At 40.4% G+C, this 144,179-nt stretch overlaps 3 protein-coding genes and 2 pseudogenes across 7 annotated transcripts in view; 2 read left to right on the forward strand and 3 right to left on the reverse strand.

The window, feature by feature from the left end:
• TSPAN6 (tetraspanin 6) overlaps positions 1-3,172 on the reverse strand; it is a 5,907-nt gene extending 2,735 nt beyond the window's left edge. Inside the window, exons 1-5 of the mRNA XM_041740234.1 lie at positions 2,949-3,172; positions 1,746-1,934; positions 1,409-1,483; positions 755-853; positions 123-257 (exon numbers count right to left, since the gene is read on the reverse strand). Coding sequence (XP_041596168.1) covers positions 123-257; positions 755-853; positions 1,409-1,483; positions 1,746-1,934; positions 2,949-3,035 — 585 coding nt within the window. The 5' untranslated portion in view covers positions 3,036-3,172. The remainder of the gene's footprint in view (positions 1-122; positions 258-754; positions 854-1,408; positions 1,484-1,745; positions 1,935-2,948) is intronic.
• An 8,169-nt stretch (positions 3,173-11,341) lies between these two features.
• Positions 11,342-33,508, forward strand: SRPX2 (sushi repeat containing protein X-linked 2). The gene is made up of 11 exons (XM_041741006.1): positions 11,342-11,664; positions 13,535-13,617; positions 17,832-17,912; positions 25,046-25,237; positions 27,008-27,184; positions 27,481-27,607; positions 27,757-27,878; positions 29,157-29,336; positions 29,686-29,819; positions 31,826-31,947; positions 32,979-33,508. Exons 2-11 carry the CDS (start codon positions 13,536-13,538, stop codon positions 33,157-33,159), a joined length of 1,398 nt encoding a protein of 465 aa, XP_041596940.1. The 5' UTR covers positions 11,342-11,664; position 13,535; the 3' UTR covers positions 33,160-33,508.
• A 2,742-nt stretch (positions 33,509-36,250) lies between these two features.
• On the reverse strand, positions 36,251-117,222 carry SYTL4 (synaptotagmin like 4). 5 transcript variants are annotated; one of them, XM_041741001.1, is made up of 19 exons: positions 117,075-117,222; positions 116,480-116,572; positions 68,321-68,397; positions 63,733-63,913; positions 62,720-62,935; positions 62,476-62,585; positions 62,139-62,241; positions 52,954-53,055; positions 52,416-52,491; positions 51,229-51,319; positions 51,014-51,117; positions 49,985-50,077; positions 47,403-47,581; positions 47,001-47,103; positions 46,133-46,294; positions 42,118-42,226; positions 40,045-40,144; positions 39,078-39,286; positions 36,251-37,273 (listed from the first exon to the last, which is right to left on the reverse strand). In XM_041741001.1, the coding sequence occupies exons 4-19, from the start codon at positions 63,840-63,842 to the stop codon at positions 37,125-37,127; spliced, it is 2,016 nt and encodes a 671-aa protein (XP_041596935.1). In that variant the 5' UTR covers positions 63,843-63,913; positions 68,321-68,397; positions 116,480-116,572; positions 117,075-117,222; the 3' UTR covers positions 36,251-37,124. The 5 variants fall into 5 exon arrangements, with proteins under 5 accessions (XP_041596935.1, XP_041596936.1, XP_041596939.1 ...); XM_041741002.1 differs by lacking the exon at positions 68,321-68,397; XM_041741005.1 differs by lacking the exon at positions 52,954-53,055.
• LOC121482917 lies at positions 103,447-103,878 on the forward strand (annotated as a pseudogene).
• A 1,788-nt stretch (positions 117,223-119,010) lies between the features above and the next one.
• LOC121482916 lies at positions 119,011-120,600 on the reverse strand (annotated as a pseudogene).
• Positions 120,601-144,179: the final 23,579 nt, after the last annotated feature.

Here is a 144,179-nt window from a genome sequence, read left to right on the forward strand (position 1 = left end):
AATGAGAACAGTATCTGCTCTGCCTATTTCAGATTACATCTATTGTGAGGAAAAATTAAAAACTGAGTCAACTCTGTATTCAGTTAATATTGTCAAATAAAAAAATTTCAAAGGCTCCTTACTTCATTGTTTACTTTATCTGCATCTCTCTGTGGAGAACAATTTTCAAGTTTACAGCAACTCTTGGGAAATCCTTTTTCTGCGTAATAATTAGTATCCCTCCAATCTCTATAGTCGGTGACACCACAACAATGTAACTGAAAAATATATTCAACAAAACCATTTATAGGTCACATTACAACTTTACAGTCAAACATTTAATCTATTATCTTAGATTGCAATGTGTTCTCAAAAGATTATTAAACTCAGTAATCTCTATCCTAGTATTTTAGTGTGCTTGTTCTCAACTGGCATTATAATTCAAGAGATTAGCACTTTTTTCTAATACCAAGTGTAACACTTTTGGACTGGACTTACTTTTCTGCTATAGTTGGTATTAGCAGTATTTGGTCCACAAAGTAAGTGAGGAGTGAAGAGGTGTACATGTGAGGAGAATGATTAGGAGAAAATGGAGATATGTCACTTAGTATCATCCCACACTTCTTTCCAGAGACATATTTTCTCCTGATCTAAGACTGTAATAATGAGATTATCATACGAGTGGAAAACATCTACTAGCCAGGGGCCTATCCTCTTCTCTAAGGGAATATGGATGTGTTCCCCTCTTGAGAAGCTATCACCTATGACCACTTACCGTATTTTGAATCTTGTCTACTGCATCGCTTCTATAATCTCCCGTAGAGTTATACTGCTTTAAAGTTTTCTCATAATTATTCTTAAAGCTGTTCCTAATCTACAGCAAAGAAATACAATGCCAGTAAATAAGGATTCTTTTGGTTTCTAGGTCAAATAAAAAATCCCCACATCTGACCAACATGTTTGACAGCAGCAACATGTATGGTAATTAACTTCTATGGTCTAATCCTGTCCTCTATGGGCTACAGTCTAGCTGAGAGGATCACTAAGCAAAACATTACATAAAAGATGATAACCACTCAAGTTCTAAGTGCTATGGGAGCTTTTATTCAAATGGCAGCTCTGTACTGCTATATCTCTCCCCTAAATTTTCTCTACTTTAAATCAAGTACAAATTTGATTCCTACAAAACCTTTCTTTGGGAGACTATACCACCACTTTGTAAAACACTCTCACTGAGGAGCCTTCACTGCTCACTGAATGATTCCCAACCCCAGTTTTAGCAGTGGAACCTCAATTTCTAATTCAAGTGACTTCTGCACTATTAAAAATTGTAACTGTTTACAGTACAATTACAATTTAAAAACAGTAACTGTTTTTCTCTCTGGGAGAATAAATTTTAACATATTAAGGTTCCCAAACTCAGGTTTACCTCATGTCTGAAAACAAATCCTACGATGGCAGCGACCAATTCAACCAAAAAAATGAGAGTCAGAAACATTGCATACTGTGGGATAAAAAGAAAGTCCAAGTCAGCATAATAAGACACATCACAGCTGCAAAGGCAGTCAAAGAAAAAAAATAGTCTGCTCAATCAGTTCAGCATGTCTTTATTAAAAAGGACAGGGAAAACACAACAAAAGTGGGAACTGACAGCAGAAATGTTACTTGGGAAGAAAGGGCCGTGGCCAGTTTGAAGAAACAAACCCTATAACATAGAAGACTTTTTCTAAAATCAAGAATCAATTTTAAGGAAAACAAGGACTCACCAGTTTTAGCATCCATGCACAAGCTCGGCAGGTAGCAAAACAGCCAAAGGTGCCCAAAAGAATGATGACAGTGCCAGTGCCAATGAGCACGAAGGGGACATTGGTGGCCTTCTCATTTAAAAGGGAAAAATAATTCTCCAGGCTCACCTTGCCCCAAATGCCAACGGCAAGAAGGATTAGGCCAGTGATCTATGTGGGAAATCAGAGAATAGAAAGTCATACACTGTATAAAGCAGCACCTTCAAAACACAAACTACCAGGTACTTAAGAAACAATAGATGTGAGAATTGATTTAGCAGTCTGTGGCCACAGAGCTGTGGCTGGAATACGGGAGACAAGGGATTGAGGAAGGAGATCTGCACATAAGGGCAGGCCTTGATAAACCCACGGCTGGATCACTAGATAGCCCAGGTAGCCAGGGTAAAACCAGGGGGTAGCTAGAGAAGGCTTAACAAAATTCTTAAACTTCATCTGTTTTGTTTTGTTGTTTTGTTTTGGTTTTGGTTTTGTATAAACCGAAGTCCATGGCAATTCTGTCCTAGGGATAACTTATTTAACTGCTTTACTCCCACCATTGGAAGAAAACTTTCCTGGAGGAGGGAAAATGTGTCTCTAGGAGTTCCAGAAACTTCCCCCTCCACACCCCACCCCCCACTTCGGAGATGGGCACAGCGTACAATGGGATAATCCATAAAAAGCCAGCCCTTAGGCTGGCGGGCGTGCAGCCATTACCATACTTACCTGCGAAACACTCCCCGCTTATGAAGCAATGAAAAGAAAGAGACTATTATGCGAGTGAGCCCTCAGAGGGACGGGCCAAGCGTCGCCTCTCTCAAACGGCTGGGGACACCCTCTGCGAGCACGGGGGTTTAACTGCCTTCCTCGTACCGCCCCCCCCCCCCCCCCCCCGCCGGCCCAGCATCGAATTCGAACCCTAAGCACGTCTGGGTCCCAGCACAGCCCATTGGCTGCCGTCGTCCGGCACCCCGACCCCGGCGCGAGCAAGATGCCCGAGCTCGAGCCCCAGCCACTCTCCGCCCGACGTCGGGATCCCAGGAGCCAGAGCCGCCCCGAGGCCACCCGCGCCTCCCTCCCCGCCCCGCACTCCCTCTCCTCGCTCCCCGACCCGAGTGCCCTCTGCTCAGGGTCACACCCCCCACCCAAGCCCAGGAGCCCCTCCCGGCCCCGGGCTCCATCTCTCACCCAGAAGATGAAAGTGTAGATCAAGAGGACGCTCTTGAAACAAGTAATGACTGGTTTCGTCTGCAGTCTCCGAGACGGGGACGCCATGACTAGCCACGACCCTGCCCCACCGCACCAGGCGCACGGAGCGGAGCGAGGGAGACGCAGAGTCCCCGAGTCTCCCCGGAAACTGCCGGAAACTCACGAGCGTCTACAAGTGAGAAAAAGCCGGAAACACTGAACCGCTTTCTAGAGGGTAAAGTCTGAGAGGCTGTCCGGAAAGTGACGACAATTTCCGAGCGCCCCCTGCTGAAGGTTACCGAAAACTATGTGCAGAGGTTCGAGAGTCGGAAATTCCTTAGATCTTCCAGTGGAGCTTTCTTCATTTTTTCACTGAAAGAATCTTTCCCTCCCCCCCACGTCTCTTCCGCTCTTATAACTTGATCATATTGTTCTATCACCAGTAGCGCCAGCAGCGCCCTGAGATTCGGCCTCGCCGGCCCCTGGTGCCCTAGAGGGAAAGAAAAGAAGGAAAAGAGGTTAAAAGTGACCTAAGAATAGTTTATTACATGGCTAAATGCCCCCAAGAAGTATATTTCCAAAGAGAAACAAAGCAGATTGCAAAGCGACACGTACAGTCATGTTTTTAGACAAAAACTGAGGAAGAGTAACATTTACCTGAGTGGTGGAACTAGGCCGATTTCTTTTTCATTTGTTCTGGGCTTTTCAATTTTTGAACATTGTTTTATGCGAGGTCGTGGGGGGTTGACATTAAGAGTGAATGGATTGTGGGAAATCACTTGAAAGAACTCCAAAGCTAAGTATGAAAGATTGTCAATGAATTTGACAATTTCCTTACAGAAGTTTGCAAAATTCATTATCTTTTCCTCCCTTATCCTGTAAACAATTGGACCGTTGAGGGAAAATGTTCTAAAGTAATTAATACTGAAGGTAACTTGGGCAATTATCTGCAAACTTTTAAAAAGACAAGGTGCCATGGAGAATGCCAGGTAAATGTGACACACGCCCCCCTTTTAAATGTTAAAACTGAAAGGCACTGTATATTTCAGGGGTCGGGAGTTAGACCAAGAACTAGCTGATCACAAGGAGGCTGAAACCTAAAGTCACACAGCTAACAGCAAAGCCAAAACTAGAGATCTTTGTGCTTTTCAATCCCCTCCCCTGTTACACAAGCTATATAAGCTTGGGTTGTGGGGTTGCTGTCCATCCCCCTAAAGTTCCCGCAATTGGCTGAGATGTTCCTAGAATTTAAGATTATGTGTTCCTGGGATCCCTGGGTGGCGCAGCGGTTTGGCGCCTGCCTTTGGCCCAGGGCGTGATCGTGGAGACCCGGGATCGAATCCCACGTCGGGCTTCTGGTGCATGGAGCCTGCTTCTCCCTCTGCCTCTTTCTCTCTCTCTCTGTGTGTGTGACTATCATAAAAAAGAAAAAAAGATTATGTGTTCCTAAGGAGTTAAACTGCTTACAGAGTGGGAATGAATCACCAAAAAGTTTTCTGTCCCATATGTCTAGAGGCAGCCCTGAGTCAATCTTTGCAGTAAAGTGGAATAAAAAAAACAGGCCTCTTGATGGTCTTCTAAACATTGGTGATAAAAGCTGAGGCACTTTTTGTTTGGGGCTTAACTTTCAGAGAGGTTAAATGTGAAGACAAGTCTCGGGTTAGTTGAAAGACCTATGAAATTTGGATTATACAAATTATAGAGCCTTAAGGGGTATTTAAAGTTCTTTGATACATCTCTGAAACGTCTCTGTTTCATACAGGATGCATGTGCATGTGCTTTGCTCAGCACACAAGAATAAGTGCATGTATTTGAGCTGTCGATACAAAACAGGTTAATCCTATGCCTATTGTTGCAGGGGGAGAAAAGAAATGAGCCTACACATTATATATACTCACTATTCCTGCTTTCTGGCACCTTTTAGGCTTCAAGAATGACCAAATGAGCCATTCAAATTGCCCTCAATTTAAATAGGTCAATGTACTTTTCATGAGAACCTCAGAATAGGGAGGTCTTTTTTTCTTTTTTAATCTCATCAGGTTCAAAACACATTTACAAAACAAATCAAATACAAATGAACTAATTAAGTTCTATATAGGCATACTGGTCTCCCATTTTACTCAGGGAAATTAGTTCAATCCCTAGCATTCATCTTTCTAGAAATTCAGTACAGGTGTAATCAAGGAGAAAGGAAAGATCACTATTGGGTGTCAAGACTCAATTTTCTGTTTAGTGGAAAATATACACTTGGTGAAACTTCCTCTGGAGACTTTCTTGCTCCCTCCATTAAAATATATTCTTATGAGAAAAAATAGTTACTTCTAGGAAATCTGAGTTGATACCTAACACTAACAATACTATAGATCTGTATGCTTCTTTATCCATGTGGTAAGACACAGACCATTGAAATTTCAACCAAAAACAAGTTAACTCTTAAGGAAAGTTAACAATTGGACATTCCTAGTGAATTATGGATAGCATTTGAAGTAAGAAGTGTATTTTTTTCCTTTTAAATCATATATGTTTCCATGTTATGTATCATGAACAGGTTGGTGTATGTTACAGCACAGTGTATGATTTAAGGCCTGGTTTCTCAATAAAGCATAAGCTCTTCAAGGGCAGAGACTGTGTACTATTTCTTGAATAATGGGAATAGAAGACAGTATCAGTTCCCTTGCAGTCAGTCCTTTACATCATCATTGACACAAGCTTAACATCACAGTGGGCATTTACTGTAATGCTATTGTATTGTATAGTGATGCCCAAACTTTGCTTGAAACCTTGCTTTAAACATATACCATAGAACCAGAAAACAATAAAGTTCCATTGACTTAGTCACAGAGTTTCCCTGTACTTCGAATATTGACCTAGGACCAGCTCCTCTAGTATTACGCCAGATGTCTGAGGTCCAAGAGAACAACTACTAGAGAATGAATATCGTACCAACAGTCTTTACACTAAACTTTTCTCCTATAAATTTAAAAGCCTAACATATAGACACATGGAGAGAATGGGTAAATGATACAACTATATATCTGTAAACACTGAAGGAAGGTTATCAGGAAATATAGCAGATGTCAATTTTGAAAGTAACATACATGCCATAACTACAGGAAATGAGGTTGAGGGAGTCTCTAAGTAGATGCAAAGCTTTTCCCCTAGGCTAAATAACACTATCTGAGGGGTTCTTATATTAAAATAAGTATCAAAGGAAGTCTTGCTAACTCCTTATCATCTTAAATGGAAACTTCCTCTGAAGCTTAGGTTTGTACGGTGTTCTGGAAGGGATTTTCGTTGTGAGCCCAAGAGCAAAGAAATATTTTTGCGGCTGGAGAAAAAACTAAGCAGTCAAAGCGAAAGCCACATCTTACTTCCAAGAATGTGTTGATTTTCCGCCTCTCCCTTCCTCTGCCACTACAACACTGCTTTGTTTGAGTAACAGTCAGTGCCAAATTAAACCAAAGGCTGACATGGAATATAATATTCCTATAGACACAACACCTTGCACCACCATCTCCTACTCTGCTCCACCCTCGTACCCCACCCCACCCCCGCCATGCCCCTAAACCCAGAAGTTCAGTTTACTTCAAATTTAGGTCTGGGTATGGGCCCAAACCCAGACCAAAGGGGCATCTAATCCCATCTAATGCAATGTAAATAGTAATTCTCTAGGTCATAAGATACATTTATTCTTTAAAGTATTAATATTGTAATACTTAATTGTATTATTGATATTACATTCTAATATCTATATCTATATATATATATAACTAGATAGATAGAAATTGTTATATTGAGCATTGACTGTGTGCCAACCACCATTGCTAAGCGCTTGGCAGGTGGTACCTCATGCATACATCACAAAAGCCCGTATTATGAGGTCAAGACTACTACTACCCTCAAGTTACAGATGAGAAAACAGGTTCAAAGAGGCTAACTTGCCTAGGACTAAGCTTTGCCAACTCCTGTTTCTCTCACCAGAAACAGGGCCCACTCTGTGAGACATGGCTGCCATTGCATAAACAGCTGTCTTGGCTGGGAATAACCCAAGCAAAGACTGCTGTATTCAGACATTTAGCCACAAACAAGGGCTCTTCAAAGCCCCCGAGGCACAAGAACCTCAATGATTTCCCCAATTCTGCCTTGCACTTTGGGTTTTTGTTGAGTTTTACCTTTACCGTCATTCAAATAGCCCAATCACCTAAGAAGTAACCCTGCTCATCACAGAGTGCAAGGTAGAGAGTTCAATACTTTTTCTGGTTCAGTCTATTTTCCTCCCTCTTTCTGACCACAAAAACATGTTTGATGCTGAAAACGCAGGAAAAAGGAAAATATTTTCCTGTTGTTGCTGTTTGTTTTACATTCAATATTTAGTACGGATTTCAGTCCCTTCCCTATTAATTTCCTGTAACCTTCAAGATTAAGTTTAAATGTTGTTCTTTGGCATTAAAAGTATGCTTCCCCCAGCAAATATTATATCAGCTTATTTCCTACTGCTTTTGCAATGTGAATTTTCTGTTCCACAATAAACCAGTATGATTATCTCTTGATAGACAAGATCTGTTCCCTCTTCCCTTCTCAGTCTCCAATTTCACTCAAAATTCCTACTCTCTACTTAAGGCACATCCCAACCTCAACTCAATGAGAATGCTCCTCAGTCCCCTTTATCCAGACTCCCCACCCCTGCCCATATATGCCTCTTTCTCTAGTATCAGAGCTTATAGTTTGACCACTCACACAAATTCAGACCCTTAATTACAAGAGTACCTATAGTTCCTATTTTCCTCTCTACTTACCTGTCTTACATCCTGCTATCTACATGTTCAGAAACTACTGAAGAGCCAGGGTGGCAGGGCTCCTGCGCCTCCTTTTATACTCTCCCCAGTGCCCTAGGACACAATGCTCAATTCATGAGTTCATTTGTGCTCAGCCAATCCCTGTTGAGCTTTTGGCCATACTTGGGACCAAAGACTAACCACTTAGTGATTAGTGAGTTAGTGAGACTAAACCACTTAGTACTGACTTGAGGTTTGAATAATTAAATTAAATAAACTAAATGCCTAAGCTATCCCAGTATCACCCTGTCATAAACAAAACAATTAAGTTGAGCTGCTGGTTAATGTCTTGGAACATTACTACTCCCTGTCTTAGGAACCATTAAAAAAAATCAACTATTTCACTCAGAATACATCTTATCTCTTATTCACATGATGCCTTTCCCATTTTCACTTTCTAATACCTTTTCAAGAATCCTTTCTCTGAAATTCTCTTCTGTGTCTAGTTTTCATTCACTTTTTTTCCATCCACTCCTTTCAGATTCTCCATGAATCCTTTCCTCCTTCCCAGCCCTGATCTTGCCTTCTTCAAAAAAGCTTATAATATATAATTGGGGACACAGAGAAATGAGAAATACTCTTGAATGATACTAGAATTCACAATTTTGTATCAATTTGCCATAGTCAGTATTCTAGAAAAGTTGTTTCTAGTTTGGTTTTGTTAAGCCTGAGATCTTGCCTGAGATCTTATCTAGGCAAGTCAGTTTGCGTATCTAATACTTCTTAAAACTGTATCTTATTGACTGCTAAGGAACTTCATACTAAATGTCTTGATATTGAAAATGGTACTGAACTTTAAGAACTTTGCGTTTGTATGTATAGATGTTGTTGGTCTCTTTGTGTGTCTTTGTCTTTTCTTTCCAACCAAATCATACAGAGAGGTGATTTATTTAACTTTATACCCCACAGTGTCTAATAGGATGTTATCCATAGATAGTAGCGGGAACTGAAAAAAAATGCTGTTTTTTTAGAAATTAGCCCCCCTGATTTTCTATAAGCTCTTCATACTGCCCATTGCAGTGCTTCAGAGTGATGCTGTCCCTCTTATTTATCCCTTTACTTTGATCTCCCTATGATTTCCATATTCCCCCCCTTCACTTTCCTCTTTAGCATCTCTCTGTCACCCCTCTGTCCTGCTCCTTCCAGCTCTGAGTGGGACATGAGGGCTTATGCAGCATCCTCTGCCTAGCATGTGCTAGACTGTGTTGGGTGCTGGTAAAATGAAGAAGACTAAGGCAAGGTTGTTGAGCCCCTAGGCTCTCACGGTCTAGGAGGGGACAAAGATCAGTCTGAGATGAACAAACTAGTAGATTAGGGGACAGAGATTGTCATGGGTGAACAATGACAATAAGTGTGATAAACCTATAATTGAGACATGTACAAAGTGATGTGATAGAAAAGGCAGGCAAACCAGATCTGGCTGGCGTGGGCTGAGGGAAACTTCTCAATAGCAAAGGTGGATACGGTTTCAACAGTCCAGGGAAAGAAGGAAAGGAATACAGGGTAGAGTTGATGTACCTGTGCAAAGGCACCAAAGTATGAAATAAATAGCGAGAAGGTTCAGTATGTCCAGTACAAGTCATGAGGTGAATGTTTAAAACTAAGCTGAGGACATTGATGGAGCTTGCTTGTGAAGCGTATAGTATGCCCTGCTAAGAGTTCGGACTGCACTCTTTGCCAAGAGGGGGACTAGTAAAGGTTTGTGCTTTTTTTTAAAGAAAATAACTCAAGTAGAATATATTCCCTGTGCTTGCTCATGCTCTCTCTTCATCTCTCTCTCTCTCTCTCTCTCTCTCTCTCTCTCTCTCTCTCTCTCACACACACACACACACACACAGTTAATAGATTTACTGTTTCCTAACATATGAGTTTCGAGTAAACTGGTCCTACTCTGTTTATTCAATTTTGTTCACTATCACTCTCTTGATCCCTCTAACCGGTTAGCCCATCCCCACCCCCACCTAACAATGAGCTCTTGTTTATGTCACTTCCCTTGCCTGAGAAGAGACCAAGGCCTATGTCTTCCCACAGAGTTTTCATACAGTCCTCACAGTCTATACCATGGCTTTTAGAATTTTATATGGTCTTTTATTTAGAATTTTACTGTTTTCAAATTATTTGTGTCCCTCTTATCTCCCCTCCTAAACATAAACCCTCTGGTTGTTGGAGAGTAAGCTTCATTAGATGAAGGATCACACAGTTCATATTCACCTCTGTTCCCCATTCTGAGCTTATAATAGATGCCCAATGAATGCTAATTCCCTAAACGCACACAATTGTAATCAAGAACATTTTTGTTGAATGTCTGCCTCCTCCATTCCATGAGGGCAAGAATTTTTGTCTCTTCTACTCACTGATGTTTCTCGAGTACCTAGAACAGTGTGTGGCACATAATAGACAATAAATACTGTTGAATTCATTGTATGTTAGGATGTCAAGGATTTTGTCTTTGTCCACCCTCCTTAACACAGTAGAAGCATGATAAATTTATTGAATAAATGAGGCCAAGATCATGTCTTATATAGTTTTTATACCACTATCACACTGTTGAGCACATAGTAGACACTCAATACATATTTCTTTCTTTTTTTAATTTTTATTTATTTATGATAGTCACACAAAGAGAGAGAGAGAGAGGCAGAGACACAGGCAGAGGGAGAAGCAGGCTCCATGCACCGGGAGTCCGACGTGGGATTTGATCCTGGGTCTCCAGGATCACGCCCCGGGCCAAAGGCAGGCACTAAACCACTGCGCCACCCAGGGATCCCTCAATACATATTTCTGATTGATGAATTGGAAATGAAACAAGCTTGCTACTGAACTTTTTATTATCAGGAGCACAATTCTGCCCTTTATAACTGACAAGGTTTTAACAATTTGCTTGCGAACACAAGAAAGAAGCCCTTTCTACAGCATCTAAAAAAATTATTTTACAATCACTGATTTTTCAAGGATGAAAATGTCCACTCTGAGAGGAGGGAGAATGTGGGAAGCTGGTCTGCACTACGTTAGAATACTCTTGTTACCAGATACTAAAGAGAAAGCTTGCTTAGTAAAGCATATCCCTCCATCAGAGGTCACTGGGAAACAGCTTAGCAACAGCTATAACCTTGCCATGCCATGCACAGATCATCTAGGTTTGCTTAAACAGCCTCTCACTAAAGCCTCTCTAAGCATGTTTTCCCTCCACTCTTATTACAGGAAATCAGTCTTGGTTCTTCAGGCAAAAGTGCATGGTAATTTTTGTAGACAACATAATCTTATCAGAAACTGAAGTCCATAGAAGTCAGATCATAAGTGAGAGTTTCAAAGTGTGTTTGACCCTGTGTATATGGATGGCAAGGCAACCCAGATTTGGGAAGTACTAAGGAATCACTGGGGAAATCTCTAGAGAACGTCAAAGTCAGCTACACTCTTCCCTTCTCCTTTGAATTTGTGAAATTCCTTTTCATTCAATCCTGATGTCATGTTGAGTCATAAAAAAGAAGTGTTCTTCAGTACACCACATTTCTGGAGGCCCTTCAGCCAGTCTCTGTTAGTCATTACTATACTCATGGGCTCTGGGCCAGCGCCATTCACCCTTTCCCCCTGTTCTGTGGCAGACGGACTGTTTGCCTCTAATCCTTGTGTTCTTTCTCCCCTACCTCTCTAAAACCCTTCTCTGAGGGAGGAATAGCTTATAGCTTTGAGGATAATATAGCTTTAAGGAAACTTTTGGCAGATGCGGATGTCCTAACATCTGGGCAGTGTTAACAGAATCCCGGAGGCCCGGACAGACGAGCCACTCGTTCTAGGAATGTTAAAATAGAAGTTTTTCCAACTGATGAGAGGAGCAGAGAGGAAGGAGAAAAAGAAGAGAGCACCAAAAATCTATAAAACAGGTAAGATCTGCTGCTTAACCCTCCACACTATACTACTTCATTTCACAACCATGGGGGTTAATGAGACCCAGGACATGAGCAACATGACTGGTGGTGGGGGCTTCTTTTATGAAACTGGATCATATCCTGCTTGCCATTTGAGTCATGACCTGGCTGACGATACAGGTTCCCACTACCTTCCCGGCCCTGGCCCGAAGCAGATACAGGTTCCCACTACCTTCCCGGCCCCGGCCCCCAGCAGCCGTGGCAGGCTCTGAGAGTTAGGTTTTCAGTCTTAGATCAGGGGAGGAGGCAGGCAGGGAAGCAGTCACAGATGCAGAGTAGTGGGTCTAAAAAGGACAGCCCCTGCTCCAGAACCAAGGAATTGGATTGAGAATGCGTATGTGACAAGGGTCAGTGATGAGTTTATCTAGCTGTTCATTTTCCTTGATCTCTCTTTAGTCTCTCTTTTCTTGTCCTTTTGTTTATTCTTTCTGCTTTTATCTCTTTCCTTCAACCCTGGCAGATTTTTTTTTTCTTTCTAGCTTCCTTCCCACACCTTTCCACTTTCCTTGCCTCCTTCACTTGTTCTCAATTTTGTTTTCTATCCTGCTTCCTCTCCAGTCTCTGGACAAAATCTGAAGCCAAGTAACAATAAATTGGAAAATGAATTTTTGCCATTCTTGGACTTCTCATGTCCCTTAGGGACTCTGGCCAGAATCTGCCATCTTTTTGTTTCTCCATTTCTGGGACTCACTCCTCCCCTGAGCATTGCATTTCATTGAGAGCATGTTGGGTAAATGGGTGTTTGCTGAAAAGTTCAGTGGCCAGTTTATACCAATGGGCAGCAAGTTTTAATACTGTCCTGTATGAAGTATTTGCCTACTGGGAACCACAAAACTCTCATCCCATTAGAGTGAGGACAGGACAGGAAGTGAGAGGGCAACTGAAGCTTGCTTACCCTCTCCTCACGTACCTCAATTGGTTTTTCCCAACCTCACTGACCTCCTGCTGCCTCAGCAGAATAAAACTAGAAGGTTAGGCTGGACATGAAAGCCAAAAGCCACTACCAAACCACTAAGTCTCAAAATCCAAAGCTAAGAAAAGAGCCAAGCTATAGTTAATGGCCTAAGAGACTAGAAACAGGAAACATCTAGTTCTGTCTAATATGAAGTCGGGCATAAATAATATCTAATATATATCGATTGCTTTCCCTATGTGCCAGGCAATAATCTATTATATAGGTAGATATTATTATTATTCCCATTTTATAGGTAAGGAAACTGAGGCTCAGAGAAGTTAAGGAAGTTGTCCAAGACCCCATAGCTAACATGGACAGAATTGGATACATAAACAGATCTGTGTGACTCCAGAGTTCAAGCTCTTGGTCCATACACGCTAATGCTTTCCCAGACCAGTGGCTAGGAAATACTAGTTAAATGGATGAAACCATCAATTGGCAGATTTTAGATCACAGAATTCCCTCTTGGTTCTGTATGACTTTATGTTGGCCCTTTCCTGATCTTGATTCCTCCATGTCCCTCTCTATAACTTGGGCAATGAAACGTTTGTATCTGATCTTACCAGGGTTAATTGAGAATTGACTGTTTTATGTCATCCTCCTCCTGGGAGGAAAAGATTTCAGAAATAACTAATAGAATCTTGTTATTCTGTAAAGTGGAAGATCCGTACAAAGGGGACAATATAACCGGCATTCAATAATTTAAAAATTTCTCTTCTTCCTCACAGATCCTGCATTTCTGCTTCTTCTCACTTTTGGAAGTTCCCTGTTGGCTGATTTCTGAAAGATATTTTCCTTTTCCCTGGTACTTCTGGTCACATTTCTCTATCTTATTCTCCCTAACCTCCTTTTATCCTAACTCCTTTCAAGGATGGCCGGTCAATTAACCCAAAGAGGAGCCCTATGTATCCTGCTCTTCCTCACTCCAGCAGTGACACCAACATGGTATGCAGGTAAGTGAAAGACCTGTTGGCCATTATTTCCAAGGAAGGCAGGACCCAGACTCAGTCCTGGAGAAGGGGGAATTAGACTGCAGTAAGAGACACTGAAATTAAATAAATAACTATTTGCAACAACAAAGACGGTTAATCATTGCAACTGGCTACCAAGGGAGGCTTTGGAGGCAAACAAGAGATGTTTGAAAACAGGCTACATCAGCACAAAAATGAGAAAGTTGGACAACATGGTATTTGAAGCCATTGTCTTACTTGCCTCTGCACTCAGCTTCCTCTCTCTCTCTCCTTTTCCCCTTCTCTCTCTCTCCCTCCCTCTCTCTCTAGACCTTACTTATAGGACAAGACTTTTATGGTCCCTTTCTGCCAAAGATGTTAATGACAATACAGATCAATTCACTTAAACAGGAATTCTCTGGTCTCTTCTGGCTCATTTCTTACTTCAGAAGGGATGGAGATTTCTGGATTCTTGAATGTGTCATCCTTTGCCCCTAGGAGCTGAAGAGAACAGACTCAGTGAGGAGAGGGAAAGGGGGAAGGGGAGAAATGAAGGACGGATAATGAGGTGGCAGACAGAGGTTTTTGTTGGGGCCCAAATGGCATTTCAAGTGCTAAGAATATTCTGTGGCCTGCAGTGTCTGCCCTCTTGGGGGCTGGGAGGAGTAGGCGAAGGAGTTAGACCCAACCAATAGAGTAAGGAAAATATCCAGAGATGAATAAATAACAAACTGCTTCAATCACAGCCACAGTCATTGCAGCTAAAATTTTCCACATGCCCTTAGCTCCTGGTGGAGGCCTTTGGCAGTAACTCTGTTTGTCTGAAACAGCTGCACCAAGCTTTCAAACAAATATGCAAACTTCTTCCCCTCTTTGGCTTAACCTGGCTTTGTAGGAAGTGAAGCACAAGGGCTGATGCTGAGATAAAGAAATTCAAGTCAAGCCCGTGGCAGAGTACACACTGTTTGGGGTTAAAGAACCCCCAGGTCTCCAGGAGATAATATGTGTAGCTGCCCTTGCCAAACTCCCTCTAGCTTCAGTTCAAATACCTAAGACCAAAATCCAGCTAAAGGCCAGAGAACTAGGGAGTAGAGATTAAATGGCTCAAGGCCCAATTTTGGACACCTGTAAGAAACCTCATGCAGGACAAGGGCCTTTACCTAAGCTATTGGAGTCTTGAGGACAGAGCAGTTTAAAACAAACAAACAAAAACTTAGTCTCATTCAAAGCTTTCTAAGAGCTGCTTGCAAGGGTGGCACTCTCCACTTCCATAACAATCATGAGGTTCCTTCTGAGGAGCCCAGGTTGGTGAGGTCTCTCACAGCCCTACAAACTTACTAATTCTGTCTTCTTCTGTTCTTAGAAGGCTAGCTACATGATGGGACAAATTTAGAAATATGTTTATAATCCTCCCTTACATCAACTAGCTCAGCTATCTGAGCTTTCTCTACTCATTTGTCCCTTCATTCATTCAACAACTATTTACTGACCACTCTGTGCATCCAACATTGTTTATTCTTAGCTATAGCTTTGTCCTCAAATAGGAATGACACAAGGAAAGGAGCCAAGTGTGGATTCAGGACTAATCAGAAAAAGGATCCAGGAATAATCAGCAGGTGTTGGGAAGAGTTAAGAATATTGTTAAAGTGAACAGTGGGTTATAAAGTGTGGATTGGCATATCTATGTAGTTCAGGAAATTGTCAGATTATATTTATTACCATAAGCCAAGCATTAGTGTGGATCTTAAAATAGTTTTCAACTATTAGTTACATTTCCAACCATACCTTTGTGAAGGGCAGTGCTTAGAGGGTCTGGCAATAGGTACTATGGAATTTGGAGGGACCCAGTAACAGACCACACAGTAATCTCTGACTGATGCAAAGGAATTGAGGAATGCTGCCCAAACCTCTCTTCCCCAGTGCTGAAAAGGAGTAAGCAGATAGAACAAAGTGGGGAGGGTGCCCCTCTGTTTTCTTATATATCACCTCGGTATCTTAATATTTGCAAAATAAAGTACGCCAAGAAAGGCAAAGAGAGGAAATGGAAAGGCTTAAACTGGTATGGTGGCCTAAGCCCATTCCTATCACGATGCAAACGTGGCCCTAGTCCAGCTACCTCTGCACCCTGCTAGAGACTAGAATTATCTGAGTCTTCCTCTCAGCTTTCCTACATCCCCTGTAATTCTGGAATGAGAGAAATTGCATTGTGGCCTTTGATCCCACACACAGGGTAAAAAAAGCTGGGTTGTAAGAAAGAGCTTGGATTTTTTTCCTCTGCTGGATATTGTCCAAAGCTTTCTCCATCTGCCATCTTTAGCAGAGTATCTGAGTTTGGTATCAGGGGATCAAACCACCCTGAGGTGGAAGGCCCACTCTGCTCCTTCCTAGCTGGGAGAACTTGGGCTACTCCCTTAACTCCTCTGAGCCTGTTTCTTCATCTGTATATCAGAGAACAATAAGAGTGTCTACCTCACTGAAATGTTAGAGTGACATAATACAATAACACATGCAATGGGCTGAACACAGAATACAAGTAAGTACGTGCTGAGTGACGTTAGCAGTGGTGTTGGTACTGCTGCTGTTGTTGCTACTGCTATCAAGCCATAGGCTTCTGACACTTCTGTTTGCTCTTCTGGTAAACAGAGGCTTCCTCCCTGCTGGACATTTCTTCACAAGTGAACACTGGAACAAGAGTGCTGGGACTAATCCTTTAGGGAATCACACACATCTGGTCTCCTGTTTACAGAAGCTGTGAGGCTTTGAGGCTAATACTAAACTGAAACAGCTGACAGGAATTCCATGCCCCACAAAGAACCCTCCCATGTGGGAAGAGAGCGAGCAAGGGAGAGGAAGCCTAAGGAGAAATATAAGAAAGCCAAGAAAGGAACCGAACTGGGAAAACAGAAAAAAAAAAAAAAATAAAGGGAAAGAAAAAATGAACTCGTTCCTCTGGAATGAAGGCAAACCAAGAAGACATGATTTCATAAGGCAAACTTTCAGTTTGATTCATTCCCTTGTTCATCAAGTTGGAATGGTTTCCCAACACCCCCCACCACCCAGTCTTGGCTTGTGGGGAATGGAGGAGCTTCATCATCTAGTCCTCTGCTCCACTCTTTAGTGCAGAGAGCCCGTGTCTCTTTCCAGAGAGGAGGCAGACAAGCTTGTGGTCTGAGTGTTTACACAGGCCAAAGGGCTCCAGCACTAAAACCCAGCGCTGTCCTGAAAGCACACCTTCTCCTGGAAATGAGGAATTGTTTTCTGACACTGACATGGCTGGTTGCTCTATTCGCGTGCATTCATTAGGGCTCAGAGAGGCTGGAAACAGAGCTTCCTGAAACTTCACTCCGGAAAGGACTAAGTTGTATTCCAATTAGTTTGTATTCATGACTGATTTCCTGCCGTCTGGTGGAACACACTGTTTAGTCTGCCAGACAGCCACAGACCTGCCCCCACCAGGGTCTGGGCCACTTAACAGAATGGGGGTGGATTGGGAATGTTCACCAGCTCAGCAGCTCCCTGCTAAAGCTTCTGATAATTAGGGGAACAGGGAATTTCTCCAAAGGACTCTGCCTTCTGTTTTCCTACCGACCAGGACAAACTGCTCGAGGCATGAAACTATGCTCATTCCCACTTGCCTTTTGAACCCTCCCTTGGCTTTGGCATGCCACCCCTAGCAATGGCAACCAGGTGGCAAAAGGGTGGTGCCCTGTGGGCTAGTGGGAGGTTGAGGAATTGTTTATCTCTGGGGACCATGAGCAGGCCTATCACTAGTGGGGAGACTCTTACTCAGACTAATTTTTTCCTCCTACCTGGGATGACAGCCTATCCTCAGAGCTTGGTCAACAGTATCTCAGCAAGACCTTGTATTGTATGTTGCATCAAGGAAACGGGTCAATTATAGTCCAGATTGGTGGGATTGATGGATTGTTGAGAAGTTCATTTATTTTCTTTTGAATGGAAGCTTTTTGTACTACCAGAAAGTCACTCCCACCCCCACAACCAGGAGTTCACCTTCTATGCACCTGAGATGTTGAGATTTACATACAATAGTTCTGCTGCCTTACAAGGCAGAATTTTCCCCCACTAAATATCCACCTGGCTCCCTCCCTATAGAGTGCTACGTCCTCAGGAAGGGACCACATTGGATAGGGGAAGACTTGGGAAGGACTTGAGTGAGAAATTAGTATGTCATCTTGGTATTATCTTCTTCACTGTAGGTTCAGGCTACTACCCAGATGAAAGCTACAATGAAGTATATGCTGAAGAGGTCCCACAGGCCCCTGCCCTAGACTACCGAGGTAAACCTCCCTGCTTCTCAGGCTCAGGAAGGGCCTTTTCTAGCCTGAGACGTAGACCCTCCCTGAAGCATGCTCATCCAGCTTGGCTCATATGTGCCAAAACTGCTGCTCAGGGAATCAGACTGTGATTTCCAATCATGACCTTGGTTACTGACTTGCTGTATGACCTTACCCCTTTAGCACTAAGGTTACCCATCTATCAGTAAGTATTGACTGAATACCTGCTATATGCCTGATCCTGTTCAGGGTAAACCTGTGGATGATACAAAAATCTAAGGTAAGGTTTTGTCCTCCTGAAGGAGCTTATATTCTGCTGGGGGCAGGATGGGGGTGGGAGATGGGTGAGAGGGAAATAAAATTAGCACATGTAGGGCTAGTAAGTGTGAAACTAGTGGTAGCAGTAAATGTGAATAGGGCTTAAGAAAAAGAAGTCAGGGAAAGGATCTTGAAAGATGATATTTAGATTAGGCCTTGCATGATGGGTGGATTTTTGAGAACTAGAGAGGGAGGGGAGGGCACTCAGCAAAGCAGTTGGCTGGAGATATAGAGGTAAGAACAAAGCAACCAGAGGAAGGAGCTAAGAAGAAACCAGCCTGGCAGGAGGAGATGGGATGTGGAGGAAGTAGGAGAAAATCGGAGAAGGACAAACATTATATGTTCTCATTCATTTGGGGAATATAAATAATAGTGAAAGGGAATAGAAGGGAAGGGAGAAGAAATGGGTAGGAAATATAAGAAAGGGAGACAGAACATAAAGACTGCTAACTCTGGGAAACAAACTAGGGGTGGTGGAAGGGGAGGAGGGTGGGGGGTGGGGGTGAATGGGTGACGGGCACTGAGGGGGGCACTTGACGGGATGAGCACTTGGTGTTATTCTGTATGTTGGCAAATTGAACACCAATAAAAAATAAATTTATATATATATATATATATATATATATATATATATAGAGAGAGAGAGAGAGAGAGAGAGAGAGACAAAAATTAGGAAAAGCTCCATGATCTAGGAACCCTTCTTAGTTCAGGCAGGAAAAGTATCTGTGAAGAATGCCAACTAGGGAGGGACTCCTGCATTAGAAAGGAAGTAAGACCAGGTGATATCTAGTATCTCTTCCATTTCTAAGATTCTTTGCTTTCCAAGCCATGCATTCCCTTCCATTCATTATTCAATAAATATTTGAGTACCTACTATGTACCCCCTCTGAAATATTTATTTCTCATATGGACCACTTATTTGGCATTCATTATGTACTGCCCTTTTGGTTTACTTTTTGTTAATCTCAGCAAAATTGTTACCTGGTGGGGTTTTTTTTTTTTTTTTGTATCATTTTTTATTGGAGTTCGATTTGCCAACATATAGTATAACACCCAGTGCTCATCCCATCAAGTGCCCCCCTCAGTGCCGATCACCAAGTCCCCCAACCTCCCACCCACCTCCCCTTCCACTACCCCTTGTTCGTTTCACAGTTAGGAGTCTTTCATGTTCTGTTACCCCCACTGATATTTCCCACTCATTTTCTCTCCTGTCTCCTTTATCCCCTTTCACTAATTTTTATATTCCCCAAATGAATGAGACCATATAATGTTTGTCCTTTTCTGATTGACTTACTTCACTCAGCATAATACCCTCCAGGTCCATCCACGTTGAAGCAAATGGTGGGTATTTGTCGTTTCTAATGGCTGAGTAATATTCCATTGTATACATAGACCACATCTTCTTTATCCATTCTTCTTTCAATGGACACCGAGGCTACCTCCGCAGTTTGGCTATTGTGGACATTGCTGCTATAAACATTGGGGTGCAGGTTAACAGAAAGAGCCATATATGATACCCCTGGAGAGCTATGTAAAAAGTAGTGCTCAAGAAATGTTTACTGGCTGGTTGGCACCCTGGGAGCAGAAGCCAGATTGTAGGGAACTGTAAATGGGAAAAGTGGATAGGAAAAAGCAACAGATGCAGAAGATTCTTTCAGAGGGTCCAGCAGCCCTATGATGAATATTAACCTGCCTAATTGGTTGTTTTTAAATGTTATAAAGCCCCTTAGAAAAACATAAGTGACATGGTGGCCTTTGGCCTTGAGGTCAAGTGTCTCATGGCTCTTTTTGGAACTTGGTCTCAGGACATTAATTGAGTGAGGTTATCACTGTTGAGTGGGGAGGGGTGGCTGGGAAAGTACAACCTGAGATCCCAGTCTCCCTTGTAAAATCTTTGTGTTTTTACAATAGCTCTGCAATTCTGGTGCTTGAGACTTTCTATTAAAAAAAAAGTCTGTCAGCAATGTGTTGTTGCTTGAAGCAAAATGAGGTGGTGGCTCAAACCCAGACGCTTATTTAGGGAATATCATTCCCAGGGCTAGATATATTTTGCACATGCAATTTCATATAATTCTCAGAACAGCGCTTTGAAACTGGCATATTATCCCCATTTTACAGATCAGGAAACTTAGAGAAGGTAAATTCAGAGAGTTGCAGAGCTCTGAGGTGGCAGAGCAGGAATTTAAACCCAGGTCGGTCTGTCTGACTGCAAAGCCACACTCATTCCATCTCTTTCATCAAAAATGTAACCCATCGTTTAAAAAAAGAAAAAGAGTGAACTAGTAAAAGCCAGATCATGATTTTAGAGCAAGGTAACCATGTAGTTTGGTGCCATTTTCACTGATCTTGAACTTTCTTTATTCCCTAATCCTGACTCCTGGCATGGAGTCAGAAACCCTTCTCTGAGGTATGCCCTCAGTCTTCTGGAGGCACTGCTTTCCCAGCATATTGCTTTGGCCCCGGGCAAGCTGGTAACTCTGTCTGGGTTATCTGAAGATAATCACAGACAAGGCCCTTTCACCTCTGTTGCCAGCACTTTGTTTTCTTATAATCCCCCCAAAAGAGATAGGCAGACAGCTGCACAGAGAAGAGGACACGGGTCTGAGTTTCAAGTCCCAGCCCCTCCACCTTCTCACAATTTCACCCTGGACAAACATATTGTGTGCCAGTCGTTGTGCTATGTATTTTATAAATGTTATTTTATTAAAATAAATTGCATGCTTGCTATGTAGTGATATGGAAAGATCTCTAAAACACATTAAGTTTATTTTTAAAAGCATTCGTGGAAACAGCATAATATACTACTCTGTGTTAAAAGGGGGGGGTAAAAGGAATCTATAGCAAAATTTGCTTTATATGCATAAAGAAACAATAGTGGTTCTTTATGGGGGTACTAAGAGGGGGTGGACATGGGAGCAGAGGTGGGACAGAAACTTTTCACCGTGTAACTTTTTATACTTTTTGTGTTTCAAATCATGTGGCTGTGTCACCTATTCAAAAACGTAAATGTATGCTTCAAAATAGCAACCTAACATGCTGCAGTGGTAGATACTGTGATTAGAAAAAATATGGGTTTTGGAACTAGGCAAAGCTTTTCAAATCCCAGCTCTGCTCCTTCCTTGCTGAGGGATTCGAGGGCAAGTTACTTCCCCATTGGCAAAATAGAGACAAACACCTACCTACCTCACAGGGCTGTTGGAAACTATATGAAATGAGGGATGTGAAAATTTTAAAAAATGTTCAAGCATTATGCCCAGCACATGGTAGCTACTCAGTAACAGCTAACACATTTCCCACCAGACATTTTTACCAAGCAATATTTAGCCACATTCTTAGTTTCAGTTTTCCAAGAGCATTCTTTGGGTACACTTGTTCAACCAAGTGTAAATCTTCATAACTGTACTGTCACCTCTCCTGTATGTCTTCATCTACTCCACAATAATGGTCTGAAAAGCATTGTCACATGCCTCACTTCCATATAGTGTAGCCACCAGTTACCTTGCTCTACCAGTCTGGTAACTATACCCAAAGAGGAAATGAGGTCAATCTTGAATTACTTGTTCTTGAGGGCACCTGGATATAACTACTTCTCTTTCTAACTGCTCATAAGCCTGTGTTTAAATATTCTAGAAGCCTTTGCTATCAGTGCTGTCAGCCTCACAAGGCTGTAGTTCCCAGAGGTTGCCTTCTTTCTTCTGGGGAATGTACAACACTGTGACCATGGTCAATAAGCATACTTGAAATTTGCTAGAAGACTACATCTTAAGTGTGGTCACTACAGAAAAAAAAAAGGTAACCATGTGAAATTATGGATGTGTTAATCGACTTGATTGCAGTAACCATTTCCCAATGTATATGTATATTAAAACATCACAATGTACACCTTAAATATATATGATTTTATTCGTCTATTGTATCCTTAATAAAGCTGGGGCAAAAACTAAATTGGAATAGTGTTTTTGCTCTTTTCCAGCCTTCCAATGTGTTTTCTCTATGCTAAGATTCCTCTGGGCCAGCAAATTTGAACTTATTTGCAATAACTAGGCCCTCTCTTACCATCTCTGCATTTATCCTGAGCTTTATATTTCCCTTTACTACACTTGCTCAATCCATTCATTCCAATCAGATGTATATTTTCCTTGATAGAATATAGGTGAGCAAGAGAATGGGAGTGATCGTTGGGGTCCCAGTCTCCCATGTAAAATCGTGTTGTTTCCACCACCCCTTGTGGTGACAGGTACTGAGGGGGGCACTTGATGGGATGAGCACTGGGTGTTATGCTATATGTTGGCAAATTGAACTCCAATAAAAAATATACAAAAAAAAGGAAAGAAACTTTTGCCACATATAATCAATAAAACAGGTGTTATATAAAAAAAAAATAAAAAAATAATAATAAAAAAAATAAAATCGTTGTGACATAAAATCAGCAGCTCTGCAAGTATAGTATTTATGAGACTTCCTGTAATTTGGAGATGGTGCTCCAGATGGCAGTCATGTATCACAGGAACAGGCTCAAAACTAACACTGGAAGCCACAAGCATGTTGTTGCTTAAAGGATAGTTTTCCCAATATCTTCTGTCTTCATTCACCAGCTGCCCTCAAGCAGAGGTTCCTAGCTTTTCTCTGTTCCTTTAGCTCCTGATGCCCTTTAAAAAAAAACCCTCTTTTTGTCTGTTAGGATTTGGGAACCGAATGAGCTCTTATGGGGCTTTAGCCTTTCCAACCCCAGGCTAAAAGATCTGTGTCATCCTATGTATGCCATCCTTGGGCATGTGGCCTCTGCCTGTTTATATGTGCTCCTTTAAAATCTGAACCTCTTGGGGACACCTGGGTGGCTCAGTGGCTGAGCATCTGCCTTCGGCTCAGGGCATGATCCCGGGATCCAGGATTGAGTCCCGCATGGGGCTCCTTTCGGGGAGCCTGCTTCTCCCTCTGCCTGTGTCTCTGCCTCTCTCTCTCTCTCTCTCTCTCTCTCTCTCTCTCATAAATAAAGAAAATCTTAAAAAAGATTCTGAACCCCCTGAAGAGTCATTTATTTTTGTGTAGCCAACGAGACGTCTTTCTAATGTCTTTATTACTTAAAGGGCTCTATTACCTTTTGTGCTCAGTACTGAACTGGGATCTTACTTTCATTCCTAAGCAGCCTTCTTTGGTATCACGTTCCCTTCCTCTCTCTAGCTTATACATTTACGTTATACATTTTTTAGTCATTTTAAATTCCCATACTGTAAAATTCATTCTTTTTGGGGTACAGTTCTATGAGGTTTGACAAATGCATATAGTCAGGTAACCACTACCACAGTTCCCTCACCTCAGAAATTGCCCCGGGATACACCTTTGAAGTTGTCCCCAATCTTTTCTCCTGTTCTCTGGCAACCCCTGATCTGTCCCTGTATTTTTGCCTAATCCAGAATGTCACATAAATGGAATCCTACAGTATGCAGACTTTTGAATCTGGCTTCTTTCACTTCACAAACTGCATTGGAGATTCATCCATGCTCTTGCATGTGTCAGCACTTCCTACTTTGGAATGGATAAACCACAGTTAGTTTAACCATCCAGCCACAGGACATTTGAATTGTTTCTAGCTTTTGTTAATTATGAATTAAGATATTTTAAACATTTGTCTGCAGCATTTTGTATGAACACAGGTTTTCATTTCACGTGGGTAAATACATAAAGTGGGATTGCAGAGGCGTGCAGGAAGTGTATATTTACCTTTACAAGGAACTACCAAAATATTTTCCAAAGTGGCAGTATCATCTTGTATTTGCCTCTGCGAGGTATGAGAGTTCCAGTTTCTCTCCATCCTCACCAACACTTGATATATTTTTTAAGCTTAGACATCCTAATGGGTGTATAATGGTATGTTATGGTGGTTTTAATTTGCATTTCTCTACTGACTAATGATGCTGAACATCTTTTTATGTACTTATTTGCTTATCAGTATATATATCCTCTTCAGTGATATGTCTGTTCATGTCTTTTGCCCATGTTCTAACTGGATTGTTTGCTTTTTTACTGTTGAGTTTCGAGAGTTCTTCATATATTGCAGCTACCTGTCCTTTGTCAGATATGTGGTTTGCAAGTATTTTCTCCCAGTCTGTGATTTTTTCCCCATCTATTATAGTGCTTTTCGCAGAACAAAAATGTTAAATGTTGACAAGGTTAAATTTTGTGGTGTTTTTCTTTCATGAATTGAGTTTTTGGTGTCATGTTTAAGATGTCTTTGTTTAGTGCTAGATCCCAGAGATTTTTCACCTATGTTTTTTTTCCTCAAAGTTTTGTAATTATTTTTAAGGATTTATTTATTTTATTTTTATTTTTATTTTATCTGAGAGAGAGAGAGAGATCAAGATGGCAAAAGAGAGGGAGAAGCAGTCTCCCTGTGGGGATCCCAATGTAGGGCTCCATCCCAGAACCCCAAGATCATGACCTGAGCCATAGGCAGATGCTTAACCAACTGAGCCACCCAGGCGACCTTGTAATTTTATTTTTTACATTTGAGCCCATGATCCATTTTGAGTTAATTTTCATATAAGTTATAAAATTTAGGCTGAAGTTTTGTTTTATTTTGTCTTGTTTTGTTTGCCTTTGGAAGTTCAATTACTCCAGCCCCATTTGTTCAAAAGGCTAACTTTCCTCCGTTGAATTGCTTTTGCACCTTTGTCAAAAATCATTTTGATAGATATACTTGTATGGATTTACTTCCTGGGCTCTCGTTCTGTTCCATTGATCTATGTGTCTGTCTTTTCACCAATACCGCACTGTCTTGATTACTGTATGCCTAGCTTACTTTTCTTCTATTGCTACAGTCCCCCGATGGTGTTATACATTAAATATCCAGGATGGAGAAGCCACATGCTACTCTCCAAGGGGAGGGAATTATCACAGCAGTCTGGGTACTCGTTGTGAGTTCTCCTGTGACCGGGGCTTTCGACTGATTGGACGAAGGTCGGTGCAATGCCTGTCAAGCCGCCGTTGGTCTGGAACTGCCTACTGCAGGCGTAAGTGGTATGTGTGCATGTACTGACGTATGTGTGTGAGAGAGGCCAGCGATCCAGTCAGCCACTTGAGGGTATATGCTTGGAGGTGTTACTGTGCCCTCTGTCAAGTGCAAATTGAGAATTTTCCACAGGTGCCCTGCAGGCCCTTTCTCTATCCTAACATTCTAGCTCCTTTCCTCTCCCTTTGGTTATTGCCCAAGCAATGGCATTTAAGTAACAACCAGCCCTTCTGACTCAGAGGACCCAGGAGTACGTATAAATTTTGGGCCTGGGGCCTATGTGAACCTAGGCTTTTCTCTGGAGCTCTCAAGGATGTGTGTGGTCTCAGATTTTTTCCTACTCATGGTAAACTGCTGTACTCCTTGCCCTAAGGCCTTAGAAGGCCTTGGCATTGAAGGTTTGACACATCTGCTATTTTTCATTCTCTTCTGAAAGTCAAGAAGAATCCCTAAGGCTAGAATGTGGGAATACTAATACACACATTCTAAATCATGTCACCGTCAGCTCCCAAATCCCTACCTCTTATTCAAGCTCTACAGCCTAACCATGTTTAGCAGCTGAGTGTTGTCTATCCATACGTCCATCGCTGAATGCCATTTACAAATGGACATCCAAAAAAAAAAAACAAATGGACATCCATGTGTGAGGGACCCCTATTGGTCTCCTCAGGAGCTCACTCAATTCCTTAATTACTCCCAGGCTGTTTATAGACTAATGGGGTAGAAATGCAAATATGTGCACGTGAATGCAGTGAAAGTGGTTGCATAGCAATGAGCATTTAGAGAGAAATGGGACTGATCAGAGAAAATGCGGTGGAGGAAAAGGGGAAGCTTGATAGCCAGAAAGAAGGAAACCACTCCATGCCTCTATGTGATTATAAGTAATTTGTTTTAGGACTTAGATCCCATCATTTCCAAAATGAATGTGAATTGGGCTTACAAAACTAAAATAAAATGTCTATACATGAACCTAAAATCCGTTAAAAGAATGGAGACATACATATTTCCAGGTGCTTAGAATGAGTTAATTACTATGTTAGAACACTGAATCCGGCTTTGTCCTTCCTTATTAGAGATAATACTAAGAAAACAGATTCATCTGAAAAGACTAACCTTTTTCCTTGGCCCTGATTTCAAGGAAGTTCTTTTTCTATAGGTCTGTGGTGTCTAAAGCACATGGATTCCAGGCACTGAGCTGACTTGTATTCTTACCCAGATATAAGATGAGCCTGCTTCTGCATGAAAGTGAGCCTCAGCTGAGGGGTGCTGTGGTCACACCAAAATTATATTCAAAGGGGAGCTTTGAATTTGCTAAAGAGCATCTAGGATTTGAGGAACAAGATATGAAAACAGCTCCTGGGGCCCTAAATGAACCCAGAGGTTTATATGCATTGTCTCTTAATCTGCACAACAATCCTGTGGAATATCCACATTTTACTGATGAAAACACTGAGACAGAGATGAGGTGATTTGCTCAGGTCACAGAACTAGTAAGAGGTGGAGCTGGGATCCAAACTTGGGTGTGATTCTGAGGCCCATGCACTTGGACAAGTAATTTACCTCTTTAAGACCTCTCCCCTCCAAGAGCATTGCTGTGTTTTAAAATATGAAAATAAAAAGGCAATTGGGCACAAGAATATAAGGACAGTTTAGGGTAGGGTTTTCTGTATTTTCTGCTGTCTCTGATATGGTTATCCCTGTGCTAGATGCCCAGGCATCACCTCCAGATAGTCCCACAGGCCACTGAGCTTGCCGCTTGGTTCTCTCTTAGAGGTGAGATGCCACGCACTGCCATTCATCACTAGTGGCACTTACACCTGCACAAACGGGATGCTTCTTGACTCCCGCTGTGACTACAGCTGTTCCAGTGGCTACCACTTGGAAGGTGACCGCAGCCGAATCTGCATGGAAGATGGGCGATGGAGTGGAGGCGAACCTGTATGTGTAGGTAAATGGCGGTCCTTCCCATTTGTCCTTCTACAAAGAGCCATCCTGGCGTTATAGCCACAAAGGATGTGGAATTCTCACCACAGAAAGCATTCCTGTTCGCCATGAAGGTGGCACCCAGGGCACAAGCTTAACAAAGTGATCACTTCTGGAGCTGGGCTTCCTTCCCTGGTTTCATTGAGCGTCTTGAACCGAGTACACCTTTTATTTACCCAGTAGTGTGGTACTGCTTCTCTGAGTTCCCTCCAGGGAAGGTCGGGGGCCCATGAGATAGCACTTGATTTCTGACCTTGGCAGACATAGATCCCCCCAAGATCCGTTGTCCCCACTCACGTGAGAAGATGGCAGAGCCGGAGAAACTGACTGCTCGAGTATATTGGGATCCACCCTTGGTGAAAGATTCTGCTGATGGTACTATCACCAGGTGAGTAATGGATTCCCCTTATACGTCCCCGCAGTTTTTCAGGCTGCCCACACCCAACTGCACAGGCTGCTGCCACAGTGGTGATGTGCTCCAGACCCCAGTTCTAAGAGTCTCTTTCCTCAGTGGCTGTCTTACCTGGTCCCATGCAGGGTGACACTTCGGGGCCCTGAACCAGGCTCTCACTTTCCCGAAGGAGAGCATGTGATTCGTTACACTGCCTACGACCGAGCCTATAACCGAGCCAGCTGCAAGTTCATTGTGAAAGTACAAGGTCAGAAAGAAGTCTTCCATTTCTACATTGTTCATTATTCGTGCTCTGCCCTGACCCTCTACATGCCCACCACAACCCTCCCCACTCTGTGCCTGAAACAGAGGCCTCTTTTATATTGGGAGAGGGGGAAAAAAATTTCACTTACACGGGGCTGTTCAGGAAGCTGCATTACATGTACATACATGTTTCAGGAACCTTGACTCCCCAAGAAGACTTTATCATTCTAAATCTATTTTTTAAAAGATTTTTATTTATTCATGAGAAACATCCAGAGAGAGAGAGAAACAGAGGCATAGGCAGAGGGAGAAACAGGCTCCATGCAGGGAGCCTGATGTGGGACTCGATCCCCAGGACTCCAGCATCACACCCTGAGCTGGAAGGCAGACGCTTAACCGCTAAGCCACCCAGGCATCCCTCTCATTCTAAATCTAGATAAAATTCATGATGATACTCTGCATTTGTTTCTTTTCTTAGTTTTCCAATTATCAACTCTAAGCAGCCTTCATTCTCTTTCACCTCTGCTGAAATTGGTGGTGTTGGCTGTCTGATTCTTCCTTTTTGTGTCATAGTGTATTGTTTTGATTTTTTTCACTATAAAAATAATTCATACTTGTCATTGAACATTTTGGAAATAAATATATAAAGGGGAAAAATCTATTACTCCATCATCCAGAGGCAATTATTGTTAATCTTCTGGTATTTTCCTCCCAGCCTTTTATCTACACATACTTTTTAAAAAATATATAGTTGAAATCATACTGTATATCCAATCTTAGATCACCCTTTTCACTTTCATTACAACACAAGTAGTTTTTTTCTCATGCTTTTAAAAACTCTTCAGAAGTATTTTTAATGACAACATCATAACCTTCTAAGAATATATTTTGATTTGCTTAACAGTTCTACCACTTATGGGTATTTAAGTCTTCTCCAATTTATTTTTGATATTCAAATTAATTGTGTAAGGTGATCGTCTTCGTGCGGGGTGTCCACAAAGTCTGAAAACAAACTTTTTTTTTTTACAGATTGATAGTCTTTTTTATGATCATATGTATACTTACTTGCACCTCCAGATTTTAGGAACACCCTCGTGTGCATTTCAGATTTAATTCCTTAAGAGGAAAATTCTGGCTCTGCCCTTGGCCACTGGAAACAGAGAAGCCATTCATTCTGATCATCCTAGGTCTCCTGGTCTAAAAAACACAGCCCAGCCACCCTCTTAAACTTTTTTCCCTGGAAGAGATACCATAGCCCCTAACTTGAACTCCTTCCTGACAGTGAGACGCTGCCCAACTCTAAAACCACCACAGCATGGCTACCTCACCTGCACCTCAGCAGGGGACAACTATGGTGCCACCTGTGAATACCACTGTGATGGAGGTTATGAACGCCAAGGAACCCCCTCCCGGGTCTGCCAGTCCAGCCGCCAGTGGTCAGGATCACCACCCATCTGTGCTCGTGAGTGAAACCAGCGGCAGGGAGAGTGGACACAACTAATCAGGGCTACTTTGGAGGATCTGTCCTTATGGATGGCGCAGGGGTCCAATAGCAATGTGTATGATGTGGGAATGGGGTTTTATGAGATGTGTTTATTCTAGGGGCTAATGTTCTCCCCAGAGAATACCCCTACCTGCCCCCCCCACCAAGTAGAAGGGTTCAAAATCTCCAAGTGTTCTTTTAGAATTTCCCCCAAGGAAAGGCAGAATCAAACAAAAGGGTCAACATGAAAGACTAAAAGTCCTCAAAGTGTTGTTACTATGCTAGCATGAAGGATGAGCCCTACTCTGACCATATGCTTTTGCCCTAGCTATGAAGATTAACGTCAATGTCAACTCAGCTGCTGGCCTTCTGGATCAGTTCTACGAGAAACAGCGACTCCTCATCATCTCGGCTCCTGATCCCTCCAACCGATACTATAAAATGCAGATCTCTATGCTGCAGGTGAGACCCACACCCTCATCAGGGCTTAGCTCTTTTACTTACCCCCTAAGCCTACCCCATTATTCCCTTACCTCTTTCAAATCAAAGAGTTGCGCTTTCTGCAGCACAAACCTCATTTCCTCAAACTTTTTGTGGGCAACATTTGGTCAGTTTTATGGTGGACAGATTTAGCACATTTTAAAAACTGCTATGTTTTTACTGAACCCAGGCAGTCTGACTCCAGGGTATGTGTTTTTTTTTCTTTTTTTTTTTATTAATTTTTATTGGTGTTCAATTTACCAACATACAGAAAAACACCCAGTGCTCATCCCGTCAAGTGTCCACCTCAGTGCCCGTCACCCATTCCCCTCCAACACCCGCCCTCCTCCCCCCTTCCACCACCCCTAGTTCGTTTCCCCGAGTTAGGAGTCTTTATGTTCTGTCTCCCTTCCTGATATTTCCCAACATTTCTTCTCCCTTCCTTTATATTCCCTTTCACTATTATTTATATTCCCCAAATGAATGAGAACATACACTGTTTGTCCTTCTCCGATTGACTTATTTCACTCAGCATAATACCCTCCAGTTCCATGCACGTTAGAGCAAATGGTGGGTATTTGTCGTTTCTAATTGCTGAGTAATATTCCATTGTATACATAAACCACAGCTTCTTTATCCATTCCAGGGTATGTGTTTTTAACCACCATAGTAGCAGAATAGAAGGAAAACTGTTGTGACATTTCAAAAGAAAATGAGGGAATTACATGACTATTTTTAACATATTAAGAGTTACCTAGCCAAAGCCACTTGTGGGGGAGGGAGAGGTAGATGAGACACAACAGATATATCCACTGGGTTTTAGGAAAAGGTTTCTGAAGAGAATTCAGGGTATACGGACAGGACTAAGAGAAATGGCTCTGAGGAGCTGCAAGGGACTAGATACCCAGGTAAGAGACAATGCTACTTAGGAGGATTTCTACAGGTTAAATCTTAGAAATTTTTAAATCGATATTCAGAAGCCCATGATGGCAGCAGCTTTATTAAAGGGATGACCCTGAGTGTCCATACCAAAAAAAAAAAAAACCTAATTCCTCCAGCAACCCCATCTCCCTGTCCCCTGCCAAAGAAAGGGCAGACAAAGACAATACCTCAGCTTGAACAGAAAGCAAAAACAAGAACAGGAACCAGCCAGTAAGGACAGTGATTCTGAGGGTAGGTTATGGACTAGAGGAGTAGCCCAAAGATTCAACAAGGAGTTGGGCACAGGGAGCCTTTACTGTTGCTTTAAGCCTCACTCTGGGTAACTGGCTTAGAGGCGACCCTGCAACTGATGAAGAGCCAGGGTAAGGTTCCAGGGTGTCCTGCCCAGTGTGAGGAAGGCAACAGAGGGTAATAAAGAGAGAGCAGTGGCACTACTTTGGAGAAATCCTGGAGACTGAGAGAGGGCCCTGGCCATGTCACCTAGTGGTTAGGAGCATACACTTGGGCGGTATCAGCCCTCAGTTTGAATCTTGGCTCAGGATATTATTGTCCTGCAAATTTAGGCAAAGTTACTTTGTCCCCCTACAGAATAAGAATGATCCTATCTTGACCACTAACCTATCTTGTTAGTGGCGTTATAAGGATTAGCTTATTCCTGCAAAGCATTAGGTATATGTGTTCCATAAACAAGAGCCATTATAATCATATCACCACAGCCATCTGTTAAGAACCTATGTAGTTTAAAGCCAATGCAATACTATACAAGGAGAGATTATATTCCTGCAATGCATCAGTTACATTTTGCTTCTCTACACCACATCATGTGACAGGTTTGGTATGGTCTCATTAGAATAACAGAAATACTGTTAGGGCAAACACTTTAGGAATGACAGAGGAAAGTGGTTGTTGAACCCCACAGTGTGATGGTTGGGGGAGAAGCCCCTCCTTTCCTACACTGCCTCAGTGTGGTCCCAGGAAGAATCAGTGAAGTAGCCTTAGATTTGAGTCTGAGAACCTATTCCACAAAACCTTTTCTTTTCTCCCAGCAATCCACTTGTGGACTGGACCTACGCCACATGACCATCATTGAACTGGTGGGGCAGCCACCTCAGGAGGTGGGGCGCATCCGGGAGCAACAGCTGTCAGCCAACATCATCGAGGAGCTCAGGTCCGGGCTGGAGGCCACAGGGAAGGGGTGGGCAGCAACCCCAGGCAGGACACTGGCAACAGGAAGGTTGGGGGAAAGTCAACAGACACTACTGTCTTGAGGCATGCCTTGTGTTTGAATCCTTTGGATGCATTAGGTAAAACCAGAGAGTGGTAGAATATCAGACTTAAATGGGCAGAGGGAGCCTGTAAAAGACCAAGGACCAGGCTCGACCCCAAACTACCCGAAGACTGTGCTTTTATGAGGGACCTTAGGTGACTCCTAAGCACAGCAGGGCTGAGACACAGAACCCAAACATGACTCAGAGAAGAGAAGCCTCTGATTTCATCGCGCCATGGCCTCATCTCTTTTTCTTCAGTCTCCAAAGGAGCAAAAGGCATCTTTAGGCACTAAAATCTGAATCCTACTCCTCTGCCCCTGGGCAAGGAGACTACAGGTGACAGATGGTAGGAGTTGACTTTTCTCGTCATCTATCCATTATCACCCCCTTCAAATGCCTCCACGTACACTCAGTGCCAATAAAGCTATCATTGCTTTCTGTTCTATAAACAATACCTGCCTCTAGGGTTCAGTCCCAGTGGGGACATAGCCCCAGGTAGGGGAGAGACTGAGAAACATGCAGAGGAAGGAGATTGCGAACTTGCATCTACAGATAGAAGAGTTGACGGGGCAATATTAATCAACCTCAGGGCTGCCATGTACGGTTGTGCAGGTTATGTTCAGCCCAACTCTAGAAGACACTAGTCACATATTCCCACGAGGGAAGCAGAGCCTGGTATTAACAAAGTTGCTCCATCTGGGGTAAGGATGGAACAGCTTAGCAGAGAGTTTTATGCAAAGGGACAGCAAGACTACAGTCTGAGCAGAGAAAAACAAAGGGGCTTAAGATCAGTAGTAGAGGGGATGGGAACAAGAGACCAGGTAGGGAAGGATCTAGTCCATGGGTAGAACTGTGAAAAGTGAGAGGGTAGTAAAGCTTGGTGGGATGAAGCCCAGACAAGGTCTCACACCTCGTGGGTTCCTTTCCTTAGGCAATTTCAGCGCCTCACTCCCTCCTACTTCAACATGGTGTTGATTGACAAGCAAGGAATTGACCGGGAACGCTACATGGAACCTGTCACCCCCGAGGAAATCTTTACATTCATTGATGACTATCTACTGAGCAACCAGGAGCTGATCCAGCGTCGGGAGCAAAGGGACATATGCGAGTGAACTGGAGCCAGGGCATGGATGGAGGTCAAGGGCAAAGTTCCCCTAGTCGGCTGAAACTGGGGCCTAATAAAAGGAGGAAATGGCTCCCCAGGGTACTAGGGCTAGGACCCTGAGGTGGGTGAGATTCACCAATCCTGGGATATTCCCAGATGCCCTTTGTAGGGCTGTGTAATAGTTTCCCTGAGCAAGTTTCTGCTTTAAGTAGCACTCGAGGAGATAATAAGCTAGGCAAGGACTTAGGACAGGTCCTGGTCAACGGGCTGGGGAGTGAAAGTCTTTTCCCAACCGGAGGCCTCTGCGCAGCTCTCCAAAGTCTTCCAGATAAGTAAATTCTCAATTCATTCACTAACCCGCTGTGTTTTAAATGGTTCCTCTACCCTGAGGTGACAGCAGAGGGCAGCACTGTCACAACAGACGACTGGGACATTAAAGCAAGTGTAGCTGGTTTTCTCCCCCTACAGGTTAACTCTATCATTGGAGGTGGTGGGAGCTTGAAAATATCCTTGAACTTGTCATTTGTCCTTTTAGGGTATTGGGTTACAAATGTTATGTTAACCACTGCTTCATCTAAGAGTAAGGAATATGCTGCAACAGGAGGCAGCTTAAAGAAGAAGAATCAGGCCAGAGCACAATGTTTTGTCCTGGCCCCTCCAGCTGGCTCACAGGCAACAGCCTCTTCTTACTGAGCCTCTAGTTCCATAACAAAAGGCAGCCAGGGCAGTCCCTTCCTCAGGGAAGCCCCCAGCTCATGATCTAGGGAACCTGGAAACCACCACTCCAAGCCTCTGTAAAACTAGTGGAGAAGGTTAAAAAAAAAAAAAAAGGTATTCTTCCCATGCTGCTTAGAACCTTCTTTTACACTCATGGAATGCAGGGTCATGGTTAAGACTAAGCAGCTTTTCTCCTTCAGCTTGGCCTAGGGGATCACCAGTGGAAAATTAAGGGAGAGAAGAAAGCAGGCTGAGCGGAGAGGCAGAGCTAATGCTTAAGCACTCACCACGTACCAGGTACCATTCTAAACATTACATCCATTGACTCTGAAACCTTCACAACAACCTTATAAGGCAGGTACCGCTATTAGCCTCATGTCACAGATGAGGGAATGGGAGCACAGAGAGGTTAAGCAACTTGCCTAAGATCAGACAGCTAGTAAGTGACAGAGCTGGGATTTAAACACCAGCAGTCTGGCTCCAGTCAGTGTTCTTAATTATTGTACTGGACTGCCTCTATTTTTTCTATATTTCATTTAAAGACAGCTGATTGCTCCCAGCAAAGACAGCGATTTCACCTTCTATATATAATCTTACTCAGACACAAGACTCAGGAGTGGGCCCAGGAGGAAAAGGAAAATGGAAGGCTCTCGACCAAGAAAATTCACTCTCCAAAGAAGAGGGATGGGACATAAATCACAAGCCCAGAACGTATGGGGGTAGTAGTGAATCAGAGAGAGGCTGTTTCCACTGTAGGCTTAGTGGAAATCTCACTTATAAAATGCAAAATAAAATGTTAGCCAGTTGCTGAGTGGAACAGGGCATGGAGTGAATGATCAAACGTGAAGGAAAAAAAAAGTCCCTTCTCCCTCTTCCTTGCATGGAAATACAGGAGCTTGAAAGTCAAAAGACAAGTTATGGGCAGAAGACAAAATACAATGAGCTAATATGGCATATCTCCGGTCAGACAAGGTCTGTGGTTCCAAAGGCAAAGACTGCATATGAGTCAAAATAAATGCCCTTCCTTGTCTTTATCACTTAGACCTCAAGTGGCAAGCCAGGGCATGCTAGCAGGTCAAGGCCCAAATGGTAACATGTCGAGGCCCACTGCCTCTTGAACAAAGTTTCTACCTGGACCTGACTCTCGCATAGAAATGCTCCGGTAGCTTAGAAAAATTGGGAAGCTTTTGTTCTGTTTCATTCTACTGAGTAGTCAGACAGGCAAGTCAATCTTGCTTTCTTTAGGTAAAGTTTTACCATAACCTCTTTTGCATGATGCTTCAGGAAATTCTAGCTACTAACTAGGAGGGGGAGGCAGCAGCAGAATCAGGCTCACGGCCAGACAGGGGCCAGTCTCACCCCAACCCTGTACATGTGTTTGTTTTTCTCTCTTTGCCTGCCACCTATCCCCATCCCCATCTCCCTGTCTCTCTGTCTCATACACACACACACACACACACACACACACACACACACACGTACAAACTATCAAGTCAGCAGCTGGTTAGGTAACATCCAAAGCATTCTGATTATCCTCCTTTGTAAACTAAATTTATTTCTTTGAGATATTTTAGAAGAAACAAATCATCCCTTCTTTTACATCTTTGCTAAAAACACATATAACACCCTTACAGGAAGTAGCATGGCACAGTAGAAACAGACGTTGATTCAAATCCCAACTCCGTTGTGTAATAGTGGACTCTACTTTCCTCATCTGTAAAAATGGGACTTTTCCTACTTCACAAGGTACTTGGAGAAATTAAGGAAATGATATATAATGTGCCTAGCACAAAGCTCCATATTCAAAAGACATGCAACATATATTAACGCCTTTTGCACAAGAGGTCAAGAATCACTTGTGCTCTACCTAGAAACCCAGGTTTCTTAACCCTAGGGCCTTATTTCTGAGATGGCTTGCTTAGCATCTGTATTCTTTCTTTCCTAAAACTAAATAACGGTAGTAGGCGTGAAGGAAAAAGGCCCTACCTCTTAGAGATATTGAAGGATCCAGAAAGAAACACAGCAGAGAACACCTTCCTTCCCCTGTGAATCCCCCTCTCCTTCTTAGTGGTAGGGGGCTACAAAATGAGAGGAGGAGTTCCCTTGGTACTTGAGAGAGAAATCGAGAAATGGTGCCGCTTTTAAGATGGATTCTCAGGTCTCTCCCTAGAGACCAAACACCAAAGTCAATAGATTGGAGCTCAGCAGAGGTATCAGGCAACAATGTGGGGAAAGGAAAATTTTCTTTGAATTAGTACACTGCATGGTTAGGGAAGGGCATTTGTCACTTTGGTTTTTCTCCTTCAAGCCACTGAACAGCAACAACAGTAAGTGAGGACATCAGAGAGAAAAGCATCTCTAGAACTAACAAACGAAAACACTTGACAAGTGAGAAAGCTTTATTGGAGCACACATACATTTCAGGGGATAGAGAACAAAGCAGCAAGTTACAGCCCAGGATCCCAAATCATGCTTTCCGTTACAATATCAATCCAAACCAAACTAACCTTTTAAAAACACCCCTCCATTCAGTTCATCTCTACAGTAGAAACCACTGAAGCTGCCCTCCAGCTAGTGGCCTTATAGGACAATCAGCACATTCTACCAATAGGGATTTCTTCTCTGGTAGATCCCTTTCACAAACAACTTTGTGTAGATACACTTGCAAGGAAAAAAAGGTCAGTTTGGTACAGTGAGTTTCAGAAAATGAACCTCAGATCACCAGACCCTATTAAGAAAGGTCTCATCACATCACACCCATGTTACATCTAAGTCAAATTTAGGAAACAATAGAAAAAAATAGAAACTGAAATCACTTCAAGAAGGAAGTCAGAATAACTGGGGGATTCTCTGAACACATTCTCTTAGAGCACTAACAGTGGCCAGGCTGGAGAAACACTGGGCCCGTTTGGACAGTACTTGGCTCTTCTGGTAATGTAGGCAATATTCTTTGTGGTACCACACCATGGTAAAACTTGTTTTAAAAGATTTTTAAGTTAATTAAACATCATAAAGATATAAGAATGGACTCTGGAAATATACTAGATTATGCACAAAAACATTTTGAACAGACCCTTATCGTTGAGCCTGCTTTAAAAAGGGGAACAAGTCTGCATCACTCTAGCATAATGAGATTTGTAGAAATATGTTTACACACACACACACACATAATTATATATCTTTGCTCTTGGTTTCTTCACTTTCTCTCACTTGCCCTGGACAGGGCTGGACCTGCAGAGAAGATCAGGGGCTCGCTTATAAGCCCAGCTTCTGCTTGGCCATCGAGGAACGAAGCTGCAGAGTCCCTTCTGCCCAAGACCCTGGGTACTGTCGCATCTTCTGCCACAGGCTCACTTCTTCCCCAGTCGAGTCCATCCAGTCCACCACTTCCCCATTACTGATCCCTGAGGAGAATCACCAGAGGAGGTTGAACAGGGAACCCACTCCTTCAGCCCACCAGGAAAGATGAGTTATAGGGCAAGGGTAGCCATCCCATAAGAGACAGTATGTTACAAAGACAGGTTGATGGGTATGGTAGTCTGGGAACTGCTCCCTGTGGTCTCTGCAAAGCTATCTCTGTGCTCCTGAGTGCCTATCAGGAGACTTCAGGTTGATGAAATGAAGACTCCAAATAGCACACAGTAGCTTCAGACCTCTTATTCTGAGGCCATTACAGAGCTCTTGTGTCTGACACCTCATGCCAGAGGTATTTGCCCTTCTGTTATTGCCAACTTGACTGAAACTCTATTTTTAAAAAGGTGGGGGGTGGGAGGAAGAAGCAGCAGCTAAACACCATTTGTTTCTAGCTGTAGGCTACAGGCCCAAAGTTTGGATTGTGACCTCATTCTTATTGTCTTGTACATTCATTTTTTTCAACAAACATTTTTTGAGTGCCGACTGTGTACCAGGTACTCTTCTAGGCTTGGGAGATACAGTGGTGAACAAAGGGAAAACAAAAACAAAAACAAAAACGTCCTGCCTTGCAGGCAGCTTACATTTGAAAAGAAAACAGAAAATAGACAGGTAAGTCAAGAGTACCTCAGATAGTGAGATAAATGTCTTGAAGTAAATAAACAGGGTAATCTGTAGTGCCTAGATCAGGGCCTCTTTTAGATGGAGTGGTCTGAGGGCCTCTCCAAGGAGACATTTGAGTCAGGCTCTGAAGGATGGGAAGGAGCCAAACAGAGGTTAACAATAATTGCAAAGGTTATGAAGTTGGAATGAGGTAGGTATATTTGGAGAGCAGAAAGAGTCATTGTGTTCAGAGCACAGTAAGCAAGCAGGAGAGTAATATAGGATGGATCATAAAGAACAAAGGGTCCAGAATCTATAGGGGCCTGTCAGAATGGCAAGAACTTTGGATTGTCATCCAAGTACAGTAGTAAGCCACTGAATGGTTTTAAGTGGGGGACTGATGAACTGGCTTACATTTGTAAAAACATCATTTTAGACACCATGTGTTAAGTGCTTTGTGTGACTTATTAATATACAAGTAGTATAAAGGCCGTAGGCATGCCGAGACTGCAGAGAGGAAAAAGAGGACTCAAGGAGTGCCTGGGTGATTCAGTTGGTTAACTGTCTGCCTTTGGCTCAGGTCATGATCCCGGGCATCTTGGGATCAAGTCCCTGCATGGAGCCTGCTTCTCCCTCTGCCTGTCTCTGCCTCTCTCTCTCTGTGTCTCTCATGAATAAATAAATAAAACCTTTAAAAAAAAAAGAAGGCACCAAGATTTAGAATTTGGGTAGAGACTGAGAAACCCGTAAAACAAGTATAGTATTAGTAGAAGCTATGTATTTCAGGAAAAAGGGAGTAATTACACTAAATAGCATGAAAATTCTAGTAAGATGAAAATAAAACTTTGTCATGAGCAACTGCTCAGCAGAGTGGTGAGACAGAAGCCAGATCACAGTGGATTAAGATGTGAGGCAATAGAGACAATTCCTTTTAAGAAATTAGATTTTTTTGGTGGTAAGATGATGGCATTCTTGGTGATCAGGGTCACATTTATCTGTACGCATAACAGTGCATGAGCACAGCCTTCCCCTAGGTCTGCACATAGTAGGCACCCAGTAAATATTGACCAAATGTTAACTGAAAGAAAAGAAGACATCTCTTGCTATAGAGCAGCTTTGAAGGAAGGGGTATGGGCATATTAGGAGGAAATTGCATAAGACGTCTTTAAAATAGGACAGGAGAGAGGCTCTCACCAGTGCCAACACCCAGCCTGACCCCTCCCAGGAAGTCATTGCTGGCCAGGGGCTCCCGGTCCCACACAGTCAGTTCCAGGCACATGTGCTGTAGATCTTCCAGCCTCACACCATTGTAGACAAATGTATGGTTGTAGTGGGGATTCAGGGTCTTCTTCATCACAGGAGTTTTACGCTTACTGGCCTTGTTCCTCATGGGAAGGAGGTATCTGGCAGAGGGTGGGGAGTAATCAACAACCTACTCAAAGCTGGCAAATATCTATCTAAATTCCCCTTTCCCTGACCACAGGCCTAGCCCAGGAAGGTAAGTCATTATTCATATCCTAGCACATACACTCCCTCCTTTGAATATGCTGAAGCAAAGTTCCCACTACCCCCACTGGATCATTCAGCTGATTCAATTCCTTTAACCTGGAGAGAAAATTGATAGAGTGTTATCAGTAAATTGTTATCTATACCCTCCCCAAAATGGGCTTTAAATATTTGACTCCCTTGATACTGGACAAGGTCATCTTTTCATAAAAACAATAGTAATAACTAGAAGCCTAGCCAAACATGATTTGCTAGAGAACTTAAGTTAGTATGGTGATCTATAATTTGGGTGGCATTACTTAAATATTGGGAGAAACAAAGTCCTGAGTTCCTAAATCTGAACAGTCAGGGGACGTGGATTTTTATTTAGGATTGATTAAAAGCCTAAGTCTATTTAACAAAGGAAAAGTCCAGCCTATCTGTCTACCACCCTCCTCTTTGGAAATCCACACTACAGCACAGTCCAGACTGAGCTCAAGACTGGTACAAAGGTGGTTGTGGAGATTTTGCTATTACCTATTTTCAGGAACAAAGTTGGTTGCTGGAGGTGGTAGGATATACAAGGATAACATCCACAGAGAAAGGTTAATTTGGGTTCCTCGCTTAGCTTTCTTGTCCTGGAACTGGTTAGTTTGTTGCTGATCCAGGGACTCACCCCTTGACAAAGCTGTCGGAAGTCCCTCCTGATTTGGCAGCCGTCAGGTTCTTGGCTTCTTTGATCCACACCTGGAGCTCTCCCCCTTCCCCACCTTTACCTGTGAGGGATGTCAGGCATAGCAAGTGAGCCCCTACCCCTTCAGATTTCTCTTTTTGCTCTTTATCTACATGGCCCCTTCCATCCCTTGCTCCTGAAGGCAGCAAGCTCCATAAAAATCAGACCACACCTGGCTTCCACTCTCAGGACCTAACACAGTGACTGACTCAATAAGAACTGGCTATATGTGCCAGATTCTACATTAAGCATTTAATTGTCAAAGCAACCATATAAGATATATACTATTATTACTATTTTATAGATGAGAAAATGGAAGCTTAGAGAAGTAAAGTTGCCAGATATTTGTTGAATGATTTGTAAAAAGGGAATTCCCCTACTTGTGTTCTTGATCCCATGCCCACTTCACAGGACTCATCAGGCATCATCAATTTCAACTCCCACCTCCCATTTTTAATATTTCTTTCTCTCCTAGTCCTATCCCCTCAGTCTAAATATACACTAATCTCACCTCTTCTTTTTAAAATCCTTTAAAAAGGGGTCATCTGGGTGGATCAGTCCATTAAGCATCTGCCTTTGGCTCAGGTCCTAATCCCAGGGTCCTGGGATCCAGCAGCTTCAGGCTCTCTGCTCAGTGGGAAGTCTGCTTCCCCTTCTCCCTCTGCTCCTCACCCTTGCTTGTGCTCTCTCACTCTCTCTCAAATAAATAAAATCTTTTTTTAAAAAGGAAAAGAATCCTTTAAAAAGAAAATTTCCCTTTACCCTTATCTCTTTCTTTCACCATCAGTTATTCTAAAAAAAAAAAAAAAAAAAAAAAAAAAAAAAAAAAAAAAAGCCCACACTCACTACCTCTAATTCTTTGCTTCATTCACTCAGCCCAGTTTCTCCTGAAACCTGGCTTCTGCTTCCACTAATCCACTGAAAATACTACCTAACGCCAATGAGCCATGCCTTCTCAGTCCTCACCGGCCTGACATTCCAATAGGATTTCAGCACTACTATCTCTGCTCTTTTATTCTTTGAGCTCTTTCCTAATAACCCTCTCCCTCACAAGCTTTTCATCCAGTCTTCATCCTTTAAAATATTGCTCTTCCCTACAGTGCACTATCACTACCTGTCGTCTCTAATGATCCTGCACACCCTTCCTGGGGGTCTTGTTCATCCCCGTAGCCTATAGATTAGACCTTACTACAGGTGTCTTTCTAAGAACTTTGGCTTCTCGTTGCACTAATGCCCTACCATTATGCTCAAAGCCCTTTACTGTCAGGAACCAGCCTTATCAACAATTCCAGCTCCACTCTCATATACACAAACCATGACTCCAGCACCACTGAAATAAGGAGTTCGCTACCTCACACTTTACATACGACCCCACATTTACCATGCCTTTTTAATAAAGACCTTTGCTCATGCTATCTCTTCTAGAATGGCTCTTCTCACCCCATCCACTTCCTTTTATAATAGGTAAAATATGCAGTCCGGTTTCATCCTTACTTCCTCTTTAAAACTCTCCCAAATGTAACCAGAGAGAATTTATCACTCCTGTGTCTGTGCTCTTTTAGCAGATGACTGTCTTCCTTGCTAAACGAAGCTTCTCAAGGGAGGGCAAATGTGTCTTATTCATCTACACATCCATAGTCACTAGCGCCGTGCCTCCCATGTTGGTTTACTCTTCTGCCACCTTCAAGTCCCTGTCCCTTATACTTCAGGACCCCTTGCAACCACCTTTCTCATCCCCAATGTTTCTGCTCTATTCTGCCCTCTTAATAGATTGCCATTGCTGGACCAAGACTAAGCCAGTTTCATGGCCAAAAAAAGAGTGCCAACCCTAAGATATTCCCTTCTGGTTGAAAACAATTTGGAAAAGGGCTTCCTTAGCAAAGGAATCTTCCCTAGAAGATGATCCAGGGAGTATCTCAATCTGGCCTCTCCAATAGTGTTGGCCACCAGCTGCCCTATCTCACAGACACCCTTGAACACTAAGGGCTACAACAGGCCCCTCCCCCCAAAACTCACTCTTTTTCTGGTCACCCCCAACAGGGAGTTTGGAGGCTGGGATGTATTTCAGTGAAACCACCAACTCGCCTTTGTGTGATGTCAAGCCAGTCGGGGACTCAGCACTGATCTGAAACACAGGGAAACCCGACAGGTCATGCTGGGCTTCTCAGGAGTTGTTGGGACCTCTCATAGAGGAGATTTGAAAATTAACCCCAAGAACAGCTTCATGATGTAAGAGAATCCTCCTTATGAATACAATCCTGGGACCTTTGGCCATGGCAGCCACTGGTTTCCAAGGCAGTTCCTTCAGAAGGAGCTACAGAAGAACCAGCTAAGTCTTCTGCTATGCCTACTATTTTGCTACTTTTGGGGATACAGTTACTAGATTCTACCCACAAAGGTCTTCCAGCAAAGTTGCCACAGACTCACAAATACCCACAAAGGTCTTCCAGCAAAGTTGCCACAGACTCACAGAGCACTGATACCATGACGAAGAATCTTACTACCAAAAAAAAAAAAAAAAGAATCTTACCACCACCATCGTTAGTAAAAGCCCAAAAGTGTAAACAACCTAAATGGTAGTGATCAATATAGAAAAGGTTAAATGAGTGATTTTAATGCCCGCATATGGTGAATGGATTATGGCACACAATCATCAAAAAGAATGCATGCAGGGAATCCATACATGCTGACTCCGAAAGCTATCCAAGATGTACAATTAAGTCAACAAAGCAAAATGAAGAAAAAGTATCCCATTTATATTGAAATATGTTAATTTGTACATGTGAATATGTATGTATATAAATACTGGTTATTATCATTATCACTTATATTGTACCTACTACATGCCAGGCACTGTTATAAGTACTTTATGTATATCATTTTGTGTCATCCTCAAGATAATCCCTATAGGTACTATTATCTCTATTTTACAGATTATGGAACAGGGAGAATAAGTAACTTGCCCAAGGTCACACAGCAATTGGCAGAGGCAGGACTCAAATTCAGACAGATTGGTTCCAGAGTCCATGCTTTTAACCACTATACTACATGGCATAGAAAAACCCAGAAGGATACATATAACACTTGTTTATTCTACAGAGAGGACTAGATTGGGGAAAGGAAAAGGGGCTTTTACTTTTTCTTGTGTATATGTGTACAGTCTTTTTAAAGAGAATGGTATGTATTGCTTGTAGGATTTTTTTTTTTTTTGCTTGTAGGATTTTTGAAGGTGAAAAGTATTTTTTGTAAGAGAGCTCGAAAAGATTTGAGGCCTAAGTGGAACTCTGTTACAAGGATTTGAACATGCCACAATTTCTAACTTTATATTTATTTGTGCTACTTTTGATTAATTGGCTGTCTCTACCACTAGAACCTACATGCCAGGAGGATAGGAATCACCCTAGTCTTGCTCAGCCTAGTATGCCTGATACTTAGCAAAGTACCTGACACATAGTAGGTACTCCACAAATATTTAAGAAATGAATGTAAGAGTGAATGCATGAATGTGTGGAATGAGCAGCAACTGGCCTATTTTCTTTGGCTGTTGGGACCAGAATTGCTTTGCTCTATTGGCTCTCTCGGCATGGTTCTGTTCTTTACACTTTTGTGTCCAGAACATGAGCTGGTGCAGATCAGACATACCCTATCACCTGCCTGTGGTGACTGGGGCTCCTCTCACCTAGGTCTTAGCATAGAGTATACTAATGCCAGGAAGGTATAATCCCCTTTGGTTTGGAAAAATGTACGCATACCCAGAATGTGTACATACAGTTTACTGTGTGGGAATGATACAAAAAAAATAGGGAGGTGGATGCCAAGAAGAGAAAACTGGATGGGAGCAAATGGATGGCTAAGGGGAAAAAAAAGGATAGATCAGAGGCAATAAATGTAGAATTTTTAAGTTAAAATAGATATGTGATGCCGGAGTGGACTTTTGGTTGTTTATAAATGTCTACAAACTTACTAATTTCCAGATTGTGAACTTCAGTAGACTCTTAAAATTGGAGTTTAGCCTTAGCTAGAAATTGGTGTATTTTTTCAGTGGCATATTTCCATTCTAGCTCAAAATAATTTTGAAGAGCAAATGTCTCCATTGTAATGCAGTTTTTTTTCTTCTGATGTAAGACACTTTTATTGGCAGTAGGACGTAATGGTTTACGGTGACATTTCCAATATAATTATATCAACTGTAGGCCCCTCAATGATTCCTGTGTCAAATGCTTAAGAAATTCTACATTTCTGGCTCAGCTGGTTAAACATCTACCTTCAGCTCAGGTCATGATCCCAGGGTCCTGGGATGGAGGCCTGCATCGGGGGGCAGGGGTCCCTGCTCAGCGAGGAGTCTGCTTCTCCCTCTCCCTCTGCCCCTCCCCTAGCTCATGCTCAAACACTCTCTCTCTCTCTCTCTCTCCCTCAAAAAATAAATAAAATCTTTTTTAAAAAAGAAATTCTACATTTCTAATAATATGCTATAGTTTGGTGATAATTGCCTTCCTGTTTTTATTAGTATTTAAAGGGGCAGATTTAACATTGTTAATATTTTTTATGAAAGGCTGTAGCTATCAAAATATTGCATGACTGACTCAGCAATTCTACCACTAGAAATTTCTCCTACATTACCTCCACATAAGAAGGCCAAGATAAGTTACAGCATAGTTTTAACAGCAAAAAAAGCAAACAATTTATAATATAGGCAAATGAGAGAATACTATACAGCAATAAAAATGAGATAGATATGTAAGTGATGGCAGAGAAAGATGCCCATGATAAACAATAAATTGTTAAATGAGAAAAATCAAGATACATGTACACTATGAGGTTCATATAAGCCTATTTGTATAAAATGGAAAAAATATAAATCCCTGCATGTATGCTGGGATTATCCATGCTACTTAATATAAAATCTCTGCAAAGATATCCAAATAGCCGATAACAGTGGTTATTTCTAGGGAATTGAATGTACTTTTCTCCTAATGTACTTATTTCTACATCATTGTAATTTTGAAACATATGCAAACATGTGTTTCAAACTCTTAATTTTTTTTAAATAAGCAATACACATAGACATGGTAAAAAGTTCAAACGTTCTAAAAGGGCATATAGAAAAAAAAACTAATTTGTTCTCTCACCTCGGTCTCTCTTCCCAGAGGCAGCCACTGCTACTAGTTTCTTGTCTATCTTTCCAAAGAGTCTATGCACCACGTACTATTTTTAGCATCAAAAATGCCAGTGTAAAAAAAATTTACCAAGGAACCTTGCCATTGAACAGTTTATATCATGATTCAATCCTAACTCTGCTTTAGCAATTTCATCTTAACTGGAATGACAGTAACCTCCTGAATGTCCATTGGCACTTTGTGGACAATCTTGTGAAACAGGAATATTATTGTTATCTCCACTTTGTAGGTGAATAAACTAAGACTCACAGAGGTTAAGTGATTCACCTAAGTTATTTTATAAAAGGGGTGACTTACCTAGCTGGCAATTAACAGAACAAGGATTCAAATCCAGATCTGCACTCAGATCCCAGGCACTATTATGCACACTGCTACAATCTCACCTGAGATGCCATCTCCAAAGTAAAATTTTCCCTGGCTTGTGTGACAAAAAGCACAACAATTAGAACACCGTGAATTATTTTACTTCCTACTTCTTTAGTGAAAAGATTAGCTTGGAAAAGGAGTGCACGTTAAGATACACCCAAAAAGTCAGCTCTAGAAGAGGAGCAAGTGAAGATGTTAGGATAGGCCCAGACTCTGAAAGGATATGAGGCAAAGCTTGGCACACATATGAAAGACTTTTCAAAGGAAAACCATGGCTTCATCCTTTGCCTGGCCCTCAGAGAGATAACACACTTGACATGCTAGTGCATCTAAAGTTACTGTCAAACTCAGAAACCCCAGCAGAGTGCACTAGAACTCTACAGATTACATTTAAAGATGTTCCAGCAAAAAAAAAAAAAAGATGTTCCAGCAGAGTGCTGTTCCTGCAGACAGAGATCCAAACTGTGTATGTTGTCAAAGCAGACTACCTTTCCATGTAAAGGGAGGCAATGATCCAGTTTCTCATCAAGCTTCCAGGAATCCATCTGGACCTCTGCCTCTCCAAGGAAAGTGTTTCTGCCAAAACGACCATGATGCCAAACTGAGAACTGCAAAGTCCTCTGGGCCAGAAGAGATTCTGGGATCTCATACTGCGAAAAGAAACGCAGAAGCCCAAGATGATTAGTTTATGGTAATTCTTCAGAAAAGATTATTCCAAAATCTGAGAAACCATACCCAAAGTCCTTAATCCTGAATACCAAATCACTTTTGTCCCTAAGCACTTTGAGTTTCCTTAATCAAAGTCTTCACTTACCCCATTTCACAAAAACCTACCATATTCCATGGTAGGACCTGGAAAATTAATTTTTCCTTGACTAGGTGAAAGAACAATGGAGGATTCAGAAAGGACTGCCACAGAAACTCCTGATCCCAAAAGACTTTTCAAAATGAGATTTGTAGGGGCGGCTGGGTGGCTGAGTTGGTTAAGGGTCTGCCTTTGGCTCAGATCATGATGGAGCTCTGTCTTGGGCTTCCTGCTCCCTGCTTTTCCTTCTGTATCTCCCCCCACTCACGTTCTCTCTCTCTCTCTCTCTCTCTCTCTCTCTCTCTCTCAAATAAATAGAATATTTAAAAAATAAAATAAAATGATATTTTGTGGTTCCATGCATCTCCAATTTCACAACAATCCAAGAATGCCAGATCACTTTTGTTTTCTTCTCCAGGAGGTTAGTATATGAACAGATGCCCATGGTATATCTCATTGAAAACCATGTCAACCAGTCATGTGGCAGAGGAATAGCTGCAGCTTAGTGCACAAGACAGAACATGTTCTACTCTCAGGATCTAGATACTTACTCTAAGGGTCTCATCATACAGTGGATTGATAGTGTCCCGCTTGATGCTGGTTTTTCTTTTTCCTTGGCGGGACTTGTCAGGCAGAAGATAAGTCTTCACATATCTAGAACCCAAGGAAAGTACTGAGTCATTTGTTGTCTTTTCTCAAGTCCATTCTTCAGCTCTCTGCTCTCCATGTACATATGCCATGATGAAATGAAAATGCCACATCAAACCCTCTTAAACATGTCCTTATTGCATTTTCCCAGGCCTGGTCCCTTCCTTTCTTGTATCTCCCCTAACCACTCTCAATCACACCTCCCTGTCTGCCCAGGAGGTGATAACCTCGGCTCAAGAGCACCCACATAGACGCGAGGGTCTAAGCTCTCATCTCAGCATCAGTTAGGTTCCAGAAGAACTCACGGGTTAGAGCGCTTCTTGGCTTCATCAGCATAGGCCAGCTGGTGGCACTCCTTCACGTGGATGACCAAAGCCTGTGTTTGCTGCTCATACTTCAGGGTAAAGACAATCTTGCCAGTCACGAAGATGCTTCCAAAATCACCAGCTTCACTATAGATGCTCATCATGCTGCCAATTGTACTCTGAAGATAAAGCATAACATAAACATCTGGTAAAGGCATAGCTCCCCCTCTCACGTTGCTTAATCTTCCCTCATAATAAAGCCACAGTCACCGAACAAAACAAAAGCTTCAGAAGCCCCTGCAATAAGCCAGCACTGCCAATAGTCTTGTACAAGACAGCCAGGAGCACACTCAGAATTTTTGAGCTTAATAATCAGTTCATGGCTCACCTATGCTCTTAGCTTCTCTTTCTCCCCTCTTTTTAGAGATTTCGTTTTTAGTTTTCACCTGCCCCAGAAGGTAGACAAGGAGTACAGGTAAAATGAAACTATGTTTTTGGTATATGTTATATTTGCTAAAATGTGGGCTCGAGGGGTCAGTTACTAATTAAAACAAAGTGCCTTAATCATCTATGGGTTTCTTTTTTTATTCAAATTTTAGTTAACATACGTACAGTGCAATATTGGTTTCTGGAATAGAAATCAATGATTCATCACTTACAGACAACACTCAGTTCTCATCACAAAAGGGCCCTCTTTAACACCCATCACCCATCTAGCCCATTCCCCACCCACCTCCATCAGCCCTCAGTTTGTTCTCTATCATTGAGTTTCTTACAGCTTGCTTCTCTCTCTCTCTCCTTTTTTTTTCTTTTTCCCTTCCCATATGTTCATCTGTTAGTTTCTTAAATTCCACATATGAGTGAGATCATATGGTATTTGTCTTTCTCTGATTGACTTATTTCACTTAGCATAATACACTCTAGCTCCATCCACATCGTTGCAAATGGTGATATTTCATTTTCTGATGGCTGAGTAATATTCCATGGTGTGTGTGTGTGTATATATATATATATATACATGTGTGGGTTTCTTTTATCTGCCTTATCCCTATCAAGACCTACAGAAAAAAGTGATTATGTCAGAATTGGGGGGGGGGGGCGAATCCCACCAGAGGTAAAAAGACCTCTTTCTCCTAAGTAGTAATCAGTTCTGTATGCCTGCCACCCTATTTCCATGTGTGAGTGGGAACAAACTCCAATCACCCCAGTTCCTGACTCTCTGTCCCCTAAACACCGATCTTCATACTTCTGACAGAACTAGGCCCTGATTCTTAAATGCCCTTTTAACTTCATGATTCTGATTGATATTGCTGCTTCTCAATCATACCCTGATGCCAATTAACCCTGCCAGGGCCCCCTCTCATGACAATGCTCTTGAATGTGAGATCTGGAATGGACTCTGATGAAGAAATATTATCTTGCTCACTTCATGGCCTGTTACCCCAAAAATGGGGGAGAAGTTATGGTTTACTATCTTGCTCACTTCATGGCCTTCTCCTCAAAAATGGGGGAGAAGTTATGGTTTACTGTTCACAAAGCTGTAATCAAGAACATCTGTAGCCCTAATATAAACAAATCAGGAAACAATAAATGTTGGCACGGATGCGGAGAAAGGGGACCCCTTTTCCACTATTGGTGGTAGTGCAAGCTGGTACAGCCACTCTGGAAAACAGGATGGAGATTCCTCAAGAGGTTAAAAATAGAGCTACCCTCCAACCCAGCAATTGTACCTCAAGGTATTTACCCCAAAGATAAAAATGTAGTGATCCGAGGGTCACCTGCACCCCAGTGTTTATAGCAGCAATGTCCACAATAGCCAAACTGAGGAAAGATCCAGGATATCCATCACCAGATGAATGGATAAAGATGTAGTGTGTGTGTGTGTGTGTGTGTGTGTGTGTGTGTGTATGTGCATACACATATACATACAATGGAATATTACTCAGCCATCAGAAACAATGAATATCTGCCATTTACATTGATGTGGATGGAACGGGAGGGTATTATGTTGAGTGAAATAAGTCAATCAGAAAGACAATTACATGATTTCACTCATATGAGGAATATAAGTAACAGTGCAGTGGCTCATAGGAGAAGGGAAGGAAAACTGAATGGGAAGTCATCAGAGAGGTAGAAAAATGAGAGACTCTTAACCATAGAAAACTGAGGGTTGCTAGAGGGGTAGTGGGTGGGGTCATGTGGTAATTGGGTGATGGGCATGAAGGAGGGCATGTGATGTGATGAGCACTGGGTGTTATACACAAGTGATGAATTAGTGAACTCTACATCTGAAACTAATGATGTACTATATGTTGGCTACTTGAATTTAAGTTTTTTAAAAAAAGAATGTCTTTAGCCCTAGCTGTCTAATTATCTTACTACTTCCAAGGGAGAGGCTAAGGAAAGTCACCTAGCTGTCCACTAAGCAATCACTATCTAAATTGAGGATATGAACAGACAGATGTATCTCACTTACTTGGAAAGAGTGACTAGGATGCTTTCCCCAGGTCCTGACTCTGTTCTAGAGAGATATTCCTTCATTCCTGGTACCCCAACATGTCTACAGAACTAATAGAACTTACCATGGAGGAACCACTTCGCATGCTGCTTCTAGCTAGCTTCTGGCGATGCAGCTTCACCAGATGGTCGATGTCCTCTTCTTCCTCTTCCTCTTCCTAGAACAATAAATATAGATTGAGAGTTAATAAAGTAAGGAAAAGTTCAAAAACTGATAAGCTTGGGCAGACCGGGTGGCTCGGCGGTCTGGTGCCGCCTTCAACCCAGGATGTGATCCTGGAGACCCGGGATCGAGTCCCACGTCGGGCTCCCTGCATGGAGCCTGCTTCTCCTTCTGCCTGTCTCTCTCTCTCTCTCTCTCTGTATGTGTGTGTCTCTAATAAATAAATAAAATCTTAAAAAAAAACTGATAAGCTTCCTTTAGCCGGGGGCATCACAATGCCGGATTTTAAGTGGGAGCCATAATTATCGCTAAATTCTGAGATGTCCTGTGCACATGCACACATGAATCCTTATTCTGTGTCTCCAATTTCAGGTTTCCAAACTATATTCCAACCATTTTTCTCCAATCTCAAAAGAATAAGATAAGAATATCTCTTTCCCATTCAACTGCCCCAACCCAACCATCCCTTTATATTTTAATCAAAATAGGGATCCCTGGGTGGCGCAGCGGTTTGGCGCCTGCCTTTGGCCCAGGGCGCGGTCCTGGAGACCCGGGATCGAATCCCACGTCGGGCTCCCGATGCATGGAGCCTGCTTCTCCCTCTGCCTGTGTCTCTGCCTCTCTCTCTATCTCTCTGTGACTATCATAAATAAATAAAAATTTAAAAAAAAATTTATATTTTAATCAAAATAAATATTCATTTAAGCTCCCAACTAAATATCAAGCATCATGTTAGAAGATAAAAGAGACAGCGAAGACACTCTTTTTCTTTAGGCAATTCAGCAACCAGATTTACTTTAGAAATTTGAAGGAATCAAGATTCATGTTGTCTTTTCCTAAAGAATTAAACAGGTTGATTAAGAGTATCAAGTACTAAGGTCAACCCTAGATTTATCAAATTTCATATAGTGACCAATACACTGGTACTTACCATATCTACACTGAGGCCTGGGACAGATTTGCTTCTGTCTCCCAAGGAGCTACTTTCATGTCCCACATCTTCCGGGCGAAGATCAATCACGGATTTAGTATATTCTAAATGGAAGACCAAAAACCCAAATCATAAGAGACCCATTCTTTTCCACACCAAGAACACATCCAGGGTACACAGGACTTCAATCTCTAAGGCCATGACAGGAAACCTACCTGAAGGTCTGAGGATTTTTCTGGTGTTCTTCTTAAATATCATTTCACCCTCATCAACAGATATCACATTTTGACCCCCAGGTTGAGTTTCCTAGGAAGGAATAAGGGCAAGGAAATGGAAAAGGACTGTAGGAAAGGTGGAAGGATAGAGTAAGGAAAAATAGCCTTAAGAAGAATAAAGGTCAGATTTTTGCTAAACTATACAAAGTTAAAGGAAAGATTAATTTATTTTGTAAAGATTTTATTTACTTATTCGTGAGACACACACACACACAGAGGCAGAGACTTAGGCAGAGGGAGAAGCAGGCTCCTGGCAGGGACTCAATCCCAGGACCCTGGGATCATGACATAAGCTGAATGCAGACGCTCAACCACTGAAACATCCAGGCGTCCCAGCTGAGCAGTTTTAAAAGTATACTCAGATATTTATTGCAGGGGAGCCCGATGTGGGACTCAATCCCAGGACCCTGGGATCATGCCCTGAGCCAGAGGCAAACGTTCAACCACTTAGCCACCCAGGTATCCCAGGAAAGATCACTTTAATCTTAGGAATTTAATTTAATCCTAGGAAGTTGTACAAAACCTATTTTTTCACGTGGTTCAACCAAAACTTTAAATGCTCCCAAGTGAATCTGCACTGAAATTTGTTTAGTTGAATTCTTTTTTTTTTTTTAAGATTTTATTTATTTATGGGCAGCCTGGGTGGCTCAGCAGTTTAGCACCACCTTCAGCCCAGGGTATGATCCTGGAGACCTGGGATCGAGTCCCATGTTGGGCTCCCTGCATGGGGCCTGCTTCTCCCTCTGCCTGTGTTGTGTCTCTGCCTCTCTCTCTCTCTCTCTCTGTGTCTCTCATGAATAAATAAGGAAATAAATAAGGAAATATATTTTTTAAAGATTTTATTTATTTACTTGACAGAGATAGAGTGCAAGGGAGCACAAGCAGGGGGAGTGGCAGAGGGAGAGGGAGAAGCGGGCTCCCTGCTGAGCAGGGAGCCCGATGTGGGACTCGATCCCAGGACCCTGGGATCACGATCTGAGCTCAAGGCAGATGATTAACTGACTGAGCCACCAAGGTACCCCACTTAGATGAATTCTCAATGTAAACTGTTCCTGAGAAGAAAGAAAGAGAGAGAAGAAAAATGAGAGAGAGAGAGAGAGCCCAACTGACCAATAACTAAAGCTTACCTTTTCCAGTTGAGATGTGGGGGCAGACATCTTCTTCCATTCTGGAAAGAGGCCAGATTTATCCAGAGAGTCTCTCCTGGGGGTAGATATAGAAGTTATAACAAAATTACCTGCTCAACTTCCCCATCTATGGAAGCTCTATGGAATGAGATCCACTGGCTTGGGGTCACTGCAGTAACCAAATCCAGAAAGTAAACATCACATCTGATTTACCTTTGAAGGAATGTAGACAATCATATAAGCAACTGTGCACAAACACACTTACTCCCCCACTCCTAAGGGACAGCAGGGGCAGTTGCTACTGGTCCAGGGAGACTCCTCTAAGATACAGCAGCCCATGGAAGTTAGCACGCTCCAGAAGGCTGTGCTCAGAGCCAACAGCAGATGTACTACTGACAAACTTGTGGCAAGGTCAGAGAAAATACTTAATTTGACTTGCTGAGGACAGAAGGAAGACACACTGAAGGTATAGGAGCCCTGCATCTTGAACTTGACAACAAAATGTAGTCGGAGGTGCAGGCACTCGCAGGGATTTCACCTGGACAGGCTATCTGAGTCAGCTGTATAGCTGTCCAGACTCTCACTCTCGGCCTCCAGTGCACTCTTTCCACTTTTCAGCTTAGGCACATCAAATGGCACACTAGAATAAAAACCAAAGGCCAATATGTAAAGGAAGTAGGCTCTCCTGCTGGGAATCAGGCTTCCTCCCAACCCATTCACAATGGGAGCCTGAGTGGTCTTTCTAGATAAATATCTGAGTATACTTTTAAAACTGCTCGGCTGGGACGCCTGGATGTCTCAGTGGTTGAGCGTCTGCCTTCAGCTTAGGTCATGATCCCAGGGTTCTTGGATTGAGTCCCTGCAAGGAACTTGCTTCTCCCTCTGCCTAAGTCTCTGCCTCTGTGTGTGTGTGTGTGTGTGTGTATTTCTCATGAATAAATAAATAAAATCTTTTTTTTTAAAGGATCTCAATTAATTTCACTTGGCTGCCAGGACATGACTCTCTCCTGGCCCTCTGACCTCACTGGGGTCCCCTTCTCAGGGTCTTCTGCTGGTCTTTCATCTCCTAAAGCTCTAATCTTTGGATTGTGTCCAGGCGTGTTCCTTAGACTGCTTCTCTTCACTATCTAGAATTATTCCTAAATGATCTCATCTCATCTCATGGCTTTAAATATCCTCTATAAACCAATAACTCCTAAATTTATCTCTCACTCGAATGCCAGGCTTGTATTTCCAACAGCCTACTTGACATTTCTGCTTGGATGTCTCAAACACAGCAAGGGCAAAACTAAAGCCCTAATCCTCCCCCCAAATCTGCTTTTCCCTCAATTTCATCAAATGGCAACTTCCTCCTTTCATTTCTCTGGTCAAAAATCTTAACAGTTTCCCTTGACTCCCCTTATTCTCTCACAATACAAACCCAATCTGTTAGCAAATACTCTTGGCTCTGTCTTCAATTATATCTAGAAACTGACCGGTTCTCACCCCCTCAACTGACGTTGCTTTGGTCCAAACCACCATCACCTAGCTACTGGTCACATTATGGTCACAATAGCCTCCTGAATGAACTCCCTACTTCTACCCTTTTCCCTACACAATCTAACCTCAATAGACAGTCAAAATGAGCTTTTAAAATATAAATCCAATATAGAATTACCAAATGACCCAGCAATTCCACTTTTAGGTATATACCCAAGAGAACTGAAAACATGTGTCCACACAAAAACTTGTACATGAATGTTCATACCAGCATTATTCACAATAGCCAACAGGTGGAAATAGTCTGTCCACCAATGGATGAATGGATAAACAAAATGTAGTATATCCATACAATGAAATATTACTGTCAAAAAATACAGTTCTGATACATACTACAACATAGGTGAACCTTGAAAACATTATGCTAACTGAAAGAAGCAAGACATATTTTATATGATTCCACTTATGTGAAGTATCCAGAGCAGGCAAATCTACAGAGACAGGAGGAAGATTAGGGACTAGAGGAAACAGAGAGAGAATGCTGAATGGGTGTGGGGTTTCTTTTTGAAGTCATGAAAATATTCTGATGTTAGACAGTGGCAATCGATGGTTACAGAACATTCTCAAAGTGCTAAAAGCCTCCAAATGTCATACCTTAAAATTGTTAAAACAATTAATTGTATGTCATGTGAGTTTCACCTCAATTTCAAAATAGAAAAAACATCATGTCACTCGGAGTGAGATTCCTTACAAGCGCCAACAGTCTTTTGTGATCTGCTTCTAATCCCTTCTCTGTCTTCATCTCCTACCACTCCCCCCTTGCTCCCTCAGTTCCAGATTACTCAAACGCACCAAATACAAACTCATCTTCCGCTTTCTTTGCCCATTATGCTTTTCCCCCAGATCCTCTCAAAAGTTTGCTCCCCGTCTGCTTCATGTCTTTGCTCAGATATCATTGTATTATTGAGACTTTTCCCTGGCAATCCTAAGTAAAACAGCATGTGTACACACATGTCTTCCTGCCACTCCCTATCCCTTTAGACAGCTTTGTCTTCTCTATAGCACTTGTCAACATCTGATTTGATATGTTTACTTGATTATTGTCTGTGTCTCCCTGTCCCCAAATCTAAGCTCCACAGGCAAGGAACTTTATTGTATTTACCAGTGTATCCCAAGGCCTAAAACAGTGCCTGACATATAGTAGGCATTTGTAGACATTTGTTTTAAAAATATGTCAATTAACATATGAACAAAGAACAAAGTAACCAGGAAAAAAAAAAAAGAACAAAGAAACCAGAATCTATAATGTCTTAGGCAGTAAAGAATAAACATTCCAATTTATGACATCATGTTTGCAATAGTTTTATGAAAAAAGGCAGCAGGGGTTGAAATCCTAGGGCATGCAAGAGGTGAAACAGTGGTCATTTCCTGAGAGATAGCTCTATAGTTCAAGGCGCAGTAGGGAAGTTGATTTCATTTTTACTTTAGAATCATTCTTTTTCTCCCTTTGCTCCAAAGAATAAAGAATCCAAAGCAGAACCATTCCTCTAGAGAAGTAGTTTAACAATAACCCATGGAGTGTGTTTTCTGCTTGTATTTTTTCCTAATGATTAATACGTACTAATCCAAAGCTGATACAAATAACCCTAGGGCAAAAAGGCAATTATTGGCATCTGTGCAGTAAAAAATAGACTAAGAGATGAGAGTCCTGGGCTCTAACTATCTGTATGATCTCAGGTAAATTATTTATCTGTTTTCTTTTCTGTAAAAATAAGAGGGCTGAATTTGATTACCTCTGAGACTCCATAATTTGATGGCAAAGATCATTTATGGCCACTTAATCTGCTTCCATGTTTAGGATAAATAAGTCTTCTGGATCCAATGAGACAAGAGGTCATAGACAGCCAGAAGCAGTAGGTCTCAGAAATTACATTCTGACCGATGATGTCAGATGTGTTAATCAGATTCAGAAAATAAAAGTTGTTTTTATCCTTATCCACCAAGGAAAAAGGGGGCCTCATCACCTAGAACAGATGAGTCACCCACCCAATGCTGTGTGGATTAAATCACAGTACATACATACCATGAAACACCATACATATGGCAAAAAGAATGATAGACCCTTAGTGCAGACATGGAGAGGTGCCGATGTTTTATTTTTCTACAATTGTTCCTTTTACACCTTGAGTTATAACTGACCTAAGTAACACATGGTTAAGTGTGTGATTTGATGAGTTTTAACATGTACATACACTTGTGAAACCATCACCGCAATTAAGTTAGTGAATACTCCTATCACTCTCAACAGCTTCCACTCACTCCTTCATAATCCATTCCTCCCTGCTTACCTCTGTTCCCAGACAGAAAGTGCTGATCTGCATCTGCCACTACTCTTTGGTTTGCATTTTCTAGAGCTTTATATAAACAGAATCATACAGTATGCCCTCTCTTTTGTTTGGCTTCTTTCAACTCAGCATGATTATTTTGAGATTCACACATATTATTTATTGCTCGTATCAATAGTTTATTCCTTTCCATCACTGAGTAGTATTCCACTGTATAAACAAACCACAATTTATCCCTTTACCTGTTTATAGACATTTGAGCTGTTTCCAGGTTTTGGCTATTGCAAACAAAGCTGCTATGAACATCCATGTACAAGTCTTTGCACGGACACATGCTTTTGCTTCTCTTGAGTAAATACTGAGGAATGGAATGGGTGAAACACAAGGTAAAGCATATTTAACTAAACTCCTATTAGACTGGTTTTCAAAGAGGCTGCACTGCTGCACATTCCCACCAACAGTGTAGGAGAATTCCAGTTGCTCTACATCCTCACCAATAATTGGTATGGTTAGTTCTTAAATTTTAGCCATTCTAATGGTTATACAGTAGCATTTTATTATGATTTTTTCATATTTCCCTAATAACTAAAGGTGTTGAGAGCATCTTTTTATGTGCTTATTCAATACCTGTATCTTGCCTTTGGCAAAGTGTCTGTTCAAATATTTTGCCAAGTTTCTACTGGATTATCTATACTATTGAGTTTTTTAAATTCTCTCTCTTTCAGTTTTTACCATTTACTATGTATGTAGTATGACAGTTTTTTTAAAAAGAAATTAAAAATGTAAGAATCCAATTTGTACATTTAGATAGTCTGGTAGTCCATCACCAAAACTAGTAATGCCCATTAACAATAATAGTCTGGGGCAGAAGCAGTGAGGTTACTGGGGACTCGTTTTACATATTTCTAATATTGCTTTTCAACAATCATACAAAACGTGATTAAGTCGTTTCCCTTTGGCTCAGGGAAATTTAGGGGAAAAACACAAGTAAAAAGCCAAAAAAAGAAAAAAAGAAACACCAGCAGCTACCAAATAAGGAGTAAAGGCTCCTGTCATAAAGTTCAAAAAGTCATGGCTAAGAAAACAGAAGAATGATTTAGCTCAGCAAAATTCCATCCAATACAGAGATGTACAGAGTGAGTAGGCAGTCCTGGAATAAGACAAGGAAAACAAAAGTTCTCAAGATTTTTAGTCCCAGGTATCAACAGATGCAGACAAGACTGCTGGGGTATGTCATCTCTCAGGACACTGCTAGGAGTTAGATGATGTATCCAAAGCTGGACCATGTGAGCCTGGACATTTAAGAGAATTTCAGCAGACCAAACCCCAAGACCCCCAAGTTGCCTTTTGCTTTCCCCTTAGGTTCCAATAAAAGAAGTATATAGAAAGCAATATTTTATGCTTGAAGTACAGTTGGGGGTATGGAAGAGATAAATTGTTTCAGGTTGAGGTGAGAAGGAGGTGTCAAGGAGAATTCACACACTATATCAGAGCAAATAAAAGATATAGGCAGAAGAACTTCCTAGCTTCAACATGCGTAAAATGAGAAGAAATGGTCTGGCAGATAAATATATAAATTGCCATGGGGTGGAGAAATAGAAACAACTTGCAAGATGGTCAAAGAACTATTCTGGAGAAGAGTATAACCCTCAGAAAATAGATTGCTTGTGAGTGCTTTATACTATATAGAAACTCAATAAGAATATATATTTGATAAAGCATAAGAGTGCAAACAGGAAAGATGGAAAAACAACAAAATTGGGGTAAAAGGAAGATTGAGAGCAAAGAATAAATTAAAACCTAATCAAGATAATTCACTTTTTTAGGTATTTATTTGAGAGATAGAGAGAATAAAAGACAGAGAGAAAGAGAGAGAAAGAGAGGCACACGAGGTAGGGAAGAGCAGAGGGGGAAGAGCACTGAGCACAGAGCCCAATGCAGGGCTTGACCTCAGGACCCTGAGATCATGAGCCTGAGATCATGATCTGAGCTGAAATCGAGAGTCTGACATTTAACCGACTGAGCCACCCAGGAATCCCAAGATAATTCATTCTAAAAGTACATTAGATATAGCAAAAGGAAAGGGGAAAGGGGGAGGAAAGAAAATGGCTGAAAATCAAAGCATAGAGGAAAAGGTTGGGTTAATCACAGTGAATTGCTTTTACCTTTCTTTTCTCTTGCATTTGATACTAAAAGAAAAGGAGGATAAATAAATAAGAAATCCAACGTCCCTAGGGTGGGAAATTTAACTAAAAAAAAAAAAAAAAACAGAAAAAAAGCTCAGAGGATATGACATAGAAAAATTTTCCAGGGGCACCTGGGTGGTTCAGTGGTTGAGCATCTGCCTTTGGCTCAAGTCATGATCCTGGAATCCTGGAATCGAGTCCCATCGCAGGCTCCTGCAGGGAGCCTGCTTCTCCAACTGCCTATGTCTCTGCCTCTCTCTCTGTGTGTGTCTCTCATGAATAAATAAATAAGATCCTTTAAAAAAAAGAAAAAGGCAATTTTAAAAAATGTCCTGGTTTTATTGTCCTGCCCCTACATTGTTCAGAATCAGTACAATTCTTGCTCTCATTTGATGGAAGCTGTCTTTGGTAAAAGGGATTCTTTAGACAGGTCACTAGGAGCATCTTGCCCTTCCTCTCAATAAGCATATTTTCTACTTAATAAAAAAGCTTGTAGTTTAAAAGCATCTCCAGTTATAGCCAGGCAAAAACATGAATGGAAGAGCTACTTACATGAATATATGAGATTTCATATCTCTTAATTGCTACACAAGTTTTACAGACTTGAAAAGGGCTACTTTGACAGCCTCGGAGCAAAAGCCCTAACTTATTAATAGTTGTAACCTTAACCTATTGAAAAACAATATGAGGCCAGAAAAGAGAGCAACTCAGGGAATTCTCAGGAATGAGAGTGTGGGCAGCCCGGGTGGGACAGCGGTTTGGCGCCGCCTGCAGCCTGGGGTGTGATCCTGGAGACCTGGGATCGAGTCCCGCATCAGGCTCTCTGCATGGAGCCTGCTTCTCCCTTTGCCTGTGTCTCTGCCTCAATCTCTCTGTGTCTATGAATAAATAAATAAAATCTTTTTTTTAAAAAAAAGGAATGAGAGTGTAAGAGGTCGAGAGTGAAACATTGTGTAGCAGGTAAGGCAATTACCTCTGTCAAGGGGAGAGCAAAGTATCCCTTTTTTTCTTCTTATTGCCTCCCCCAAAGCTAGTAGAAATTGTCCTTACATCATCAATAAGAGAGGCTTGGTGATTAGAGCAGAAATATTCTCATCCAGCCCAACCACCACTTCCTCTTCCCAGAATTTCTTGGGGAAAATTATAATGATTGATTTGTATGCATAGGAGGTGGCCACTCTCAGATGACAATTAAGGAAGGTTTGAGAATGTACTAGAGAATGTCTGAACAGTAACAGGGACATTTCTAGCAGTAGCAGAAACAGAGAAGGCTGGCTGGTGTATGGATGAATGCCAGCCAGCAGAAGCCAAGGGGCCCAGCACAAGGTTGAGCATCTATCTGCCTTCAGCTCAGGGTGTGATCCAGGGATCAAGTCCCATAACAGGCTCCCTGCAGAGAGCCTGCTTCTCCCTCTACCTATATTTCTGCCTCTCTCTGTGTCTCTCATGAATAAACAAAATCTTTAAAAAAAAGAAAAATATTCCAGCAATGAACAAAGGACTCATCAAGGGTACATATTAGGAGGATACAGAATGATCACCACTGAGACATGTGTGTACATACACACACACGCACAGTAAGTTACCTACAAGGGAGAAAAACAGAAGGCTTGCTGACCTCAGACTTCATCACAGTCACACTCAATAGTAGAAGACAATGGAATAATGTCTACAAATTATAAGGGAAAAAAAGTGTGACTCAAGAATACAATATCCAGCCAAGATACCATTCAAGTATTAAGTCAGTAGGTAGACATTCTTAACATGAAAGAGTAAAATAAATATTGCTTCTGCAAGCCCTTCTTGAAGGAACTTCTCAGTGATAAAATCCAAACAACCAAGAAAAAAATGAAAGGAAAAAATTCAGAAATACAGAGAAGCCTTGGTACAAGGTTATAAGTATACTCCTGTTAAATATGAACAAAAACTAAACAGATAAAACAGGCAGATGGGGGCAGCCCCGGTGGCTCAGCGGTTTAGCGTCGCCTACAGCTCAGGGCGTGATCCTGGAGACCTGGGATCGAGTCCCACGTCGGGCTCCCTGCATGGAGCCTGCTTCTCCCTCTGCCTCTCTCTCTCTCCTCTCTGTGTATTCTCATGAATAAATAAATAAAATCTTTTAAAAAAAAACAGGCAGATGGTTTATGGTTGCATAACAGAATGTAAATGTTAGAAGTGCTGTCAAAGTAAAAGTAATTTGAGTATAAAAAATGAGAGTAGGGTAAAGTATTTGGAGAAAGTATAAGAAAGCTAATCTCTTTTTAAATTTTTATTTATTTTTTGAGAGAGACAGACAGAGCATAAGCACGAGCAGGGGAGAGGAGGCAGAGAGAGAGGAGAAGCAGACTCCCTGCTGAGCAGGAGGCCCAATGGGGGCTTGATCCCAGGACCCTGAGATCATGATCTGGGCCGAAGGCAGCCACTTAACCGACTGAGCCACCCAGGTGCCCCTAATTTCCTTCTCTTTCATAGCAGAGAGTACAGTGATAATATTGAAACAGGTAGATTTTTTAAAAATGACTAAGTGACTGACCCAGCACTCCACTCTTAGGTATCTACCTAAAAGGAATGAAAATGTATGTCCATACAAAAACTCATAATGAAAATTCATAGCTGCATTACTTATAATAACCAAAAAGTAAAAACAATCCAAATGTCCATCAACAGATGAACGGATAAATTAAATGTGGTATATACATACAATAGAACATTCGAATATATAATCAAATATTGTTTGGCAATAAATAGAAATTAGGTCCTGATACATGCTATAACATGGATGAATCTTGAATACATTACATTAAGTGAGAAAAGACAGTCACAAAGAATCACATATTCTTTTATTCCATTTAAATGAGATGTCCAGAATAGGCAAATATATATAGAGAGAAAGTAGATCAGTGATTGCTTAGGGGTGGGAAAGGATAAGGAAGTTGGGAGTTTTAGCTAAAAGAGTATAGAGTTTCTTATTAAGGTGATGAAAAGTTCTAAAATCAGTTAAGGCGATGGTTGCACAATTCTGTGAACACTAAAAACCACTGCATTATACATTATAAGTGGGTGAATTGTATGGTATGTGAATTCTATCTCAATAAAACTATTCCCTAAAAGACACTAGGAAAAAAATGACTACTCAATAGATTTTATGATTTTTTTTCTTAGAGGGATGTTAAAGATTAGTATCTTTTATGGTAAAGAAACATTTATCTGAAGATGAGCAATTCTTCAATTTTATTTCTTCTGTTTTATTCTGTTAAATTCAAGTAAAATTAAATAGCATGCTTTTAATGTATATATTATGATCCAATATTATACAGGTTTTTCAGCCTATCCACCCACCCATCCTTCTACCTGCATATATAGACAAATGATACCTTAAATAATTTTCACATATGAGTACTGTGGGTATTAGGAATTTGGGTGATTAGTTGCTTTCTTTATTGTTTCCTGTACAGGTTAAATTTTTAATCATGAGTATGTGTTATTTTTATTCATCTTTAAATTGGTCTTAAAAAGAAGAGAGTAAATATTCCAAAATGTTAATGTTAACATGTGAGTGGTAGCAATAGATTTTCCCCCTCTTTCTTTATTCTTTTCTATACTTTCCAAATTTTCCTGTCATAAACAGCTCTTCTTTGATAAATAGAACAAAGTTTAAAATAATAGAATTCAAAGGATGTGTAGCATCTCTGTAAATGATTGCTAGTTCTTACCTGGGCTCCTTCTGTTGCTCCTGAACGATCCTTCTTCCTGGCCAGATATCATCCATCTGTGACTGATGAAGAAGGGACTGTCCCACTGTCTCTCTTTTATTCACTTCGAGGTAAACAAAAGCATGGCAGAGTGGTGGTAATGAGAGGAGGGGGATGGAAACACATCCCACTTGCAGAAGGGATGGCAATATAATCTTTATATTCCCCACAGAGCCCATGAAGTAAAGACACCACTAGTAAGAATATATAATAGGATTCCAAGCCAAGGGATCTTTCACTGACGTCAAGTACCTCAAAAACAAAACAAAACAAATCCATTTCCAGACAGGGCCAGTACCTGCAGGTTTGCGGCGCAGGGACATCCTAATTATCTCACTGCCTGTGTGGTAAGCAAAGCGATTCACTTTCTGATCATAAAACCAATCTCCAGTTGCCTTCTTCAGCTCTCTGAGAAGGAATAAAGGAAAGTGACAAGTGAATTTTTTTTAAAATGGCTCTTGCCATTCAACTAACAAAGGCCGAGGAGGGAAATTCTCCCCACAGCCAGGGCCTCCTTGCCTCTCTCCACAGGCGATACTCACATCTCCTTGGTGCACACCTTACACCTCCAGGTACCACTGCTTTCCTGGATGCGGCAGTCCCGACACACCAGGTGATTACAACCCCGACAAGTGTTGGTCTTGGGAGTCAAACGGCCCAGGCTCTCCTGGCACCGGGCACAGGTCCGATCGCTATAGTATTGGCTGCCCCTCTTGGCCCCTTTCCTTTTGATCTCCAGTAGCTCATTCTTCAGTCGCCTGCCAAGACCCCAAAGAGAAGCACAAGTGCGTTCACAGTCTGCATAGGTTGCATGGAGAGTTGTTGAGCGGTAGACAGTAAGACTTTGGTTTGGTAATTAAAATTTGGTTCTACAAAGATTCAGATGCAATGAAACGTCGGGACACCTGCACCCCGATGTTTCTATCAGCAATGGCCACAATAGCCAAACTGTGGAAGGAGCCTCGGTGTCCATCGAAAGATGAATGGATAAAGAAGATGTGGTTTATGTATACAATGGAATATTACTCAGCAATTAGAAACGACAAATACCCACCATTTGCTTCAACGTGGATGGAACTGGAGGGTATTATGCTGAGTGAAATAAGTCAATCGGAGAAGGACAAACAGTGTATGTTCTCATTCATTTGGGGAATATGAATAATAGTGAAAGGGAATATAAAGGAAGGGAAAAGAAATGTTGGGAAATATCAGGAAGGGAGACAGAACATAAAGACTCCTAACTCTGGGAAACGAACTAGGGGTGGTGGAAGGGGAGGAGGGCGGGTGTTGGAGGGGAATGGGTGACGGGCACTGAGGTGGACACTTGACGGGATGAGCACTGGGTGTTTTTCTGTATGTTGGTAAATTAAACACCAATAAAAGTTAATTTAAAAAAAAAAAATTTGGTTCTACAGAAGCAACAACTTCAGAGCCCAAGGGAGGAATTGTATACTTATACATAAGTTCTTCTGAAAGTCACATGGGAGGTATAAGGAAAGGTCCAGATAAAATTGGTCAAAGGTCTGGGCACCCATGCTTTTTCCGGAATGCTTACCTAATCCTTTTCTCATCTGCTTTCCGGAGCTCCTCATCTCGGTGTAGAACACTGAGGATCAAATCCCTCTCCATCTCAGAGAGAAAAGAGAGGTCAAGTATCTCTGACATGATTTATTCTATATTTTTATTCTACTCTTCTTTCTTCAAATCAATCAGACCAGGAAAGCCACCACAGTTGCCTGAAATAAGATAAGGACTATTTTTCACACAGATAATTTACTCCAGAGTAGTCCCACAGCCCTAGAACCTCTTAGTAGGCTACTTTCCCCTTAAGCCAGGACAAAAAGACAATGTAGAAATATCTGACCTATTTACCATTCCTACTCCCACCTGAATCCTGCCCTTGAAAATGAGGCAGCTCTAGATTTTCAAGAAGGATAACTTATTCATGACTCTGGAAAAGGGCTGAGTCTTTCAGCATGAGCACATTAGTCTGGAATAAGCACAGAACAGCTGAGTTGAACTCTCCCTACAGCAAGTGAATCCTAGATCATCCAATTTTTCAATACTTTACATTTTCCCAAGTCCCAAATCTATTAAACCAAATAATCAGACAGCTGGTCTCTGTAGTAGAGAAGAAAACCACATGGGGACTTCTGCCAGTTGAAGCCCATTTTTCCTTTCCTGACCAGCTTCTGTGTTCTCAGGACTCAGATCGCTTTATGCTATACTCTAAAAGTTCCATCACCTACTCTATCTCCCAAAGTTCTTATTGCTACCACTACCTGAAGAATATCTTCATCCATTTCATGCACATTTGTTAAGCACTCACTCTGACGTGCATTGTGCAAAGTGCTAGGGATACAGTGATGACTAAGACACAATTCCTGTCCTTAAGTTCACAGACTAGTAGGGGACACAGATACGCATAAATACAGTACAATGCACTAAGTGCTATCAGAGGGATAATAAATTAAATGCTATGGGAACCTAAAGAAGGAAGCAATTAATTCTATCTTGCATAGAGAGAGAAGAGAATGACCTGTATACATGGAAGGTTTCACAGAAGAGGTGAATTTTTCCTTATAAAGCAGCATATTTTTGTTGGTGGGAGGAAATGGTAGGAAAGATAGGTTTGGGCTAAATTTTATAACTCTCATTCTTTTTTTAAAGTTTTATTTATTTACTTATTTGAGAGAGAGAGAAAGAATGAGCAGGGAGAGAGGCAGGAAGAGACGCAGAGGGAGAGGGAGAGGGGAAAAGCAGACTCTCTAAGCAGGGAGCCTCAATGTAGGGCATTATCCCAGGACTCTGAGCCAAAGGCAGAGGCTTAACTGACTGAGCCACCCAGCCACCCCTATAACTTGCATTCTTGAAAATTAAGAATTTTTGCATTTATTACATAGACAATAGAAGTCCATCAAACATGTTTGTTGTTGCTTTGTTTTTGATGTTGGGAAATTAAATGATTAAATCCATTTTACTCTAGCTTTAGTACAAAAGAACTGATTCAAAAGACAAACTGAAGTGCAATCTGGAAGTACATAACACACTGTAAAATATGTGCATTCCTTACCCAAGCAATACCACTTCTAAGAATCTACCTATAGAAATATTCATACAAATGTGCAAAGAACAATATATATACAAGAATGTTACTGTAACATTATTTGTAAGAACAAAACAAAGAAGTTGTTTAAAAAAAATACTTCCATATAATGGCATACCATGCAACCATTAAGAAATGTGGTAGATCTGTTTGAAAATGCATCTTGGAGTAGAAAAAATAAGTAGTTGCCAGACTATACTGAATGATTTGTTTGGTAAAGTATTTACCTATACATTTGTATATGCAGAGAAAAAAGTCTGGAACAAAAACCACGATCATTGGTTTCTCTTGCGGAGGATTGGGAGGGGCAACTTTCACTTTTTTTACTGTATATAGTTATTATTTTTTTACGTAAAGAAGTCTTACTTTTAAGTCCTAAAAAAGAAATTTCAGAGGAGACAGGGGATTATTGTAATAGTCCAGACAAAAGACAATCTATGTTTACCAAGTGCACCTCTACCCAACTTGGCAAGTCATTTTATTTGTCACCCTCTAGTTTCTCATGTGCAAAATGATATATTTCACAAAGTTATCAAGAAAGTGAAATACTGTATGTTACAGGGCCAATCACAATGTTTGAAATCCATGTTTAACAATACACATACTTGCTGAATCTGCTACAGGGCAGGCGTAACCCAGGGCAGCAAGACAAAGAGCAGAGAATCAAGTTTGAGAAGCAGAAGTAACAGAATGGAGTGACTAAGAGGATGAAGAAGGCACAAAGATGCCTTACCTTACCTGTCTTGGTTTAACAACTGATAGATTAGTAATAATCCTAACAGTGAGAAGAGTTATAAGAGAAGAAACAGGTATGGAAGTAAAGCAAGAAGGTTCATTTTAGTCATATTGAGTTTGTGCTACATACAGGATATCCAGGTAATTAGGCTCAGAAAGTAGTTGGAGGCACAGGGCTGGTCCTCAGGAAGAGTGACTGTATCTGAAAGTACAGATTTGGTAGTCATGGCAGTCAAAGTGCTCAGGGTAGACAAAGCTGAAAGGAAATGAGGATCATCTTTACCTTTTCTGCTCTCCCTTAAAACTAGACCATGAGCCCTTTTCCACTCTTTTTTTTTTCCAATTACCTACAGGACAATAAAGACTATAAACAACGCAGCATAGTTATAAGGTTCCATCAACAGTTTCTTGACTTGGCTATTTCCTGGTCTTTATTGAACTGTAAGACACGAAGTTTCCTTCATGGACCCTTTCTTAGATAATCTTGAGAAAGAATTCTTAGTTTTCAAACCAAGGAGAATATTACACTCTCTGAGAACAAGGGCTTTTTCAATATTCTTCTTTGTATCTGGCCCAGCACCTAACATGATATTGTGAAAAAAGTGTTGCACCTGCTGCCACTACTGCTGATCATCACCCCATTAGTTCCATTTATTGAGAATTGACAATAATGGCAGACAATGCAGTACTTTATATATATTAATTTAATCCTCACAACAACCCTAAGAACGCAGTAGTATTATTATCCCTATTTTATAGATGAGGATCCAGGAAAGGTTAGGTTAACTTGCCCAGTAGTAAACAGAGTAAGTAAAGTTGCTGGGATTCAAGCCCAGGCAATCTGATTCTAGAGCTAGCACTCTACAGGCTCTGTCCAGGAAGGATCATGGCCAAAACTATTGTAAAATGTTTATCAGAGCAATCAAAAGCATTGTGCAAATGGATTCTCCTCTATGTGATTATGAATGGAGCACTGGCTAAAATATCAGCTGCTCATGAATAAAATAGGTATCTACCAATTGCCTAGCAGCTAAAGACCAAGGATGGCTGGCACAGGTACACTGGGAATGATAAGTAATAAAACAGGCACACTGACACAATAATGAGACCAAGTAATATTAAGACCGACAGATGTAAGAACATCATTGAGGAAATAAATACAGCACCATAAGAAAATGGAACTGCTAATGTTGTATATCTTCTCTCTGTTTTTCACTTATGGATCAGATCAACCAGAACTGCCTCCTCCTAAAATCTTAAATTCAGTAATCCCCATTTTTCTGACCATAGCTCATTCCCACTAGAGCTGTTCTTCAACCACTTCAAGACCACAGTCTCTCTTGTGGGATGCCTGGGTGGCTCAGTGGTTGAGCATCTGCCTTCAGCTCAAGGCATGATCCCAGAGTCCCGGGATCGAGTCCCACATCGGGCTCCCTGCAGGGAGCCTGCTTCTCCCTCTGCCTGTGTCTCTGGATCTCTCTGTGTATCTCTCATGAATAAAAAATAAAATCTTAAAAAAAAGACCACAGTCTCTTAAGTCCATCTTTCATTTTCTCTTGGTCTCCTTGCCTCCTGCTGATCTGTTTTCCTTTCCAACCCAAACTGGACTCCAAATGACTCAATGTTTGAACCATTCTCACAAGTATCTTCCATATCCATGTATCTTCATCCCTCTGCTACAACTGCCCATCAAAATCCCAAATCTGTACCAAAGCTATAGTCTTGCCTTTTATGCTCCTATACCCAAGCCCTACACAATTCTTGGTCTCCAACCTCAGGTGGACCCTCACTGTCACTTTTATGCCTTTTTACTGGCTCTTAGTTCAGGTTTTCACCTAGTTTTGCTTTACCTAGTTTTGCTTCAGGTTCTATTTTTAAGCCTTCATTAGTCCCATCTCATACTCCCACTTCCCTTTCCTCCAGTTCCTATCAGACATCCTTGTTTCACATTTGTAAAGAAAAAGGATTTAGAATCCACCACCTGTGACATCCTCAGCTCCCTGCCTCCTCTCCCCCATAACTTGCCAATATGACTCCTTTCAGAAAAGCCATCTCACCCCAACCCCACCTCTGACCATGGGTAGTTTCAAACCCTAACCCTGTCACCAGTCAGTTCGCTTGAGATGCAATCTTGCATAATCAGTAGTGGGGAGAAGAAAACAGGATAAGAAAAAAATTTTTGAAGCAAGGACAAAAAGGAAAGCATAGGGAAAAAATGAGACAAATAGCAAAAAGAAGATGGTAAAAACAAGCTCCAATGTTATTAGTGAACGTTAAAAAAACATATATGAGCAAAACTCACCCGTTAAAATGCAGAGGTTAACAGACTGGATAACATTTTTAAAAATCCAGCTAAGTGCCATTTTACAAGGGACACATCTAAAACAAAGATGAGGAAAGATTGAAAATAAGATGGAAAAAGATATACCAGGTAAATGCCAACCCAAAGAAAGGTGATGTAGCTACATTAACATCTAAAAAATAAAACTTTGAGATAATAAAAGCATTATAACACATAAAGAAAATCAGTACATAGAGTAAATAAGCCTGTATGCCCTAATTTAACACTTCCAAATATATAAAGGAAGATTAAGTATACCAAAGAAAAACTAAAAATTCAACCATCAAAATGAAAGATTAACATACCTCTTTCAGTTACTGACAGAACAGGCAGATAAAAAATTAATAAATATATAGACAAGTTCAACAACAAAATAAGCTTGATTTAGTGGACATATATAGAAATCTATATCCAACTGGAAAATTACATTCTTTTCAAGTACAAATGGAACATCTACCTCAAAAATTATCATGTACTAAGTTATAATACAAGTCTCAGTAAATTTCAGAGAAACCATTCTCATACAGATCAGGGTCTCTGACTTCAATGGAATTAAATATGAGGTCAATAACAAAAGATCATTTCTAATCCCAAAACATTATGGAAATTTAAAGACATTTCTAAGTAACTCATAGGTCAAACAAAAATTAGAACTGTAGGGGATCCCTGGGTGGCTCAGTGGTTTAGCGCCTGCCTTTGGCCCAGGGTGCAATCCTGGAGTCCTGGGATCGAGTCCTGCGTGGGGCTCCCTACGTGGAGCCTGCTTCTCCCTCTGCCTGTGTCTCTGCCTCTCCCTCTCTAGGTCTACCATGAATAACTAAATAAAATCTTTTAAAAAAATTAGAACTGTAGCAAATCTATCATTAATATCTTAATAGAAGAAAACCTGCTGGCTGTTTTACCACCACTGTCACTCCCATACTGTAGAATGTCTTCTAGAAATTCAAAAAGGAAAATGTGGAATAAAAGTAATGCTTTTTATGCAAATAGTTTTATGGTAGGTGATATAACACATCTTGAAAAGCATAACTTAGAAAAATCATGGATGCACAGGTAAAACCAGACAGGTTTGAAGTTAGGAAACCTGTGACCTTTCATATTCTCCCAACTGATGAATACTACGGTTTAGTGGAGAAACCAAACCCCAAAATTACTTGTTAACACTCTTCACTGAAATTCAGTCCCAGATGTGTTGTCAAAAGAGCAAGGATTATCTATTGAGAAAACCACAGCTCAGGTAACATGAGTTTCCATGCCCAAACTCTGATGGACAATTTGTTCCATGTTAATTGTGGGGTGTCAAGACTCAGATTAAATATCTTAATATGGCACCCTTGTGGGACCTCATACCCATGGGAAGTTATTTTAGAAAGGATGGTTTGTTGACTTGGAAAATTATATACACTTACCACTCAAAATTCAGGATATTTTAACCCAAATACAAAAGCCAGGGGAAGCTGAAAATCTATCAAAATGGAAGGTTAACATACTCTCTCAATTACAGATCCAAGTAGATATAGCTAATTATACCCTAAACCTAGAGATTAGAAGATAATAATAATTAATAAGTGAACATTAATACTAACAGCTAGTTTTCAAGAAGTGGTGGCGAGACTGCTCTCGAGTTATTTTAAATTCTGAAGATGAGGTATAAAAACAAAAAACTGGGTCAACTGGTAGGAAGCATAGAATGAACATAATGGTGTAAGACAGACTTAGATTCAAATCTTAGCTTTGCTACTTATTAGGTATATGACCTTGGACAAGGGCCCAAAATATATTAAAAATGTAGAAATCCTTATAAAAATAGTATTTACATTAAAAATCATTGTTCGTGCTCCCAAAGTTGAAACTGTGTTTACTTTGTTGGGCACCTTGGTACCTTTCTCTCTCCTAAATACATAGTGCATGTTCAAACTAGAAACTTATACCATATGCAACCTCCTTGGGGGCAGGCACTGTATCTGGACTTCATATCCTCAGGAACTTACTTAGCACAGTGTCTGATACACAATATATGTTCAATAAATGTTTACTGAATGTCTTCACCCAGAAATCTATGTATGTGTTTAAACTTAACTCACAGAAATTGAAGAGCAGTAATAGAGGTGAGAGAAAAGTGGTTTTTGTTTTCCTGAAGCAGGATGGTGTCATGATTAAGAGTACAGACTCTGGAACCAGACTGCTTACATTTGAATTCCAACCTCACTATTCAATAGTTGTGTGACCCTGGGCAAGTTACTATACCTCTCACTGCTTCAATTTCCTCATTTGTAAAATGAAGATAATTACCTACCCTTTGGGGCTTGTTATAAAGATTAAATGAGTTTTTAAAATATGTAAAGTGCTTGAAGTAGTGTTCAAGAATGTTGATAACAACAACAACAAAAAAGAATGTTGATAACAGAGGGATCCCTGGGCGGCTCAGTGGTTTAGCGCCTGCCTTTGGCCCAGGGCACGATCCTGGAACTCCAGGATCGAGTCCTTCATCAGACTCCCTGCATGGAGCCTGCTTCTCCCTCTGCCTGTGTCTCTGCCTCTCTCTCTCTCTCTCTCTCATAAATAAATAAAATCTTTTTTAAAAAGAATGTTGATAACAGAGAATGTTATCTGTTACTTTATTTTGTCAGGTTTATATGTGTACTCATGCTTTAAGACTGAACTGGGGGACATCTGGGTGGCTCAGTGGTTGAGCACCTGCCTTCAGCCCAGGGCATGATCCTGGTCCCAGGATTGAGCCCCACATCAGGCTCCCTGCACGGAGCCTGCTTCTCTCTCTGCCTATGTCTCTGCCTCTCTCTCTCTCTCGACTAAATAAATAAAATCTTTTAAAAAAAGACTTAACTGGGACTTGAAAATGGCATTTACTTTCTTTTAAAGAATATAGACAAATCGCGAGTTAAAGTGCATCTAGACACGATTTAAAGTTTCATTGTTTTTAGAAATGAGAAACTATGCTGACAATATTCAAGTGACAGAATTTCAGAAAAACTGATCCATGTTCAAGGACAAAAAGACTGAACTGGTACTAATGTGTTCCTATAAACCTACAAGTAGTAATTATGTGATGGTCTTGCATATAAATTCTATTGGATTATCGGTTATGTCCCATCAAAGTGATATGTTAAGAGCATTTTGCTGTTTGGACCAAGGAAAATGGACAATTTTGGTAAAATTTATACTTAACTGAACATGAAAAAGTGAACCAGAGTCTTTCAAAGTATATTAGTTTAACCAAGAAGCTCCAAATTAAACTGCTGTTGTTACGCAAACGATACTATGTTTTATACAGGAACTGACTAGTGATGAGATTTACACTGCTATGTGTCAGATTCTGTATATTCTTGAATATAGATAATCAGAATTGATATAGCTATGACAAAAATGTGATAGTGTCTATATTTTGAAAGGTTAGAATGAAACTGGGCTACAAATTATAATTGGTAATGAAAATTTGGGATTTTTTAAAAGATTTTATTCACTCATGAGAGACACAGCCGGGGTGGGGGGGTGCGGCGGCAGAGACACAGGCAGAGGGAGCAGCAGGCTCCATGCAGGGAGCCTGACATGGGACTCAATCCCAGGTCTCCAGGATCAGGCCGTGGGCTGAAGGTGGTGCTAAACCACTGAGCCACCCAGGCTGCCCCTAAAATTTGGGATTTTTGAATGTCAGTGTACTTCTAATTCTAGCTAAGATGAAGTAACAAAAAAATGATTTCCACCTTGCCTGAAGCAAGCCACTGCCCCAAATGGATAAAATATATGAAACAGTTGTTGCTTTCAAGACACTGAACATCAGGCAATGAAGATCTGAGATCCCTGAGAGATAATAATAGGGTGAGAACTCTGATTTTCCAGGCTCACTGTCTTGAGACAGTTTCCAGGCTATGGTGCAGGGAACAGGGATGTAAGCAGAACTTGGTAAATTCCTTGAGCTGAGGTGACAGAGCTGAGAGTCAGAAAACCCAAGTGGCTAAAGTTCATAGGACAGAGTACCTGAGAGAGTTGCACACAGATCATTAGGGAGCTGCCAAGGGTTTCCCTTGAGTACTCAGCAGAGCACTGGTCAGTGCATGGCATGCCTGTGATGAAAGTACCCTAGGCCAAGGACAGAACCAACTGAAAGGATTCAAAAGAACACTGTCACCCACATAGGGCCAGGAATAGTGCCTGTTCTACCACACAAATTGAAAAACTTTATGATTCACAGGGCATGAGACAAAGTACTCATAAGAGTCTTGGTTCCATAATGGGAATTAATTAGCCCCAGAATATGTATACTGCTCTTGTCCTGCCTAATGAATCTAAACAAAACAGCCTGAAAGGATCAATCTGTTTCCAAGTAATTCAAGTACATCCCAGAACAGAGCTCAAGCATATTTGTAGTAATATAAAAATATGCAGCACTCAGCAAAGTAAAATTCACAATATATGGTACCCAATAAAAAACTAACAGGCATGATTTACAATGAAATGGATGAAGCTAGAGGGTATTATGCTAAATTAAATAAGTCATATACGGAAAGGCAAATACCATATGATTTCATTTGTATGTGGAATCTTTAAAAATGAAACAAATAAATAAACAAAAAAAGAAACTAAGAACAAACTAGTGGTTGGCAGAGTGCAGGGGGTGTGGAATAACAAGTAAATGGGTGAAGGGGCGTGGGAGGTACAGGTTTCCAGTTTTGGAATGAATAAGTCACAATGATGAAAGGTACAGCATAGGGAACACGGTCAATGACATTTTAATAGTGTTGTAAGGTAACAGATTGTACCTACACTTGAGGTGAATTCAACATAGCATAACTTAGAGAGTTATGAAATCATTATGGTGTAAACCTGAAATTAATATAATACTATGTGTCAATTATACTTCAATTAAAAAAATTAACAGGCATGCAAAAACGTAGGAAAATACAGTCCGTGAAGAGGACATAAATCATAATAAACTCACCAAAAACTGACAAAAAGGTTAGAATTAGCAAAAAAAAAATCATTAGAACAGTCATTTTAACTGCATTCCAATTTTTAAAAGTTAAATAAAGACATGGAAGATCTTTTATAAATACCCAAATCAAACCTAGAGATAAAAACTACAAAATCTGAGATGAAAAAATACACAGAATGGGGTTAGCAGCAGATTATACTTTGTAGTAGAAAAAATTAATTCAAATCAAATATAATTAATTAATTAAAATTATCATTATTAAATTATAATTAAATAATTAAATAAATTATAATTGTTATAATTAAATATTATTACAAATAAATTAATTATTAAATAAATTATGATTATTAAAATTAAATATCAATTAAATTTTAATTAGTTAATTCAAATCAGATAAAAAGCTTCTGCACAGCAAAAGAAACAGCCAACAAAACTGAAAGACAACCTACAGAATGGGAGAAGATATTTGCAAATGACATATCAGATAAAGGGCTAGTATCCAAGATCTATAAGGAACTTATGAAACTCAACACCCAAGAAACAAACAATCCAATCATAAAATGGGCAAAAGACATGAATAGATATTTCACCAAAGAAGACATACACATGGGCAACAAGCACATGAGAAAATGCTCCACATCACTTGCCATCAGGGAAATACAAATCAAAACCACAATGAGATACCCCTCACACCAGTGAGAATGGGGAAAATTAACAAGACAGGAAACAACAACTGTTGGAGAGAATGTAGAGAAAGCACAAACCCCTTGCACTGTTGGTGGGAATGTGAACTGGTACAGCCACTCTGGGAAACTGAGTGGAGGTTCCTCCAAGAGTTAAAAATAGAGCTACCCTGTGTCCCAGCAATTGCACTGCTGGGGATTTACCCCAAAGATACAGATGCAGTGAAAGGCGGAGATACCTGTACCGCAATGTTTATAGCATTGTCCACAATAGGCAAACTGTGGAAGGAGCCTCCGTGTCCATTGAAAGATGAATGGATAAAGAAGATGTGGTCTATGTATACAATGGAATATTACTGAGTCATTAGAAATGATGAATGCCCACCATTTGCTTCGATGTGGATGGTATTGGAGGGTATTATGCTGAGTGAGGTAAGTCAATCGGAGAAGGACAATCATTATATGGTTTCATTCATATCGGAAATATAAAAAATAGTGAAAGGGATCATAGGGCACAGGAGATAAAATGAGTGGGAAAAATCAGAGAGGGTGACGAAACATGAGAGACTACTAACTCTAGGAAATGAAAAAGGGGTAGTGGAAGGGGAGGTCAGCAGGGGGGATGGGGTGACAGGGTGATGGGCACTGAAGGGGACACTTGAGGGGATGAGCACTGGTGTTATACTATATGTTGGCAAATCAAACTCCAATAAAAAATATACAAAAAATTTTTTTAAATTAAATTAAAAATTCTCCCCTTTGAAAGATGCTGATAAAAAAAATAAAAAGACATTTACTAGAAGAAAACATCTGCAAATAGTATATCTAATAGGACTTGTATCCAGAATATTAATATATAATGAAATCTTAAAACTATAATTTTAAAAAATTACAGAAAAAAATAAAAAAATAGAAAAATTACAGAACCCAAATTTTTAAATGGTTTAAATTTAAATGGGTTTAAGTGGATTATATTTTAATTTTTTTTAATTTTAATATATCACCAGATAAAACATATGAATAGCAAATCAACTCATGAAAATACGCTCAACATCATTAATCATTAAGTAAAATGCAAACTAATATCATGATGAGATAACACTACACAGTTATTGTAATGGCTAGATTAAAAAGTATACCAAATGTTGACCAGGATTTGAAGCAAGTAGAGCTCTCATGCACTGTAGTGGGAATATAAATGGTACAGCCACATTGGAAAAGATTTTAGTAATTTCTCAAAAAGTTAAACATATATCTCCCATATGACCCAGCCTTTCTATGTATAGGTATTTACCCAAGAAAAGCAAAAACATATGTCCATGCAAAGATTTGCATGTGAATGCTAATAACAGCATTAGTTATAATAGCCAAAAACTAGAAACAACACAAATGTTTATTAAGATGTGAATGGATTTTTTAAAAGGTGGTATATGGAATACTACTCAATAATAGAAAGGAATGAGCTACTACAATATGCAATACAGCTCAGTCTCAGAATAATAATGCTGACTGAAAAAAAAGTTGAACAAAAAGGAATACCTATAAAACTCTAGAAAATGAAAATTAATGTATAGTGGCAGAAAACAGATCAGTAGCTGCTGGATAGGGGTTTTATAGTAGAGAAGGATAGGAAGGAAAGATTATAAAATGGCACAAGGAAACTTGAAGGTAAAGAATGTTTACTGTCTTGATTTTGGTGATAGTTTAAATATATATACATATATATATCAGATGTCAAAATTTATCAAACTCTATACTTTTTAAAATGTAGTTTATCATATGTAAATTTTATCATATGTAAATTATACCTCCATAAAGTTTGTTTTTTAAAGTTTTAAAATTAAATATAACCATATCTTGTAATCAGAGGTTTTACCACCCCAGAATACCTATAAAACACTAGGAAATTCTAAATGTATTCAAACAATAAAATGTTGTTTTATGTCAGAGGGGTTTTTTCTTCTAAGAGGTGTTTTATTATATCTATTTATATGCATCTTATTTTTTATTGAAGTATAATTAACATATAGTGGTATACTAGCTTCAGGTGTACAATACGATTCAACAGTTCTATACGTTATTCAGTGCTCATCAAGAGAAGTGTACTCTTAATCCCCTTTGTCTATTTCACGCATCCCCCCCACCCACTTCCTCTCTGGGAACCACCAGTTTGTTCTTGTATTTAAGAGTCTGGGTTTTTGTCTTTTTTCTTTTTTCATTTGTTTGGTTTCTTAAATTCCATAAGTGAAATTGTATATTTGTCTTTTTCTGACTGAATTATTGCCCGTAGCATTATACTCTTTAGGTCCACCCATGTCATTACAAATAGCAAGTTCTCATTCTTTTTTTTACAGCTGAATAATATTCCTCTGTCTATCTATCTATCTACCAATCTATCTATACACACACACACACACACACACACACACACACACATACACACAATCTCCATTCATCTATTGGTGGACACTTGAGTTGCTTCCATATCTTGGCTATTGTACATAATGCTGCAATAAACAGAGGTGCATATATCTTTTTCAATTAGTAGTTTCTTCTTCTTTGGGTAAATAACCACCAGTGGAATTACTGGATCATACAGTAATTCTATTTTAAATTTTTTGAGGAACCTCCATACTCTTTTCCACAGAGGCTACACCAATTTGCATTCCTACCAACAGCACACAAGGGTTCCTTTTTCTCCACATCCTTGTCACTTTTTGTCTTTTTGGTTTTGGGGCATTTTTTCCCCAATGATTTTATTTACTTATTTATTTAAGCAACAACACAAACAGGGGAGTAAGGGGCAGAAGGAGAGAGAGAAGCAGGCTCCCCGTTGAGCAGGGAGCCTGATGCAGAGTTCAATTCCAGGACCCCGAGACCATGATCTGAGCCAAAGGCAGACACTTAACTAACTGAACCATCCAGGCACCCCTGTCTTTTTTATTTTAGTTATTCTGACAGGTGTAAGGTGATATCTCATTGTGGTTTTTGAATAGCATTTCCATGATAATTAGTGATACTGTGAAGATCTTTTCATGTGTCCGTTGACAACTTACATGTCTTTGGGAAAATATCTATTCAGTTCACCTGCCCATTTTTAATCACATTATTTGGGGGTTTTTTGGTGTTGGGTTATGTAAATTCTTTATATATTTTGGATATTAAACCCTTATCAGATATATCATTTACAAATCTCTTCTCTCATTCGGTAGGCTGCCTTTTTGATGGTTTCCTTCACTGTGCAGATGTTTTTTTTTAATAAAGATTAAATAATACACAATAAATTTGACATTGTTTCCATTATTATTTAGTTTTGTAGCCTAAAATGTGTTTTATCTTGTACCTCTTCCATGAAGAATTTCGGTGAGTTTTGAATCATTTGTTTAAAATGTGAAAAGAGAGGGAGGGGCAAGATGGCGGAAGAGTAGGGTCCCCAAGTCACCTGTCCTCACCAAATTACCTAGATAACCTTCAAATCATCTTGAAAATCTACGAATTTGGCCTGACATTTAAAGAGAGAACAGCTGGAATGCTCCAGTGAGAAGAGTTCACACTTCTATCAAGGTAGGAAGACAGAAAAACAAACAAACAAACAAAAAAAGGCATCCCAGGGGGAGGGGCCCCACGAGGAGACGGGCTAAGGCCTGGGCGAGTGTCCCCAGAATTCATTTGGGGAATATAAGTAATAGCAAAAGGGAATAGAAGGGAAGGGAGAAGAAATGTGTGGGAAATATCAGAAAGACAGACAGAACATGAAGACTCCTAACTCTGGGAAACGAACTAGGGGTGGTGGAAGGGGAGGAGGGTGAGGGGTGGGGGTGAATGGGTGACGGGCACTGAGGGGGGCACTTGACGGGATGAGCACTCGGTGTTATTCTGTATGTTGGTAAATTGAACACCAATAAAAAATGAATTTATTATTAAAAAATAATAAATAAATAAACAAACAAACAAACAAACAAACGGAAAATGGCAAAAAAAAAAAAAGAAAAAAAAAAAGGAAAGCACCATCCCGGAGAAGCAGGAGCTTCACCAATCTTCCCGGAAGGAAAGGCGCTGGCAGGGAGTTAGAGCAGGATCCCAGGAGGGGCGGGGACACCCTCGGGCTCCCGGGGACACTAACAGACACCTGCGCCCCGGGGAGATGCGCCGAGCTCCCTAAAGGGCTGCAACGCGCACGGCGGAACCCGGGAGCAGCTCGGAGGGGCTCAGGCGGTGGCTCCGCAGAGAGGGGGCTGCACAGCCAGGAGTGCAATTCCAACAGCGCAGGCCCAGGACCGCAGGGCACCGGGGACACAGCCCAGGATCCGACCTCCCCCTGGGACAGGCAGAGGCCAGGAGGACACAGGACAGCAAGGACGCTCCTGCCCCGATATGAGCAGATCAGGGGCCCCACCCCCGGAGCATCCAGGCCCTCCAGACGGAGAGCTCCGTAGTTACTGCAGGAGCTGAATCCAGGGCTCCAGACCTGGCCGCCGCCACTGCAGTTGTTCCTCCTGGGGCCTCACGGGGTAAACAACCCCCACTGAGCCTCACGGTGGCCTCACAGGATAAACAGGATAAACATTACTCACTGAGCCCTGCACCAGGCAGGGGGCAGAGCAGCTCCCCCAAGTGCTAACACCTGAAAATCAGCACAACAGGCCCCTCCCCCAGAAGACCAGCTAGACAGACAAGTTCCAGGGGAAGTCGAGGGACTTAAAGTATACAGAAGCAGAAGATACTCCCCCGTGTTTTGTGTTTTTTGTTTTTGTTTTTTTTTCGTTTTGATTTCTATTTGCTTTCCCCACACTTTTTTCCTTTCTTTTTCTTTCTCTTTTTCTTTTCTTTTTCTCTTTTTTTCTTCCTTTTTTCTTTTTTTTTCCTTCCTTCTTTCTCTCCTCTCTTTTTCTCCTTTTCCCAATACAAATTGTTTTTGACCACTCTGCACTGAGCAAAATGACTAGAAGGAAAACCTCACCTCAAAAGAATCAGAAACAGTCCTCTCTCCCAGAGTTACAAAATTTGGATTACAATTCAATGTCAGAAAGCCAATTCAGAAGCACTATTACAAAGCTACTGGTGGCTCTAGTAAAAAGCATAAAGGACTCAAGAGACTTCATGACTGCAGAATTTAGAGCTAATCAGGCAGAAATTAAAAATCAATTGAATGAGATGCAATCCAAACTAGAAGGAGTAATGACTAGGGTTAATGAGGTGGAAGAAGGAGTGAGTGACATAGAAGACAAGTTGATAGCAAAGAGGGAAACTGAGGAAAAAAGAGACAAACAATTAAAAGACCATGAGGATAGATTAAGGGAAATAAGTGACAGCGTGAGGAAGAAAAACCTACGTTTAATTGGGGTTCCCGAGGGCACCAAAAGGCACAGAGGTCCATAATATGTATTTGAACAAATCATAACTGAAAACTTTCCTAATCTGGGAAGGGAAACAGGCATTAAGATCCAGGAAATAGAGAGATCCCCCCCTAAAATCAATAAAAACTGTTCAACACCTCAACATTTAATAGTGAAGCTTGCAAATTCCAAAGATAAAGAGAAGATCCTTAAAGCAGGAAGAGACAAGAAACCCTGACTTTTATGGGGAGGATTATTAGGGTAACAGCAGGCCTCTCCACAGAGACCTGGCAGGCCAGAAAGGGCTGGCAGGATATATTCAGGGTCCTAATTGAGAAGAACATGCAACCAAGAATACTTTATCCGGCAAGGCTCTAATTCAGAATGGAAGGAGAGATAAAGAGCTTCCAAAACAGGCAGGAACTGAAAGAATATGTGACCTCCAAACCAGCTCTGCAAGAAATTTTAAGGGGGACTCTTAAAATTCCCCCTTAAGAAGAAGTTGAGTGGAAGAATCCACAAAAACAAGGACTGAATAGATATCATGATGACACGAAACTCATATCTTTCAATAGTAACTCTGAACGTGAACGGGCTTAAATGACCCCATCAAAAGTCGCAGGGTTCTAGACTGGATAAAAAAGCAGGACGCATCTATTTGCTGTCTACAAGAGACTCATTTTAGACAGAAGGACACATACAGCCTGAAAATAAAAGGTTGGAGAACCATTTACCATTCAAATGGTCCTCAAAAGAAAGCAGGGGTAGCCATCCTTATATCAGATAAACTAAAATTTACCCCGAAGACTGTAGTGAGAGATGAAGAGGGACACTATATCATACTTAAAGGATCTATCCAACAAGAGGACTTAACAATCCTCAATATACATGCCCTGAATGTGGGAGCTGCCAAATATATCAATCAATTAATAACCAAAGTTAAGACATACTTAGATAATAAGACACTTGCACTTGGTGACTTCAATCTAGCACTTTCTACACTCGATAGGTCTTCTAACACAACATCTCCAAAGAAATGAGAGCTTTAAATGATACACTGGACCAGATGGATTTCACAGATATCTACAGAACTTTACATCCAAACTCAACTGAATACACATTCTTCTCAAGTGCACATGGAATTTTCTCCAGAATGGACCACATACTGGGTCACAAATCGGGTCTGAACTGATACCAAAAGATTGGGATCGTCCCCTGCATATTCTCAGGCCATAATGACTTGAAATTAGAACTAAATCACAACAAGAAGTTTGGAAGGACTTCAAACACGTGGAGCTTAAGGACCATCCTGCTAAAAGATGAAAGGGTCAACCAGGAAATTAAGGAAGAATTAAAAAGATTCATGGAAACTAATGAGAATGAAGATACGAACATTCAAAATCTTTGGGATGCAGCAAAAGCAGTCCTGAGGGGGAAATACATCACAATACAAGCAAACATCCAAAAACTGGAAAGAACTCAAATACAAAAGCTAACCTTACACATAAAGGAGCTAGAGAAAAAACAGCAAATAGATCCTACACCCAGCAGAAGAAGAGAGTTAATAAAGATTCGAACAGAACTCAACGAAATCGAGACCAGAAGAACTGTGGAACAGATCAACAGAACCAGGAGTTGGTTCTTTGAAAGAATTAATAAGATAGATAAACCATTGCCCAGCCTTATTAAGAAGAAGAGAGAGAAGACTCAAAATAATAAAATCATGAATGAGAAATGAGAGATCACTACCCACACCAAGGAAATACAAACAATTTTAAAAACATATTATGAACAGCTCTACGCCAATAAAGTAGGCAATATAGACGAAATGGACATATTTCTGGAAAGCCACAAACTACCAAAACTGGAACAGGAAGAAATAGAAAACCTGGACAATAACCAGGGAGGAAATTGAAGCAGTCATCAAAAACCTCCCAAGACACAAAAGTCCAGGGCCAGATGGCTTCCCAGCGGAATTCTATCAAACGTTTAAAGAAGAAACCATATCTATTCTACTAAAGCTGTTCGGAAAGATAGAAAGAGATGGAGTACTTCCAAATTCGGTCTATGAGGCTAGCATCACCTTAATTCCAAAACCAAACAAAGACCCCACCAAAAAGGAGAATTATAGACCAATATCCCTGATGAACATGGATGCAAAAATTCTCAACAAGATACTAGCCAATTGGATCCAACAGTACATTAAGAAAATTATTCACCATGATCAAGTAGGATTTATTCCCGGGACACAAGGCTGGTTCAACACTCGTAAAACAATCAATGTGATTGATCATATCAGCAACAGAAAAACCAAGAACCATATGATCCCCTCATTAGATGCAGAGAAAGCATTTGACAAAAGACAGCATCCATTCCTGATCAAAACTCTTCAGAGTGCAGGGATAGAGGGAACATTCCTCAACATCCTAAAAGCCCACAGCAAATATCATTCTCAATGGGGAAGTGCTGGGAGCCTTTCCCCTAAGATCAGGAACAAGACAGGGATGTACACTCTCACCACTGCTATTCAACATAGTACTGGAAGTCCTAGCCTCAGCAGCCAGACAACAAAAGGACATTAAAGGCATTCAAATTGGCAAAGAAGAAGTCAAACTCTCCCTCTTCACCAATGACATGATACTCTACATAGAAAACCCAAAAGCCTCCACCCCAAGATTGCTAGAACTCATACAGCAATTTGGTAGCATGGCAGGATAAAAAATCAAAGCCCAGAAGTCTGTGGCATTTCTCTACACTAACAATGAGACTGAAGAAAGAGAAATTAAGGAGTCAATCCCATTTACAATTGCACCCAAAAGCATAAGATACCTAGGAATAAACCTAACCAAAGAGGTAAAGGATCTATACCCTAAAAACTACAGAACACTTCTGAAAGAAATTGAGGAAGACACAAAGAGATGGAAAAATATTCCATGCTCATGGATTGGAAGAATTAATATTGTGAAAATGACAATGTTACCCAGGGCAATTTACACGTTTAATACAATCCCTAAGAAAATACCATGAAAAAAAAAAAAAGAAAAAAAAAAAAAGAAAATACCATGGACTTTCTTCAGAGAGTTAGAACAAATTATTTTAAGATTTGTGTAGAATCAGAAAAGACCTCGAATAGCCAGGGGAATTTTAAAAAAGAAAACCAGAGCTGGGGGCATCATAATGCCAGATTTCAGGTTGTACTACAAAGCTGTGGTCATCAAGACAGTGTGGTACTGGCACAAAAACAGACACATAGATCAATGGAACAGAATAGAGAACCCAGAAGTGGACCCTCAACTTTATGGTCAACTAATATTCGATAATCTTTCCTCCTTAGGAAAGATTATCCATTGGAAGAAAGACAGTCTCTTCAATAAATGGTGTTGGGAAAATTGGACATCCACATGCAGAAGAATGAAACTAGACCACTCTCTTTCACCATACACAAAGATAAACTCAAAATGGATGAAAGATCTAAATGTGAGACAAGATTTCATCAAAATCCTAGAGGAGAACACAGGCAACAGCCTTTTTGAACTTGGCCACAGTAACTTCTTGTAAGATACATCCACGAAGGCAAAAGAAACAAAAGCAAAAATGAACTATTGGCACTTCAAAATAAGAAGCTTTTGCACAGCAAAGGATACAGTAAACAAAACTAAAAGACAACCTACAGAATGGGAGAAGATATTTGCAAATAACCTATCAGATAAAGGGCTAGTTTCCAAGATCTATAAAGAACTTATTAAACTCAACAGCAAAGAGACAAACAATCCAGTCATGAAATGGGCAAAAGACATGAACAGAAATCTCACAGAGGAAGACATGGACATGGCCAACATGCACATGAGAAAATGCTCTGCATCACTGGCCATCAGGGAAATACAAATCAAAACCACAATGAGATACCACCTCACACCAGTGAGAATGGGGAAAATTAACAAGGCAGGAAACCACAAATGTTGGAGAGGATGCGGAGAAAAGGGAACCCTCTTGCACTGTTGGTGGGAATGTGAACTGGTGCAGCCACTCTGGAAAACTGTGTGGAGGTTCCTCAAAGAGTTAAAAATAGACCTGCCCTATGACCCAGCAATTGCACTTTTGGGGATTTACCCCAAAGATACAGATGCAGTGAAACGCCGGGACACCTGCACCCCGATGTTTCTAGCAGCAATGTCCACAATAGCCAAACTGTGGAAGGAGCCTCGGTGTCCATTGAAAGATGAATGGATAAAGAAGATGTGGTTTATGTATACAATGGAATATTACTCAGCCATTAGAAACGACAAATACCCACCATTTGCTTCAACGTGGATGGAACTGGAGGGTATTATGCTGAGTGAAATAACTCAATCAGAGAAGGACAAACATTATATGTTCTCACTCAGTTGGGGAATATAAGTAATAGTGAAAGGGAATAGAAGGGAAGGGAGAAGAAATGGGTAGGAAATATCAGATAGGGAGACAGAACATAAAGACTCCTAACTCTGGGAAACGAACTATGGGTGGTGGAAGGGGAGGAGTTCGGGGGGGTGGGGGTGAATGGGTGACGGGCACTGAGGGGGCACATGACGGGATGAGCACTAGGTGTTATTCTGTATGTTGGCAAATTGAACACCAATAAAAAATAAAGTTATTATTTTAAAAAAAAAGTAAAATGTGAAAAGATAATAGTGGAATTACTGGATGATATACGAATTCTCTTTTTATTTTTTAAAAATATTTTATTTATTTGAGAGACGGGAGTGGGGAAAGAATGCACAAGGAGGGGGAGGGGCCGCAGGAGGGGGTGAAGCAGGCTCCCCGCTGAGCAGGGAGCCCAGTGACACTGGGGCTCAACCATCCCAGGACCTGAGATCATTACCTGAACCAAAAGGAGATGCTTAACCAACTGAGCCACCCAGGAACCCCTATTTATAATTTTTTTAGGAACCTCCATAGTATTTCCCACAGTGGCTGCACTGAGAAACATATAAAATTGTTGAATCATTATATTGTACACCTGAAACTAATATAACAATGTATGTTAATTATACCTGAATTTAAAAATGTGAAAAGACAGCATGCTCAGAGCCAAGAAGATGAAATAGCAACAAAATGTTTGCATAATTGTTTCCCAGAACTGAGTATCATTATTTAGTAAGTGCATCAACAATGGGCTTCTTTTATTTTTAGATTTATATGTTTTGTGAAGTATCTTTTTCCAGTTCTGACAGTCACTTGAATCAAGTAAAAAAAATAAACAGAACTTAGAATCAGACCTACAAATAGCTGTATCATAAACCAATATTTTGTTTAAACAAAGTACATTGAATGTCAGTGTTCTCATCAAAATGAGAGCAGAGGAAAAAAAATGAGAGCAAAGGTTATTATACCATTAATAAATATTAAAATTAATTTTTTAAAGTGTTCATCTTATATCTTTATTTCTATTTTTATAGAAATGAATGTCTTATATAATATTAGTACAGTTAATACATTATTTATAAATAAATATACATGTATTAGGGGTGATCAAAATTTTTAGTGGTAAGGGAGAATGATCAAAAAAGTTAGGAAACGTGTTGCTTAAAGAAGGATGAAGGGAATCCTTTTTTACTGACTAGCATATGTTATCGTGATTCTGCTTGCATATATTTATAATGTATGTTAATTAGGAAAGAATAAATCAATGCAGTTGCCCTGATGCAAGGAGGGCAGCATAATGAATAGGGATTTGTGGTCCTATAAAGTACATTCCAAAGTGAACTCTATTAACTAATTGTAACCAAGACAGTAACAATTTCTGAGATAGATCAATCTTTTTTTATTATTTTTTTTTTTGCAAATTTTTAAATTGGAGTTCAATTTGCCAACATATAGTATAACACATAGTGCTCATCCCATCAAGTGTGAGGTGGACCAATCTTAAGCACTGTCAAAATTAATACTTATTATATGTATGGGTTTCCAAAACACAGTGAAGCACAGGCCTTAAAGGGTGGCAAAATCCACCCCCCTTTGGGAAAAAAAAACACACTATTTGAAAATTTAAAGGTAACAGAGTGGATTTCAGAGCACAGAAAAGTGAGACCAAAACTGATTATGTGTAAGTCTGTACACTTCACAAAAAAAAGAAAAAAAGGAAAAGATTCCATGAAAAGAAAGCTCCCAGAAATGCAGGATTTCCCTAAACCTCCTTGTTTGGATTTAGCCACCTATGCATAAAGGCACCAACTGATAACATTTTTTGGTTGGTAACAGCTGAGTGAACATGCAACACTGCTTATAGTCCATAATATGTTTCCACTGGATACTGTGTTGGTTACTTTATCAACTGTCCCTTTCAATTTTAGGGTGATGTCCCTGCAAGAAAATAACTCTAAATATTTTATTAAAATGTACCTGGTTTTAGATATCTAATAAGTCCATTCAAACAAATTTAAGGTAGATTCAAATTGCAAAACTGCTAAATCTGGTTTCTCAGTCTTTCGAAGTTTTCTTTGGATACAGACTCCTACTCCCCCCCATCTGCCCCCCCTCCACCCCCACCCCCCCGCCCCCACCAAGCCCCTTCTGGTTCCCGGATTAAATTATGTTAATGTATCTGGCCCAAAGATTTTTCTGTGAGACTTCCCTCTATTGTCCTGGTAGTTACCTTTGAATGTCTGTGTGGTTTCAGGCCTTCAAAATCCTACTTCATTCCTCTGACCTGAAGCTCTATATTCTGCACTGTTTACAGAATAGTCACTGGTTAGGAGGGCCAGCTACTTGCTAAGTGCTATGCTAACTGGCTAAGGATAAAATCATGCATAGCCCTGCCCAAAAGCAGTTCACAGTCTATTGAAAGAAATACTTAAATAGGGGTTCCCTGGGTGGCTCAGCGGTTTAGCGCCTGCCTTTGGCCCAGGGCATGGTCCTGGGGTCCAGGGATCGAGTTCCGCGTCAGGCTCCCTGCATGGAGCCTGCATCTCCCTCTACCTGTGTCTCTGCCTCTCTTTCTCTGTATGTCTATCATGAATAAATAAAAACAAAATCTAAAAAAAAGAAATACTTAAATAGATCCTCATAAAAGAACATGGTGATCAAAGAAATATATCCACAAAGTATTATGAGAATACCAAGGTGGGACACCTACTCCAGCTTGGGGAAAGGGAAAGGGAACTAGAAAAAGATACCAGCGATAGGGGATCCCTGGGTGGCGCAGCGGTTTGGCGCCTGCCTTTGACCCAGGGCGCGATCCTGGGGACCCGGGATCGAATCCCACATCTGGCTCCCAGTGCATGGGGCCTGCATCTCCCTCTGCCTGTGTCTCTGCCTCTCTCTCTCTCTCTGTGACTATCATAAATAAATAAAAAAAAAAAAATTAAAAAAAAAAAAAGATACCAGCGATAGCACGTGAACTGGTTTTAAGTACTGTGTACCAGTTGGTTAATGAAGTATAGCACAAAGCATTAAAGCAACATGGTATGGGCAAGCAGTACAGCAACACTGGATGGTAAACAGTAAGGGAAGGTGTGGAAGAAACAGGGGGTGGGGATCCTATTATGCAAGAGGAAGAGTTTGATGTACTATGCTCTGAAACATGGATAATTAGCCTTTGACAACAGGAAGCATTTAAGAGTTTTAGGTAAGGCAAAAGCTTATTAGACCACTCTGACAGTTATGTAGAATATAGGTTTGAGAAGGCTGTGATATAAATCCAGGGGGCAGATGATGAGAGCCCAAAGGAGAAGGCAGTGGTAGTAGAGATGGGAAGGGGCATATTGAAAGCATAACACTCAGGTAAAACCTGCATAACCCATGAATGTTCTGTAACACAGAACAGCCTCTTCTACTAGGACTTTGAGTTCTGGTGTGCTAGATTTCTAATTAAGAGCATTATTGCTTAGAATAGTGCCTCTAAGCACTAGATCTGTGGCCAGACTGCCTGACTCCCAATCAGAGCTTCACCACTTTTTTTTAGCTGTGTGATCTTGGTTAAGTTATTTGACCTCCCTGAATCTGTTTCCCCATTTGTAAAAGTAGTGATTAATAATAGGAGCTCTTGCCTAAGGCTGTGAGGATTCCAGTGTACATCATGAGTAAAGGACATAGCATAGTGCCCAGTCTAGAATAAGCAGCCAATTTGGTAGCTGTTTAATTTTAATTATTATTAATCATATGCTTTGAAAACGATACAAGCATATGGCTGTTTTGACATCTTACTATGATATTTGAGAAATCTGATCAGTAGTCTTTCCCAGATGGAAAGTCACCATACCACTTTGCATGGAGGTAGGCTGACAGGCATAAATATTAAGCAAATGTTAGTAACTGAATATGATTAGTTTAAAATATATTTATTTACACACCGTTCCAGACAGGATTTAAAATGACTTAAAAGGATACATATAACAAAACAAAATAGCATAATTTTAAAAATAGGATCAAAAGAAGAAAAACAAGAGTGGTGATAAAGTAGAGAATCAGAATCAAGGCTCCAAACCCAAAGGGCAACTGAGGCTTCCCAGTGGTCCACTAGAGTCCAGACCCCCACAATTGCAGACAATGTGCCTAGGCCTCCCTACACTGGGGTCCATCCTCAAAAGTGTTTTGGTAGCCAAGTTGTTATTTTCCCCTAACAATGAGAAATTTATAACTACCTCTCAAGATCTGGGGCTTGCACTAGGTTCTTTGGCCCCTGACAATCGTTTTTCAAAACCGGTTCTACAAAAGTAGAGTTTGCATATACTGAGGCATTAGCAGTTTTAGATATCTTAAAGATATCCACCAATTGATGAAGATGAAGAAAGAGGAGGAGAAGAAAGCAACTTATATTTCTATAATGCTTACTGTGTACCAGGCACTTTTTCTAAGCACTTCATATAGATGAGGTAGTCCTCATGATCATATTGTGAGGCAGATACTATATTCTCATGTTTTACAAGTGAAGAAAGGGAGGCACACCCTGATCAAATAAATAACTTGCCCATGGTCATACATCCTGTAAGTGGCAATCTAGCCTTTGAACCCAGGCAGGCTGGTTCTAGAGTTTGAGCTCTTAACTGCTATGCTATACAGTCTCTACTTTTTTCTGATAATATTGCTTATATGTGGTAATATTTGGAAAAGGGGCACCTTACCCTCAGTAACTGTAGTTTTTTAAAAAGTCCTCAGTAACAGTGAACATTTGAGAGGCCCTCAGTCAGGCTTACTATTTCAGCCCTCTGACCTCCCCTCATCCAGGATATCTGTTCTAAAGGACAGTAGGAGCATATGGGGGATGTAACTAAAATATAATCTCTTTTGTTAGTTCTGAGAATCATAGTTGGGGACAACTTCCTCCAGACTGAAACCACATGGTTACCTTTCAATACCACCAAATTCTGTTCATAAATGGTTTGAAGAAATTCCCACTTAAACATAATACATACTTCTCTAAAGTAAGGCCCAGGTGGAAGCTGGGTGTCTTAATATATATATTTCTCCTGCAGAGTAGTTTTTTGGATACAAAGAAATATGGTCTTATTTTCATGATTTCACACTTTTTTCATGCTCCTCCGCAACTCCAGACATCTTAAACCTACCATGAATCCTCGAAGAAAGATCTCCATAAACATGGGGCATAGAATAAGTCTATATAAAAGATCATAAAAACAAGACCATGTGTCCAAATACCACCCTTGGCAACAGGAGAAATGCATATATATGTCAAATACCATTTGGCTTTCCAGCTTGCAAGGCCTATACTTAAAGCTACCTCTCACATAAACCAGGAAGGTTCACAAGAGCCCCATGAGGTTGATGGGGTTTGGGATATGGCCAGTTCATCCTCTTCTCTGCCAAAGTCCCTTTCCTTAACAGCCCAAAGGTTTAAAAAGATCAAAAATCCCCAACTGAAAAAATATATACTGTTTTAAAATCCAGCTCATTCATATGCATAAAACAATTTTTTTAGGTCTGGTAAGAGCTGATACCTTGTCATTTTTCAAGAAGTCTCATGGCTGTGTGCAACACCACTATCTTTCCTTAGTCAACAAGCTTTATATAAACCATCACCCTTGCATAGGAGACCCTCTCCTACCAGGATCACAGATGGTAGGGATTTCTAAACTGAATTCTCGCTAATCATCTAGTTCTTTCTTGCAGGCCATGTCACCTAAAAATCACCCACGCAGTTCCCTTAGATGAGAAATCATGATGGTTTGTGACAAATCCAGCCCATGTTCACACGTAACTGTGATTTCATGCATTTGGTTTCTTTTTTTATTTTAGGAGAGCTGTGATCTAGCTATGGCTACAGAAACCTTAAACACAATCAAATGACCTATGATTGAACTTAAATTTTTCTGTATGTGTAGCAGATAATTTTAAGGTTTATTTAAAGCCTATAAGACATCAAATAAATGCTAATTTCTTTCAAATAAAATATCAATAAATACATACATAATATATATATATATACATAGAAGAGTAGGTATAGATTGAAGAATACAAAATAAAGGTAAAAATATGAACATACTACAAGCCTTCTTTCTCTTCTAAACTGCTTAACCATAATTACTTAACACATTACATCAAATCCCTAGAACAAGATTGGTACATGCATTATCAACATCTGGTCTATAGCTAGAAGAAATATGCTGATATTAAAAACTCCTAAGCATATAAAAATTAAAACTGCTAAAATGTTCAAATCACACGTGTATATATTTGTTTTATCTTCAATTCTGACATACCAAATGAAAGTACCTTAAAAAGTTTTAAGGGGGGAGGTATAAATTTTCATAATTCAGTTAATATAACTTACAATAAAGCAAGGCACTCAAAATGTCTAGCTGAACTCTCCTCACTCTGCATATGTAAATATTTGACCTTATCATTATTAGTTCTAAATATAACTCATAATCAGTAATCAGCATATGAATGAGGATGCCCTTTCAGAAAAATGAATAATCTCCCCCACTAGATAGTAAGCTGTATGAGATAAGGGACTTTGTTTTGTTCATCTCTGTACCTTCGGTGCCCAGAGCACTGTCTGGCACATAATATGCATACAATAAATATTTGTTGATTAAATGAGCTGGCATCAAAAATATTAAATGTCATTCAGGCACACCTAAGAGCTTATCATCCAGGACTTCCCTTTTGATATCGCTAATTCAAATACCCTTCTGCTTCTTCACTTCTGTTCCTAGACAGTTTGAATTCTATCGTTTCAACTTCACTCTGTCAATATTTTCAATAACCCATTTTAATTGTATATATCTTATAAAAAAACATAACCCTAGAAAAGCCCAATTGTGTTTTATGCCTGCACCGGGGCTGCTGAGATCTGCTGGGGAAAAAAATCACAGTCTGGTAGGTTATCAATATGAATTCTCAGTCACCAAGCTCACCTCAACACTGCCTGACACTCCAACTATGCTTTCCTGCTCACCACAATAACTATTTTAAACCTTCCTCAAACACTGCAGATCTCCAACCCAAACCTTGCCCCACTTCAACCACTGCTCAAAAGGATGACCTTTCCTGTTACATAACAGAAAAACATAAATGCCCTCAGACAAGTTCCTGTCACCAAATCTGTAAACCTATTTTCCTCTATATTCACTTTTTGTTCTTCCCACCTGTAATGTACTTCCTCTTATTTAAGGGTAAACCCTCTACTTCATTCTGGTTCCTCTCCCATCCAGCAGAAAAACTTTGTCCTGTAAGGGCAAAGAATTTGCTCCACTAATTATCCCTTCCTTCCCATCACCTTTTAAAAATGATTTAAAAGCCTTAAAAAAAATTTAGTCCCTGCTAAATTAAAAAAAAAAAAAAAGCCCATCCCTAGATCTCAACCTTTCCCATACTACACTCTCTCTGTTATTCAGAGTCATATTTCTCCAAGGAATTCTCTATATTCATTATCTATACCTCCTCGTATCCTCAATCATTTCTCAACCTACCAAAGTCTAGCATTCCACCCCAATCACCACCTGAAATTGCTCTAAGGTCAAGAGGAACCTCCTAAATCCAGTGGATGGCAATCAGGCTTTACCTTCCTAGACCACTCTGGATCTTGAGCACCACATACCATTTTTCATGGAGTCATTCCATTTTGAAAAACTATCCTACTGATATTCTAGTACAGACACAAATATATATCGTAGGGATGCTTGGTGTTTGAATAAGAAAAAAAAGGTATACAATAACACAAACATATCAATAAGAAAGTGATTATATAAATTATGGTACATACATATAATGGAATACTAGGTCACTGTTTCTCTTTTGTTTTTTTGGCATATATTCCTGTTTTTCAACAATAAAAACTTCATTTTTATGCCTCCCAGTAAGTATGAAAATGATCTTTTGTTTTTTTAATTTTACTTAGTTAACATACAGTGTAATATTGGTTTCTGGAATAGAATTCAGTGATTCATCACTTACATACAACCCCAGTGCTCATCATATCAAGTGCCCTCTTTAACACTGATCACCCATCTAGCCCATCACCTACTCACCTCCCTCCCCCAGCCCTCAGTTTGTTCTCTATCTTTAAAAACTCTTAAAATCTTTTTTAAAAGGTGGGGGAGGGGCACCTGGGTGGCTCAGTTGATTAAGCATCTGTCTTCAGCTCAGGTCACGATCCCTAGGTATTGGGATAGAGCCCCACGTTGGGTGGGCTCCCTCCCTCTCCTTCCTTATGCCTCTCCCTCCAATCCCCTGCTCCTATGCTCACACTCCCTCTCTCAAATAAATAAAATCTTTTTTAAAAAAGAATCTCTTATGGCTTGTTTCCTTCTCTCCTTTTTAACTTTTCCCCTTTCCCATATGTTCACCTGGTTTCTTTCTTAAATTCCATATAGGAGTGAAATTATATGGTATTTGTCTTTCTCTGACTTATTTCTCTTAGCATTATAATATACTCTAGCTCCACCCACATTGTTGCAAATGTCAAGATTTCATTTTTGATGGCTGAGTAATATTCCATAGTGTGTGTGTGTATGTACACACACACACACACACACACACTCACACACATATATATCACATCCTTACCCATCTTTATCGACTCATCAGTTCATGGACATTTGGGCTCTCCCTATAGTTTGGCTATTGTTGACAGTGCTTCTATAAACATCAGGATACATGTACAACTTTGAATCTATATTTTTGTATTCTTTGGATAAATACCTAGTAGGCCAATTGCTGGATCATAGGATAGCTCCATTTTTAACTTTTTGATGACCCTTCATACTGTTTTCTAGAGTGGCTGCACCACTTTGCATTCCCACCAACAGTACAGGAGGGTTCCCCTTTACCCACATCCTCACCAACACCTGTTGTTTCTTGTGTAATTTTAGCCATTCTCACAGGTGTGAGGTAGTAGCTCATCATGGTTTTAATTTGTGTTTCCCTGATCATTAGTGATGTTGAGCATCTTTTCATGTGTCTGTAAACCATCTGGATATCTTCTTTGGAAAAGGATTTATTCATGTCTTCTGCCCATTCCTTAGCTGGATTATTTGTTCCTTGGGTGTTGAGTTTGGTAGGTTCTTTATAGATTTTGGATCCTAACTCTTTATCACATATGTCATTTGAAAATATCTTCTCCCATTCTGTGGGCTACTTACTAGTTTCGTTGATTGTTGACTTCACAGAAACTTTTTTTATCTTGATGAAGTCCCAATAGTTCATTTTTGCTTTTGTTTCCCTTGCCCCCAGGGACATGTCTAATAAGAAGTTGCTATGGCTGAGGTCAAAGAGGATGCTGCCTGTGTTCTCCTCTAGGATTTTGATTTCCTATCTCACATTTAGATCTTTTGTCCAGCTTGAAATTGTGTATGGTGTAAGAAAGTGGTCCAGTTTTATTCTTCTTCAAGTTGCTGTCCCATTTTCCCAACACCATGTGTTGAAGAGACTGTCTTTTTTCCATTGGGTATTCTTTCCTGCTTTGTCAAAGATTAGTTGACCATATTGTTGTGGGTCCATTTCTGGGTTCTTTATTCTGTTCCATTGATCTATGTGTCTGTTTTTGTGCCAGTACCATACTATCTTGATGACTATGGCTTTGTAAAATAGCTTGAAATCCATTATCATGATGCTTCCAGTTTCTTTTTTCTTTTTCAGAATTGCTTTGGCTATTCAGGGTCTTCTGTGGTTCCATACAAATTTTAGGAGTATTTGTTCTAGCTCTGTGAAAAATACTGTCAGTATTTTGATAGGAATTGCATTAAATGAGTAGATTACTTTGGGTAGTAGAGACATTTTAACAATGTTTGCTCTTCTACTCCATGAGCATGGAATGCTCTTCCATTTCTTTGTGTCATTTTCAATTTCTTTCATAAGTGTTCTATTGTTTTTGGAGTACAGATCTTTCACGTCTTTAGTCAGGTTTATTCCTAGGTATCTTATGGGTTTTGGTGCAATTGCAAACGGGATTGATTCCTTGATTTCTGTTTCTGCTGCTTCATTATTGGTGTATAGAAATGCAACAGATTTCTGCACATTAATTTTATATACTGCAACTTTGCTGAATTCATGTATTCTAAAAATTTTTTTGTAGAGTCTTTCAGGGTTTCTTTTTTTTTTTTTTTTAATTAACTTTTATTGGTGTTTAATTTACCAACATACAGAAAAACACCCAGTGCTCATCCCGTCAAGTGTCCACCTCAGTGCCCGTCACCCATTCCCCTCCAACACCCGCCCTCCTCCCCTTCCACCACCCCTAGTTCGTTTCCCCGAGTTAGGAGTCTTTATGTTCTGTCTCCCTTTCTGATATTTCCCAACATTTCTTTTCCCTTCCTTTATATTCCCTTTCACTATTATTCATATTCCCCAAATGAATGAGAACATACACTGTTTGTCCTTCTCCGATTGACTTATTTCACTCAGCATAATACCCTCCAGTTCCATCCACGTTGAAGCAAATGGTGGGTATTTGTCGTTTCTAATTGCTGAGTAATATTCCATTGTATACATAAACCACATCTTCTTTATCCATTCATCTTTCGATGGACACCGAGGCTCCTTCCACAGTTTGGCTATTGTGGCCATTGCTGATAGAAACATCGGGGTGCAGGTGTCCCGACGTTTCATTGCATCTGAATCTTTGGGGTAAATCCCCAAAAGTGCAATTGCTGGGTCGTAGGGCAGGTCTATTTTTAACTCTTTGAGGAACCTCCACACAGTTTTCCAGAGTGGCTGCACCAGTTCACATTCCCACCAACAGTGTAAGAGGGTTCCCTTTTCTCCGCATCCTCTGCAACATTTGTTGTTTCCTGCCTTGTTAATTTTCCCCATTCTCACTGGTGTGAGGTGGTATCTCATTGTGGTTTTGATTTGTATTTCCCTGATGGCAAGTGATGCAGAGCATTTTCTCATGTGCATGTTGGCCATGTCCATGTCTTCCTCTGTGAGATTTCTCTTCATGTCTTTTGCCCATTTCATGATTGGATTGTTTGTTTCTTTGGGGTTGAGTTTAATAAGTTCTTTATAGATTTTGGAAACTAGCCCTTTATCTGATATGTCATTTGCAAATATCTTCTCCCATTCTGTAGGTTGTCTTTTAGTTTTGTTGACTGTATCCTTTGCTGTGCAAAAGCTTCTTATCTTGATGAAGTCCCAATAGTTCATTTTTGCTTTTGTTTCTTTTGCCTTCGTGGATGTATCTTGCAAGAAGTTACTGTGGCCAAGTTCAAAAAGGGTGTTGCCTGTGTTCTCCTCTGAGACAAGATTCCATCAAAATCTTTCAGGGTTTCTGCACAGAGTATCATGTTGTCTGAAAATAGTGAAAGTTTCATTTCTTCCTTGCCAATTTGGATGCTTTTTACTTCTTTTTGTTGTCTGATCGCTGAGGCTAAAGCTTCCACTACTGTGTTAAATAGTAATGGTGAGAGTGGACATCCTTGTCTTCTTCCTGACAGTAGGGGAAGGCTCTCAGTTTTTCCCTATTGAGATGGAGGATATTAGATGTGGGCCCTTCATTATGGCCTTTATGATACTGAGGTATGTTCCATCTATCCCTACTTTGTTGAGGGTTTTTTAATCAAGAAAGGATGCTGCGTTTTATCAAATGTTTTTCTGCATCTATTGAGAGGGTCATACGGTTCTCATCCTTTTATTATTGTGGCATATCACGTTGATTGACTTGCAAATACTGAACCACCTCTGCAGTCCAGGAATAAATCCCACCTGATCATGGTAAGTAATTCTTTTAATGTACTGTTGAATTCAATTTGCTAGTATTTTGTTGAGAATTTTTGCATCCATGTTCATCAGGGATGTTGGCCTGCAATTCTCCTTTTTAGTGGGGTCTTTGTCTCGTTTTGGAATCAAGGTAATGCTGGCTTCATAGAATGAGTTTGGAAGTTTTCCTTCCATTTCCATTTTTGGAACAATTTGAGAAGAACATCTATTAACTCTTCTTTAAATGCCTGGTAGAGGGGGATCCCTGGGTTGCTCAGTGGTTTGGCACCTGTCTTCAGCCCAGGGCATGATCCTGGAGACCCGGGATCGAGTCCCACATTGGGTTCCCTGCATAGAGCCTGCTTCTCCCTCTGCCTGTGTCTCTGCCTCTCTCTCTGTGTGTGTCTCTCATGAATAAATAAATAAAATCTTTGAAAAAAAATAAATGCCTGATAGAATTTCTCTGGGAATCCATCTACTCCAGGACTTCTGTGTGTTGGGAGATTTTTTATTACTGATTTAATTTCTTTGCTGGTTATGGGTCTCTTCAAATTTTCTATTTCTTCCCATTTCAGCTTTGGTAGTTTGGTGGTTTCTAGGAATTCGTCCATTTCTTCCAGGTTTCCCAGTTCATTGGCATATAATTTTTTATAATTTTCTCTTATAATTGCTTACATTTCTCTGGTGTTGGTTGTGATCTCTCCTCTTTCATTCGTGATTTTATTTATTTGCAACCTTTCTCGTTTCTTTTTGATGTATCAATTTTGTTAATTCTTTAGAAGAACCAGCTCTTAGTTCGTTAATACATTCTATTAGGGTTTTTTTTTTGTTTCCATATAATTTATTTTTGCTCTGATCTTTATTATTTCCCTTCTTCTGCTGGCTTTAGGCTTTATTTGCTGTTTCTTTCCTAGCTCCTTTAGGTTTAAGGTTAGTTTGTGTATTTGAGATTTTTCTTGCTTCTTGAGGTAGGCTTGTATTGGTATATACTTTCCTCTTGGGACTGCCTTTGCTGTATCCCAAAGGCTTTGGGCTATCGTGTTTTCATTTTCATTTCCTTCCATGTATTTTTAAATTACCTCTTTAATTTCCTGGTTAACCCATTCATTCTTTAGTAGCATGTTCTTTAATTCCCATGTATTTGATGTCTTCCCGAATTTTTTCTTGTGGTTGACTTCAAGTTTCATAGTGTTGCGGTCTGAAAATATACATAGCATGATCTTGATTTTTTTGTACTTGTTGAGAAATGATTTGTAACCCAGTATTTGATCTCTTCTGGAGAATGTTCCGTGTACACTCAAAAAGAATGTGTAATCTGCTGCTATAGGATGAAATGTTCTGAAAATATCGATTAAGTGCATTTGGTCCAGTGTGTCATTCAAAGCCATTGTTTCCTTGATGTTTTCCTTAGATGATCTGCCCATTGATGTAAATACGTTGTTAAAACCCCCTATTATTATTATATTATTATCAATGAGTTTCTTTGTTATTAATTGATTTATATATTTTGGATGCTTCCATGTTGGAGGCATAAATATTTACAATTGTTAGATCTTCTTGATGGATAGATCCCTTAACTATAATACCCTTCTTCATCTATTATTATGGTCTTTGTTTTAATATCTAGCTTGTCTGATATAAGTATGGCTACTCTTTCTTTTGATGTCCATTAGCATGACAAATGGTTCTCCATCCCATCACTTTCAATATGCAGATGTTTTTAGGTCTATAATGAGTCTGTTGGAGGCAGCATATAAATGGATCTTGTTTCTTGCCCATTCTGGTCCCCTATGTCTTTTGAATGGAACATTTCATCCATTCACATTCAGAGTGATTACTGAAAGATATAATTTTAGTGCCATCGTGTTACCTGTAAAGTTGATAATGTTCTCTGGTCATTTGTAGTCTTTGGTGCTTTTGGTGTTTTTTTTTCTCCACTCAAAGAATCCCCCCTAAAATTTCTTTCAGGGCTGGTTTAGTAATCACTAACTCCTTCAATTTTTGTTTGTTCAGGAAACTCTATTTCTCCTTCTATTCTGAATAACACCCTTAGTGGATAAAGAATTCTTTCCTGCATATTTTTCCCATTCAGCATGTTTAATATTTCCTGCCACTCTTTCCTGGCCTGGTAAGTTTCTGTGGATAGATCTGCTATGAACCGTTCTGTTTTCCCTTGTAGGTTAAGGACTTTTTTTTTCCTTGCTGCTTTTAGGAATCCTTCCTTGTGTATTTTGTGAATATAACTATGATATGCCTTGGCAATGGTTGGCTTTTGTTGAATTTAATGGGAGTTCTCTATACTTCCTGGATTTTTATGTCTGTTTCCTTCCCCAGATTAGGCAAGATATAATTTGTTTGAATAAACCTTCAGCCCCTTTTCCTCTCTCTTCATCTTCTGGGACTCCAGAAATGTTATATGTTTTAATACGTCACTGAGTTCCCTAAGTCTACTTGCATGATGCATTACCTTTCTTTCCCTCGTCTTTTCAGATTCATTATTTTCCATAAGTTTATCTTCTATATCACTGATTTGCTCCTCTGCTTCATTCTTCCTAGTTTTTATGGCCTCAATGTGGGATTGCATCTTAGTTATAGCATTTTTAATTTCGGCCTGACTAAATTTTAGTTCTTTTATTTCTGCAGCAAGGGATTCTCTAGTGTCTTTTATGCTTTTTTCACACTCAGCTTTTTTCACACCCAGCTAGTACCCTTATAACCATTGTTTTAAATTCTAGTTCAGATATCTTACTTATATCTATACTGGTTTAATCCTTGGCCATGAGTTCTACTTCCCATTTCTCTTTTAGGGTGAATTTCTCTGTCTAATCATTTTGTCCAGAAAAGAAATTAAGAAAGAAAAACACAAAACAAAATAAAAAAGAAGGAAAAGAAAAGAAAGCAAAACAAACTAGATCCTGGGTGTGTTTTGGTCTGCCTCTTAAAAGAACCTAGATCCCGGCCCCACAAACTGGACCAATCTCGGTAAAGGGCTGGAGTGCACAGCCGGTGGGGCATTTGGGAGAAGCCAGTTGGTTAGGCAGACTGACTCCAGATGGATATGGCTGTGCCCTGCTGCCTTCAGGAGCTGTGTGCTCCAGGAGCACGATTCCAGCAGCACAGGGCCCCAGATCCCAGGTCCCCAAGCGGACAAAGCCCATGATCCTGCACTCCCCCTGGGACAGGTGGAAGTGAGGAGGGCATATGACAGTGAGAACTCTCCTGCCACTGGGCACCCTGCAAGCTGTGCAGATCAGTGCACCTGCGCCAGCCCCGGGAGCATCTAAGCCAGTGCAGATTGGGAGACTGCACTAGTGGGAGCTGACTCCAGAGCTGGAAATCTGGCTGCCAACATTGTTCTTTTTCATCCTTGTTTCACCCTTTGCCTGGGAGGGGTGGGGCCACCAGGGAATAGGGGCCTCACAGGATAAACAGTTCTCACTGAGCCTGGCAACCCACAGGGAGCTGGACATCTATGCCCAGGCACAGACACATAAGAATCAGCAGAGCAGACCCCTCCCCCAGAAGACCAGCTGGAAGAAAAAAGAAAGAACAAGTTTATTGACTAAGCAGTACTGGAAATCTCCAGAACTGAGGGGAAATATTATGTAGAACTAGAGGGTCCTTTTTTGTTTCTTTTCCCATTATGTTTCCATTATGACTTGTCTTTATATCAGACTAAAAATTTCCAATATCTTTTCGGTTTCCCACCCTAACTACAATATTTTACCAGCTCTCCATTTTTAAGTGTTTTCCTTTTTTGACTTTCATATTTCTACAGTTACATGTCTTCGCTATATTTCTCACTTCTGGACTCCCTTCAACGTATTCATTTTAATTTTGGTAGATATAAGAGATAGGGGTTTTTCTTTTTTCAGCCTTGTTTTGCTTTACAATGGTGGAAGTTAGTACCTTCAAAAACACGACCAACATACACCCAGAACCAAGTGAAATACCATGTTGGTTCATTCTGTGAGATTATATTCTCTCTTCCTTCCCATTCTGCCCCCCCTTTATCTTGTTTATGTTTTGGTGGTCAATGTTGGGGTTTTCTACAAGTATTTCTGGTTTATATTAATTTGGGACTGAGCATCATCTAACATACAGAACTTGATACACTCAGAATCAAGAGGATCACCCTCTAAGACCCTCAGGTACACTACATTCTCTCTCCACTACCACTTCCTCACCACCACCATCCCCTCCTTTTTTTTCATTTCCCTCTTTAATTTTTTTCTTTTTCTTTTTTCTTCATGGTTTATGGTTTTTTGCTTTTTATTTTTACTAATTTGTTTTAAAATTTGTTTTTTACTTTAGGAGTCCTTTTGTTTTATTTTGTTCTGTTCTTTTTTCCCATTATTTTCTGTTCTCTGATCTCTTCAGAATCATCTAGAGCATATGTTACTTAGGTCATAGTTGATATTTTTGACTCATCCCACTCATACAGCCACTCTGCACTGAACAAAATGACTAGAAGGAAGAACTCACCACAAAAGAAAGAACCAGAAAAAGTATTCTCTGCCAAGAAGTTACAGAATCTGGATTTAAATATGATGTCAGAAATTCAACCCAGAGGTACAATTATAAAGCTACTGGTGGTTCTGGAAAAAAAGTATAAGCGGACTCTAGAGACATTGTTATTGCAGAATTGAAATCTACTAAAGCCGAAATTAAAAATAGATTAATTGAGATGCTATCCAAACTGGATGTTCTACTGCTAGGGTTAATGAAATGGAAGAGAGAGTGACTGACACAGAAGACAAATTGATGGTAAGGAAGGAAGCTGAGGAAAAAAAAGGAAAACAATTAAGACCCCAAGAGGAAAGGCTTAGGGAAATAAATGATAGCTTGAGAAGGAAGAATATACGTCTAACTGGGATTCCAAAAAACCCAAGAGACAGAGGGGACCACAAAGTATATTTGAACAAATCATAGCTGAGAACTTCTAAAATCTGGGGAAGGGAACAGGCATTCAGATCCAAGAGGACCCCCCCCCAAAAAAAAAGTAATAAAAAACTGTTCAATACCTTGATATTTAATAGTGAAACTTGCAAATTCCAAAGACAAAAAGAAAATTCTTAAAGCAGCAAGAGACAAGAGATTCTTAATTCATATGGGGAGAAATATCAGATTAACAGCAGACCTCTCTACAGAGACCTGGCAGGCCAGAAAGGGCTGGCAGGATATATTCAGGGTCCTAAATGAGAAGAACATGCAGCCAAGAATACTTTATCCTGCAAGGCTCTCATTCAGAATAGAAGGAGAGATAAAGAGCTTCCAAGATAGGCAGAAACAAAGAATCTGTGACCACCAAACCAGCTCTGCAAGAAATATTAAGGAGGACCCTGTAAAAGAAAGAGGATGCCCAAAGAAATAATCCACAAAAACAGGGACTGAATAGGTATTACGATGACACTAAATTCATATGTTTCAATAGTTACTCTGAACATAAAAGGGCTAAGTGATCCCATCAAAAGATGCAGGGTTTCATACTGGATAGAAAAGCAAGACCCATCTATTTGCTATCTTCAAGAGACTCATTTTAAACCTAAGGTTACCTACAGCCTGAAAATGAAAGGCTGGAGAACAATTTACCATTCAAATGGTCCTCAAAAGAAAGCTGAGGTAGCAATCCTCATATCAGATAAGTTAGAGTTTATTCCAAAGCCTGTTGTAAGAGATGAAGAGGGACAATATATCATACATACAGGGTCTATCCAACAAGAAGACCAAACACTCATGAATATTTAAGCCCCTAATGTGGGAGCTCCCAAGTATATCAATTAATCACCAAAGTGAAGACATACTTAGATAATAATACACTCACAGTAGTAGACTTCAACATGGCACTTCTGCAAATGACAGATATTCTAAGCACAACATCACCAAAGAAACAAGGACCTTAAATGATACCCTGGACCAGATGGATTTCACAGATATATACAGAACTTTCCATCCAAACGCAACTGAATACACATTCTTCTCAAGTGCACATGGAACTTTCTCCAGGATAAATCACATACTGGGTCACAAATCAGCTCAACTGATACCAAAAGACTGGGATTGTCCCCTGCATATTTTCAGACCACAATGCTTTGAAACTAGAACTCAATCACAGAAGAAATTTGGAAGAAACTCAAACAAGTGGAAGTGAAAGAGCATCATTTAAAAGATAAATAGAAAAAAAAAATAAAAGATAAATAGGTCAATCAGGATATTAGAGATGAATTACAAAGATTCACGGACACTGATGAAAAGAAAGATACACTCGTACAAAATCTTTGGTATATGGCAAAAGCAGTCCTAAGAGCGAAATATATCGCAATATAAGCATCCCTCAAAAAATTGGGAAAAACTCAAACACACAAGCTAACCTCATACCTCAAGGAACTGAAGAAAGAAGAGCAAATAAAACCTACACCAAGCAGAAGAAGAGACATAATAAAGATTCAAGCAGATTTCAATGAAATAGAGACCAGAAGAACTGTAGAATAGATCAACAAAACCAGAAGTTGGTTCTTTGAAAGAATTAATAAGATAGATAAACCCCCAGCCAGCCTTATTAAAAAGAAAAGAGAAAAGACTCACATTAATAATATCATGAATAAAAGAAGAGATACCACAACAAATGCCAAGGAAATACAAACGATTTTTAAAAAGTATTATGAGCAGCTATACACCAATAAATTAGGAAATCTAGAAGAAATGGATGCATTTCTGGAAAACCACAAATTACCAAAACTGTAACAGGAAGAAATAGAAAACCTGAACAGGCCAATAACCAGGGAGGAAATTGAAGCAGTCATCAAAAACCTCCCAAGACACAAAAGTCCAAGGCCAGATGGCTTCCTAGGGGAATTCTAGCACATGTTTAAAGAAGAAATAATACCTATTCTACTAAAGCTGTTGTGAAGGATAGAAAGGGATGGAATATTTCCAACTCATTTTATGAGGCCAGAATTACCTCTATTCCAAAACCAAAGACCCCACCAAAAAGGAGAATTATAGACCAATATCCCTGATGAACATGGATGCAAACATTCTCAACAAGATACTAGCCAATAGGATCCAACAATACATTAAGATTATTCACCATGACCAAGTGGAATTTATCCCCGGGATGCAAGGCTGGTTCAACACTCGTAACACAATCAACATGATAGATCACATCAACAAGAGAAAAAACAAGAACCACATGATCCTCTCAATAGATACAGAGAAAGCATTTGACAAAATACAGCATCCATTCCTGATCAAAACTTTTCAAAGTGTACGGATAGAGGGAACATTCCTCAGCATCTTAAAAGCCATCTACAAAAAGCCCACAACAAATATCATTCTCAATGGGGAAAAACTGAGAGCCTCTCCCCTAAGATCAGGAACACGACAGGGATGTCTACTCTCATCATTGCTATTCAAAATAGTACTAGAAGTCCTAGCCTCAGCAATCAGACAACAAAAAGAACTAAAAGGCATTCAAATGGGCAAAGAAGTCAAACTCTCCCTCTTCACAGATGACAAGATACTGTACATAGAAAACCCAAAGACTCCAACCCAAGATTGCTAGAACTCATACAGCAATCCGGCAGTGTGGCAGGATACAAAATCAATGCCCAGAAATCAATGGCATTTCTATACACTAACAATGAGACAGAAGAAAGAGAAATTAGGGAGTCAATCCCATTTATAATTGCACCCAAAACCATAAGATACCTAGGAATAAACCTAACCGAAGACATAAAAGATCTATACCCTAAAAACTACAGAACTCTTCTGAAATTGAGGAAGACACAAAGAGATGGAAAAACATTCCATGCTCATGGATTGGAAGAATTAATATTGTGAAAATGTCAATGCTACCCAGGGCAATTTACACATATAATGTAATCCCTATCAAAATACCATGGACTTTCTTCCCAGAGTTGGAACAAATTATCTTAAGATTTGTGTGGAATCAGACTGACCCCGGGGCAGCTGGGGAGCATGTCAACTCTGGCCCGGAGGAGGCTCATGCGGGATTGAAGCGATTCCAAGAGGACCCACCTGTAGGTGTCAGTGGCATGCCATTTGTAAACAACATTATGCAGTGTAATGCAGTTATATTTGGACCCAAGGGGGACACCCTTTGAAGATGGTACTTTTAAACTAGTAATAGAATTTTCTGAAGAGTATCCAAATAAACCACTAACTGTTGGGTTTTTATCCAAAATGTTTCATCCAAATGATATCCTTCAGAATTGATGGAGTCCAGCATATGATGTACCTTCTATCTTAACATCAATTCAGTCTCTGCTGGATTATCCAAATCCAAACAATCCAGCCAATAGCCAGGCAGCACAGCTTTATCAGGAAAACAAATGAGAATATGAGAAAAGAGTTTCAACCATTGTTGAACAAAGCTGGAATGATTCATAATAGAGAACTTGTCTGTTAATTTTTTTCATCATTGTTGTGTATAATTAACCTTTCAGTAGAAAGGCTAACAAATTTTAAGTGCCATAAGTTTTAAGGATTCTGCAGAAAAAAGAAGTCCTTCAGTTTAGAAGCTACAAAAGCTTGTATATCTTGATTATTGTGCTTTTTATTGCATGGTGTGAACTAAGTTATTGCTTACATAAATTTGTAATATATCCTGTTTGTATTTTTTTCCAAGTGTATAATGTTGGTGCAGAGTTTTCATGACAGAATGATACACATTTTGTAAATCTGAACTTTTTTCAAATAAAAAAAAAGATTTCTGTGGAATCAGAAAAAAAACCCGAATAGCCAGGGGAATATTGAAAAAGAAAATCAGAGGCGGGGGCATCACAATACCAAATTTCAAGTTGTACTACAAAGCTGTGGTCATCAAGACAGTGTGGTACTGGCACAAAAACAGACACATAGATCAATGGAACAGAAGAGAGAATCCAGAAGTGGACCCTCAACTTTATGGGCAACTAATATTCGACAAAGGGGGAAAGAATCTCTACTGGAAAAAAGTCTCTTCAATAAATGGTGCTGGGAAAATTGGACATCCACATGCAGAAGAATGAAACTAGACCACTCTCTTTCACCATACACAAAGATCAACTCAAAATGGATGAAAGATCTAAATGTGAGACAAGATTCCATCAAAATCCTAGAAGAGAACACAGGCAACACCCTTTTTGAACTTGGCCACAGTAACTTCTTGCAAGATACATCCATGAAGGCAAGAGAAACAAAAGTAAAAATGAACTATTGGGACTTCACCAAGATAAGTATCCAAGATCTATAAGGAACTTATGAAACTCAACACCAAAGAAACAAACAATCCAATCATGAAATGGGCAAAAGACATGAACAGATATTTCACCAAAGAAGACATGGACATGGCCAACATGCACATGAGAAAATGCTCTGCATCACTTGCCATCAGGGAAATACAAATCAAAACCGCAATGAGATACCACCTCACACCAGTGAGAATGGGGAAAATTAACAAGGCAGGAAACAACAACTGTTGGAGAGGATGCGGAGAAAGGGCAACCCCCTTGCACTGTTGGTGGGAATTTGAACTGGTACAGCCACTCTGGGAAACTGTGTGGAGGTTCCTCCAAGAGTTAAAAACAGAGCTACCCTGTGACCCAGCAATTGCACTACTGGGGATTTAGCCCAAAGATACAGATACAGTGAAAAGCTGAGACATCTGCACCCCAATGTTTATAGCAACAATGTCCACAATAGCCAAACTGTGGAAGGAGCCTCGGTGTCCATCAAAAGTTGAATGGATAAAGAAGATGTGGTCTATGTATACAATGGAATATTACTGAGCCATTAGAAATGATGAATACCCACCATTTGCTTCGATGTGGATGGTATTAGAGGGCATTATGCTGAGTGAGGTAAGTCAATCGGAGAAGGACAATCATTAAATGGTTTCATTCATATGGGGAATATAAAAAATAGTGAAAGGGATTATAGGGGAACAGAGAGAAAATGAGTGGGAAATATCAGAGGGCGTCAGAATATGAGAGACTCCTAACTCTGGGAAACGAACAAGGGGTAGTGGAAAGGGAAGTGGGCGGGGGGTTGGGGTGACTGGGTGATGAGCACTGAGGGGGCACTTGACAGGATGAGCACTGGGTGTTAATAGTATATGTTGGCAAATCAAACTCCAATAAAAAGTATACAAAAAAATAAGCTTGGATATTAATTTGGGAGAATTGACCAAAAAAGAGAGAGAGAGAGAGAGAGAGAGAGAGAGAACTTAGGTCCCAAAACAAAAAATAATAAAAGAAAAGTAAACAAAAATATACATATTAATATATAAATTTAAAAGTTTTAAATTAATAATTAAAGGGGTTTTTTTAATTTTTTTTATTTATTTATGATAGTCATACCGAGAGAGAGAGAGAGAGAGAGAGAGAGAGAGAGAGAGGCAGAGACACAGGCAGAGGGAGAAGCAGGCTCCATGCACTGGGAGCCTGACGTGGGATTTGATCCCGTGGCCTCCAGGATCACGCCCTGGGCCAAAGGCAGGTGCCAAACTGCTGTGCCACCCAGGGATCCCAATAATTAAAGGTTTTTTAAAGGAATTTTAAAAATAGGAATAAAATGAAATTAAATAATAATAAAATAAAGAATAAAAGCAAAAAGGAAACGATCCTGATTTCCCCTTACAGTTAAAGCTTTGCAGTAGTCTATGATCAGTAAACTTGGTACAAGCAAGTTGATCACGCTGGTCTTCTGGGGGAGGGGCCTGATTTTACTGATTCTCAGGTGGAATTGCCCTAGTGGAAATGCAACTCCTGGGCACAGTGGTGTGCGCCTTCGTGTAAGCAGCTCCAGCCTCCACGAGGTGGCAGTCTTTTGCTCCCTGAAAGCTTTTAGTGCTGATTGATGGGATGAATATGGCAGTGCCCAGCTCTCTAGCCCTGGAGGTGAAAGTCTGCATCCCCCATCTTCAGTGAAACCTCACAGAAGAGCAATCAATCACTCTTGTGTCCCCTGTTTTTGTCAGAACCCTGCATTCACCCTGCCTGTGTATGAGCTTTTTTATCTTAGGCCTGTGACTGAGTTTCAAAACTCCAAATTTTAGGGACTTCCGTGGCTTGGACCCACAATGTTTCTGTGAGGGAGGGTCTCATCATGCTTTTGCCATTTGCCAGCATATCACAGGAAAGCAGTTGCAGGACTGAGGTTCACAGGTCACAGTTTATGGCAAAACAGAGCAGACAGCTGACACCAAGACTCAGCCAGTATCCCTGTTCCTATGCCTGGGAATAGTGCTGCACTTAAGCACCACTCATTCTTCTTGGAATCCAGGGGATGGATTCCAAGACATCAGACAATGGTGTCACACCTGGGATTCTACCCCAGCTTGTCACCTGAGCACCTGTAAGCCAGGAACATCCCCAACCACAGCAAACTTCTAAAAGTTCAGATTTTGTGCTCTGCTGTGTATGATACTTTACAGTATCCTCCATAAGGAGGCTTCCTCCCTACTGCTGTAGACACAGCAGTATCTCCCCCAATTCAATTCTCCACACCTCCTGCCTTCCAAAAGGTAGTCACTTTTCTACTTGTAGACTTGCAGTTTTTGTCCTCTCAGACCTCTGATTGATTTCTTGGGCATTTAGAATGATTTGATAACTATCTAGCTGTGTTTGAGGGACAAGACAGGCTTAGGGTCCCCCTAATCCTCAGCCATCTTAACTCCTCCTTTTACACATACATTTTAAGACATCTATGCCACTGTTAAAAAGAAAGAGTTCTATTTTTACTGACATTGAAGGCTTGCCACAAATATTAAGTAAAAATCCATTAGATAAAAAAATCCATTGCAAAACATATACATTATGATTCCATTTGTATTTTTAACATGCTGGATGGATGATGGATGGATAGATGGATGGATGGGAGGAAGGAAATATTTTATATAGGCATAGAAAATGTCTGGAAAGAGACACAAATTTAATATTGTTACCTCTGGGGAATGAGATGTGGAAAGGAGAACAGAAGATATATATCATTTTTGTTGGGTCAAGTAATAAAAATGTAGTCAGATCCCTAGTCACACGAAAGTTTCCAAAGTAGTTAAGAAATAAGTTCAAAAGAGATCAAAAGGGAATGGCCAGAGACTGGGTAAAATAGATTTTAGAGTTTCCTGAGCTAAGGGAGGAGAGAGAGAAAAGGGTGGTTAATGGGTTCAAATATGGAAAAGAGGTCTACTAAAAACAAGGAGAAGTAAGTATCTAACAGAAAATGAGCATGAACAGGTACTTCTTGAAGGCAGAAGATCAAATGGCCAATAGATATAAGAAAGAAAAAGTTTCACTCTTACTGGTAATGAAAATATTTTCATATGTGTCTATCAATTCAGTAAAATTTTTAACAGACAGTATTCAATTTTAAAAAGGGAAGATGTAAGAGGTACTTTAATACTTTGCTGGCAGATGTAAATTGGTAAAACCTGTTAGAGAAAGCAATGTGACAATGTGATTTCTAAAAAATTAAACTTCATAGAACTTATCACTATTGTGATGAAATCACTACCAACGTGATGCTGTTTAACACATACCTCTCCTGCTGAAGTAAGTTCCATGGGAAAAAAAGAGGCCATGGTCTTCTTCTCCACTATATCTCGAGTACCTCACCTAGAAACTGGCACATTGTAAGCCCCGAGTAAATCAACCCATGCTTTCTGATAAGTTTCAAACCACAGTTTAAGGACACTGATACTAAATCTATTCTGATGCCTGAATTAATAGAGCTACAAACAACAAATAGTACAAGATGATGTGAAAATTTTCCATCTCTTAAGAATTTCCCAAGTTCGGGGCACCTGGGTAGTTCAGTGGTTGAGCTCTGCCTTTGGTTCAGGTCATGATCCCCAGGGTCCTGGGATCAAATTCCGCAAGAGGCTCCCTGCAGGAAGTCTGCTTCTCCCTCTGCCTATGCTTCTGCCTCTGTCTGTGGCTCTCTCATGAACAAATAATTAAAAAAAAAAAAAAAGAATTACCCAAGTTCAAAGTAGAATTATTCACAGATATGACAGCCACAGGGTTCCACCATTTCAACTATTATGCCGTCACTGTCCAGTCTCCTGCCCTCTTATATTTCTGTCATAGCTACCCCCAAAAATCCCCAAACTAACTCATCTACACTCTGTTTCTACACCTGGACTGATGAGTGCTCCTGAAGAGAATGGATACAGGATTCTGTGACAGGGTGGAGACAAATTCAAGATATCCAAGCTTTTCTTGGCTCACTATGATATGGTGATATGCTAGGCCTCTAAAAAGCTCCTCTTTTCATCCTTCTCAAATGCTATCCCAATCCTTCATTGATCGCATCAGATGGGACCTTCTTCAAAATCTTGTGCTCCCACAATTTCATCAATCCTGTCCCTTTCCCTCCTCTCAATGGAAGAGCTACCTTCCTTTCTCTAAGGCCAGTCTTTTCCACTCTTTCACTCTGGAACCCCCACCCTTCTGCTTCTTTAGCAACTATGTATCATCAAGTTCTATGCAATCTACATGTGAATGGGCTCATCTCCTATACTCAAAACTAAACATTATTAACAAGATTACCTTCTAAGATTATCTTCTATCTAACTGTCTATAAGGCACACTCTCTCCTTCCCATTGTAGCCAAGCCTCTTCAAAGTATATACCATATTTGTCATCAGTCCTTCTTGAAAGTGCTTACTCCCCAATCCTCTACAATCTGCCTTCTCTCTTCCTGCTGCACTGATGTCAATTCGTCACTGACCTCCTAATTGCCAAATCTAATGAACATGTTTTTTACAATGTTTTATAGTGTCTGTTATCTGATTACAAGAGGGGTACACATCATAAACAAAGTTATGCCATATGACAAGAGAGAAAAACTTGCACCGTGTAACAGGCAATGAATAAATTGTCCCTAACAAACATAGTGATCTTACAAGCAAATTAAATATATAACCCAAAAGAAAAATGTAAAAAGGGTATAAAGGAGCAAGTCTCAGGAAAAATGCAAATAGCTAACACACATGAAAAAAACACTCAGCCTTCCTAGTAATAAGAGAAATGTAAGTTACATCAGTCAGATACTATTTTTCACCTATCAAACTGGTAAAAATTAAAAAGACTGTCCATCCTCTGCAAGGGCATACAGAAAAGCACTCCCTGTGGTAAGAATGTAAACTTTCCTGGATGTCACTCTGGCAAAACCTATTCACATTTTTTAATGTAAATATCCTTTGTCCCAATAATTCCTACTAGAAAGCTATCCTGCAGAAATATTTGTGCAGGTATATCTATATCTACATCCATTTTGAGCACTCCATGAAGATGTTTATTGCAGCCTTGTGTTGCGTGGACTAGGGTAATAGGCAAAGGAGATGGAGATATGTGGCAGAGTAGATGGCACAGCTGGAAGATCAGGGCAACAGGAATTGCTGATGAATCGGATGTGGGGAGGTGAGAGAAGGGGAGGCATCAAGGGTGACCCTAGATTCTTGGCTAGAGCAGCTGAATGGATGATGGTGCCATTTTGCTGAGATACGGAGGGCTGAGGGAAAGGGCTAGGGATCCGAGAAGAGTCAGGAGTCCCATTTTGGCCATGCCACATTTAATATCTATTTGACATCCAAGCAGAGATGTCATATAGGCCATTAGATATATGAGGATGCAGCTTAAAAGAAAGGCTTGAGGGACTCCTGGGTGGCTCAGCGGTTAAGCACATCTGCCTTTGGCCCAGGTCGTGATCTTAGAGTCCTGGGATCTAGTCCCCCATCAGGCTCCCTGCATGGAGCCTGCTTCTCCCTCTGCCTATGTCTTTGCCTCTCTCTGTCTCTCATAAATAAATTTTTTAAAAAAAGAAGAAAGGCTTGAGTCAGACATCTAAGTGTGGGAATGATGAGTATATAGATAGACAGTATTTAAAGCCATGGGGCTGGATGAGTGCTTTCAGGAAGATTCTGGGTGTTTTGCTTTGTTTAAAAAAATTTTTTAGGGACACCTGGGTGGCTGAGCGTTTGAGCAGCTGCCTTCGGCTCAGGTTGTGACCCCAGGGTCCTGGGATCAAGTCCTGTATCAGGCTCCCTATAGGGAGCCTGCTTCTTCCTCTGCCTATGTCTTTGCCTCTCTCTATGTCTCTTAGGAATAAATAAATAAAATCTTTAATTTTAAAAAAATATTTTATTTATCATTTGAGAGACAGAGCACAAGGCAGCAGGAGGGACATAGGGAGATGAAAAAGTAGACCCCCCTCCAAACTGGAGCCCAATGCAGGACTCGATCCCAGGACCTGAGCCAAAGGCAAAAGCTTAACCAACTCAGCCACCCAGGCGTCCCCTGGAAGATTCTGGATAGAAAAAAGTGGATGGACTGAGTCCTACGTCACTCCAATATTCAGAGGTTGAGGAGATACATTTAGTAGATGAGGTTAAGCAGAAGTTTTTTAATACAGACTTTAGTTTTAAGAAGTTAATACACATTAAATGGTGGGAAATCACATATGTACCACCACATCAAAGGACCCAACTCCTTCCAACCCTATCTTTTAAGGAATTCTAGGGGTTTTTTTCTTTGTGAATATTTCAAAACACATGTTTTTAAAGATTTTATTTATTTACTTATTTATTTGACAGAGAGAGAATAGAGAGTACAAGCAGGCAGAGCGGCAGGGAGAGGGAGAAACAGGCTCCTCACTGAGCAGGGAGTCCAATGCAGGGCGCAGTCCCAGGACTCTGGGATCATGACCAGAGCTGAAGGCAGATGCTTCACTGACTGAGCCACCCAGGAACCCTCAAAACACATTTAAAGACAATCATACTTTTTTTCTTTTTTGTTACATCGTGGTTTCCTCACACTGTATAATTCTCCCAGAACAAAACTAAACTAGTCAAGTACCACACACATAGCACTCAGTAATAGCTTTTCCATAAAGCTATCCAATAACCACCTCATGCCTGAAAAGCTAAGGGAAATGCAAGGACAGAAGCCAAACTCATGCTGCCTTTTATTCTTTCGGGGTGGTCACTTCCCTGTGACACAGTACTTTCCCCAGCTGCTCGCTGAGCTCACCAAATGTCTGAAAGGCCTCAAGACATCTGACAATCCACATCCTCTCCTCTCAGTGCTAGTCTCCCTTCCAACCAACAAAAAGCACAGACTCTTTACATGCTTACTTTAGAAGTTTCCATTCAGAGACTCATGCCTTCAAAAAAGAGAGAAGTACTTCCAACTAGGTCAAAGTTGTCATCAGGAATGCAGCCTCAAAGCAAAACTTAGCAGAAGGAAAGCCGTGTGGGACCCAGGCCTTGGGGCGAACTTACAGCTGTAGGGTGACAGACAAGGGGCTATTTAAGGTCCGGGAGAAACCAAGAACCATATGATCCTCTCATTAGATGCAGAGAAAGCATTTGACAAAATACAGCATCCAGTCTTGATCAAAACTCTTCAGAGTGTAGGGATAGAGGGAACTTTCCTCGACATCTTAAAAGCCATCTAAGAAAAACCCACAGTAAATATCATTCTCAATGGGGAAGCACTGGGAGCCTTTCCCCTAAGATCAGGAACAAGACAGGGATGTCCACTCTCACCATTGCTATTCAACATGGTACTGGAAGTCCTAGCCTCAGCAGTCAGACAACAAAAAGACATTAAAGACATTCAAATTGGCAAAGAAGAAGTCAAACTCTCCCTCTTCGCCGATGACATGATACTCTATATAGAAAACCCAAAAGCCTCCACCCCAAGATTGCTAGAACTCATACAGCAATTTGGTAGCATGGCAGGATACAAAATCAATGCCCAGAAATCAATGGCATTTCTATACACTAACAATGAGACTGAAGAAAGAGAAATTAAGGAGTCAATCCCATTTACAATTACACCCAAAAGCATAAGATACCTAGGAATAAACCTAACCGAAGACATAAAAGATCTATACCCTAAAAACTATAGAACACTTCTGAAAGAAATTGAGGAGACACAAAGAGATGGAAAAATATTCCATGCTCATGGATTGGAAGAATTAATATTGTAAAAATATCAATGTTACCCAGGGCAATTTACACGTTTAATGCAATCCCTATCAAAATACCATGGACTTTCTTCAGAGAGTTAGAACAAATTATTTTAAGATTTGTGTGGAATCAGAGAAGACCCCGAATAGCCAGGGGATAAAATTCCAGAAAACCATATCTGGGGGCATCACAATGCCAGATTTCAGGTTGTACTACAAAGCTGTGGTCATCAAGACAGTGTGGTACTGGCACAAAAACAGACCCCTCGATCAATGGAACAGAAGAGAGAATCCAGAAGTGGACCCTCAACTTTATGGTCAACTAATATTCGATAAAGGAGGAAAGACTATCCATTGGAAGAAAGACGGTCTCTTCAATAAATGGTGCTGGGAAAATTGGACATCCACATGCAGAAGAATGAAACTAGACCACAAAGATCAACTCAAAATGGATGAAAGATCTAAATGTGAGACAAGATTCCATCAAAATCCTAGAGGAGAACACAGGCAACACCCTTTTTGAACTTGGCCACAGTAACTTCTTGCAAGATACATCCAGGAAGGCAAAAGAAACAAAAGCAAAAGTGAACTATTGGGACTTCATCAAGATAAGAAGCTTTTGCACAACTAAAGATACAGTCAACAAAACTAAAAGACAACCTACAGAATGGGAGAAGATATTTGCAAATGACCTATCAGATAAAGGGCTAGTATCCAAGATCTATAAAGAACTTATTAAACTCAACAGCAAAGAAATAAAAAATCCAATCATGAAATGGGCAAAAGACATGAACAGAAATCTCAGAGGAAGACATGGACATGGCCAACATGCACATGAGAAAATGCTCTGCATCACTTGCCATCAGGGAAATACAAATCAAAACCGCAATGAGATACCACCTCACACTAGTGAGAATGGGGAAAATTAACAAGGCAGGAAACCACAAATGTTGGAGAGGAAGCGGAGAAAAGGGAACCCTCTTGAACTGATGGTGGGAATGTGAACTGGCGCAGCCACTCTGGAAAACTGTGTGGAGGTTCCTCAAAGAGTTAAAAATAGACCTGCCCTATGACCCAGCAATTGCACTGTTGGGGATTTACCCCAAAGACGCAGATGCAATGAAACGCCGGGACACCTGCACCCCGATGTTTCTAGCAGCAATGGCCACAATAGCCAAACTGTGGAAGGAGCCTCGGTGTCCATCGAAAGATGAATGGATAAAGAAGATGTGGTCTATATATTCAATGGAATATTACTCAGCAATTAGAAACGACAAATACCCACCATTTGCTTCAACGTGGATGGAACTGGAGGGTATTATGCTGAGTGAAGTAAGTCAATCGGAGAAGGACAGTGTATGGTATCATTCATTTGGGGAATATAAATAATAGTGAAAGGGAATATAAAGGAAGGGAGAAGAAATGTGTGGGAAATATCAGAAAGGGAGACAGAACATAAAGACTCCTAACTCTGGGAAATGAACTAGGGGTGGTGGAAGGGGAGGAGGGCGGGGGGGGGGGGTGGGGGTGAATGGGTGACGGGCACTGGGGGGGGCACTTGACAGGATGAGCACTGGGTGTTATTGTGTATGTTGGTAAATTGAACGCCAATAAAAATAAATTTATTAAAAAAATAAAATAAGGTCCGGGAGAGCACAAAACACTGCCAGTTCCTAGAATGGCAATGTCATTCATTAATTCATTTAACAAATATGAGTTAAGCACCTATGATGTGCCAGGCTCTGTTATGGGTGCTGGGGTCTACCAGTAAATAAAACAGAAATCCCTGCCCACAGGGAGCTTACATTCTGGAGGGAGGAGGGACAAGAAAAAAGAAAGCAAAATGAAAAAAAATGTGTTATATTCAAGTAATAGGTAGGGAAGGGTCATATAGAATGTTCAGGGATGGGGTTTTAAGTTTCAATAGCGTGGTTTGGGAAGGCCTCACTGAAGTTTGTATTTAAGTACAAACTCCGGAAGGTCAGGTCAGGTCGGATTTCAAGTGCCTCAGGAAGTTGTTTTGTTGTGTGCTCCAGTTCCACCATCATCAAAGCTTGGGCCTTAAAGGCCTGGTATCCCCAGCCTAGCGCGAATCCTTGTTCATCTCTTGTACTTAAGAGAAAGAGCTCCAAAGAGCCAGACCTTGCCCTTAAAGAGGTTAATGACCTTCCAGGTGGAAAAACAACAAAGAAGGATGTGAAGGGCTTTCATGAGGTATAAACAAAGTGATTTAGGACAGGGTAACTGGTAATTCAGTTCCAGGGAAAGTAATTGTATGTCCAGTAAGGCTGTCCCAAAGGAGAGAACCTTAGAGCTAGATCTTGAGAGATGAATAGGAGCTCACAGCAGGAGAGTAGGTATGGGTGGCAAGTTAGCTTTTCAGGAAAAAGAAGCCATTTGAGCAAAGGTCCAGAGATGGAATCAGTGAGGCTATTTTTTCTTCGGTATGGTCCCTGCCTCCAGTACTCTGTCCACCGCACGATAAAACAAGCACACACTCACCCTCAGTCTCTCTGGGCTGACTGTTGGGAAATCCTTATCACTTACCACACCCTCATTTCTTCCCTAGCCAGCAGGAAAGGCAGAAGTTGAGTCAGACGCATATCCCTAGAATCCAGAGGGTAGCAACCCTCTCCTCACTTCAGGACAATCCCTACTGAGCTAAGAGCCTCAGAGGCTTCATTCAGCCAGGTACATTCAGGGCTGTGTCCTTATAGTAATAAAGTGGCAAGTGGTCCCCTGTTAGAAGTGAAGTGGTGAAGGAGGGTCAGATTATCAGTGAGAGAAGTGGGCCAAAGTCTCTGCAGCACATCTGAAATGGAGTCAGGGACCAAAACTCAGGTTTTAGCTTGGAAGGGCAAGTTTCAATCATTGAGTCCTTACTTGTGAGCTATTTAGTGTTCCTAAAATCTCAGACAGCAGAAGCGGTGGGGACAGGGGATAGGAACACAAGCTCTGCAGCCACATGGCCCAGTTTGGTGATTTGGGGCAAGGCACCTAAATCTCTGATTTTCCTTTCCATCATAACATGGTTATAACTGTAGTGTCTGCCGCACAGAGTTACTATGAGGATGATATGAGATAAGTGTGTAAAGAACTTATCAGAGTACTGGCTCAATAGAGCCTAACAACCATTATTAGTAGCATTAAGGGGGAAGAGCTCCAAGAGCATCAAGCAGAATGCCACATTGACTCACTGACCAATCATCGCAGAATAGGCCTCCAAGGTCCATTTCACCACTCTGACCTAAAGTGAGGCACCTAAAATTGTGTTAGCAGAAATGTTCATCCCCTGCCAGGAGAAGTCTCACAAGCCAAGTTGGTGGTCTTTTTCTACTTGGATTCTAGCAGGTGCTAAAAACAAACAAACATGTAAAAAAACAAAACAGATGAAAAAAAAAAACCCTAGAACTGCAACAAAAAAACTTCATCAGGGCCTCAATTCCTTGCATTGTTCTCTCCACAGCCCAGTGGGGTAAACACATTAGGTCATTAACACCTTAATATTAATGGGTTTATGAGGAGTGGGAGTAGGGAGCTGAAAGAACAGAAAAGAAGCCAGTTAAAAATAAGAGGTCCAGGAGGCAGTGACGATTAATTTCTGTCACAACTGTACAAGGTCTAGGGTCAACCCTGCCAAAATCAATATTCTGGAATGCTAGGTCCTCTGGTCCTAAAGGAGCAGGGTACTTAGTGGGGGAAGAAAATATTGGTTAATGAAAAACAGATCACCTGTTCCTTCACCAGAATTCTAACCAAATGATTTCACGGCCAAAAAACCCCTATCTCATTCAACTTTGGGGGCTGGAGGAACAGGTTTCCTGGCCCTCTACAAACCATCACAGGGGATAAGAGCATTCTGTGCCCCTTCTGAGGGCCCTGGGGACCCTCTTCCAGGAGCAAACCTCCAACGCCTGCTCCAAGGGTGGCAAGATAGAGCAGTTCAACTCCAGAGCACACAGCTGGGTCCCCTGCCCCAAGCTCAGGGGGAGCCCACTGAGGAAAGACTCACAGCCAACCCGCCTCCAGCCTTTACCTTTGGCGGACCTACAGAGGCCAGAGAAGCTGACGCCGCGAGGTCCGGGTCCGGAAGCAGGGCGAGACCGAGACCCGGCGCGATGGCCAAGCGCTGAGAGAGGAACCACGGAAAAGGTGACTTGACATCTCCGAGGGTGCAGTTCCCGCTGGGAGCTCGGCCCCACCCGCCCCCAGGGCCGGCTCGGGAGGGGCTCGAGCCGGGACTGGCGGGGAAAAGCCGAGCCACTCTGCTTGAGGCGAGACCCGGAGGAGGCAGAGCCCCAAGGGGTACAGCCTCCGTTAGCGACCGGTGGGCCAGGGAAGGGGCCAGAAGAGGCCCGAGGGAACGCAAACTGGCGGGGAGGGGCCGCCCCAAGCAGACAGGAGTCAAAGCGTGGGGGGTGCGGTCCAGGGAGGCAGACAAGGGAGACGGGACAGGCAGTCAGCCAGGGAGAAGGAAAGATTGGGAGATCACAGACGGGGGGGCGGGGGCAGGGAAGGGCGCAGATCCCTGAGATAGGGGTGGGGGGGCGCTTAGGCAGAGAAAAGCAGGGAGGGGCCCGGGAGGAGCCCGGGACCCAGGGCGAAGGGGCGGCCCCCGGCCGCAGACGTACCTGTCACCTGCAACAGGTGCCACGAGAGGGTGAGACGTCCCAGTGCCGGATTCAACTGAGGGTCTCCGGCTCCTGGAAGACTGCAATCCTGCTCTGGCGGCTGGCCCTACTCACCCTCCGGTAGGCGGAAAAAGCTGCAACTTTCCCTGGAGCGGGGAGGAGCTGGACTCTTAAAGGGGCCGCACAGCTCTCTGGGCCCTTTAGTAGGGGGCTGCGCCACCCAAAGTGTACTCTGAGAGCCAAAGACTTTTAAGTCACTAGAGGGATACCCTCCTGGGTTAGGAAAAGAAGCTTAAGGGCCGAGGATTGGGGTCTAAACCTGGACGTGGCCCCCTTTTCACTTCCATCTGTGGCAACTCAGATGATAAATCTCCTGCCTCTTCCGCTTCGCTGAGCCAAAAGTTGTCAAACTGTCGTGTCCTTATAAGAAGATGAAGACTCTAGACCATATGATTTGGGAAGATAAAATACGATACCATTCGGATCCTTTAACTTTCAGGCCAATAACAGCGGCAAATAAAAGCGTCTGTCTAAAATAGGAATGTTTGAGACAAAGGACCTAAACTAAAATTCACACATACACACAGACACAAATGTTTAAAACATTCAACTCACTAGTAATCAAATAAGAGCAGATTAGAACAATAATGAGACTCTTTGGCAAAGTATTTGTTTGTTTTTATCACATTTAATGACAAAGTAGCTACCAAAAACAAAGTTCTTTCATAATTGCTGGTGGGAGAGTGTGTTGATTAAAAACCCTTTTAGAAGGCATGTGGGCAATATACATCATTAGACTTTAGAATATTTATATCTACCCAGTAATTGTAGATTCCTGCCCCCCCCCCACTTGCCTTCTCATCAGGCATTAACCATGCTCAATTAAACATCCCAAGTCTGCCATCATAAAAAAAAAAAGTCCTCCCTACAAACTAGATACTTCTCCAGCTCCTCTTTATGGGCAAATTTATTGAAAATGTACTTTGCAGGTACATTTGCAATCTCTATTCTCTTCTTCTCACCTACCAATTTGGCATCCTTCTCCAACACTCTACTGAAATTGAGCTCAACAAAATACCCAACCAATGAATGACCCCCATGTCCATAAATCTATGTAAATAAATAAAAAAATAAAGTGGAGGGATGCCTGGGTAGGCTCAGTGGTTGAGTGTCTGCCTTTGGCTCAGGTAGTGATCCCAGGATCCTGGGATCAAGTCCCACATCCAGCTCCCCGCAGGGAGCCTCCTTCTCCCTCTACTTATGTCTCTGCCACTCATTCTGTATCTTTCATGAATAAAAAAAAAAATCTTCTAAAAATAAATGCATAAATAAATAAATGGGGTATTTTTAATTATTATCTTGCTTGACATCTTCCCTACATTTAGCACTAATAACTATTTCCTCCTACTTGAAAGTCTTCCTATGATATTTGTAATTCCATAGCCTTGCTTTTCCTCCTACCCTTTTGCCCTCTCCTCTGAAGCATTTTGTAGATTCTACTTCTGCTATCTAACCTCTGATAGTCAGACATGCTCAGAGCTAGGCTGCATATATTGTCTCGCTAAATGATCTCTTTCACTCACTTGGCTTTAATTACCATCTATATGACCACAGCTATGATTTTATAGCTCTATCCAGAACTCTTCACTGAACTCTGTGTTCTTGACATCTCCATTTGGATGTCTTGCAGACATCTCAAATTCAACACATCCAAAGCTGAACACACCATATATTCTCTTAAATTTGCTCTTCCTCCAGTGTTTCCTATCTCAGTAAATGATAACATGCCACCCAAGGCAGAAACTTGACACCTAGCATAGTACCTGGCACATATTAGGCCTTCACTAATATTTATATAATGCATGAATGAATGTGTCCTAAGGAAAACAGACATACACAAATTTTTTGTACAACTATGCTAATCCTAGTATTTTTTTATATTTGAGTTTATTCTTCATTTAACTTTTAAAACACTACTATAGTTGAATATTAAAACAAAAACAATAGCAAGTAGTGAGCTATGATTATAGTCCTTCACTCATCCACTACTGCATATAAAATGCCAGCAGCAGTGTTATTCACCGGCCCCATTAAGAAGTCTGACACTGAACACCACCCCTAGGATGATGTTCATCATCCTCATATGCTTCCCCATTGTAATGGCGCCGTCTTTCCTGATTGGGATCAAAGTCCACAAGTTCTACCTGGTCCATTTCATCAGTCTCTTCTACTTCCTTCCTCTCAGGTAGGAGTTTTTCCAGCAAAGAAAGTTTATCAGGAGAGAGAAAGCTGTTCTCGGGGAAGTTTACCTTAAATTCGATGATTAGGCGACCCTTCTCATATGGTCTACGATAAATTGGCATGCCTTCATTTTTTTTTTTTTAATTTTTTATTTATTTATGATAGTCACAGAGAGAGAGAGAGAGAGAGAGAGAGAGAGAGAGAGAGAGAGAGGCAGAGATACAGGCGGAGGGAGAAGCAGGCTCCATGCACCGGGAGCCCCATGTGGGATTCGATCCCGGGTCTCCAGGATCGCGCCCTGGGCCAAAGGCAGGCGCCAAACCGCTGCGCCACCCAGGGATCCCCGGCATGCCTTCATTTAACACACACTTGATATCCCCATGCTTGACAATCTGACCTTGATGAGAGGTGATGACGATGGTTCGGTTGTCAAGAGTAGATATTGGCTTTTGAAAGCCACACAGGGCTTCAACCAGCTGTATATCCATACACATGAAAAGATCTTCTCCTCGTCGAGTAAAAACAACATGGTCCTTCTGATCTAAAACAATGATAATATCTCCTGGTTCAAGTCCTGGTTCTTGGTCTCCCTCACCATGGAATGTTATCTTCTGGTCATCTTTCATGCCTTTGTCAATATGCACTTCTAGAATCTTCTTCTCTCGAACTATCTTCCTTCCGTTGCAGCTTTTACATCTATCTTTAGGACTGATCCATTCCCCATGGCCCTGGCACTCCATGCACACAGACTGAATTTGCTGAACTATTCCAGGTCCTATCTGATGAATTCTTATTTGCATTCCAGTACCTCGGCAATTGGGACAACATTCGACTGCTCCTTTCTTACCACCTCGGCCTTCACATTTATCGCAAATCACATTCTTTTGCAGAGCTAGTTTTCTTGTTGCGCCATTATATAGATCTTCTAAGGTTACTGAGAGCTGATGTACAACATTTTTACCTCTCTGTTCTCTCTGCATCCTGCCTCCTCCTCCAAAAAACATATCAAAGATGTCCATGGGGGAGCCAAAACCACCACCAGCTCCACCTTCTTTAATTGCCTGTTCTCCTCCTTTGTCATATAATTCCCTTTTCTTTGCATCAGAGAGCACTTCATAAGCTTGAGAATCTGTTTAAACTTCTCTCCTTCATTTGGATTCTTATCAGGGTGGTACTTCAAGGCCAGTTTTCTGTAAGCCTTTTTCAATTCCTCCTGGGTGGCATTGGGTTTGACCCCCAAAACATCATAGTAAGTGGTTTCTTTCACCATTTTCTACAGCCGGTGAGAGGGCTGAAGCCGGTGTGGGGGAGCAGGAAGGAGCGTGTTGCTGGGCGCAGCTCGGGCAGCCGCCGCTCCTCCGCGTCTCACCGAGCGTTCTGGAAAGTTCCCCCAAGCGTTCTGGAAAGTTCCCCCTAGTATTACTTAGAATAATAAAATACTAAGAAAAAACCTAATGGTTCAATGGTTAAGTAAATTTTAATATAGTCATACAATGGAATATTATATAGCCAATAAAACTGACATTTACACATAGGTTATGACAGGAAAATGCTTATGCTCTAATATTAATAGAAAGTAGGATACAACATTTAATATAAAATATGATCACAACAGTTAATGAAAATGGGTCGATTTGCCTGGGAAAAAGATTAGAACAAAATCTGCAAAATACTAGTAGTGGCTGTCTCTATGTGATGGAAATAAATGAATTTTTGGTTGTCCTCCTACTTCTCAGTATTTTTCAACTTTGTTATAATGAGAACCGTATGGCTTTGACAATATAAATAATTGTTTTTGAAAAAGCTTGGGAAAAAATAATTTTAAAATTTTTATTTATTTATTTGAGCAGACACCCTGCTGAGCACAGAGCCTGACATGGACTCGACGTCACTACCCATGAGATTAAGGCCTGAGCGGAAACCAAGAGACAGATACTTAAGTGAGCCATCCAGACTCCCCCCCCAAAAAAATCATTTTAATTCTAACAGACAAAACAGTAAAATTTAGCTCCCAGGTTCTACCCAAAATTTGCTTCCATATTTTAGCCCTCCAGTATCCCATGCACTGCCTGAAGTGTGAAGAAAAGCCACTTCAAAAAGGAAATCCTTTTGTTAGCTTTGCCGACTCAGCCCTCAGGACCTATGCTCAGCCCTAGGCTTTGCATATGCTCTATCTCCCTAACCTGGCCTGTGGGAATTTAGACCACGCACTTTTCTGCTCCTTTTTTTGCAGATGATGCTTGCAGAAGCTGGAAACACCCTCAGCCAGGAGGGACTCCAGAAAACATTTTAGTCCAATCCCCTTATTCCCCAGCAAAATTTCCAGATATTTCGGGGGGGTTTTTTGTGCAGTTTCTCACTCTTTAACATCCACCTCATTAAACAGGATGTGAGAATCTGACTCTTTTACCCTATGACAGTCTTCGTGCACCAACTGCAAATACACAGAGAAAGACACACATAAACAATGAACCAAAACAAAGTTAGGCAATGGCCTATTCCCACAGACTCTGTGCTATCCATTTCTGTTTGATCCTCCTTGCTTGCCACAAGGATTCTGTGCTCAAATTCTTATAACCAAATATCATGAGGGGTCCAGTATAAGCAAACCCATGTTGTAACATGTATCAGAATTTCTTTTTGGGGCACCTGGGTGGCTCAGTGGTTGAGGGGTCCTGGGATTGAGTCCCGCATCAGGCTCCCCAGAAGGAGCCTGCTTATCCCTCTGCTTATGTCTCTGACTTTCTCTCTCTCTGTCTCTCATGAATAAATAAATAAAATTTTTTAAAAAAAGAATTTCTTTTTAAGGCTCAATAATACTCCATTGTATAAATATACCACATTTTGTTTATCAGTCACTTGATGGGCATTTGAATTATTTCCATCTTTCAGCTATTGTGAATGCTGCCATGAACATTGGTGTACAAGTATCTGTTTGAGTCTCTGCTTTCAATTCTTTTGGCATATACCTAGAAGTGGAATTGCTATATTATGTGGTAACTCTATATTTAGCTTTCCAAGTAATTGCCAAATTGTTTTCAACAGCAATGCACAAGGATTCCTGTTTTCCCATATCCTCACAAAAACATGGTATTTTCTGGGGAGTTTTGTTTGTTTGTGGTTTTTTTATATAATAGCCATCCCTAATGAGTCCGAAGTGATATCTCATTTTGGTTTTGATTTACATTTTTCCCAATGGCTTGTGATGTTATTCATCATTTCTTGTGCTTATTGTTCAACTTATATATTTTCTTTAGAGACATATCCAAGTCCTTTGCCCATTTTTGAATTCCATTTGTTGTTGTTGTTGAGTTGTGGGAATTCATTACATATTCTGGGTATTAATCCTTTATCAGATATATGCTTTGCAAATATTTTTCCCCATTCAGTGAACTGTCCTTTCATTCTCTTGATAATATCTTTTGATGTGCAAAATTCTTTAAGTTCAATGAAGTTCAATTTATTTATGTTGTTGTCTGTGCTTTGATGTCATATCAAAAAAAAATCATTGCCAAATCCAAAGTCTATATGTTTTCTTCTAATAGTTTTATAGTTTTAGGTCTATGGTTAGGTCTTTGATCCATTTTGAATTAGTTTTTGTGTATGTTGTAATTAAGGTCCAACTTCACTCTTTTGTATATGGATATCCAGTTTCCAGTCATCTTTTTTTTTTCAGTCTTTGAAAAGACTGTCCTTTTCCCATTTTCTTGTTATTTTTGTAAAAATTTATTTATTTATTTTACAGAGAGAGAGAGAGAGAGAGAGAGAGAGGACATGCGAGAGCAGGGGGAGGGGCAGAGGGAGAGAGAGAAAGAATCCTCAAGCAGAATCTGCACTGAGCCCGGAACCCAAATGGGGCTCAATCGCAGGACCCGGAGGTCATAACCTAAGCTGAAATCAAGAGATGGCCACTTAAAGAACTGAGCCACCCAAGTGCCCCTTTCCATTATCTTGTTATTTTAAATGATGAACATCAAAGTGCATTTTCATAGTTTCGAAAAAATAATGAACAATACTAAAATTGACTATATTTTTAGACTGCATAACATGAAATTTCAGTAAATACATGATTATCACAAAATTTAGACATTGCAGGACAATGGAAACAGGGACTTATGGAATATTATTCTATGTATACTATGTAAAGTCCTGTCCTATAGTGAATGACTGGATTCAATGAGTTGTTTGATTTTGTCACATTGAGGGAGTTCTGGCTAGTGCAAACTAGTAAGATGGAGATTTTCCTCAGCCCCAGGTGATAGGATGCATCAATATTGAGCAATTACTCTTTTATAAAAGTGTTAAATATTTCAAAAATACATAAATGTATAGAGAATAATATAATAAGGATATGCCCACTACCTAGCTTAAGAAATAAGGCATCACCACTGCAATTGAAGCCCTTTGTATACACCTCCATCCTGAGGTTTTCACTATTTCACTACTCACCAGATTCGATCTTGATCTTTTTCCATGTATATCTTTAAACATTTACTACATGTGTCTATCCCCAAACTATATGTAGTACTTTATATAAACAGTTTTACTCTGTATGTACCTTCTGCAATTTGTCCTCTTCACTCAACATTATGCTTAGGAGATTTATCCCTGTTGATATATATAGCTTTAATTCATTCATTTTCACTGCTGTAGAGAATCTCAGAGTTAAAGATAATGTAATTTATATTTCTGTTCTCTTATTGATCAGGTACTTTTCAATTACCAAAATCTTAATTCTGGATGCCAGGAGGCTTCCCACCCCCCCTTCATTTCCTGTGGGGAAATAGTTTACTTCTGTAAAAAAAATCAGGTTTCCTGACAAAGCAAATTTAGTACACTAATGATCTATAGTGAGTGTATGGTGTAAAAAGTAGATTCAGTCTTTTATTCAGTCAAGATTAGGATCTCTCCACCTCCATACAATTGACACTTTGGACTGGATGATGTTTTTTTGTGGGGAGCTATCCTGTGCATTCTGGGATGTTTAACAGCATCTCTGGCCTCTACCCACTAGATGCCAGCAGTGTTAACCAAAAATGCCTCTAGATATTGCCCAATGTCCTTAGTTGAGAATCACTGGCCAAGATGTACTGAGTACCCATTGTATGTGAAGCACTTTAGTAGGTGCTATGGGAAAAAGAAAGAAAATGAATAAACACTGAAAACAAGTCCCTTCATTCAAAGAAATGTACTGAGCATCCACTATGTACAAAGTATACTGTGCTAGGCCATAGGATTTTGGTGGCCCTTTCCTCAAGGAGTTCATAGTATATTGCGTGAGGTGGAAGGAAATTATAATACAGTGTGGAAAATACAAAGCTGAGGAGATGCACAGGACATGTAGAAGCACATAGGAAGGCTACTTATATACTTGTGGGGAGTGGTTAGTGAAGAGTCTTTGGAAAAAGTAATACCTTCTCTGAATCTTAAAGAATAAGTAGGGCCAACCTAGACTAAAAAGGCATTGCAGGCAGAAGAATAGCATAAGCAAAAACTAAAAGGCTAGAAACACCAGGTCTATGCAAAGGAAGTAAGTACAATAAAGTTGGTGTTGCTGAAGCATAAAGTGTAAAGAAAAAATGACAAGAGATGAGGCTAGAAAGATGGTGTATTAGTTTTCTAGGCCTGCTATAACCAAATAGCACAAAATGAGTGGCTTAAAGAACAGAAAGTTCAAGTGTCACAGTTCAGGAACCTAGATGTCTGAGATCATGGTGCAGAGATAATTCTTTCTGAGGGCTGTAAAAATCTGTTCCATGCCTCTCTCCTAGATTCTGGTGGTCTCTTGACAATCTTTGGCCTTTCTTGGTTTATATAAGCATTACCCTGATCTCTGCCCTCATCTTCACATGGCATTCTCCCTGTGTGTGTGTCCCTGTGCCCATATTTCCCCCTTTTTATAAAGATAACAGTCATATTTCATTGGGGCCCAACCAAATGACTTCATCTTAACTAATTACATATGCAATGATCTTATTGCCAAATTAGAGTACATTCTAAGGTACTGGGATTTAGAGCTTCAACATTTGAATTGGGGAGGGGGGACACAATTTAAAACACAATAGATGGGTAGAGAATAAAACTTCAGAAACCTTATGAGTCATGTTAAGAAATCTGGACTTCACTCAGTGGCTAATTGCAACCATTAAAGGAGCTCTAGCGTTCTCTATTCTCATTGATGACATCACTCAAATCATTCTTCATTCTTTGTTTATGGCTATATAATAGTCCACCAAATACTCCATATTTTGCTTATTCAGTCATCAGTCAATGGACATTTGGGTTATTGCCCCATTTTGGCTCTTATAAATAATGCTGATATAAACATTCATCTATGAGATTTTTTTTATTTATTCATGAAAGACAGAGAGAGAGAGAGAGAGGCAGAGACACAGGCAGAGGGAGAAGCAGGCTCCATGCAGGAAGCCCCACGCAGGACTCAATCCCAGAACTCCAGGATCATGCCCCGGGCTGAAGGCAGGCGCCAAACCGCTGAGCCACCCAGGGTCCCTATGAAATTTTTTTGAACACATGTTTTCAAGTCTCTGGTCTGTATACCTAGGAGTAGAATAGCTGAGTCATATGGTAACTCTATATTTAACCTTTGAGGTATCACCAAATTGCTTTCCAAAGTGGCTGCACCATTTTACATTCCCACCAACAATGCATGAAGTTTCCAATTTCTCCACATCCCCAGTGACATCTGTTAGTACTAATTTATTTTATTATAGACATCCCAATGGGTGTGAAGTAGTATCTTATTGTAGTTTTGATTTGCATTTCCATAGTAAGTAATGATGTTAACCATCTTTCCATGTATTTGCTAGCCATTAATATATCTTCTCTGAAGAAATGTCTATTCATATCCTTTGTCCATTTTTTAATTGGGTTATTTATCTTTTTTAAAGATTTTATTTATTTGAGAGAGAGACAGAGATAGTGACAGAGATAGCAAGGGAGAGCATGAGCAGGGAGGTGAGGGAGAAGTAAATGCCCTGCTAAACATGGAGCCCTATGCGAGGCTCTATCCCAGGACCCCGGGATCATGACCTGAGCTAAAGGCAGACACTTTATTGGCTGAGCCACCCAGGTGCCCCTATCTTTTCATTACTGAGTTATAAGAGCTTTTTATACATTCCACTTATACTTTTGAAAAGAGAGAAGGTGGGTAGGAGGAAAGTAGAACATTTTCAGAAGGGGAAGTAGCATGGAGTTAGAAGCAGATGAACAGTAGGTTTTGTTGTTTGATTCAAGAGGAGAATCCAGATCAAGGGGAAATGTACTAAATTGTATTGAGGCTGGGTCCTTTGTGTTTATGGACAAAACTAAGTAAGTCCAGGACTGGTTTGTTCTTTGGAGGTTGATAATGCAGTGCTAAAGACTTTAAGACCTATTCAAAGTGGTTTTTCATTTTAATAAAAGCATTTCTGGGGAAAATAAAACCATTACTTACCAGGGTATGAAAGAAAAACTATAGGAGCTCCTTATTACAAAATGTACTGACTGTATTTTAGTTTTATTTTCCTAAATCCCATGATGTGGACACAAGACATTCTAGCAATGTTTGACACTGTTGCCCAATCCTTCCTTGTTAAATTTTCCTCTCCTATGGCTTCTGGAACATCACAGCCTCCTGAATCTCCTCTCTGCTTATCTTTCTTAATCATCTCAAACCCCACTTGCTCTGTCCACATCTTAACATTTAAGGCTTAAATGTCACATTAATTTTTTCAGAAGGTGTCCAAGAGCACTCACATATACTAGTGCCTCTTATATGCACTGTTTTAGTAGCTGGAAATGCAGCAGTAAACAAAAAGGTCTTGTGCACATGGAGCTTACATTCTAAGTCAAAGAAAAATAAGCAATAGCACTAACAGCAAACACACATAGCATGTATTATTATTCTAAATACTGTTTTTTTTTAATTTTTATTTATTTATGATAGTCAAAGAGAGAGAGAGAGAGAGGCAGAGACACAGGCAGAGGGAGAAGCAGGCTCCATGCACCGGGAGCCCGATGTGGGATTCGATCCCGGGTCTCCAGGATCGCGCCCTGGGCCAAAGGCAGGCGCCAAACCGCTGCGCCACCCAGGGATCCCTATATACTGTTTTAAGGTATGAATCTAAGATACACACACACACACACACACACACACACACACACACACACATTTAGTTCTCACAAAAATCCCATGATGTGGACACTATTATTACTCCCATTTTACACATAAAGAGACTGAGGCACAGAGAGGTCAAATGATTAATCAAGATTTGAAGTCAGACAGTATAGCTCCAGAGTCCATGCTCTTAAGTAGCAATCTGTATCACCTCTCAGTGATAAATATATCAAATAGAGCTTGCTAAGAAGTAGCCAAACTGGTGTTTCAATTATAATTCTTCACCATTCAACTCCAGTTTACATAGAATTCTAGAGATGAATTTGAGGAAGGAAAAGAGGATTTTTTTGGAGGAAATTCATGAAAGTAAAAAGCACTATGGCTCCTCTCCTCAAGCCAAGTAAACATGTCCTAATTAAACCTTTCAAGGGGGAGACTGGCATCTTACTTCCAGCCTGAAGGCTTACTGTGCTACAGAAATTTGTAGGCCTTCTGGTGTTGCCACTGAAGCAGAAGGAGTTCATGAGAGAACCTCACTCATGTCCTGTAGTATCTGGAGAACATAGAAACTTATGCGTGACTTTTACCTGAAGAAGTCTATAGACAGAAGCCTGGTTGAAGTTGTTCACAGTGGCAGGGAAAAGAAAAGTATCTAGACTTCCAAGGGACCATGTCTTCTATGGGCCAGATAGTTTCTTCTTAGTATAGCTGGCAACTCTAGCAGAAGAATGATGATCTCATGAGAAGAAAGCTGTGTGGGAAAACAGTCAGAGGATCCATTGTTCCCATCATGAAATGGTTTGGGTAGATGTCCCCACTAGGAGGATGTGGAGTGAAGGGGTCTCTAAAGAAACCACAAAAGCACAGCACAATAAAAGCCAGTATTTGGACATCAACCTCACAAAGGGTATTGATAGCCAGATTATACCAGCTTCAGTGAATTAAGCCTCTCACTTTCCCTTTAAGACTCCTTCTCCCTACCCACCTCACTCCTCAACCCCAGAGGAGTCAGAAGCAGCAGAGAAAGTAGGGGAGGAGGTGCAGAAAGGAGCATGAAAGAACAATTTTCCACTAGAGATCTGTGGGATCTCCAATTGAGCTGTGCTGGAGGTTGGAGGCTGGAGAAGAAGCTTTAAATTGAATGTGAGATGGAAATTTTTAGTCTGAATGGTTGAATTTTTTAATGCCTGTGAGTTAAACTACTGTAAATATCTGGGAATAACGGAAAAGTAAATAGGTTACATATATAACAAAAGATACCAATGTATCATTTAAAAAACAACAACAACAACAAAAAGCAGTGTAAAGAAATAGAGAGTGATAGGGTGATATTTTATACACTCAAGGAGAGACTCTTAGAGGAGGTGACACAAATAGAGAAGCAAACCACAGGAATATCCTTGCCCCCATCTCTTTTCACATTCTCCTTAGATGATTTCATTCATTCCCATGGCTTCAATTTCCCCTGATGACTCTCGATCTTATAAATTTCCCTTAAGTTTTATCCTGATCTTTAGACTCATATATTTAATGCCTACCAAATATCCCCACCTCAATGATCACAACCACCTCAAATTTAACTTTTCCAAATGTAAACTTCATCCTCTTTCCAAACTTCTGGCACCAATGTTTTCTATCCCAGTGAATAGCAGCACTACAGTCTACCTAGCAGCACAAGCCAGAAACTGTCCTCATATATAATTAGTCCCCAGATCCTGTTATTCTCACCACCTAAGTAAGTCTTGATTTCATGCCACTGCCACTACTCAGGTCATAATCACTTGGACTACAATAGCCTCCTAACTAGTCACCCTGCTCCTGATCTGTTTTTCACACTGCTTCCAAAGTAATGTTCCCTAAATCCAAATTGGATCATGGAGAAACTCAGTGACTCCTGAGAGTTCTCAGAAGTGAGTCTTTTACATGGCTTTGGAGGACTTTAAAGATGTTTCTTATCTAATCTATCTTAATAAACTTTCTCTTCCACCACTCTTGTTCTTGAGTGCTCTTCTCCTAATCTAAATGATCTGCATTTCCCTCCAAATCCCAAATTCTTTTACACGTCTCCCATTCTCCCATCATCTTATCCATGCTAATACTTATTCTTCAGCTCAAATGTAATCTCTCTTGGAAAGCCTTCCCTGTACTCTCTAGGATGGGTGCTGCTCCTCTAACACTCACTCCAGTTTTCCCATTGTTCCAGTGGCTGCTTATCCTACTAAAATGTGAGCTCCTCAAAAGCAGGACCTATGTCTTACTAATCTTTGTATCCATAAGGCCTGGCATATGAACTAGGTTCTCTTTCTAAATCCAGACTGTTCCGCTACGTGAACTCTCATCTCCCTCAATCTTCCTTGTCCTTTGAATTTCCAATCATTCCTAAAGATTGCATTAGTCTTCCTCTATAGGACACTTGTATGCCAAACAGCTAGCTGATCTGTTTCTAAGACTGGTAACAATGTTAAACCCCTTCCCATGGGGACACTTGTCAAGGCCTGGAGACATTTTTGGTTGTTGCAACTCAGGGAAGGATGCTACTCGCATCTAGTGGGTAGAGGCCAGGGATGCTGCTAAACACCCTGTAGTGCACAGGACAGTCTCTCACAACAAAGAAGTATCCAGCTGAAAACATCAATAGTGCTAAGGCTAAGAAAACCCTGCCTGAGAGCAAGTAAAGCCCCTCAACTATGATGTGCTTTTTAGCTTTGTTTCTCTTGTGCTGAATTACAGAGCTGCCTATGAAATTCAGTCCTGTCTTCTGGGGCCTAAGATAATAAGGAGGAGGAAAAAGAAGTCATAACGATAAAGTTCTTGTTGGCTGGGGTTTCACTTGGTCTTGCTGGATGAGCAAAAGTACATTTGAATGTATGCTAAAACCCATATTTGGAAAAATGCTGACTTACAGGGAGATGGACCATTCTACAAATGACTCAAAGGGCTTTCAATAAATTCAGAGAACTGTTTAGAACCACTGCTTTTGACTCAAGCTAAAACACACAAGACAAGCTTTTGTACAAGTGGAAAAGGAAAGAGAAACAAGTATTTGTTGAGCTATTTTTATAAAGTGCTTTATATGCATTATCTCTTTTAATCCTCACAATAGCACTAAAAATTAGGCAGTTTTATTATCTCCATTCTACAGATGAGGAAGCTGTGGCTCAGTGGAAATTAGGTAACATTAATTTGAAGTAAAAAAATAAGTCTTTAAATACTATATCCTTCTATTATACCATAGTAGGATGATTCAGTGTTCAAGGCACATACAAATCAAGTTCTTAAGGCAGAAGATATCATCTAATACTTTCCACATTTTGTTTGCTTCTGTTAAACTTTAAAAGGAAAAAAATTTGGCATCTACTCTAAAATCAGTTAACTCTGTGTTTGGTTCTTTATACTTGAGTAAGCCCCATCTTCTTCTGGTACATTTCTATTTGGAGGCACTATAGTCCAATAAGGCATGATTCCCATTCCTGACCTGGGAATCAAAAGATACTCATAAAAGTAGTCATGTGTACTTGAAACCATGACTATGGCATTTATCTCACTATTCCTTGGTTTCTCATCTGTAAAATGATAAAGTTTGATTATGATAAAATAGGCCATGATGGACGTAATATACTCCACGTATAGGCCTTTCTTTTTTCTTTTTACAAGATTTTATTTATTTATTGAGAGAGAGAGAATGAGTGGTGGTGAGGGGCAAAAAAGGAGGGAGGGAAAGAGAGAGAGAGAGAGAGAGAGAAAAGCAAGCTTTCTGCTCAGCAGGAAGTCTGACCTGGGGCTCAATCCCAAGACCCTGAGATCATGACCTGAGCCAAAGGCAGATGCTTAACCAATTGAGCCACCCAGGTGCCCCCACATATAGGCCTTTCTAATGTGTAACTTCAGGGTCCCTTCTCAGGCCCAAACCCACTCTCTGGCCAAAGGCCTCTGGGATTCAGTCTGCCTTTCCCTCTTTCCAAAAGTGCTGCTATCTCTTCTATCTCCTCAGAGTTCTCAATATTCTCCTTCCCCAATTCTGTAGAGTGGTAAACAATCTCAGTACTCCAGAAAACAATCACAAGAGTTCTTTTTATGCAGTCTTTTATATCATTACTAAATAAATCCTTCCCTTACAGGGAGTGACTATTAGATGGGCCAGAATCAAAAGAAAGCAAGGATTGTACAACTTTTTTCTTGTTATTAAGAACACCACTGAAGACTGCTCTAGCACCATATGTAATTCTCCATGGGAATAGTGGTCATTATAATAGAATTCTGTCTGCCTTATAATGCCTCAATTACTCAATTGTCAACTGTTGCCTCAATGCAAAGAACAATTTTGCTGATATATAGTCTAAGCATTTCATACCACAACCTGCATTACTGGCCTTTCACCCACTCTGTTTATACCTTATGTTAATATCACAAGCTTCATCTTCAAGGATCTTGAGGTCACATCTCCATCTAACTTGCTGTTGCCATTCCTTTTTGATAATGCGTATCAAAATTTCCTTCTTCAGACTTACACAAGGGACTATCTGCAAATCTCTTCCCCTGGGTTTAGTTCTTGCTTTCTTCTCCTAAAATTCTCTTTGTTGTTCTTCTTGCACTCCTGCTTGACAATCCTGAGGCTCTTCCTAAAATGTATCCAAAGGTCTGTGAGAATGAAGATTGACAAAAATAGATTTCAGTTAGATGTGCAAGCAGTTACTAGGAAGCTTCAGCAAATCTGTTGAATCCTGGCACTAATTTTGAGCAAACAAATTTACTGAGAGTCCACCCTTCCCAGATACCTTTCTATTTGAAGCTCAGTAAACTTACAACTAGCTCACCTCAACATTAACTGAAAAGGTGCAACAAGATTTCCAAAAGAAACATATTTATTTGACTAGCAGAGTTAAAGTGAAAGTAGTCTTTTTTTAAATAGGAAGATTGGTTCTTGCTGTACTTTGAATCCTACAGTTGGCCAATGACAGATTTTTCACATAATATCTCTTCCTTTATGTCTTTAAAAAAGCAGCTCTATAGGGTCCTTAGGGGGGCTCAGTTGGTTAAGCCTCTGCCTTCTGCCAAGGTCATGGTCCCAGGATCCTGGGATCTAGCCCTGCATAGGGCTCCCTGCTCAGCAGAGACCCTGCTTCTCCCTCTCCCTCTGCCCCTCCTCCCTGCTTGTGTTTCTCTCTCTCTCTCTCTCTCTCTCTCTCTCTCTCTCTCTCTCTCTCTCTCTCAAATAAATAAATCTTGTTTTTTTTTTAAAAAAAAAAACAGACTCATAACAGGATCTATTTAGAATGAAACTAGGGGCTTGAAGAATAATAGAACAGGAAAGAAAGCACAAGCAAGAAGGATGATATCTAAATTCCATCCTTCTGTTACTACTGCTAACTCTCCCAAAGAGGAAACTAGTAGAAAGCTGATACTTCAGTTGTTCTGAAGTAGTGAGACCAAAGTCAGAAGGGATATTCCCCAGGAAGAAAAGTTGTACATTGGCACCAATCAGCTAACTGAGAGTAACTCCACTGTGTGTACATTTCTGCCTGTGCAGATACCCCCGCTTTGGGGTCTATTTTATAGACCCAGTCTAATTTATAAACTTGATGACAAAAGGGTTGATTATCTGAGGTCAGCATAACACTGGGCAGTGGAAAAGCAAATACAGGGGATAGGTACAAGATGTTCTACACATACATAATAGTGTAATTTCTTTTGAGGAGACACAAGAATCAAATAGCAGGGATTTTTGGCTCTTTAGATTCTGCGGGAAAACAAAATGACCTTGGCATATAGAAAATAAGCTCCAGTTCTGAAGATTGAAGTTATTATGCGCTATGAGATTAGATTCTGCCCTGTGGGAACACATTTGTGTTCCGCAGTTAATTTGGTATTAACCTTTTCAGGGCTGCTGAAGAATTAATTGGTTCTTAACCTCTCTCTCTGGGCTGGCTGCTCTAGAGGTTTCCATGTATTCCAAAGGAGCTTTGTACAGAGCAGCCAGCTGTGCAACTGGCTTATTTACCTATGCTTCTGGCTTAGATTCCTCTGAGTGTGAGAACTGGAAAGGGCAGCCCCTCCCAGAGAGCACACAAGCCCAGCCCAGCACAGCAGGACCTGGTGTGGGTGGGGTCCATCCAGTGCATCAAATATGACAGTCCAGAAAGGGGCTGAATTATGAAAGCATCCCAGATCTACTTCCTCCTCCATTGTGTTTCTCTCTTCTTCAATCGCCCCTGTTTGTACAAACTATCACAGATGGGAGAAGTTGTGAAAATTCTAAAAACTCAAGAATTCAAGCTAGCACTTCTTCAGGAATTGTGGATGTTTTAGGAGGTGTACAACTTAGTTTAAAAAGGTATTTTTCAAAATGTTATCAGTCGTTATTTCTGTAGAGTGAGATCACTGGAGATTTTTTTTTTTAATTTATGTATGATAGTCACAGAGAGAGAGAGAGAGAGGCAGAGACACAGGCAGAGGGAGAAGCAGGCTCCATGCACCGGGAGCCTGATGTGGGATTCGATCCCGGGTCTCCAGGATCGCGCCCTGGGCCAAAGGCAGGCGCTAAACCGCTGCGCCACCCAGGGATCCCTGGAGATTTTTATTTTCACTTTGTAGTTTCCTAAATTTTCTGTCAGGACCATGCATTACTTGTATAGATTTTTTAAACTTCTTTTTTAAAACAGTAAACCTCCTAGGTGAGTCATTTTTATTTTCCTGGTGCTCTATCTCCAAGCACTGCAGAACAGCCCAGAAAGTGTACAGAAAAACACCCTAGTGGGGAGTTTTCCACTTCCAGCATTATTGTTATTTAAGATCATGGAAATAAAGCAAAAGATGAAGATACAAACAGACTTTATCAGCAGGGTGCTGACAACAGAATAACTCACTCCAGATGATATGGATTAATAGTTTGTGAAATGACTAATTACAGTGAGTGGCCAGAGTCATAGGAAGAAACAATGGGTAGTGAAGTATGAGTGAGAAACCATTACCATCCCTACAGCCAATGGGTCAGAGGAAGGAATAGAGTTACCAGAGCCCAGTGAGGGCCAGAACAATGGAAGAGGAGCCCATAGGGTACTCCAGTTAAACAGAGACACAGCAGGGGAGGGGGCAAGATGGTGGAAGAGTAGGATCCCCAAGTCACCTGTCCCCACCAACCTACCTAGATAAATTTCAAATCATCCTGAAAACCTACGAATTTGGTCTGAGATTTAAAGAGACAACAGCTAGAATGCTATACTGAGAAGAGTTTGCGCTTCTATCAAGAACAACTTGTCTTTGGCTACTCTGCACTGAGCAAAATGACTAGAAGGAAAAACACCACAAAAGAAAGAATCAGAAATAGTCCTCACTTCCACAGAGTTAAAAAATTTGGATGACAATTCAATGTCAGAAAGCCAATTCAGAAGCACAGTTATAAAGCTACTGGTAGCTCTGGAAACAAGCATAAAGGATTCAAGAGACTTCATGACTGCAGAATTTAGATCTAATCAGGCCTAAATTAAAAGTCAGTTAAATGAGATGCAATCCAAACTGGAGGTCCTAACGATGAGGGTTAATGAGGTAGAAGAATGAGAGTGACATAGAAGACAAGTTGATGGCAAGGAGGGAAACTGAGCAAAAAATAGAAAAACAATTAAAAAATCATGAAGATAGGTTAAGGGAAATAAATGACAGCCTCAGGAGGAAAAAATCTACATTTAATTGGGGTTCCCAAGGGCGCTGAAAGGGACAGAGGTCCAGAAAGTGTATTTGAACAAATCATAGCTGAGAACTTTCCTAACTTGGGAAGGGAAACAGTATTCAGATCCAGGAGATAAAGAGATTCCCCCACCCAAAAAAAAAAATCAATAAAACCCGCTCAACACCTCAGCATTTCATACTGAAACTTGCAAACTCCAAATATAAAGAGAGAAGATCCTTAAAGCAGCAAGAGACAAGAAATCCCTAACTTTTATGGGGAGAAGCATTAGGTTAACAGCAGACTTCTGCACAGAGACCTGGCAGGCCAGAAAGGGCTGGCAGGATATATTCAGCATCCTAGATGACAAAAACATGCAGTCAAGAATACTTTATTCAGCAAGGCTCTAATTCAGAATAGAAGGAGAGATAAAGAGCTTCCAAGATAGGCAGAAACTGAAAGAATATGTGACCTCCAAACCAGCTCTGAAAGAAAAATGAAGGGGGACCCTGTAAAAGAAAGAGGAAGTCCAAGGAAACAATCCACAAAAACAGGGACTGAATAGGTAACATGATGACACTAAATTCACATCTTTCAATAGTAACTCTGAATGTAAATGGGCCTAATGACCCCATCAAAAGGCGCAGGGTTTCAGAATGGATAAAAAAGCATCCATCTATTATATATATATATATTATATATATTATATATATATTATATATATATTATATATATTATATATTATTATACCATCTCTTAGCTGTATAAAAGAGACTCATTTTAGACAGAAGGACACCTCCAGCCTGAAAATGAAAGGTTAGAGAACCATTTACCATTCAAATGGTCCTCAAAAGAAAACAGGGGTAGCCATCCTTATATCAGGTAAATTAAAGTTTATCCCAAAGACTGTAGTAAGAGATGAAGAGGGACACTATATCCTATTTAAAGGATCTATCCAACAAGAGTACCTAACAATCATGAATATTTAAGCCCCGAATGTGGAAGCGGCCAAGTATATCAATCAATTAATAACCAAAGTTAAGACATACTTAGATAATAATACACTTATACTTGGTGACTTCAATCTAGCACAACATCTCCAAAAAGGGCTTTAAATGATACACTGGACCAGATGGATTTCACAGATATCTACAGAACTTTACATCCAAACTCAACTGAATACACATTCTTCTCAAGTGCACATGGAACTTTCTCCAGGATAGACCACATACTGGGTCACAAATAGGGTCTGAACCGATACCAAAAGATTGGGATCGTCCCCTGCATATTCTCAGACCATAATGCCTTGAAATTAGAACTAAATCACAACAAGAAGTTTGGAAGGACTTCAAACACGTGGAAGTTAAGGACCATCCTGCTAAAAGATGAAAGGGTCAACCAGGAAATTAAGGAAGAATTAAAAAGATTCATGGAAACTAATGAGAATGAAGATACAACCATTCAAAATCTTTGGGATGCAGCAAAAGCAGTCCTAAGGGGGAAATACATCGCAGTACAAGCATCTATTCAAAAACTGGAAAGAACTCAAATACAAAAGCTAATCTTACACTTAAAGGAGCTAGAGAAAAAAAGGCAAATAGATCCTACACCAGCAGAAGAGAGTTAATTAAGATTCGAGCAGAACTCAACGAAATCGAGACCAGAACTGTGGAACAGATCAACAAAACCAGGAGCTGGTTCTTTGAAAGAATTAATAAGATACATAAACCATTAGCCAGCCTTATTAAAAAGAAGAGAGAGAAGACTCAAATTAATAAAATCATGAATGAGAAGGAGAGATCACTACCCACACCAAGGAAATACAAGCGATTTTAAAAATATATTATGAATAGCTAAACGTCAATAAATTAGGCAATCTAGAAGAAATGGATGCATTCCTGGAAAGCCAAAAACTACCAAAACTGGAACAGGAAGAAATAGAAAACCTGAACAGGCTGATAACCAGGGAGAAAATTGAAGCAGTCATCAAAAACCTCCCAAGACACAAGAGTCCAGGGCCAGATGGCTTCCCAGGGGAATTCTATCAAACGTTTAAAGAAGAACCATACCTATTCTACTAAAGCTGTTTGGAAAGATAGAAAGAGATGGAGTACTTCCAAATTCGGTCTATGAGGCCAGCATCACCTTAATTCCAAAACCAAACAAAGACCCCACCAAAAAGAATCCAGACCAATATCCCTGATGAACATGGATGCAAAAATTCTCAACAAGATACTAACTAATAGGATCCAACAGTACATTAAGAAAATTTTTCACCATGACCAAGTAGGATTTATCCCCGGGATACAAGGTTGGTTCAACACTCATAAAGCAATCAATGTGATTCATCATATCAGCAAGAGAAAAACCAAGAACCATATGATCCTCTCATTAGATGCAGAGAAAGCATTTGACAAAATACAGCATCCATTCCTGATCAAAACTCTTCAGGGTGTAGGGATAGAGGGAACATTCCTCAACATCTTAAAAGCCATCTACAAAAAGCCCACAGCAAATATCATTCTCAATGGGGAAGCGCTGGGAGCCTTTCCCCTAAGATCAGGAATAAGACAGGGATGTCCACTCTCACTACTGCTATTCAACATAGTACTGGAAGTCCTCGCCTCAGCAATCAGACAACAAAAAGACATTAAAGGCATTCAAATTGGCAAAGAAGAAGTCAAACTCTCCCTCTTCGCCGATGACATGATACTCTACATAGAAAACCCAAAAGCCTCCACCCCAAGATTGCTAGAACTCATACAGCAATTTGGTAGCGTGGCAGGATACAAAATCAATGCCCAGAAATCAATAGCATTTCTATACACTAACAATGAGACTGAAGAAAGAGAAATGAAGGAGTCAATCCCATTTACAATTGCACCCAAAAGCATAAGATACCTAGGAATAAACCTAACCAAAGAGGTAAAAGATCTATACCCTAAAAACTATCGAACTCTTCTGAAAGAATTTGAGGAAGACACAAAGAGATGGAAAAATATTCCATGCTCATGGATTGGCAGAATTAATATTGTAAAAATGTCAATGTTACCCAGGGAAATTTACACATTTAATGCAATCCCTATCAAAATACCATGGACTTTCTTCAGAGAGTTAGAACAAATTATTTTAAGATTTGTGTAGAATCAGAAAAGACCTCGAATAGCCAGGGGAATTTTAAAAAAGAAAACCAGAGCTGGGGGCATCATAATGCCAGATTTCAGGTTGTACTACAAAGCTGTGGTCATCAAGACAGTGTGGTACTGGCACAAAAACAGACACATAGATCAATGGAACAGAATAGAGAACCCAGAAGTGGACCCTGAAATGTATGGTCATCTAATATTCGATAAAGGAGGAAAGACTATCCATTGGAAGAAAGACAGTCTCTTCAATAAATGGTGTTGGGAAAATTGGACATCCACATGCAGAAGAATGAAACTGGACCACTCTCTTTCACCATACACAAAGATAAACTCAAAATGGATGAGAGATCTAAATGTGAGACAAGAGTCCATCAAAATCCTAGAGGAGAACACAGGCAACACCCTTTTTGAACTTGGCCACAGTAACTTCTTGCAAGATACATCCACAAAGGCAAAAGAAACAAAAGCAAAAGTGAACTATTGGGACTTCATCAAGATAAGAAGCTTTTGCACAGCAAAGGATACAGTCAACAAAACTAAAAGACAACCTACAGAATGGGAGAAGATATTTGCAAATGACATATCAGATAAAGGGCTAGTTTCCAAAATCTATAAAGAACTTATTAAACTCAACACCAAAGAAACAAACAATCCAATCATGAAATGGGCAAAAGACATGAAGAGAAATCTCACAGAGGAAGACATGGACATGGCCAACATGCACATGAGAAAATGCTCTGCATCACTTGCCATCAGGGAAATACAAATCAAAAGCACAATGAGATACCACCTCACACCAGTGAGAATGGGGAAAATTAACAAGGCAGGAAACCACAAATGTTGGAGAGGATGCGGAGAAAAGGGAACCCTCTTACACTGTTGGTGGGAATGTGAACTGGTGCAGCCACTCTGGAAAAATGTGTGGAGGTTCCTCAAAGAGTTAAAAATAGACCTGCCCTACGACCCAGCAATTGCACTGTTGGGGATTTACCCCAAAGATACAGATGCAATGAAACGCCGGGAGACCTGCACCCCGATGTTTCTAGCAGCAATAGCCACAATAGCCAAACTGTGGAAGGAGCCTCGGTGTCCATCGAAAGATGAATGGATAAAGAAGATGTGGTTTATGTATACAATGGAATATTACTCAGCCATTAGAAACGACAAATACCCACCATTTGCTTCAACGTGAATGGAACTGGAGGGTATTATGCTGAGTGAAATAAGTCAATCGGAGAAGGACAAACAGTGCATGTTCTCATTTGGGGAATATAAATAATATTGAAAGGGAATATAAAGGAAGGGAAAAGAAATGTTGGGAAATATCAGAAAGGGAGACAGAACATAAAGACTCCTAACTCGGGGAAACGAACTACGGGTGTTGGAAGGGGAGGAGGGCGGGTGTTGGAGGGGAATGGGTGACGGGCACTGAGGCGGACACTTGACGGGATGAGCACTGGGTGTTTTTCTGTATGTTGGTAAATTGAACACCAATAAAAATTAATTTAAAAAAAAGAAAAATCTCAAATCAATATTGTAACTATCCATCTTAAGACACTGGATAAAAATCCCTAAACCAAAAACAAATAGAAGGAAAAAATAATAAAGATTAGAGTAAGAAAAAATGAAATAGAAAATATAAAAACAATATAGAAAATCAATGAAACCAAGTCAGTTTTTTAAATTTTTTTAAAGATTTTATTTATTTACTCATGAGAGACACATACACACACACAGAGAGAGAGAGAGGCAGAGACACAGGCAGAGGGAGAAGTAGACTCCATGCAGGGAGCCTGACGTGGGACTCGATCCCAGGTCTCCAGGATCAGGCTGAAGTTGGCACTAAACCACTGAGCCACCCAGGCTGCCCCCCCAAGTCAGTTTTTAGAGAAGATCAATAAAATTGACACATGTTGAATTAAAGTGACAAGGCAAAAAATGAAAAGATTCAAATTACTAAAATCAGGAATTATGGATGTGAAATCAATGCTAATCTTACAGAAGTAAAAAGAATCATAAGAGAATATTATGAATGTGTGCCAAAAAATTCTATAACCTAGATGAAATGAATAAATTTCTAGGAAAACACAACTACCAAAACTATCTCAAGAATATTTATAAAATCTGAATAGACCTAGCACAAGAAAATACATTGAATCAGTAATCCAAAAACTACCCTCCGCCACCCTGAACACATGCACACACAAAAACCCAAGTCCAGATAGCTTTCCTGGTGAATCATCAAATACTTTCCTGGTGAATTGGTATAACTTATTCACAAACTGTTCCAAAAAATTGTTCCAAAAAATGAGAGAAAACACTTTCCAACTCACATTGAGACCAGTATTATTCTGATACCAAGGCCAGGCAACCACATTACATAAAAAATTATACACCAATATTCTTAATGAATATACATGCAAGACTCCTTAACAAAATACTAGCACACTGAATCCAGATAGGTATAAAAAGAATTATACTCTATGACCAAGTAGACTTTTATTCCAGGAGTGCAATTAGTTTGGTAGCTGAAAATCAATATAACATAAAATATCAATAGAATTAAGGTAAAAAAAAAGCTACATAATCAGCACATCTGATGCAAAAAAAAAGCATGTGACAAAATTTAATCAGCTTCTCATGATAAAAATACTCAACAAACTAAGAGTAGAAGGTAACTTCCTCAGCCTGATAAAGAACATCTATGAAAACCCCACAGCTAACATCATACTTAATGGCGAAAGACTGCTTTCCTCTAAAATAAGGAACAAAACAAGAATGTTGTTCTTATCACTTCTACTCGACATTTACTGAAGGTTCTCGTCAGGGCTATTAAGATAGACAAAGAAGCAAAAGTCATACAATTTGAAATGAAGAAACAAAACATTCTATTATTAGATGGCATAACCTTGTGTCTAAAAAAACTAAGTAATACACACATACACACACACGCACACACAAAACTGTTAGAGCTAACAAATGAGTTCAACAAGGTTTAAGGATACAAAAGTAATATACAAAAATCCAATTTTATTTATGTAAAACAATTGGATTCTTGTAAATCCCAAAATCAATTGTATTTCTACAATGAACAATATGAAAATAAAAATAAGAAAACATTTCTGCTTGTGAAAACAACCAAAAGAATAAAATATCAACGGATAAATTTAACAAAACTCCTCTCTGAAAAATATAAAACATTGTTAAAGGAAATTAAAGAAGATCTAAATAAGTGAAAAGATATCTGTAGTAAGTAGAATAATGGACTACAAGGATGTCCACATCTTAATCTCCAAAGCCTGAGAATATATTACCTTACATAGAAAAAGGGACTTTACAGATGCGATTAAAGGTCTTGAATTGAGAAGATTATCTTGGATATCTGGGTGGGCCTAATGTAACAGAAGTTTCTTTATAAGAGGGAGGGAAAAGTATGAGTTAGAGAGAAGGATTAAAAGCATGCTGCACTGCTGACTTTCAAGACTGAGTAAGGGCCATGAGCCATGAGGAATGGAGGTGGCTTCTAGAAGGTGGAAAAAGCAAGGAAATATACTCCCCATAGTTGACATATTTATTTTTACTCAGTGAAACAAACCCATTTCAAACTTATGAACTGCAGAACTATAAGATAGTAAGTTTGTGTTGTTTTGTGCTGCAAATTTGTGTAAATTTGTTACACCAACAGTAGAAAACCAATGTTAACAACCCATGTTCACAGAATCAGAAGACAACATTGTTAGTATGGCAACATATCCCAAATTGATTCTCAAATTCAATTCAATTCATATCAAAATTCTAGCTGCTTTCTTTGAAGAAACTGACATGATGATTTTAAATTCATATAAAAATTCAAGGAACTCAGAATAGTCAGATTAATTTTCGAAAGGAAGAACAAAATTGAAGGACTCATATTTTCTGATTTTAAAACTCATTACAAACCTATAGAATCAAGACACTATTGTATTGGCATAAAGACAGACATATAGACCAGTGGATGTCAAGGAAATGTAATAGGAAAAGAATAGACATTTTAATCAATAATACTGGTACAATGGATATCCACATGCTTTCTGTATAGATACATGTTTTTGTGATTTGTCCCTCATAACTGACCACCTGGACCTACATATACACCAGCAGGCTAAAGAATGTTGTTTGTGAGACTCATGCTGTGTGAATAACTTTGGAAGCCTAATTCTTTAAAATTTATTATCTGGCCTTAGGTTAAAATTGGCCCTTCTGTTCTGGACACCAAGAGCTATATAAATCTTGTCTCTCACGTCCCCTCCTACTCCAGGCTGGGCTGGCTCCCCAAGAATGGAATCTGAGAGAGGAGGCAGACACACATCTCCCAGGCTCCTTGAAACTATAAACACATAACATGGAAATGCAGCTCACTCTAAACTGCACATAGTCAAACAAATGTTTAATTTCAAACCCTATTACTTGCCCTCTAAATATAGCTATAAATATGGCCCTTATGGGAATGATTAGTTGGAAGTATCACCTGAGGGAAGGATGTTCCTCCTAGCCCGCTCAATTGGGACTCCAGCCTGGCTGTTTCCTCAGGGCTTCCCCAGCTGATGAAGTTGGATGTTGTAAATACCCGATTTGATGTAACTTTGCCTTATTCTCATTTACTGCCTACTATTACCTTCATCTTTGTATAGATTCCTTTCCTCTTCCGTTTCTATTAGGTTTCTGTAATAATAAAGTTTTCTTTCCTTTTTGAAACTGAAACACAGCTGTTGTGAATCTTTTGTGCAGGACACATGCAAAACAATGAAGGTAGACTCCCTACCTCACACTGTTTATAAAAATTAACTCAAAATGAGGGAGAAGGAAGATGGTGGCAGAGTAGGACCCTATGCTCATCTTGTCCCATGAACATAACTTGATAACTATCAAATCATCCTTAAAAAATCATCCTAAATACCTCAGATATGAACCTGAAGACTGACAGAACAAACTCCAAAACTAAAGGGATAGACGAAGCCAAATTGAACAATGTAGCAAGTATGGGGGCATAATTTAGGGAGAAACAAATCACAGGTGCTATGGAGGGGAGAGAGTCCTGATTGCATAGTAGGGCTAGAGAGAAAAGCACACAAGAGAATGAACAAGGAGAACATTTCCCCAAAACCATTGGCTTAGAAAACAAGAGAAGCTGAATTTCATGAGTTCTTGAAACCAGTGGGACTTAAAGCTTAGAGTTTTAAGTGTCAGTGGCTTGGCTTTGATATAGCCTGGAGGGCACTGTGCTGTTCCTAGAGAAAAGGAAGGCAAACAATTGAGGGCAGACAGCATGGAAACAGTGATCTAAAGACTGGGGCACACCATGGGAAGACTATTCCCTCTTCTTGGAGTGCATCAAGGAGAGGCAGCATTCATGGAGACATCTCTGCAAAAACAAAAGAGCTGGTTGGTACCATTTCCCTCCTGAGCCTCTCAGCATAAACATAGAGTCTCCTACAGGAAGCAGTACAGCACCAACACAGAATAACTAACTTGCATACAATGAACCCAAACCCCCAGTGCTCTGGCAGGACTGCCCTTCTCAGTGAAGCTTACCTCAACCCCAGCATGATAGACCCCTCCTCCAGAAGACCAGCACAAACCTCTGCCCACCACACCTCACCCAACCAGAGAGTTCTACAGGGCCTAAGTTCTGGTAGAGGTGGTGTAAGGTCTCATTTCATAAGCATACCAGAAAAAAACTTAGTTAAAACTCACCAGGGACCAAATACTGTCCATAATAGGCAAGGAGAGCCTCTGCAGATGACTGGCCTGAAGGACAGAGCAGCCAAACACAACAGCAGAGAGCACACAGCACACACCAGAGACACTTCCTGAAGCGTCAGGCCCTGAACACTATGTGACCTCTTCATAAGGCTATTATTTTCAAGAGCAGGAGAATAAACTAGGGTTACTAACACAGAGAA

The sequence above is a fragment of the Vulpes lagopus genome, chromosome X (assembly GCF_018345385.1).
Source record: "Vulpes lagopus strain Blue_001 chromosome X, ASM1834538v1, whole genome shotgun sequence".
NCBI classification, from domain to species: domain Eukaryota; kingdom Metazoa; phylum Chordata; class Mammalia; order Carnivora; family Canidae; genus Vulpes; species Vulpes lagopus.

Bases quoted from the DNA above. Each gene is read 5' to 3' on its own strand.
- SRPX2 (XM_041741006.1), top strand. From the start codon at position 13,536: ATGGCCGGTCAATTAACCCAAAGAGGAGCCCTATGTATCCTGCTCTTC. The intron at 17,913-25,045 runs GTAAACCTCCCT...CTATTGCTACAG, and splicing joins CCCTGCCCTAGACTACCGAG to TCCCCCGATGGTGTTATACA. The intron at 29,337-29,685 runs GTGAGTGAAACC...CTTTTGCCCTAG, and splicing joins ATCACCACCCATCTGTGCTC to CTATGAAGATTAACGTCAAT.
- SYTL4 (XM_041741004.1), bottom strand. From the start codon at position 63,842: ATGTCAGAGATACTTGACCTCTCTTTTCTCTCTGAGATGGAGAGGGAT. The intron at 62,936-63,732 runs GTAAGCATTCCG...GGGTCTTGGCAG, and splicing joins GCAGATGAGAAAAGGATTAG to GCGACTGAAGAATGAGCTAC. The intron at 62,586-62,719 runs GTGAGTATCGCC...ATTCCTTCTCAG, and splicing joins AAGGTGTGCACCAAGGAGAT to AGAGCTGAAGAAGGCAACTG.